This window comes from Amia ocellicauda, chromosome 12 (genome assembly GCF_036373705.1).
Source record: "Amia ocellicauda isolate fAmiCal2 chromosome 12, fAmiCal2.hap1, whole genome shotgun sequence".
NCBI classification, from domain to species: Eukaryota; Metazoa; Chordata; class Actinopteri; order Amiiformes; family Amiidae; genus Amia; species Amia ocellicauda.
The window spans coordinates 10,379,764-10,501,659 of record NC_089861.1 but is presented as its reverse complement, the minus strand read 5'-3'; the positions used below and the strand labels follow the sequence as shown (position 1 = coordinate 10,501,659).

At 42.4% G+C, this 121,896-nt stretch overlaps 5 protein-coding genes across 5 annotated transcripts in view; 2 read left to right on the top strand and 3 right to left on the bottom strand.

Annotated features, from left to right (window-relative positions):
- Window positions 1–764: 764 nt before the first annotated feature.
- nagk (N-acetylglucosamine kinase) lies at window positions 765–6,502 on the bottom strand. The gene is made up of 10 exons (XM_066718321.1): window positions 6,400–6,502; window positions 5,097–5,181; window positions 4,512–4,610; window positions 4,189–4,330; window positions 3,599–3,709; window positions 2,865–2,977; window positions 2,629–2,716; window positions 2,000–2,097; window positions 1,655–1,733; window positions 765–1,546 (listed from the first exon to the last, which is right to left on the bottom strand). Exons 1-10 carry the CDS (start codon window positions 6,465–6,467, stop codon window positions 1,359–1,361), a joined length of 1,071 nt encoding a protein of 356 aa, XP_066574418.1. The 5' UTR covers window positions 6,468–6,502; the 3' UTR covers window positions 765–1,358.
- Window positions 6,503–9,590: 3,088 nt separating this feature from the next.
- Window positions 9,591–15,843, bottom strand: LOC136764346 (E3 ubiquitin/ISG15 ligase TRIM25). Its single transcript, XM_066718320.1, has 6 exons — window positions 14,981–15,843; window positions 13,791–13,886; window positions 13,211–13,444; window positions 12,785–12,807; window positions 12,083–12,237; window positions 9,591–11,849 (listed from the first exon to the last, which is right to left on the bottom strand). Exons 1-6 carry the CDS (start codon window positions 15,545–15,547, stop codon window positions 11,305–11,307), a joined length of 1,620 nt encoding a protein of 539 aa, XP_066574417.1. The 5' UTR covers window positions 15,548–15,843; the 3' UTR covers window positions 9,591–11,304.
- Window positions 15,844–19,394: 3,551 nt separating this feature from the next.
- dok1b (docking protein 1b) lies at window positions 19,395–46,478 on the top strand. Its single transcript, XM_066718319.1, has 5 exons — window positions 19,395–19,713; window positions 40,610–40,900; window positions 41,295–41,373; window positions 42,826–42,998; window positions 43,850–46,478. The coding sequence occupies exons 1-5, from the start codon at window positions 19,657–19,659 to the stop codon at window positions 45,017–45,019; spliced, it is 1,770 nt and encodes a 589-aa protein (XP_066574416.1). The 5' UTR covers window positions 19,395–19,656; the 3' UTR covers window positions 45,020–46,478.
- Window positions 46,479–51,956: 5,478 nt separating this feature from the next.
- m1ap (meiosis 1 associated protein) lies at window positions 51,957–76,935 on the bottom strand. The gene is made up of 11 exons (XM_066719541.1): window positions 76,793–76,935; window positions 73,742–73,874; window positions 73,220–73,487; window positions 72,285–72,470; window positions 71,901–72,087; window positions 59,140–59,331; window positions 54,759–54,912; window positions 53,076–53,217; window positions 52,668–52,874; window positions 52,353–52,372; window positions 51,957–52,209 (listed from the first exon to the last, which is right to left on the bottom strand). Exons 3-11 carry the CDS (start codon window positions 73,460–73,462, stop codon window positions 51,957–51,959), a joined length of 1,584 nt encoding a protein of 527 aa, XP_066575638.1. The 5' UTR covers window positions 73,463–73,487; window positions 73,742–73,874; window positions 76,793–76,935.
- A 24,097-nt stretch (window positions 76,936–101,032) lies between these two features.
- The window catches only part of sema4f (sema domain, immunoglobulin domain (Ig), transmembrane domain (TM) and short cytoplasmic domain, (semaphorin) 4F), a 54,988-nt gene continuing 34,124 nt past the window's right edge, over window positions 101,033–121,896 (top strand). The window contains exon 1 of the mRNA XM_066718318.1: window positions 101,033–101,638. Within this exon, the coding sequence (XP_066574415.1) occupies window positions 101,497–101,638 (142 nt within the window). The 5' untranslated portion in view covers window positions 101,033–101,496. The remainder of the gene's footprint in view (window positions 101,639–121,896) is intronic.

The window sequence follows — 121,896 nt, the reverse complement described above, 5'->3', positions numbered from 1 at the left end:
TCATATAATCCATAGGCAGAAAAGACAAACAACTTTGGAGCTGTCATCAAAGTTTTTTGGTATTTGTATGTATTTTCGTTCAAATGTCGACAACAATCTTCTTGGCGGTGACGTAAATCAGATTTTGCAGTCCACAGCATTATCATGCATAACCAGGACATTATATGACCCTTGTGTACAGATTGTCTGTTGTTGGATTCTCTGTGGTACAGGCAGTCACTATTCTGCTAGACGAAGGAGCAGAAACCCGTCATTGACAGCAGTCTCTGTAGGTGGCGCGCTGTAACCTACACTCACAGCCCTTACTTTTGCTATCTATCTAAGTGCATTTGCAGGAGTTACAAACTGTGCATCTAGAAGGAGTCACTTGTGTCCGTGTGCAGTTTTTTTTTCCGTTGCATATGCTATGGCAGTGAATTATGCACGATTCTCTTTTGTTTTGAGATCACACAGACTGTTTGCAAAGTTGACTAATGAGCTGAGCTTCTGAACAGGCTGCTCAAAGCTGCTTGGGAGAAAATGACTCTGGAAATATAATCTGTTTCGCAGTGCTTCATAATGGACTTTTCACCACCGTGTGACACTGACTGTCTTCACCTTTAAATAATTTTAAAGACACTGTTCTTGCTAGTATATTAAATGAAACAAACTTTGTCTCTGGAATTATATTGTGCATTACAAGTTACAAATTATACTAGAGAAAATGCTTATGTCCCTGTTAGGAAGGCAGTACATTTGTTTTAAAGAACAAAAATAGAAACAAATTAACTTTGATATAAAACTATGGTTTATGTAATTATATGATATAAAATTGAAGAAACCCTTTTACATCACACAACACACAGTACACAGTACAAAATCACATTTTGAATTACATCATAAAGGCCAAGTGCAGGTAAAACAGTTTAATGTATTTAACTATAGATGTAAGACTTATTAAGACTTTGCCGTTCCCACACAAGGGTATACTTCTAGCTACCGTATGAAAGGATCTCATGGTATCTGTATCAACTAATTTGCATAATTTAGTAATTGGTTAAAAAACAATAACAAAAAAAATATTCTTGCATAGATTTACTTTATCAAAGCCTTTGCACCAACTGTAGACATCTCTTTATAATAACCCCATTTTCACACCAGCCCCACTTACTGCCAATTTCACAGCCTGTCCTAGAGTTGGTGCTAGAATAATACAACAGAATGTTGAGGGGGCTGACTAGCTCATCTGTTTTGTAATTATAACCTGCCGCTCAACTCACGTATATACCTGTAGTTGACGGAGAATGTACACCACTCAGCATGTTGTGTTCCCTATCTATTGGACAGGCCATTCCAGAAGAGGTGAGAATTGTGCCCAGTCAGTGCTGGCTGCTGAAGGAATGCGTGTAGAAGACTTTAGCATTGGCTGCGTAGTTGAGGGGCAACTTAATGCCCACGCTCAGGGCCCCCAGGCTGGCACCGCCCAGGGCCGAGGACTGGCGGAGGGTTAGCAGGCTGTAGCGAGTGAAGGACACACTGCCACACCCTTCCAGGACCTCCGTGAAGCCTGGGTGAGAGAACACAGAACAAGAATGGGATGTACTTCATGAATGATGATCAAAACAGAGTCACCACAACTACAAGAAGTCATTAAATGGTATTCAACTATTAATACCTGGTCTCAGGAACTCCCAGCTGTTCCACACAGAGCCCACACACAGAATCTGAAGACCCCTCTCCCCCTGGAACACGCTCTGACACCAGAGAAGAAAGGAAAGGGGAGAGACGATAGGCAGAGCTTCTTAATTTAGCACTCTTGATCTCCTCAAAGCACAGCTATCGGTGCTCTATGGCCGTATTTGATCCAAAGGGTTATCAGAAAGAAGATCGGTGAGCGGTTCCTGAGAGCAACCATACTGGGCTGCAGTCATAAATAATCATGGCAGAGGCTACACTTTAGCGTCGGTGGTTGTGGGCCTCTCTCTAACTGCACTGACTCTCCCACTGTCTACCCACTCACCTCATGGGCTTTGGGTAACACGGCCACAATGTGCTGGGCCAGCACCCTCCCCGCCTGTGAGAACACGTACCGGCACAGAGCATCGCCCTCACTGGCTCCTGAAACACAGACGCACACATCAGCACACAGCAAACACTCCACCTGAGTCAAACTCACCAAATCGTCTGTCAGTACTAGTATAGTCAAAGTCCAAATATTCACTCGTCAAAACATCTTTAGTTCCAAGGCGAGAATCGAAAAGAAAAAGGATGCCACAACTTTGGTCGTTTGGGGACATATTGGGTGGGATGGACACTGATGTTGTAATGCAGTGACACTCTGTTATTCGGAGAAGTGTGACCTGTCATTTGTTTTTTATTACCGATTACATGCACTACAATACCAGACAAATATTGTTATTTTTGTTGTTGTTTTCTTCCCATGTACATCTGCTAGGGACAAGCACAGAGGGGCGGCTGCAAAAACCCCACAGTGCAAACCATTTTTATTACACAATAGGTCCTGTGGTTTCTGGACACATCCTTGTCATGTGGTTAGGCAACTAATTCACACAGCAGAAAACTAGTTTCACTGGTTCATTGGCAGTGATGGATACCCAAGAGTATACAAGCGGAAAACAAACACTGTACCTTCAGCCAGCTTACGACAGAACCCTGCAATGTGAGACTTCTGGAAGTTTTTGTATAGATGGGGGAGGATCCCCATCAAATTAGACACCTGAAGAAGAACAGAGAGAGTGAGAGAGAGATTAGTTTGCAATATACTATTATGCCCTGTTATAGAGATTGGCCACTCCTGCTCTCCTGCTTTCAGAGCTGCGCTGAGCTGAGGACGAGAGAGGGAGACCTTGGGAAAGCTTTCTCACCTGGAAGTACTGCATCATGGCCTTCTGGACGTAAGCGATGTCATGAGGCGGCGTGACGAGGCCGTCATGGGCGTCGAACACAGTCTTTACTGCCCTGTGTGAAATCCAGTACGCTGAGAAGGGGTGAGGGAGGACGGATGGGAAAAACGAGAGTCATTGAGGCATGTAGAATCGTTTCTTCCAATCACTCACTTTTCAGCATTTCCCTTTAAGAGAGTGCTCCTACTCTCAGCTCATTACCTGTATAAAAGACACCTGGGAGCCAGAAATCTTGCTGATTGATAGGTGATCAAATACTTATTTCCCTCATTAATATGCAAATCAATTTATAACTTTTTTGAAATGCATTTTTCTGGATTTTGTTGCTGTTATTCTGTCTCTCACTGCTAAAATACACCTACCATTAAAATTATAGACTGATCATTTCTTTGTCAGTGGGCAAACGTACAAAATCAGCAGGGGATCAAATACTTTTTTCCCTCACTGTAGCTATTCGTACAGCTAGGATTTGAACCAACAGCCTCAGAGACACAGGACATACCTTGCATTTAGAAATATTCAGAGAGTCAGTCTTTGGGGGGTCACTTTCACACTTCTACACCTATACTTTACCTCTGTTTTTGATATCAGATTATCAGTATTTTGATTCCCCCTGAGTGGCAAAATGAAGCCTATTGGTGCGTATGCCTGCGTGTCTGCGTCTATGCGAGAGTGTGTGCACGAGCGTGTGTTACCTGAACCTTCGTCACCCATCAGGTGACCCCAGCCGCCACAGCCCACCTCGGTCCCATCAGGTTTCACCAGCTTACAGTTAGAACCAGTGCCCGAAATCAGCACCACACCCCCTGCAACAACACACACGGAGTAACAACACACACTCTTCACTGTGCTATACTCCTCAACAAAGCGCACCCCCCCACACACACTGAATTTCCAGTCCAGTTTCCCTTACAAAGACCAGCCATTGGAAAGACCTCTGTGCCTATTACATGTATATAAATAAGATAAATAAGATTCCTGGAGTCCTAAATATCCCTTTTAATACATTTACTATTGACCATGGAATATACCTTATGTTTGCTTAAAGAAATTAAATTTCACTTGCTATATGGAAACACTGGTGTGTAACTGCAGGTGAGATTCCCATTGTCTAGCACGTTTTGAAAGCTGAAGGAACTTGTAGCTACGATGCTATACTTTGAGCTTGTTGCCTTGGAAAATGTGTGGAACCTGAAGTGGATCGATCTGCAAACACTATGGGAGTTTGATTCCCGGCAAGAGAAATTCAGAATCCCCCCCCCCTCCCCACCCTGCCCTGGCCTACCGTGCTCGCTGGCAGTTGCCATGGCCCCCCTGGCGTCGGTGGTGATGTGGTAACTGCGGCTCAGCTCGGGAAAGCGGGCGTGCATCTCCGCAATCAGCTTCTGGTTGGCCTCTTTCTGCTCCCCTCCACTCAGAGACAGACCCTAACACACACAGTCAGGTTACCGAACTGTTGGATTTGCCTTGAGAAGACTGCCACATTTCTTAAAACTTTACTGGGGTAAACATTCATCATGGAAGTGTAAACTGAAGTGGGTGGTCAGTGTTTTGTGACTGTGGCGCAGTGTTTTGTCACAATGCACATGAAGGAATACTGTTGCCTACCAGAGAGTGCAGAGGGGTCGCAGTATCCAGCCCAGCCTGGCTCTTGGCCTTTTGCACCATGTCATTAATAGCCTCCAGGCACTTATCAGTCCCCACCAGCTGAAAACACACAAGAGACACCATCATGTGAAGCACAGGCAGGGAAGTGTGTTCATTCCCTGCTTTAAAACTACACACACGTCATATATATACAGTGCCATTGCAATCAATTTCCGACCCTTCCGATACACATTTTTTAAAATTGATATTCAAAAGTGTAATGCTAAAACTGAAGACTTTTATGGGAAAGATAAGTTACAGTAAACTTATAGTTACATTTTCCCCTTAACAGTGTGGAGTATGGTGTGTAGATAAGTGGGAAAAATCCTCATTTAAATACATGGAACTGAGGCACAGACACAATAAAATGTTAACAATGTTCAAGGGGGTGTATTCTATAGGTACTGTATGGAAGTTATTATTAATGCTCTCTGGAAAGCATTACTTCTCTTCGAATAGTAAAATGTTTCCATACTTGTACAAGCATGACAAAGACGCGCTGAACAGTCTCCTTAATAAGCGAATAAAGCAGATTTCACATCCTACCCAGTGGTTAGTGCAGGGCCCGTCCGTCTCAGCCAGGATTCGACCATCGTCAGACACCAGCATTGCTTTGGAGTGAGTGCCCCCACTGAGAGAAAAACACAACCACTGGAAGTCAAAGCAAGTCAGAGCAGGGCAATAAAATCAATTAAAACATAATTTACATCAAGCTTTCTTTACTTCACAAACAACAGCCCCAATGGGACCATTTTAGAAGCTCAGCCAGCTTGGGTGTGATTAGTATAGGAGGACAGAACTGTAATATAAGTGGAGATACTGTCCTGAAGTGAATGACTTTGGTGCACCGGTATAGTTGCTGTCTCTCTCCCATCAACCCAACCAGGATTCCTCAAATTTGTACATTATTAAACTAAAAGGGATGTATAGGTCCTATTCACTTTTTATTGCTGTTCGTATCAAACATGAAATGTACAATTAATAACACTATGTAACAAAGTGTTATTTCCTAATTGCTTATGCCTCAAAAGTATAGAAAATGGCTATTATTCTCCACAAACTTTGCTTTTGTGACCAGGACAGTGATATTTTGAAATGTAACCATTTCCAATGAGAAAACGGGCGAATTTGTCTTTTCGTTCACATAAAGTCAACATATGAATCCAAATTAACATGCATTTATACTAAATGAATACAAAAATGACTACAACAGATTTAGAAGTCAGTCGTTTTTCGAGATTTACGATTATACTGTATTTACACAAAAGCAAAGTTTGTGGGGAATAATAGCCATTTTCTATACTTTAGAGGCATAAGCAATTAGGAAATAACACTTACTAGCCAGGAACAAAAAAAAATGTTACACAGGGGGGAAGAAAGTATTTATTTTAACTAAATTAATCAGACCGTATCATTCCTATTCTTGTCTAATATAAACAAACAAATACACCAACATATTATTACTAGAAAGCTGTGGGTATAAAAAGGCACATTCAGTACAGTATCCTTTCCGACAACTAAAAGACTACATTTCCCGTGATGCAATGCGTCATGATGTCTTAACTTTTTCCACAATTCTAGCTCGTTTTTAATAAACGAGAGGAAGACACAACTTTATTCATGGTCTGAGATTGTATTTCAGAAAGAACACGCCTTCCACATTTAATGTTATAATACATAATCGTGATAGTGGACAGCTATGCATATAAGCGTACAATATCCAATCACGTAATCGACAAACACTGCAGTTTCTCGGTTGTAATCAGAAGAAACCACCAGAGAAAAGACTCTCAAAAGGCTCATATATTTGTGCTGCTACGACACTTCAACACTTCATTGTAAATCTTACCCCTCTACACCTCCGCACACAGCAGCCATGGTCTTCCTGTTTCTGTCATATGATAAATCTTCACCCATTGCCGTTTGGAGTTCGGGTGGCGCTCTTGTGGCGCAGATTTCCGCAGTTCTGCGCAGATCTGCACAGTTCCAGCGATCCCATTGGCGGAGCAGCGCAGATCTGCGAAGAACTGCTGCGCTACAAGAACGCGACCTCCATTCCACGGTCTTCCTGTTTCTGTCCTGTGACGTCACCCACAGCCGTGCGGAGTTTGACCTGGGGGGCCGCCAGAGATACGCACACAGTGGGGGTGCAGGGTGCGGCGCTGTTGGCATGTCAGTGTTGAGTAATTATGTTGTATATGCTGAAGGTTAACAACCCTGTGTGCTATCTATATTGGATTTCATATATCACACGCACAAAGAGAAAGCCAGCATGTGTACAGTGACTACATACTAAATTCATTATTGGATGTGTTTCTGATGTGTTTTTTCCTCACCTTGTGTTAGCATTGATACTTCCCCTTCCCTCCGAGGTAATGACCCCCGATTTACAGCTGCTCCTCCTCTCCCAGCTCGGGCAGTTCGCTGGTGTCTCCGGTGATGGAGCCCGCTTCCCCCACTTTATAATACCCAACGTCCTGCTTTTGCGAGTAATTTTAACTAAAAAAATTATAATCATTATCATAAAACATTGTTATGAGAGAGGACGAATTCTTAGTCCCCATCTGGCAACTGTCTCGGCCTGTGGGCAAACTCCAGCTAAGTGTCCACATGGCTGTACTTACCCCCCATGCCCATGTCCTTTCGGAGTGGTCCCCCCAGAATCCGGCTGTAACCCTCGCCCGGGCTTTTGGCTCAGCAACATGCAGGTCCTATTGATTAATCATCTTATTATATTACTTGTATTGCATGCAAATACTGAAAGAATGTCTAAACATGTAAAATTGATCCATATTAGCTACACATCACGTCCGGACCTGTTATGCATTTTGTTGAGCTTTGTATTGACGTTTGTTTGCCAGGTGAAACCCAAGGTCACGTTCTGGGAGCGCAGATCTGCACCACTCCACACATATTTTGAATTCAGAGGCTGAGTGGTCAAACTCTGTGCAAAACCGCAGAAATCTGCAGTGCCAGAATGCAACCCAATATCTAAATCACATTTTCACATCTTTATGTTAAAATGTACTAAATGACTTGCAGGTGGCTCTGGAGGGGGACGCTGCCGGGAGGAAACACATTACATTCGACAGTGTCGTCAACAACGAGAGGTTTCTGCGCCGGTCAGACAGGTGCTGCAGCTGTCCTGGCTCAGGATCAGGGACGCCTAGGTATATTGCACTGTGCTCTCTCTCTCTCTCTCTGTCTCTCTCAGTGCAGTGTTAATGTCCTGGAGTGTGTCAGTGTGTCTGTGCTGTATTAACGCTCTCTCTCTCAGGGCCGTCCTCTCCGGGACTATGAGCTGCTGCAGGCCTGGTTCCTGTCTGGGGTCTCTATACTCATGCCATGTCCGTGGCTGTGAGACCGAGGGACCGAGCATGAACAGCAAGCTGCTGCAGTACGGGGCCACCCCATCCGCTTGTCACCGCATCAGCCCCCCTCTCGTCGAGCGTGGCCAATCAGTGTTTTACATTTTTTATTTGTCGCACAGTGACTTGAATTTGATCCACTAAACTGACACTAACGTAGCATTTCAGACTTTTCACTCCTGGTTTCGCCGCTGACCAAAACAACAAATCACAGGAGAAGAGATTTGTGTTCAGTGCAATCACTTTATTTGACAACCGCTTTTTAACGGAGCACATGGAGCATGGCCTCTCTATCGGCATCTCCAGGGTGGGACTCGGGCACCCCTATGTGTGTTAATTGACTTTCCAGTCTGAAGCCCTGGGAGTGCAGGACAGTGCAGCTGGCAGAGGGGAGACTCAGATGCACCTCTCCATCGCTGCAGAGGGGCGAGTATGTATCAGCTGCCACAGCTGCAACTCTAGGGGGGACAGGCAGATGCCCCCCAGGACCAGAGGCGCATTGGGTACCTGCAAGACCAGCTGGTCGTGTGCGCTGGTGATCACAGGCGCAGTCTTCGGCCTGCTGAGGTCCTCATGGACGACCAGACCGGCCTGCTATGCTTGACGGCACAAGAATGAATTAATGAGCTGGACTGAGAGCATGGGCTGCATGAGTTCAGCTGGATTGTTTCTAGTGTGAGCTTCCTTATCCCTTTGGAAAACAGCAGGCAGATACACAACTGATTTCTACTTGTTATTACGTCTATGTGTTAGTTTGCTGCTGATTCTGCAGCAACACTGCTTCAGCCCCACCGTGGGTGCGGAGGCCACTGCTGTCCCCGTCTTACTGGCCTGTTTAGGAATGCTAAATAAAGGCACATTAACAGACACCTGTGGTTATGAGCAACTTTTGTTTTTGTTATGATTATGTTTCATGGTAGATGCCCTTATCCAGTATTATTACACAGTAATAATAAGAGTGCATTCTGCAATCAAAATGCTCGAATGAAGGGCCTTCAACAGACGCTGCCGCATATCCGTATAGCGCTGTGACCGCAGAGTGATTGTACAAGCAGCCAATCCTATTTTGACATGTTGTGGGTGGGCTCTTATTTTCAACTCTTTATGCATATTTGCTGTCAGGAGGGAGCTTCTCATGGACTTGAAAGTCAAAGGAAAACTTTCCCATCAGGCAATAGATCGCTTACTTCAAAAGGGCTGTAGGCTTGATCTTCAAATAATCAAATAAACCTGGGCTCTTCACAGCAATAGTAGGACAACAGGGTGGTCTCGTGCAGGGGGGACATCCTTGCTGTCTCTAAAGAGGACGTTGACGAAGTGGCGACCTAGAGACCCTGAGGACAGATCTGGGAGGGAACCGCTAACCTGGTTGGTTTGAATAAAAAACAAAACCATAAATACACTGAACTCCAGATGTCAATTGGTTAATAAATGAAAGGGTAAACGTAATTACAAGTTTTAATGGTTAAAATGAAAGTGATAGTATGTTAGACTAAAGACACTTTGAACAACATAACACCTCGGCCTTCAGTGGCTGTGGTGCCAGCCTGGCTCTGCAGTACCCCCAGGGGTCTGTATTGTGTTGTGTGACTACTTCTGCGTGGCTAGTTTCATCATTGATGAGTGACTGATCAGCAGGATGTCAATCTCATTTAATAAAGACACATTTTTCCTGGTTTATTATTTCATTTATTTGTAAACCAGCTCATGTTATACATGGGGGGTTGGGTGACTTTTCAAATTCAGAACACCTTTGTCTACTGCCAACATGTATGTCCGAGCCTCTTCACAAATAGTTGCCAAAATAAATACATATAATCTGACACTGCAAAAACATTGACATTGACACACAGTAACATATTTATTTCATATTACCCTTATGCACATGTTATAGCAAGCAATTTACAAATACTCCATTGCACTGGAATTAAAAATAATAATTTTGATACTGTACAATAATGGTTTCAGCTCTGGAATAAATTAGTGCATATTTCCCTGAATTGCTTGGCTATATAATGACTTTGCTCTAGAAGCAAGTTTTAACCCTTTAAATAAATATTAAAACACTGTACAATAACTTCCAGGGCGTACAGAATTGCATTAGATTGTTACTTAATTTAATATAATGCTGACTTCTATAGTTCATAGAAATATTAATGATTTTTTTTTAAATCAGTGTACAAATATATGTAGTGTGGTTATGGTTTCATATACGAATGGGCGATTGGGCAGTCTAAAAACAAGGATATTAAGAGAATATTTCCGATGGGCTTCTTGTGAGTGTGGACATAATTGGGTCTATGTGGAATTAACATCTCAATCTATCTAGTGGGACACACAAAAATATGGATACTGGTTTTATGTGCAAAGCAGGAAAATATAAATAAAAACTGTTCTTTGATATATAAATTCCTAAAGGCAATGAAGCTTGATATTTCGGCTACATCTCGTGCTGTCTACAATACAAAACCACACTATGGAAAACAAATTTCCATGTACTCAATTCCAGTACAAGCTTAATCAAGAAAAACAAAACGTAAGTGTGCAGCTCACTGTCACCCTCCCTCGCTGGGCGTTTGATGACAGTCACTGCCTGCTCACTCTGATAGCAGTCTCGTCCCGTAAGCCCCCGACCCCACCCTCAGTTGAGCCTGACTCCCAAAATGCTGTGCCCAAGGTCCCAGGAGGCCAGCTGAGAGAGCATCTGAAGCCCACAAAGTATTAGGGGCCATATCTTATTGCTACAGGAGCTCTACAAGACCTTGGAAATTGGGAGAAAGGTGAAGGGGTATATCAAGTAGGCAGCTATTGACAACCTAATTCAATTAATTATTGGCTGAACTGGATCAATCCAACAACATTTTCCAGTTCTTAAGGCACAGATGATTCAGTCAGACCTGTGAAACCTGCTGGATTGTGGCCCACCAGGGTCCAAGTGGCACAACACTGTTTTAGGACATAGTTTTAAGTAAGTATAATTGCACAATATTGTGCGATATATACATTGCAACATAGCGGATTTCTTCCAAAATACAGTTGCAATTTGTAGATTGTCAAGCAAAACAGGTCATAAATATTGTTTAGTTTCGATGGAAACTGAGAAATTATCAAATGGATTTGTCGGGGGGCTGCAGTGTCTTCTGGATTTGTCCCAGCTCAGCTCTAATTCCACGATTTACTGACTCTCCAGGACAGGCAATAATCTGCAGGCACCATAGTGTCGATAACATATTTTAAAAAGTAAACATCTTTAAAAATCATCTTTAAACATCTTTAAAAATTGAAATGATAAAACAATAACATTCTTTAATACTAGAGTAATCAGAAGTTATTACAGCCCTCCAGCAACTGAGTTTGACAACTTGTTCTATGTTAAGGCCACTGAGTCACATTTCTGTCACTTTGTGAAGAGTCAGTTTTGTACCAGGGCTCACCCAGAAGCACGGACACAGGACCTGCGTGAACTTCTCCTTGAAAGTGTGTAGTAGCAGGAGCCGGTCCGGGAGCACGCTGTAAAAAGACAGAGTCCCGTCGTGGAAATCCAGCAGCAGCCGGACCCGTCGCGGCCGGCCTGTGCTGTGCGGAGTCCTGCGCTGGTTATTGTGCCACGCCACCAGGCTGTCAAACACACTGTACAGGCACCAGGAGTCCGCGTTGTAGCCCACGAGGCAGTCGTTGTCCCAGCTTTTCCTGGGGATGCTCCGACTGGCCACCCCGATGGCCCAGTTTCCCGCCTCTACCACCTCCACCTCCCAGCAGAAGGTCCCAGCGGTGAAGCTCTGTGCACACAGCACCTGGGGGTGGTGCTTGAAGCGCAGGTCGTGCTCCGGGTACGGCTGGCTCTGCTTCGTTCCCGTCACTGTCTGGCGGTCATCGGACAGGATGAGATTCCGGGACGCCGTGTTGGGATCGAAGCTCAAGTCCAGGTGTACTGAGGGATGAATGACATTAGAGGTCAGCATTCACTAATGAAACTCATTTATTCAGTTACATTATTGAGTTAGGTTTATTAAAACTATTTCAGGGAGGTTCTTGCATAATAGAATGTAGTTATTGCAAGCCTTGCCAAAACTACAGTATAGAATAGGTATGAAGGAAAATGAAGTATTCCTCAGTAGTATCTTTTCAAAAGCTGTTGAGCACTGTAGACAGATAGGCTGCTACCTTGCCTCCTGAGTTTCAGGCTTTGTAGGACTTGAAGCAGTTTCTGGCTCTGCTCTCTGAAGGCGTCCCAGTGCTGCTGACAGTCTTTCAGTGGATCGGGCTTTCTCACTGGTGCCCCACTGGGACCCTGTTCCTCCTGGAGGACTGACTCCACTCTGGAAAGCAGCAGAAATGTTCAAGGCTAAAACTCAAGTCAGGGTCCAGAGCTTAATAAGAACGACAATGCAAAACAATTGTGCGTGTGTTTGTGTGTGTGTGTGTGTGTGTGTGTGTGTGTGTGTGTGTGTGAGAGAGAGTAAGATGGAAGAGAGGTTGCTTGGCTGGGGCGCAATTAGTGAAATTTATAATTAGTGTTTATAAATCAGCCCATTCCCCACACTAGTGTGACAAGCTGGACTTCTCAAATAGTTTGTGTTTTGTTTTCTATCTAAAAAAGTAATAAGACAAATTACAGCAGATAAGAACATGAGAACATAAGAAAGTTTACAAATGGGAGGAGGCCATTCGACCCATCGTGCTCGTTTGGTGTCCATTAATAACTAAGTGATCCAAGGATCCTATCCAGTCTATTTTTAAATGTTCCCACATTTTCAGCTTCAACCACATCGCTGGGGAATTTGTTCCAGATTGCAACGCCTCTCTGTGTGGTTTAGTGTAACAGACTTCAAATTCAGCACACTGCAATTACGGTTAGTCACAAACCTTTCTTCGATGGAGAGAAACCCCTATAAAAAGACAGAAAGCACTGCATCAAGAATCCAGGTTTACAAAGCACCTCAACTATTGCATCTAAACCTAAGGAAGCCAAGAGTCACGGCTCTAACAGAATGCCTCTTTAAGGATTATAACAGCAACTATGCAGAGCATTTTTCCATGCTACCAAGAACAGCAATGAGTCTGAACAGAAACATATTTCTGGAATACAATTGTAGTCAAAAGTACTAAAACTCCATATTTGAAACAGTGTTATTCAGTGATTCATCTGGAGTCTTTTACAGATTTCTCTGGGCTGTGTTTTATATGGCTTTTTCTGTGTCTATACTGAGCCCACAGCCCTTAAAACCCCAGATTATGGTCAAAGTCCTGTGCCGGGGGAGTGCTGTGGGAGTTGCCACGCTGGGAAATGACCTGGATGCAGTGTAAGGGGTCCCTCTCTTCCTGCAGGAGCTTCAGGCTGGTGCAGAGCTCTGCCAAGCTTTCCCGCTGCCCCTGGTTCAGAGTGGCCATCTTCTGCAGCTCCTCGAGAGCGCCCTGCTCCTCCCGGTCTAAACACTGCTCGAGCTGGGCCTGGTAATCCTCCACAGCCCGCCGCAGCCCCTCGCAGCACTGCCGCCCCCGCTGACGCAGCCCCTCCAGCTTAGTCTGGAGAAACACAAGGTGACACTAATTTAAAATAATAATTAAGCAATTATAGCTTAGTTCCATTTCCAATCCAGTCATTTAGAGCTCAGCTGGAACAAACACCTGCAGACACAGCAGGACTCCAGGACTGGGATTGAAAAGCACCGTGTTGCAGTATTTGTGGAAATCTATTTATTAAAACAAATCCTCAGTTCCATTATGAATGCATGTAACGAAGACACAACAAGTCAAAGTCCATAGTGCAAATGGATTAGGTACAAATATACAAATGTTTGAACTGATGCTCCAAAAATAAGGGTAATTAACAAACATAATTTAGGTCACAGTGTCCACCCAGCTCACCCACCTTGACCTGCTCCTCCTCCTGGCACTGCTGCCCCAGGCTGCCCTCACACACCTCCAGCCTGGCTGTCAGCCTTTGCAGCCGGCCCTCCAGCCAGTCCTGCCATGACAGCAAACCAGATCACACACAAAGCCAGAATAACTATGTCAGATTAGTTTTAAAAACCCAAACATATGCATAGTTTTAAAAACACATACAAGCCCATGACGGAAATTCACATACTAGTACATATACACCGATCAGCCATAACATTATGACCACCTGCCTAATATTGTGTAGGTCCCCCTTTTGCCGCCAAAACAGCCCTGACCCGTCGAGGCATGGACTCCACTAGACCTCTGAAGGTGTGCTGTGGTATCTGGCACCAAGACGTTAGCAGCAGATCCTTTAAGTCCTGTAAGTTGCGAGGTGGGGCCTCCATGGATTGGACTTGTTTGTCCGGCACATCCCACAGATGCTCGATTGGATTGAGATCTGGGGAATTTGGAGGCCAAGTCAACACCTTGAACTCGTGATTCATCAGACCAGGCCACCTTCTTCCATTGCTCTGTGGTCCAGTTCTGATGCTCACTTGCCCATTGTAGGCGCTTTCGGCAGTGGACAGGGGTCAGCATGGGCACCCTGACTGGTCTGCGGCTACGCAGCCCCATACGCAACAAACTGCGATGCACTGTGTGTTCTGACACCTTTCTATCAGAACCAGCATTCACTTTTTCAGCAATTTGAGCTACAGTAGCTCGTCTGTTGGATCGGACCACACGGACCGGCCTTCGCTCCCCACGTAAATCAATGAGCCTTGGCCGCCCATGACCCTGTCGCCGGTTCATCGCTTTTCCTTCCTTGGACCACTTTTGATAGGTACTGACCACTGCAGACCGGGAACACCCCACAAGAGCTGCAGTTTTGGAGATGCTCTGACCCAGTCGTCTAGCCATCACAATTTGGCCCTTGTCAAAGACGCTCAGATCCTTACGCTTGCCCATTTTTCCTGCTTCTAACACATCAACTTTGAGGACAAAGTGTTCACTTGCTGCCTAATATATCCCACCCACTGACAGGTGCCATGATAACGAGATTATCAGTGTTACTCACCTCACCTGTCAGTGGACATAATGTTATGGCTGATCAGTGTATATAGATGTCTTAAAAAATCTCAAGTTATAACTAATAACAGGTATTCAAAGTGTGCCCACCTTGATGCCCTGTTGAGCGTGTTTAAAGGAGGTGATGTGGTGCTTGTGGTGCCGCGCCTCCAACACGCAGCAAGTGCAGACACACTGCTTGCAGCTGGAGCAGAACATCTTGCAGACCTCGTCGTGCTCCTGGCACTGGTCCCCCCGCTCGGCCGAGGGCTCTGCCAGGCGGTGCAGCCGCAGGGAGGGCTTCTCCAGGTGCGGACGCAGGTGATCCGAGCAGAAATTAGACTCGCACTTCAGGCAGGTCCTCTCGGCTGCGCAGGGGCAGTAGTCGCAGCTCAGGGGCCGCTGCGTCCCGGCGGAGGAGCGCTGCGAGGCCTGGAACCGCTCCACTATGCCGGCCAGTTTGAAGTTTCTCTTGGGGCTCGGCCTCTCCTGGAAGTCCCAGGCACACTCCGGGCACTTGTAGCTGCCCGTCTCCTCCTGTTTGCGCAAGACGTCTTCCAGGCACGATGCGCAGAAGTTGTGTCCGCAGCACAGCATCTGCGGTTGAGCGAATATATCCAGACAAATGGGACAAGTCAGCTCGTCCTCCATCAGACTGCTGTCCTGCGACTGAGACATGTTGTTATTGTTGCTCAGTTAGTGGCAAGCAGGTCGCCTACATGTAGCGCAGACTTCCGCAGTACTGCGCAGATCTGCAGATCCCGCCGTTCCTATTGGTGGAGCCGCGCAGACCGGCGCCGAACTGCGGAAATTGCGCTCCACGAACGCGACCAAACTTCATAGCAGGAGCGACAAGCAGAAGCGAAAGTGAGAGTTAAGCTACGTGTCGTGACTTCTGCTGAATGTATCCCCAGCATCTTCCCATGCAAAACCTGTACATCATTTTAAATGTGCTAACATGTGCTGCTTTCTTAAGAATGATTATACTTGTACCTTTGATGGATCTCTCTCTCTCTCACACACACACTACTACAGAAAAAATACAAAAAAAGGACCAAGGAGGCTTCATATTAATATCATACAAAAGTTCACAGAATGCAAATTTCTAAACCAAACAAAAAAGTTTGTGTTTTTTTTTCAGTGACATTTGTAAGTTTTAAACATAAGATTTAACATCTGTAACTGCCCTGAAGATCAATCATTTGAGCACTTTCAGTAGCATAGCTGACTACTGTAGACTGTTTTGCTCACAAATGTTGCTCATTTAATAAAGGCATAAACATATATGAATGCATACATAAATAAAGCAAGTGGACCTTTGCTTTCATAATTAATACTGCCACTAGATGGAGATGTAAAATTAGAGATGATTTTGTTTTTCGATGAGTCAGAGTAGCATATTTTCAGCTGTTTATGGGGATAGTGTTAAAACTGAGTCTGCATGGCCACCTGAACTATTCACTTCTCAGGACATGATGCGACCTTTCTCCCTCTCTCATGAATTCTGATTCAAATGGCGCTTTATTGGCATGACAAGCATGTGTAGTATTACCAAAGCAATTGCATGCATACACACATTCAATCAAAACCATTATATTATGGCAGGAAGGAGCAGTTCATATATAGCAATGGTGACCTGGGTCGTTCATCGCGTGTCCCCCAGGCTGTGACAGGCAGTTACATAGTGGACTCTTTCTTTCCCTAATTAGGGCTTCATTTAAAATCACAAGTCCATTCCTGTATCTGTTTCGTTCGCTCCCTAATTAATGAATTCTCTGCCCCATATATGAGAAGGTGACGAGGTATCAATGAATGGTTGCCCAGCCTTGCTGCCTCAGAATAAGATGCTACTCAGCACCAGATTGATAATTGATTAATCATAAGTCGACTGTGTGGGACTTGTGCTTTTTCTTCCCACAAGATTATGCTTGATTTGCTTTCAAGGTGCACTGCACTCACCCCAGTTTCCTCGTGCTCAGGAAGGCATCTATTGAGTCATTTCAGAGTAGGCAGCCCTCTGCCTGTTTCACCCTCAAAAGCCAATAGGGATGCAGCCCTTTAGTGACTAACCACCAGACAACCACATACGAGAGAGCACTGGACTGCTTTCCTACAAATCAGAATGATTTGCCATAAGTAATAGCAAAATTAATTGAGATCAGTTCTCTTCAAATCCACAGTCAAACAGGCCTTTTTAAAAACAACCTATGTTTGACCTAGGAAAGGGTTATATTTCTTCACCTACGGGGATAATACATTTAATCAATTAAGGGCTCTGGATTGAAAGCCTCTCTAACACTCAAGGACTGTATTTGAAGAGCCCTGTCTTGAATGGAGAAGCACTAAGGTGGCACAGTACTGATCTTTGAGGGCCACCGTCCAGCAGGTCTCAGTGCCTGTGAAACAGAGATCTCAAAAATCAGATAAATTTGTTTGATTTAGCCTACAATGAACTGAATGATGAAGACCTCCTGTGAATTGAAACCTGCAGAAACTGAGGTGCTCCAGAACAACGACTGTGCACCCCTGCTTTAAATAGACACTCTCTGTGCCGATTGCTATCTCTGGGCTGTGGGCCTCCAGAGCCAGGATTGCCCACCACTGTCCTACGGCCTGGACGAATGAGCTGATCTTGAATGGAAACCAGAAGACTGCTTCCATTTCACAAAGATGCGCTTGCAGAGAAACCCTCTACATCGAGCAATGTGCAATATTACCTTTTGGTCCGACTGATGTGTGCAACAGCTCTTTAGCCCTTTAAGCGTCACAGAGAGCTGTGTGGTCTGAGATGCACCCGCATATGTTGAAGAAATGGAAAAAACATCACTACGCTATAAAAAACACCACAGTCTCTCAAAGACAGAGCGAGCTGACGTCAGACTCTAACATGCCTCTAATTGTTGGTGTCCATTTGTTTCTGAGGTGAATATATGATGAGCCTCAGTGTATTCTCTCACATACTTTAGCTCAGCCCACCTTGGCTCTCATTAAATATTTGGTGTATTTATTATATGTTGATAAGAACATAAGAAAGTTTACAAACGAGAGGAGGCCATTCGACCCATCGTGCTCGTTTGGTGTCCATTAATAACTAAGTGATCCAAGGATCCTATCCAGTCTATTTTTAAATGTTCCCACATTTTCAGCTTCAACCACATCGCTGGGGAGTTTGTTCCAGATTGTGACGCCTCTCTGTGAAGAAGTGTCTCCTGTTTTCCTGTTTTTTATATACGGAATGCAACCCACAGGAAATCATGTTTTTAAAAAGGAATGTAATATAATTATTATACATTTTAAAAACAAACATTAGGAAGTAGTGGTGCTCTTTAGAGATACATCACTGGCTAAAACATAGCAGACAGCGTGGGGTCTAAACGATATGAAACACTGCAATATTGATAACGTTGTCTCTGCCACTGTGTTTTGGAAGAATGGAAAAAATAAATTCAAACAGAAACTGCCCAACTTCCCCTGCTGTTTTGAAATGCTGATGCTAATCTCCGCCGCTTCACTGTGCTGTTGTATGATTAGGATAGAGTGGAATGAACAGGGTGGGGTCGTCAGTATTATAGGGTGGATGATGACGACCCATAATGTCCCACAAGGTTCTGCGCTCCTAATGCCGAGTCAGGATATGACAGCGTGTGCATGGAAAATGACTAAGATCATAATGAGAACTCAGGTGAACTCTCTGGCTTGCTGTGAATACTTGTGAATACAAACCATGATCACTAGATCATCGGCGTAGCTTGGGGGGACGGGGGAGAGAACGTTCAATTGGGGTACCTGAGAGTTGTCATTTCACACAGAGAGGCGTCACAATCTGAACAAACTCCCCAGCGATGTGGTTGAAGCGACAATTTGGGAACATTCAAAAACAGACTGGATAGGATCCTTGGATCACTTAGTTATTAATGGACACCAAACGAGCACGATGGGTCGAATACGGCCTCTCGTTTGCACACTTTCTTATGTTCTTGAATGCATTACAAACAGAGTTCTCTGCTCCACAACTGCCTCAATTTGAGTATGAATGAAGTGGCGGCTCTTTATGTCAATCTGTGAACACATCCGTTACTGCCTGAAGAAACGGTTGGACAGTTACAGTGAACTGCGTGTATGACCGCAGCAACATGGCACTAACACCCAGTGGATCAGGGGGTAAGACGCATGCTGAGATTCAAATCTGACCAGCAGCAGGTTTCTGGTGTCAGTGTAATCTCTGCACCATTTCCATTAATAAATCAGAATCAGCCTGGCAGGGCACAGATTTGTCTTTCAGTAAAGTCCCAAACAGGCAGGACTAGTCGACAGACACAGCAGTCACGAACATCTGTGAATGTTGGTTTTGTATGCCTTCACGCTTAAGCAACACATAACCCATCTTGCTGTGGTTACTGTCCTTTGTTTCACAGTAACCACTGAAAAAAGAAAAGGCAGTAGTGTAGAGTCAGACCCCACCGAGGCGCAGGCGCTGTTTGTGCGCGTTTCTGTGCGTGCAGCGGCGCGAGGGGGTGGCGCCGGGGGGCCCACGCGCGCACCGCACCGGCCCCGCACACAGCGCGCGCTCCGAGGCGTTGCGTGAAGGGGACGCCAACACGACACACGACACACGACACACGACACCCAGCACACACCCTGCCAGGCGCTTCGTGTGTGCCACTTGCCAAGAGGAAGTTACACCACTAGGAGAGCTGCAGAACAGAAGGGAGGAGGAAGAAGGGAAGGAGCGAAGTCAAAGCGTGTGTCAAGTTCAGCGCGTCTCACACCGGCGAGGCGAGGCGGAGATGGACACACACGTCAAAGAGGGACAACTGTACGTCCAGCATCAGAAATTTGGCAAGGTAAGATAAGAGAGAAAACGCATTTCCACCGCAATTCCGGGTCGTGCTTTAAAAGACGAGCCACCCCAGCAGTGTCGCGCAATGCTCCCGCAGCGCTGCTCTCAGCTCCCGTGCGGTGCGCTTCTTAATCCGGTTTAATGCAAAATGTGCACTGTTTAAAAACAAGACGCGTATGGGTGTGAAGAAATGCCTGCGCTGTGTAATATTTAGTGTTGCTCTTGATTCCTGAGTGTGAGGCTTCGTCTTGTACACTACATCAGTCTTTACGCATTGGTAGAAAGAAAGGAAGTTGTAAAGTGTGCGTTTAAAGCTGCTGCTGTGCAAGTTGAAATGCATGTTTTAGTTGTCCACTATCTCGGGTTTATCGCTTAGTAAGTTCAAACCTGCTGATGTATAAGAAAGAAATCACACGCATGCCGGCGTTGCAAATTCTGGTTCAACTGTATTGTTGTGGCTGGTGCTCAGCGGATCTGGGTCAGTCGGTTCTGAAGGGTTTGACGTTGCAGAACCAAGGTGCCCTAGATACCCATGGACCTTGTACTAATTCCAGAGGATTTGAGATGACATGGCTTTACCATGACATTACCAGAGCTGACCTCAGCAGACATAAACCGAAAGTAACTGTAAATGGAAACGCATCTTAATGTTCCGTGTTATAGCGACCACAGTTGTGCAACTGATGCTGAGACAGAAACCTCTATTTTTATTGTTTAATGCCAAACTATTAGAAACCGGATTGGCACTCAAATAAACTATCCAGTCACACGATTTCTAAGTCTATCAACAGGTGGGTGTACAAACAGCAATGCATTAAACAGGAGGCTCATGGACATGGACGGAGGGTGCAGAGTTGGACATGGGTAGAAACCTGCAGAAATGCTCCTGGCCACATGAAACTCCACAGCCAGTGCAAGAGAGGGTCAAAACCCTGCTCCCAAAAATATAATAATGATATGATGATGCAACTGGATTCAGGAAGATAACATAACTTTTTTTGTTGGAATAGGATGGTCAAAACCAAACCAAATCATGTTTTCCAAAGAATCTGGTTGTAACAGCCCGAGGTAAAAGCAGTGAGATGCAAACAACTCCTCACCCCAGCACAAACTCAGTTGCCAGCTGCAGTGACGATCTCATATCCTGCCTCACTCTCTTTCCTTGGTTCAGACAGTCATTCACATACTGAGTTTACATATTGACAGTTCTATACTTGCCCTGGAAGTATTTTGCACTGTCCAGCAGAGCTCAGAGACTTTTCTCCAGCAATTTCCGATCAAACACAGTGCAGTGCCTTGCAGTGAAAATACAGGACTGAACATAATGTACTTCCCTTATTTCATAAAGCAACGCATTCCTGAGCAGTGAAGCACAGCCAGGGAAAATCTGCGCTCACAGGCATTTCTAGTATAAAGAGGTGAAGAGAAACTGGAAATGCGCCTGGTTGAGGACAAGCCATGCTTTATTTAATCAGCAGCTAAGCCAGGCAGACGGCTTTGTGTAACGCAACAGAATTGTGCAATTGTAGTATCGATAGACTAGGTCGCAAAGTAGCCATCATCCTGTTGTTGCATTCATTCATTGAATGTCTTTTAGGTTCATATCCTTCCCAATCTATTTTTTCTCCTGTTAAAATACCATATTTACAACAGCTCTGCCACTTGGCTAAAAAGCATCAACCATCCAGTCCAGTGTTGACCACTGAAATATTGTTCAAGGCCGGCTGCTTTGATTCATTGTGAAACATTCAGATTTGCAAGTGTAAGCATGTAGGCTGGTTTAGACAGAGAAACCAGTTCTATTGAAGTTTTTCTGCAGAGCTCTTATACTCAAAGCTGTGGCACACCGAGAGTGATAAAGACATGTTACTGCAAAGATACGAGGCCAGGACTGCATTTTTGTGGTGAGGATTTAAGAACAAAATTGCAAAACAAAGTCTCCTAATGTGCCTTCTGCCCATGGCTAAATTTCACTTCATTTTCTAGTGACTGCTGCAGTTTTTTTTTCTCTAGGTGTGAAATTCCTGTGCAGGTGTTGTAGTTGGTGTGTGAGGTCCGATAGCATCACTGTGACGAGACAGGCAGCTCTGTGTTGCACCGGGGAGTGTTTCTAGGCGTGCAGACGAAACTAGAACGCCCAAAGAAGATTGACAGATAGCACGTCATGCGTCCCACCCACACGTTCCCCACAGGAGGTGGAGAGGCCCAATGAGGTCATAAGCATTGCAGACTTAACATAGTTTCTGATCTGAAACAGGGGTGCCTTTGGGAGGTCCCACAGTACAGCACACCTTCATACTGGGTCATAATCTGATGTCATCAGCACATCTCGGACTTGTGGGGAGACTGGGGCATAGGTGGCAATAGCCTCAGTATGTTTCTCTGACCAGGACCCACCCTCACATTTACGCTGCAATTTTTAAATGTCATCCATGCGGACCAGAAACACAGTGGAAGCTCTTAGGGGTGAAAGATGTCTGAAAGAAGACTTGTGTGCTTCAGAGCAGAGGGGCGGTTCGGCATAGCTCCAGTCCTGAAGGACCATATTCTTCTGATTTGGTTTTATTTTCATATACTCTCAGATAGTGATTTGCTTATCTGGAAAAAAAAGTTCTGCTATTTCTTTTACGTTGATATATTTATCTTTTGTTTAAGATAACTAGGCCTAACATTTGCAGTTTTCATTCTGTAACAGATCTCAGTTTGAGTACTTCTGCAGTGTTTAAGATGACAATGTTTTCTAGCGATTTAGCTTTTGTTTGAAGGCACCTTTGAAGCCTGCTGGGAGTGGCTGGTGTGCGCTGGATTCGGATACTGCAGCGGACCAGCTTTGTTTTAGTAGAGACCCAGAGCTGAACAAATCTCCAGCTGCCCTGAGGCCTGGCCCAGGAGTGTCACCCATTACTACACCTATGGAGTGTGTTCACAGAGGCCTGTTATCCAACAACCTAGATCCCAGAACTCTGCGATGATGATTTTAGTGGCATGCTTTGGAATCATCACTCTTTGGTGTTTTTATGCACAGTATATCCCCCCCCCCCCACACACAACCAGAACGATATTAATTTGTTTAATTTTGTTTGGCAAATTCCTCTGATTAATGGCACAGGTCCCACTCTCCCTCTGAGGGCCTTTGCTAACATCATGCTCGCCCCAGTGACAGTTGCAGTTGCTAGGTGTACAAATAAAAAAAATACAAAAAATGATTCTCCTTTTTTTCACTTCTTCATTTTATTATTTTCAGAATTGTACAGTCAGCTACAGAATCTTGTGCCTTTTTTGTTTTGGCATCTTCAAGCTATCTTAAGACTGGAAACTTATCGGCTCGACTGTTTCCACATCGCACTGTGAAAGTATCTGATTGGCTCTTTTACCCGGAATATGTTGTGGTGGCACTGGTGCTACTCAACCTGCTAGATTGAAACACTCCCAGGCACGACTTTCATTGAACTGAGTACTATTGTGAAACACATACATTGTAGTACATTGTAATCTTAGTTGTAAGGAGAATGGCGATTTACTCTTTTTGGTTGGGGGTGTGTGATTGAGTGTGAGACTGTGGCCTTAATCATTTTCTAACTATGATTGAGTGCAGAAAGAGTAATGCAAATATAGTTAGTTAGCTAAATAATGCTCTCTCACTTTCTTTATTAACATCCCCCCAAGCTTTGTTGTCTGGCTTGTATAATTGTGATAGTAGGCCTGCTCTCCACGCCTAGCATGGGCAATTCATCCTGTTGGTTCTCTAATTTTGTCCTGATTTATTTTAAATATCCTAGTTAATGTGTCTTCATAGTTTGGCTTGTCAATACATTAACAAAAACAATGTCAAGCCAAACTGTGAAGACACATTAACTTTTGATCTTTAAATGGAATAGCCTAAATGTCAAACAAATACAATGTCAAGCAAAATTTCAACAAGCTTCCCCTTGTTTCTACCCTTTTTGTTGTCTGAAACAACAGCTGGAGTCATTTTTTTGTTCTCTTTATCTGCAATCCAGTCCCTCGTTCAGATTAAGATCCGACACTACGCCCTTGCACACTGCTTCGGTCAGTATAAAAACACAAGTGTGACTTTGCAAGAACAAAGATGACAGAATCTCAGTCGATTGTTATGATCAGGTGTCATTGATGTTGTGCACATTGGCTTTCACGGATTTTGCAGACTTGAAGTTTGGGGACGGGGCTGCGGGCAGTTTTGGATGTTGTGTCTGTTGTGTACCGTGTTACACAGTGGAGAAGGAGACGCTACTGAAGCTTGCAGCGCGCAGGAATGGGGAAGTTTCCTCGGCTGTGACAGAAGCCAGGAGTTTGTTTAGTAAGCTGCCCTGTCAGATCGTATCAAATAAAACTGTCATTAAAGGTCAGTTTCCTCTATTGAGTTACATTTTATATCAGTCCCCAGGAATACGAGAGACCTGTCTGTTGGCCGTAATCTCCTGTGAAACAATGGCAGGTTTATTACTAATAACAGCTGGGGAATAGATCCAACTGCCATAGCTTAATGGTGTCAAGCTTTACACAACTCTTGGATATTTCAAGCTCAGGTCTTTGGTAAAACATGACAATAAGGGTCCATCTATAGCACTGTATATCACATTAGTAAATTACGAATAACACATATACATGTTTATATACCTTTATGAATTAATGATCTTTCAGGAAAGCAAATCTGGGAGTATTACATTGAATCCATTACTATCTGAGTCGAGGAGAGCTTGTGATGTTCAATTACATCTTCCTAAGAGCATATTTCTTGTTAGACATGCATGGATAGCAGTTAATAAATACATTAACGGTTTGTTATTCTGAATCTATTCATATTATATTGGTTGCTCAAAAACTGCTATGTAATGAAAGTTGTTTACTCTGAATAGAACAATTGTCATGTTAATTGTATAATTTTACACATTGTGGCTCCCGTTTATTGCTGTTATAACGCAAAGAAGGGGAAGATGCCAAGATTTTATGTTTTTATTCATTTAAAAATTAAACCAGCAATGGACTGTATCGGGTATAGTAGGATAGTGAATTGGATTCTTACTTTGCTTCAGCTGTTTCGTAGAGGACACAGAGACTGTTCCTTTTATCCTTTTGTCTTCACAGTGTGTCAATAGTTGCCATGTGTGAAAAGTCTTAGGCACAAAAAAAAAGTGTAGACAACAAGTCTAACATATTGAAATCACTTTGCCACATGCGGCCTGCAGGACACGGGAACAGGGGACTCAGTTGCAGTGCGTGGTAGAGGTTGTCAGACAGGCGTGGGTTGGATACCGGCAGGACATGACGGACAGGGAATCAAGGAAAGTCCATATGACCCTCACATTCCCAATTAAACTTGAATTGATTACTCCCCTTTTACAGTATACTCCACATCAATCAATAAGTCATTTTTATTTAGAGTAGTGCCATTCGCCAAAGGCTGCCATAGAGCATAGCAGACATTGAAACACAACACAAAAGCTCTTAGTGATAATCCAAAGACAACGTAAACCATTGGGCACAGAGGAAAGAGAGACAGAAACTCATAAGGATAGTAAGACAATCAATGTTAAATGCTCTTTTTTGAATACTTATTCTAGATGTGAGCGTGTATACATTTTGGCTTTCATTGCTACCTAACCTCTTACTGCCTATACACAGGTGTCCTATGTATAGCCATGTATTCAGGGGCATTTATTCCGAACTGGTTTGTCATGTAAACACAGAAAAGTGTTATTTGTTTAGAAAACCGTACTCCTCAGTTCTCTGAATGCATTAGCTTTCTGAAAACATGATCTTGTCTAAAGGTACACAATGTCTGAGGTGAGTTACCCACCTAATTGAAGAGCAGCTGGTAATTTCACCTGGTGGAAAAAGGATTTAGTAAAAACAGAGATTTCCCAATCGCAAACAACTCTGACTGAACTGTAGTGCTCTCTCTCTGTTTGAACCTTTCTGCGCCCCAGGGGGTTTACGTGTATAATAGCTAGTTGTGTTTGAACTTTAAAACCATTTTTGTGGCAAGAGGATTAATTTGTTTACACCTAGCTAACCTAGTGCATGCATATTTGGTTTTGCCTGTATTGACCATGTACAAGGAAGGTGTATGGTTCCTGTCTCAAATGAATACCAAAATCCATAACCACCTCTTAAAGGAGGCACAGTGTCTGAAATGGCATTTATATCAGGCTTTCCATCTTCTCAGCCTACTCTGCAATGCATTGCTGTTTATCTGCAATACATGAAAACAGCATATGCCCCCCACACAAAAACACTGAAACAAGGAGAAATATAAGCTAATAATTTGCATAAGAAAGCAATTGGGTGTTTTTCCCTGTGGCAGGTAATGTATTATCTATGTAAATACAAAAAGGGGAAGACTTTTTGTGCAGAGACACTGTTGGGTTGAGTACAATTAACACATTGGCAACATGGAAGAGTGAATAACTCAATGTGAAAGAAATCCCTTATAATAGGAACATAAAATTATGTAAAAGATTACTCACAGACTACATTGCATTCTTGCCCAGCCATCACATGTTAAAATCACTTCATGTGAATGACAGTGTACATATTTATACATATTTCAGATTGCACAACGATGAGGCATGTGCTGCAATGTCTGTGGGCTTTGTTTGTGTCATGTTCTATTTTAACATACAGTTATCATCAGTGTTTCAGAGAAATCATTTACAAACTGAAAAAGAGGAATACTTGGCCAGCTTCTGCTTGTTTAGATTGAAAAGGGGGGAGGTTGGCTTTAAATCTCTGCCTGTGATACCACAGAAAGAAATACGAAACATTCAAAATAATCTAAAGCATCTTTCATGACAGAGGCCGTTCACTTTACTGTGATGGCAAATTTTTATACATTTTTTTTTAACCATTGGTGGTGTATTTGGTGTCTTTCTAAGAAAATAGTCACCCACAGAGAGGTTCTGCCAAACGGGGAAGTAAATAACAGTAACACACTAATGTAAAAGCCATGACTGCACAATTGCTAAGGAACGCAAGGACAACCCTATCCCCCTACCATGACTTAGATATCCAGTCTGAAAGAAGCTTTGTGAGAGCAGTTCTTCAGTGGAATGCTGCCTTTGCCTGACCAGAATGAACAAGAAAAAAAAGGCTCTGGACACTGCGCACCCAGAAATTAAATAACAGGAAGCTGCTGACAACAGGATGTTGTTCTTTCGGATGGTCCTCTGTGTTGTCATAGCTCTGTGCAGCAGCAGAGCACACTTCCACTGTCTTGACTTCGGTGTCTCTTCCTGTTCTAATTAACAAAGAAACCTCGTCTCAAACTGCCATGCCTGCGGGTTTGTATTCGTGACACTGGGACTATTTCAGAATGTGTCCTTCTTCCTCCCCCTCTATCGTCAGCTATCGTGCAGCATCTGTCCATAAATATGAGGTGTGGTGTGCGCTGGGGAGCAAAGTGGTCTGCTTTGCAAGTGATTGTATTACTCCCAACGAAGCCACTGAGAAGGAGAGCGAGGCAGAAAGAGCGAAAAGAGCCCGACTTGAAACAGGGTTTTGAGGAAGTTGCTGTCATACCTCACTGGCCTGTGCAGTTACAGTCATTTACATATTTTCCACCCGGAGACTGTGCGCTGCGCTGCTTCCTTCCCCTTATTTGGTTCCGTTGACAGTTAGAGCCCATCGCGATAGAAACGTGCCCAGCCTCTGTCAACTGGAGTAAACGGGGGGTTAGTACACTAAACTGAAAGTCATTGGATACTGAGATTTCTGCCCCTACTTTAGGGTTAACCTCTTGTTTGCATTTTGTTTAGGCCTATTTGTTTTTTAAAGAGCCTAAATATTCTGGTAAAGGTTTTTCTCATTACTTTGTTTGCTTTCTCGTTAAGGCTTTGATTTCATTAGGAAAACCTGTACAAAACACACACGGGAGGATCTGCGGGCTTGGCCTTGTGCACCTTACTGAGCCCCATGGAGGTACTTCATATTGTAAAGGACACCTAAGGGAGATGGGCAGACCCACAACGTTGGAGTGTGCTCCTATGTAGTGCTGAACATCTAATTTCTGGTGTCAGCGGTGGAATGCTTATTTGACAAGCTAAATCTATTAACGGAGACCTTCTAAACTCCTTCCGTACGCTATGTGGTTAATGAATTAGCTGTTGTAGAATGCAATCTGTTCTTTCTCTCCATATTTCTGCTCAGAGCTCTTCCCTTCAATGGGATGGCTGCTCAGGCTGTAGTAGCAGTTATGAATGATTTTCTGCCCTAATTTCAGCTCACAGGCCGACACAATTGTGGTAGGAAAAGTGGCTTCTTGCAGCTACTCTGCTGGTTAGTGACGGACACTTTTGTTCTTCCATTCTGCACTCTTCGACTTTGTTTTTTTTTTTTAAGTTTGAGTTCGGAATGGTACAATTAGCACACGCTGACCAACATCTTCACAGAAATGTGCTGTGTGTCTGCCTCTGCCTTTCTCCCGCTTTGGTTAGCAGTTTGAAATCAGCAGTTTACCTAATTTCATGACTTTGTTTGCATTGCATGCAGTGTCTTTCTCTCAATTACATAAATGATTGAGGTATTTTATGAATCAGACAAAGCCTATACAGCATCGTCTGCAGTTTGTGGTTTAAAAGATTATTTTGGTTCAAAATAAAACCGTTTTACAGTGTTGGGCTTTAAACTGTTATTTGGTTTTATCACCTTTAGATAACACAGAAGAACTGTCAAAGGAGTATTTGTTCTAAGGTGAAAGTTATATTTTAATGGCATTACTCAGCCTCAGTTCCCTTTGCATATCACTGCATTCTCAAACCTGATTTGTACCTGTAATTGTGATGAATCGCAGCACACAACTGAATACCTGCGCCCATACAGCTGACACAGGACGTGTGTTAGTTCTGAAAGTCACCCTAAACATGGCAAGTCTTTGTGTTTTGTATTGCTCTGGTGAGAAACATAAGTGAAACTGGCGCAGCCATCACCATACATTGCTCTTCAAAAAAGTGACTTGTGCAAACCTCAGTTGTGCAGTCTTGCGGCTACTGGGAGCCCCGTGGGCCGTGGCTGACGGCAGTGGGGAGAGTGGTGTCGCCTCCGGGGAATCGGGGTACTCTCCCAGGTGTGGAGGAGGACCGCGAAGCGCTGTGAGTGGGGCAGTTTTGCACCTTGCTCAGTGCAGAGTCAAAGGCTGTGTTTACATACTGATAAAAAGTGATGACAGTAGAGGTTGTGTTGTGACGTTTTTAAGGTGGTACGGCTGGATTACAATTTTGAAGTGTTTCCATTAGTACTGTTATCAATATAATTTAACAACTCCTGGTGTGAACCTGTAAGTATTGCGTTGATTTTGGATAGGTTTCAAGTGTAGTTAAACAGAAACTAAGACTATTTAAAACTGTCACCAACAATAACCAGCTTAAATAATCCACGCTTCACCCTGCTTTTACTAGCACAGCCACAGTTATGCTACAAGTTACCTTCTGATTTAAGTGAATGAAAGCTACTGCACAGAAGACAAAGGAGTGTGTTTACTGTACAGTAACAGACTGAATTGATGTTTATTTCTGCCAATGCTGAAGAGCTCCTTTTTCCTGCACATTTGTATGCAATCGTGCTTTGATGCTACACTGTGTTCTTGCTACAGCTGAAGTTGTAATCTGACGTGTTGATGCTGAACTAGACAGGCACAATTGATTGTGAAAGGATTTGTGGGCAGCGGTCTGATTTCTGGGAAGTCCAGCAGTGTTGCAGCAAGGTGTCGATAAGCATAGCTTCTTCAGCCTGCTCTGTACCCTGACCCGTCTGAGGCCTCTACTGTCCTGCACGTCTGCACAAAGCTTAGGATGCATTCAACCTTGAGTAGACTTTAACAGAGCTGTTTTTGCTTGAATACTTTGTTTTTTAATCAAATTGGCCTCTTGCCTCGCTGTCAAACCCTACAACTCACATGAATAAGAGATATTAATCTCAGTTAGACTTCCTAGTTGTTTAAATGCATAATTTCTATCCCTCTCTGTCTTCACCGGCTTATCTGTATCTCTGAGCAGGACGTGATCCAGTATTGGGATGATTTGAATAAGACAAATGAGTCCTATAGTGTGACTCCAGTATGTAAATGTGTCCTGTGGCTCTGGTCTTAAATATGAAGGACAATTTTTTTTTTAACACACTTCAAATCATTCAAGTCACCCGTCTTACGTTTTTTATACTAGTTTGTTAAAAACAAATTTGTTTGAGCTGCCTTGTAAGAGCTTTGACTGTATAAAGTGGTCCTGCACGTGGCAGGAGACCCAGTTGACACCCAAGGTTCAGAACGTTGCTATCAGGTTGTGGTTTGGTTGTGGCAAGCAGACATAACCCTCTTGCAACGTTTATACAGCACCGGTGATTTGATTCTGACAGATATAACGTAGTAGAAACAGTACAGAAACAACATAGTCTTCAGTTGAATGTTTTTCAGTGGTATTTGTAATAGTGGAGGTTTTAAACATGTTTGACATAAAATTTCAACATTGTTAACACGTCTGTAATAAATACCTGTCCATAAGATTTGTTATATATTTAATCAGTTCTGTTTTCCACATTATTTAAGAACATTTAAGGTTTGTTTAATAGCTGAGCCTTGTAGAGTTACTTACTGGGAGTGTACAAATTTACATCGACAAAATGTGACAGTGTCCAGTTTACTGTAATGAAATGTAGTGTATATGGAGTTCATTCAGTTACACATTATTCAACTGTCAAACATGAGGAAATCATTAAAATATACATCATTACACAGTTACCGCTGATAATCAAATATATAACCTGTAGTGTTTTATAAAACGCCTGATTACATTAGATTACATGCAAACCAGTGAAACAGATAGAATATCACTGGATAATGATGGCACAAAGTCTTGAGCAGAGATGTTATCGTTTAAGATGACTAAGTGTCTATAATAATATTTAAACTTTCCGATTCTCACTTGATAAAATGTGACAAATTAACACATTATTAATTACCTTATAGCTTTATGTTCTCAGATTTGCACACCGCCTATTTGGCTGAACCCATATGAAAGCTACAGTAAAGTACGGTAAAACCATAACTATTGGTGAGGGTCGCGGGGAAGCCTGAGCCGATCCCAGCAGGCACAGGGCGCAAGGCAGGAATACACCCAGTCCATCACTGGGCTGCACACACACATACACAGGGCAATTTAGAGAGACCAATCAGCCTGTCTTTGGACGGTGGGAGGAAGCCGGAGTGCTCGGAGAAAATCCACGCAGACATGGGGAGAACATGCAGACTCCACACAGACAGGCCCCCCCGAGCCGGGACTCGAACCCGGGACCCCGAGAAAAATAGTAAATGTTCGCTGAAGATGTTGACTGGATATCAGCAAACAAAAACTGTCTCCAAATGATAAGCAAGCTCAGATCACATCTAAAGAAAATGAGTGAAAAACGCCTCTCTCAGACAATGTTGGATACAACTGAAACTATACATTATATTTATAAAACTATTTCAAATCCTACATCGTGTTTTGGCTGTGAGAGAACCTGACGTGTAAAATGCAAATATAAGCTAGACCAGCACTTAACACTGTCATATTATTTTCTCTAATGTATAGAACATGCACATTTTTCTATTTTGCCTCTATTCTCCCTTATTCTCATTTATGTTTACAATGTTTGATTTGTGGTTGTAATTTATGATGAAAACTAACGTTACTTTTTTTGCAAAATAAAAATCCTGCCTTCAGTGCATATTTTACACAATTTTTCTCTGACAGGGAGAGATTTGAGGGATCCATGCTAGAAAATGCATGCTAAAAAAAAATATATATATATATATATATACATACATATATATCGGCAGATATATCAGTAATCGGGAAATGTAGCTTCCCAATTATCAACATCGGTTGGGCTGCAGTCTCTTGCTCTGGATCAGTTCTCGCTCTTATGAAGACAACGCCAGTCTTCACGCAGGCCTGAGGAGACAAGGAGGTCTTCACAGTCACCAGGCACAGCATGGCTCTCCACAATGCCTCTCTTCCTCTATTTAATCTGTGAATTGAACAGCCAAGTGAACACTGCCCCACTGTCCGTATCACTGCGGTTATTATTGAACGCTTACTTATACTATTTGCGCACCTCCTAATCTGAGGAACTGACTAGAATAGACTTTAACATAAACATTAATAATTTGCTAATGTGTTTGCAGGCATGGAGGCCACACTCACTTTCTTCCTGGTGAGAACTTCTGTGTTTTTTATTATCAGTAGTAATACTAATGGGATATTTACAATAGAGGGTACATTGTCATTTGTAACGTTATCTGTGCTGTAGTGGTTGTCCATTTCTTCCGTTCCTACATATCAGCATATGCCTTTGCATTAAAATAAATACAGTAATACTAGTTTTTCAGTTGAACTTAAAATAATTTCTATATTGAAATATAAATATATACTTCACTTCCTGCTTAATATGTGAACACCATGCTACAATACAGCCACACCACTGAAATGTTGAGCTACACAGCGGCTAGGTGAGTGCTTTGTTTAGCTAGCTGGGGTGTGGTTTGACATTTGTGTAGAAACACACCTACAGGTCTCTTATTAAGCCCATATGTGAGCTCTGAACTGTGTGAGAGTGAGTTTGTGACCTCTGTGCTGCAGGAGTAAAGCTGTCCATTAAGCATCAGAAGTGCAAGTGAGAGTTATAAACCAAATCCACAGTTAAACCATAAGGCCTCCCTTTGTAGTCCTCACTCCAGGAAATACAAATTGAAAATTGTAAAACAGTACATTCATCCATGTTTATTTTGCCATATGGTGCTATAGTGCTCTCACAAGAGTTGATGTCCCACAGTACAGAATCTGCAATTATGAGCTGTGCCAGCAGGTATTGTCTCCACCCAATGAGAAACTGGCTTTCAGTGTCACATGTGGCAAATATGCAGTGGTTTGCTTGAAAGGTGTTGTTTTTAAACATTTTGTCTTACCAAATGTACATTTGTAAATCAACCGTCTAATATTGACATTGATTAGATCAATTGACTCAGCCCAACATAGAAGGGGCCAGTGTGGCATGGACACACATCAGTTTAAAGTGGTCCTTGCCCACATGTGGAAACTGAGTCATGTGAGGAGAGGAGATGTAAAGGCTAACATCAAGTTTCAGTTTAACTGGTGCAGTGTTTAGTAAATCAAGCTCTTATTGATGATTTATCAAGACGAAGACCTTGTGTATGAGTTCAGTTTTCTGTCTGGGTCGTCCTGAGTGCAACAGGACAAAGTGTAACGCTCAGCCTCGCTTAGTCATTGTGTTCACTGTTGATGTTTAACTGTTATTTTGAAACCAAAGGCACTTCCATTTTCTACACTTGAGTCTCTCCAGACCTAATACATACATACATACATACATACATACATAAATAAATAAATAAATAGAAATAATAATAAAAAAAAAATTCACAGCTGTTAAAAGCCACATGAAAGTTATTTTAAGAAAGAACAAAGTTTACTAATGAGAGGAGGCCATTCGACCCATTGTGCAAATTTTGTGACATGATAGTCCTACATGTAGTCACATTTGTTGAATATATACATATTGTATGTATGACAGTGTGTGTATATATATACAGTGCGGGAAATAAGTATTTGACCCCTTCGACTTGGTACTTGGTGGCAAAACCCTTGTTGGCAATCGCAGAGGTCAGACGTTTCTTGTAGTTGGCCACCAGGTTTGCACACATCTCAGGAGGGATTTTGTCCCACTCCTCTTTGCAGATCCTCTCCAAGTCATTAAGGTTTCGAGGCTGACGTTTGGCAACTCGAACCTTCAGCTCCCTCCACAGATTTTCTATGGGATTAAGGTCTGGAGACTGGCTAGGCCACTCCAGGACCTTAATGTGCTTCTTCTTGAGCCACTCCTTTGTTGCCTTGGCTGTGTGTTTTGGGTCATTGTCATGCTGGAATACCCATCCACGACCCATTTTCAATGCCCTGGCTGAGGGAAGGAGGTTCTCACCCAAGATTTGATGGTACATGGCCCCGTCCATCGTCCCTTTGATGCGGTGCAGTTGTCCTGTCCCCTTAGCAGAAAAACACCCCCAAAGCATAATGTTTCCACCTCCATGTTTGACGGTGGGGATGGTGTTCTTGGGGTCATAGGCAGCATTCCTCCTCCTCCCAAAGAGCTCGATTTTGGTCTCATCTGACCACAACACTTTCAGCCAGTTCTCCTCTGAATCATTCAGATGTTCATTGGCAAACTTCAGACGGGCCTGTACATGTGCTTTCTTGAGCAGGGGGACCTTGCGGGCGCTGCAGGATTTCACTCCTTCACCTGTATAAAAGACACCTGGGAGCCAGAAATCGTGCTGATTGATAGGGGATCAAATACTTATTTCCCTCATTAACATGCAAATCAATGTATAACTTTTTTGAAATGCGTTTTTCTGGATTGATTTGTTGTTATTCTGTCTCTCACTGTTAAAATACACCTACCATTAAAATTATAGACTGATCATTTCTTTGTCAGTGGGCAAACGTACAAAATCAGCAGGGGATCAAATACTTTTTTCCCTCACTGTATAATGTATGTACTTCAAACTAAATTATTACATAGGACATACCAAGGGCAATGGTGATCCATTTTTAAGATGCATCTGTAAACACAAAAGAACACTGTCCTTTATGTGATGTTTACAAATCACGAGTGATGGGGTCTTTAAAACTGTCCTTGTGCACTCCTCTTATCACATACTGTGATGCTTCCCTTTCTGTACACTCTGCTTTGTAGCATGAAATTAATATTTTTCATGGAGGGAATTTAAATGGGGATTCTTCATTATCCTTTAAAATGTGCTGTTGCTGGGCCAAATATTTATTTTCACAAAGTCCTGGGGCAAATATCGTCTAACTACAGACCCAGCTCTATGTGGCTGTTCTGCTGAAAAGTCAATGAGGAGTTCATATTTCATGGAGATATTCAACTGTTGTGCTTTTAACAAATCATTTCCCCACTGTGTGATACACTATCCAAGTTATCTTTCAGTGTTATTTCCCCAACAGTTTGGCAAGTAAATCCCCCGAGTGAGTTGCTGACCATCATAAAAACATAAGCACGTCAGAAAAGTTAAAAAATGAGGAAGCTATTAGACGCATCATGCTCCTGTAGTAGCTCGTAACAAGAATGACTACCAGTCTGCACTTGAACGATTTCAAACTATCAAAGTGTTTTGCTTTGAACTAACTTTCTTCTGCATGAGAAAAGTTATGGAAACCTTTATTTTCTCAGATTTAGTTTTGGGATGAGGTGCGGAGAGAGAACACAAGGACCGAGTGCACTAGACCAGACAAGTCTGATTGCGTCTCCATAGTGCCTGACTGTCAAATGTAAACAAGTGTAAACGTCGAGCGGTTACTTTCAGATGACTGCTCCCGACGTGTGTGTACTTAGTACTGGGCAACAAAAATCAGGTTTTTTAATCTTTGTGTTGTCATGAAACCAATTTCATCACACAACATGACTGAATCGGGACTGAATACATTGGTATGGCTCCTTACTGTGCCTTCTCCACACTGGAAATGAGCTGCACCAGATTTATTGCAAATTCAGTGACTTCTAATATTAAATGGTGTCTGCTCAGTGGTTTCCGGTCTCTAGTGGTTTTAGTGCTGTCTGGACTCGGCATGATACTGAACAAAGTTAACTCTTAGCATCTGGCGCAACTCTGTCAGGGGATCACAGAGCTAAGTGTGTTAACTTTACTGTTGTGTAAACATTGCTAGTCAGTTTCAGTGTACTAAACTGCATGTGGATTACATATGACCAGTCCCTAAAAAAGCAGCAGACACTTCAGTTATTACTCTACTCCAATCTGACCATAATACACAGGTGTGATCTTTCCAAAGCTCAGTCTGTTTGGAGTGTTTTTTGTTTTGGCCCATGTATCTATGTATGTATACACAAAGCATGAGTAGTTCATACGATAGAGCTGTGGCCTCTGTAAAGTGATAATCTGTTCTGTGTGTCCTATTGACACTGAAATTAAAAGGGGAGAAATTCTGACCGCAGGTGCAAATGGAACAGTGCAGACAGCTTTTACAGACACTAAAGGATCCCCACCTTTTCGTACAGCGAGTGAAAAGGGCCCTGATAATCGCTGGTTCCTCTGTCAGCGCTATCGCTGGGATCAGGAGGTGGTAATCTCGGTGCAGTCAGCTTGCTACGGAGATGACACCTCCTGCAGCCAAGAGTGCTGAGTTTGCAGACTTGTATCTTCACAAGCAAACTGAAACAAACAAGCTCACCGAAGGCAGGGCCCGTGTAGCTGTCACTTCCTATGCATTCTTGCATTTCTCTGATCTTAGACATCACAAAACTCAGGATTGTGGTGACTTGTTAGGTGCGCATCTTAAGTATGATGAAACCACATGAATAGAAAGATTGAGTGGACAAGTGGAGGGCAGTCCAGTTTGGCCTTTTTTCTTGAGTGCACTGCCAAACTGTCACAACTCTGAGTGTTGTTGTATGTGTATGAGAAGGCAAAAATGGTTATAAAACCCAGAGACCCAGCTAATCCCTCTTGCACTTGTGGTCGCTAGCAGCTAATTGATCCCAAAATCACCTGCTATGCTTAATACATAAGTTCATCAGGACTGAATGGGCCTTCTGCTGGGGGCCCTTGACCTTTACCTTCTGCCAGACCTGCACTGTGTCAGAGGTCACAGATGGAGGGCGTCATAGGTCACCTCCTTTGTAGCTGGTACGCAAACGAAACCTCCTGTGGCTTCGCATTGCATTTGATGTCAACCACAGAGCAACTTAAGAGACCTAAGAGACTGTTTACAGACGGCACAAGCTGATGGACAGTTTACAGCACAGATAAATCCCCTTCCAGTGCAAAGGCCAGATTCACAGGTGGCAAACCACAGCAGAGGGAGCTCAGGTCCTGCTCCACTGTAAACACACGCTGTGTCCCGAGCTCAGGATGTGTCAGTCAGTACCTGAGCAACTCGAACGCACAGAAGGCCAAACCACTGCGACACGTGAAGATAAACTTTGACGAACAAAGACACTTGTTTCTGATAAGAATCTGTACATCATGTTGACGGATATGTTCATGAACCACGATAAAGGTGATTTATGAAGCAAACCAGCTGCATTCTGAGAAATGTAGTGCTGTATTATCACTGTGTTGTTTCAGCCATTTCAGTAATGTGCCTGTAATTGTACTTTTCATTTTGCACATTCCATTGAGCTTTTAAACTTATACAGATGGCCAATGCAGTAATTTTCAATACTTCAACTGCTTGGAACAAGTGACATCAGTTCAGTGAACTGTAGGACAGATGTGTTCCTGGGGAGCTGCAGTGTCTTCTGGGATTTGGTACAAACTTACATCTTCTGCTTCACTGCTTGGGACACGGCCTACCAGCAGTGGCCATGGCTGCGACAGCCCATGCAGTGGGGTTTGGACTGGTAGTAAAAGGTTAGTGGTGGGTGTCGAGGTTCTGTGGCATTCAAAGCTGGTCAAGTCTTGAAAGTATTTTGAAACCACAGGGTCTGGGTGTGTGCTGTTCCTCTCTCCAGTGCAGACTGTGTGGGCCCAGCCCAGCTGTGCCATCTTAGTGCAAGGCCTCCCTCGGAGCCGAGAGACAGTCATACAGAGCGCAGTGTGGGCGTCTCCAGTGTCTGAGAACCCCGGCCTGAAACCAGAGCTAGAGGAGGCAGGTGAAGCGCAGGGTGGATTCTGCAACACGATGTGCGATTCTCCGCCGTGCAAGATGAGACACAAACTCTCTGGTGCGGGGAGACCTTCCCCATTTCAGCCTTTTGAGACAGCGAAGTGAAGAGAACCCAAAGAATGCCTCTGGTGTGTTTGAAGAGGATTTTTTTTTTTTTTTTTTTTACACTTGTTGTCTTTGATGCACATTTTTATTACATTTCTAAATGGGGCAATTGTGGATAAAAAAATCATGTATAAACATTTTGAATTTAAAAACCTTGCCTACCCAGCCTATTCAGTACTGAGACTTAGAAACCAGGCAGTACTATTCCCTCCAGAAATGGTAAACCAGTATCCCAGTACATTCATTAAAATTATATGGATTTGTGTTACCTAGTCCAAGACCACATTTCCTACAGGTAGTCCTTCCAGGGGCTTTCAACCAGCTGAGAACCAGAGAAACGTTCTTGACCGGATCAGAAGCCACTGACAGTGGGCTCTCAGTGCCATGTTCCATGACGCTCTGTTGCTACTGCAGACATTACAAATCGAACAAGAACAGAGGAGCTAACCTCACTGTCACTGCCAAGCAAAATACAGTTTATAAAATGTAGCCTTCCCACATTCCTACCTATCTTACTTGGTGTTAAATACTATTTCCTGCCCAGCTGTTGTGTGGTGTGTGGACCAAAAAGCTGCACTGTCGATTTTTATCTCCACCCAAATTAAATAACACACTTTACTGTCGGTTTTCACAAAGTTCCTCCGTCTTTTGTTTCTAACAGTGTAATCGACTGTTTATTAATCGGGCACTTGTAAGATATCCAAGATTCAATGTGTGTGTTAAGGTTAGGGTTGTTCAGTCAGTGAAATTCCTGACACATAAACACACATACTACTATGGTTTAACACTGATTCTCATAATATTTCCATTCCTACTGTAACACTATATTATATAGATTACATTTGACATTACATCCCAGTTAATCTATTAAAAACCAACAGAAAAATGTATGGATTGGAATGAATATTTCATTTGAATATGTCATTTAAAGTGACACTCACTCACTCTCCAAAATGGTTGTAATGGGTATGGCTCCGCACTCTATTAGAGTTGTGAACTTGGCCGTTTGTGTTTTTTGGCTCAGATCTGCAGTGGTCTTTGGGCCAATGCCACAGAGATACAGTATAGCAGAGTGGTCACACATCAAAGCTTCACTAACAGCAACAGACACACGAGGAAGCACAGTGTATCACCACAGATCGGTACAAATGCAGTGCTACCTGTCCCTTGACCCCCATGTGCCCCCCGTGACTGTGTAATGAATACAAAAGAGACAGCTGACCCAGCTGTTTTAATGTATTCTCTCTGGGCTGTTAACCATGTAGCTGTTGACCTTTATGTTTGCAAAAAAGATAAGCAAGATGAATCCAATCCTTCAGTTTCTGTGTGGCTCAGACAGCTGAAGTGAGCACTTTGCTCCCACAGTGCTGTCTGTGTCTGCGAATCTGCACGTTTATTGGCTGTCGTGCTACAGTGATGATCACTGCATGTCGAGCGTCCAAACCGCTCCTGTGTTGACATGAACAGCCTGAGAAAACAGAAAACGAGTAAAGTTGCACACTTGGTTTTGCACTCCAAAAATTAATGCACATTTTATTTATTTTGTAAATAAGAGAATTGTGTAAATGCAATGTGTTTCTGATTGCAACTTACTGTCTTTCATGTTTGAGGTGTGGGGAGAGTGTATTCCAAGCGACTAATTAGAAAATGGACAAACCTTAATAATGTTATATTCTAGTACATATATGATGATATATGCAACACCAAGCATCGACATTGAGCAGTCACAGACACAGGAGCATAGGCTCTCTTAGATTTATTTGTTGTTTCGGGTCAGATGTCTGCCATGGTGCAGCAGAGCCAACAGGCCAGTTCAAAAGTGTGGTTGGATTGTCATGTTTACGCCAAGCTGCTAGTCTGCCACCTGCAGGACACCGGCTGAGGCCAGATTAGGTTCTGCTTTATTTTGAGTTGCTGGTGTGGGGCTATGTGCAATCTCTGGTCTTTGTTTTCCTCTTTTGTTGGCTTAATAAGACATACTGATTCTTTTGATTCCTGTTTTGAAATATTAGGTACGGTTGCAAAAAACATCCACTCCTTCTAAACCAAGAACAACAAACAAGCAAAAACATGTCTGTAAGCAATGCCCAAAGCTCTGAGCTGCAATGCAATGTAAAGGCCGGTTGAGTTACAAGGGTCCCCTGAGTCCCACGTGGCTGACTCTGGGCTGCATAGTGGGTCCCAATCCTCTTTGTTGACCCAAGAACATAAGACCTAACTTGCTTGTTTGAAGTAGCTGACTGACTCCAGAGTTTAATCAAGCTGCTTCCTGAAGGGCCCAAGAGTCAATCTCAAGTTCTTGATTAGGTAGATTGAGCTCAACCCACACAGCTCCTGGTGTAAAGAAGACACTCCTATTTTCATTTAACATTGACAATGTAAACCATTTAATACCTAGCTAAGCTGAAAAAAGGTTATCTGCAGTAGACTGGAAAAAACACAGGATTGGATCTGATGGTAGCCCTACACTTGAACAGGAAGGACTAAGAGGGGTTTATCACCAGTCTAGATATCAGCCTTGGAAACAGAAACTGAATGAGGATCTGGGCAGACACTGTTGATTTTAGTTGGCTGTTCTACCAGATAATGGGTTCATAGCATCCAGCATGTGAACTTTGTATCGAAGTGAAACATTTCAGTCATAAATCACACACTGTTGTAACTTCTCGAATGTCAGTAGAGCCAGTTGACTTTTTCCTGTCATCCACCTGCATGGGCGACACGAAGCTGAATCATGTCTAGCACCCTGTTCTGTACAAGGTTTGATCACAGGGTTAGGGGGTGAGAGTGTCCTGAAACTGACCATTCTGCATCTTATTCAGTGAGTGAAGCAATTTGAGGAAACGAGAGCTCCTTCATAAGTGCTGAATTGCCGTTTCCTTTTTGCTGTTCTGTGAATAATCAGTAGATAGGCAATGGGACAATCACAACCCCTCACACGTCACCGATGCAGCTAAAACATCACCGGCCTCATTTATCTGTGTTTTTTGTAGTTACGGTCATCAGCACCAATATCTCGACGCGCTCAGTCAATTAATTACTTAGTGAGACGGACCCTCTGTTGTCTTTCCACTTTTTCCTCTGCAGAAATGGAAGAAGAGCTGGTTTGTCCTGTATCCGGCCAGCCAGAACGGCATCGCCCGGCTCGAGTTCTTCGACTGCAGCAACGCCAACGAGAAACCCAACACCAAGAAACTGGACAAGAAGATAATCCGGCTGTCGGAGTGCATCAGCATCCTGCCCTCGCTCACCGAGACCTGCCCCAAGGACAACATGACGGCCTTCTGCGTGGAGACTAACGACAAAGTGCACGTGTTTGCGGCCGAGAGGCAGGCCAGCGCCGAGTGGGTGGAGAAGATGTGCGAGATCGCTTTCCAGGTGAGGCGCGTGGGGAAGCCGGGGCCTGCCTACACTGCGGCGGACAAGAACAGGAGACACTGTGGTTGTGTTTCCCATGCTCGGCGAGAGAGGAAGGCGCGGCTCTGGTACTGAAGGGTGGCCGGAGTGTTGCTTTTTTTCTATCCCTCCCCAGTTACCCATCACAGTTGACCCGATCCCGGCGTCACTGCTCTGACTCAGCCTTTCTTTGAGGTCTGTGAGGAGATGTCAGTTCAAAGGTGACTCTCAAACACGGCAGAATGAAATATGTACTTTGAATGCATAATGAGGAGATCTTAGCACTGTAATGAACTAGATGTGCATTTGCGCTGCAATGCAATCATTTCTGTGTAAATCTGATTTGCTGACATAGGCCTCTGTCTTTCTGTTGCAGAGTAATAGTGGAAGTGACTCAAACAACAAGTCTGACCTCGAGATGGCGGAGAATCTGATCTACTACTCCAGGGAGGAGGGTAAGAGGCTCAGCAGAGAGGGGCTGCAGTTAGTGAGGCTGCAGTGGGGCATGAAGGGGGTGATAGAGATCACATCAGCTCTCGACATCAGTCCAGAATTGTGGGCACTGGGACAAACTCTTAAAGAGAAAGACCTTGCACATTTGTGTGATTTAAAAGATAGAGCTTAAATGATAGATACCACACTTGGGGTGTTTTTCGCAGGAAGGACTTTTAAAAGGCACAGGTGGTTTAAGTCCTGCCCAAAAGCAGAAGTATGAAAAAAAATGCGTAGTTTTGTTTTATTTTGCACTATCAGGTGATCAGGAAATTGAGGTTGTAGGAATATGAGCCACAGGTTCTGCAGACAACCCTTTAATGAATGCCTTCTTGCAGTTCGAGCTGAACATTTACTGGGGTTAAAAAATGATGCCGAATTCTGAGCAACATTGAAACCTGCATTTGAGAAGCCACACACAGCTGCGCTCTGAGTCTAGGCTCCTTGTGCTGTTAATGAGGCAGAGTGGGCGAACTCTGCAATTCCCTGTGGTCACATGTTGGGCACATAGCACCTACTAATAATAGGAACAAGGAAACTGTCAACTTTATTGGCTCAGAAAAGAGCCCAGCTTCCTCACAGATAATTTAGTGCAGCGTTGTTCTGAGAAATGCAGGACAAGTGTTCTAGCTTGATTTATAAACTAGATATTAAATTAATTGATCTGTCTCTGTCTTTCCATCTATCTTGTCTGCATATCTACGGATCTAAATTGTTTCTTTGAAACACGTTCATTGGGAGTTTTCCCTTTGTACTGTAACACAATACAAGGCATTCTGTTTCCAGTATATGAATTATTTATGTGTAGTGTGTGTGGTCAGATCCCTGCTCAGATTCAAAACTGCCATCCCGGGCACCCCCTCCACATCGCTCCAACAGACAGACCGACTATGCCTAAACACCAGACCCCTGACACAGGGGGTTCAAACACTCTACCAAGACAAGAGAGAATGACTTCACCCTAACAGGCTACTTTTATACACTATAAAGCCCTGTTACACATTGACATAACTGAATTTAGACAACATAAGTAGCTAATGATTTTAAACGGAAAACATACTCTTCCCCTGCCAGCAAACAGGTGTCAGACTTCAAAAATAGACCATCCACTTTTAAAGCATCATAACGAGTGCATTGTAACCATAGTTTCTGCTTTGCTAAGTAAATCCTGTATTTTTATTTATATGAACATATTACGTTTTGAATAAAAAAATACTTCCTTTTTGGATGCAGATGCAGCAGTGCTGGAATCTAGTGTGCGTTCCTGTGCAAGTCTGTTGAGTAAATTAGTTATCTTTCTGTCTGGCTGCTCTGTCTTCTGTTTCCCCTCCCTGTGTGTGAACGGCAGTGAGAGGTGCTGTGAGTGGCCCTCTGTCCCGCCCTGACCTGAGCGCGTGTGTCGTGTCTCCTCACAGTGAACGAGTTCTGGGTCAGTGTTCAGCGGACCGAGGCGTCCGAACGCTGTGAGCTGCAGGGCTCCTACTGGCTGAAGGCGGACAACGACAGCCTGGTTCTGAAGGAGCCCAAAAGCAAGAAGAGACTGCTGGTCTGGCCCTACAAGCTGCTGCGGCGATACGGCCGAGACAAGGTAAGCCCACACACCGGGGTCTGGGGCCCCTCAGCAGCGTAACTTCCGCTTGGAAATGCACTGTGTGGTGTGACTGACAAAATATATATTTATGGTTATGCACAACTTCATCAAATGAGAAGTCTTGAAGCAAGCAACGGTACTTCAAGTGTCACAAAACCCTAAGTGGAACCGACAGTGTCTGGTGGCTTGGTCCTGTGCATCAGCTGATGTGTATTTTCAGTGGAGCGATGAAGGAATTCACAATTCGGGCTTCTCAGACAAACACTATGTCCCTGATCTCTCCCTGTCCTGCAGACACTCAAGAGTACCATTCATGCTATCTGTTTCATGTCCCACTACACAAGCCAAGCCCATGCTTTTTACATGTCTGCAAGGGTTTCTATTTTTACACGTGCTCAAATACATGTAAAACCAATGTTCTTCTAAATGTGTATATCTGTGTGTTCACACATACGCACAAGTGTTTTTTCCAGGTTGTGTGGGTTTCCTGCCGTCAGTGAGCAGGCCGCTGTATTTTCCACTCTCGCACAGCTGCTAATAGAAAGGATGTGGTGGAGAGACGACGCAGGGCCATGTGACAGTCGGGCCAGTGCTACCCTGGTGCTGCTCACTCACTCACAGCTGCAGTGTACAGACTCCTTGACCTCTGCCCTCGATATGCAGTCCTTCTCTCCCCTCTTTTGCAGGATCAGCATCTGCAGCCCCACGCTTATAAACAGTGCTGTGCTCTTGCAGGCCCTCAGCCCATGTAACACGTTGTGTCCTCTGTGCACACTGTAGCAGCAGTAGTAGTGCTTTGTGTGTAGCTGTGCTCTAAGCCCTGTCCTGTCCCTCCGTCTTGTCCCCAGGTGATGTTCTCGTTCGAGGCTGGGCGCCGCTGTGAGTCAGGGCCGGGCAACTTCACCTTCGAGACCAAGCAGGGCAACGACATCTTCCAGATCGTGGAGGCAGCCATCAAGGAGCAGAAGGCCCAGGCAGAGGAGAAGCACCAGAGCTGCCCATCCCTGGACTCTGACAGCCCGATTGTCCAGCAGATCCAAAACGCCATCGCCGAAGCGAACCGGGTGGGCACCCCCCAGGTGCTAGAGCCTGAGAGTGATTCGGGGGGCAGTAAACCCGGCTCTGCAGACGGTATCTTTGGCAGAAGAGAGAACCGCTCCCCAGAGGAGGGCAAGAACCTGAAGGCGCGCAGCCTCCCTGATCCTCCCGGCCTGGCCTCCAAATCCCCTGCGTCCGGCACCCCACCTCGCTCTCCACTGCCTCGCGCCACCAAGAACTCCTCCCTGCTGGAGGACCAGTGCAGCCTGTACTCGGAGCCCATGGATTCTGTGCGGCTGCCCCCCACTACGGCTGAGGCACTCTACTCTGATCCCGTGGACAGCATCAAGGCCCCCACCCCCTGCCCCCGCCTCCGCCCCGGGGATGAGAGGCCATTGCGTCAGGGGAAGCAGGAGCCGCTGTACTCCGACATCTATGACCGAGTCAGCTTCGACATTTCCCAGCGAGCCATCGGGCTGACCCTGGACAAGCGGCCCAGGAATGGGGGTGGACAGGCGGCCAATGAGCTGGGGGCCTCGGAGGATCACATCTACGACGAACCCGAGGGCCGGGCACAAAACAGCACGGTGCTGTACGACGAGGCCAGGATGGAGGCCAATGCCTGGAGGAAACAGGGTCTGGAGGAGCCCATGGGCCACGAGGTGCCCTACAACCCCAACACTGATGACTACTCTGTGCCTGCCTTTGGCAAACAGCCTCCCCCCCGCACCAAGGCACCCAAGCCTCTGCCTGCCCCAAAGCCCGCCCCCAAGCCCGCCAGGTTGCCCCAGCGGAAAGAGCCGCCAACACTGCCAGTGGGCAAAGGCAACCTCAACAACAACAACAGCAGCAGCGACAGCAACAGGGACAGAGACCTGTACAGCAAGGTGATGAAACACAAGGCTCCCTCCAGCTCCTGCTCTATGGACTCTACGCAGCACTCGTCTGATATTATCTACGATAATCTGGGGGACATTTAGACACCCCTCGCACTAGCAGGCCTCGGTCCAGCCGGCGCTATGTTGACGTGGGGCTGGGACACTCTTGCCCCCAGAGTAACTCCTGGAAATTAATTAATGTATTAATTTGAAGGGACGTTAACCCAGATCGGACATTACCAGGGCATGACATGGCAACAAGTCACGCCTCCATTCACAATGCATTCAGACTGGCCTGGTCCCTCACAGAGACCCGCCGCGTCTGCAGCGCTGTGCACGGTTTGGCGATGATGTCATCTGCCAAACCTGATGGAGAAATGGAATATTGTGGTCAGCTTTGGGTCATTGTTGTTTTTCTCCCTCCAAACGCAACATGAACCACTTTGTTTTGGTCCTCTTTTACCTTCAACCTGTATTTGTGGGTAATTAAAAACTGTGGTTAATAAATAATGGCATTGTGCTGCTGTGATTTTCAACAGCGCTTGCTCTGACAGTTGAAGACTTTGGGCAATGATTGCACACGACACGAGACAGTCGAAGGCAGAAAGGATAGGAAGATCCTTGACCTATGTAGCTGCTGTTCATGTGCTCAAGTGAACTGAAATGCACTTCTCTGGACCAGTTAATGGATTTGCAGCTTTCAGTCTGTGGATGATTTCAAGGTACCTACAGAACCAGCAGGACTGTAGGCCACAGCCTCCCCTGGTGTCGGGAATTGCCCTTATTATCTGCTTGCTGATAAACTGACTGATATCCTAAAATGAAAATAATAATATATATGGTTGCCATTCTGTATAAACAATACAAATATGTTAAGTAAACCATTCAATTTATATTGGTGTGCAGTGTCTGAATGTGAACTTGTGTTTAGTTTCAAACCCATATACAGTGCGTGTCAAACTAAAATTCACATTTCCTTTCTTAATCTGCGTGTTTTGATTTTCGGTTTCCCACTCCATTCTTTGGCAGATTCAGAGCTTCAGCTGAGCTCACCTCATCGTTATTTTTCAATGAAACCAACTGTTTGTCGGGACAATACTTTGTATTTTCAGTGGAGACATAACAGACTAATCTAATTTAATCTTTTCAAGGGCAATACAATGCTCACTGGAGTTGTTTGGATGTCCAGTCTGTACTTCTGCGAGGTTGGCTAGCCGCAGGCATTGGAACAAGAAGCTGAAAGAGCTTGGCTTTCATGGGGAGATCGTGGACACAGAGAAGCTAAACTGATCAATTCGTACAGTGAGACTGATGTGAAAGGACATCTCATCAGTCCTGCCTGCTGAATCAGTATTGTACAGTCTGTGCTTCAGGTGCATCCACAGAGCGCCATCACAAGGGAACTGCTGCACTTTGACACACAAGAGAGCTTCTTTCTGCAAACACAAGAACACTGAAAGAGCCATGCCAGGATATTGTTTGTTTTCCATCAGCATTTTGTGAAAAAGTTCCTCCTATACTGCACAGACAGTTCTTCCAATTAAAAGTATGGTTTTATTAATTCACGTGTGATGGTGGTTGTGTTCATGTGCATGAGTGGGTGTTTTATGTAAAACCTCTGCTGGTCTCACAACCTGTTTACTCGTCAACACCTTTATATCTAAACCACACGTGTCCTGTGACTCTTCCACCCCACCTACACCCCCGCCCTTTCCTCAAAAGAGTTTAGCCGTCAGTAATTGAGACTTCAGACGTCAGCTGAGTCCCCGTGCAGCTGCTCAGCTGTACTTGCAGACACCCTCTGAGCTCCTGGCGCATTACCCTTCACCCTCACTGCCTGGACACTTTTAACAGATCCCCAGAGTGCCTGTTAGTCTTGCTATCACTCTGCGCCGACAACAAATACGCTAACTGCCAAAGATGCAAATTTGTAATGCTGTTTTAGGAACCCTTGGTATATGCCAATACTATGCAATCCTATGAAAATGTTCAGAGCAGCACTGGTACAGGATTTGGAGAAATACAGGGGAAAGCCAACTGTCCGACTCTCTCGCTGTCTCTGTAGATCAAACTGTTGACAAAACAGTGTATTGTTGAGTTACAGTGACATTTAAAAGCTGACACTTAGCTATTTTAAGTACCAGAGGAACTAAAAAATAACTTCCCAGACCAACAGCAGTTCCTTCCTTATGGTGGTTGTTATTTAGACATCAAAAACTAATAGTGCAGTTATGTTGATCTGCATAGGACTTGACAGGGAGTTTTTAATTCAAATACTTAATTATACTTTGACATCTGCTTATGCCCCAGTGATGGTTCTTTAATGTGCATTATGCAAAGTGAGATGTCCACATGTTTCTAAATTAAGCCTGCAAATGCCCCTCATTCCTGAAATAGCAGGGGCTGAAAACATGTCACGGTCTCTGCAGTTTCAGTCTGAAGTCAGTGCATCCAAAAAAAGTTCATACAGGTTTAAAATGGGAGTGTATGCTTCTTGCTTTAACTTCCCCTTTTCCTGGATCTTTAATCTGATTCATTGCTGGCCATGCTAAACCTGCTGTGTAAACACTGTTGATAATATTTATTTAGTGACTATTTAATAGCGCCGTGCAGTCCAAATAAAAGTGCTTGATTCTTGGCCAAATCTTGTAATGCTGCAAAACAGTGAAGCCCAGTCTGGATGTTCTGGCGCTACAGCACGGTCTAGGTACTGTTATTCTTCCTCTTCATTACTGTAGTGGAATCGACTGTTTAGTTAATTCAATTCAGAAAAAACGACCTGTTCAAAGTCTAACTACATTTAAGCATCCTTCTACAACCATCTGTACAGCTGCGCAGACGCAGCTCTCGGCAGAACTTGCTTTGATCAACCACCCATGCTGTCAACGGGTGTTCGTTCAGTGCTCAACAAACAACTGAACATGAGCTGATGTGTTTCCGACAATTATGAAGTCAACGTGAGCCCTTCTCTTTTAAGATCATTTGTAAGGTAGAATGAAGCCGTCCATCTCATACTAAAAACATGATCAATTACAGAGAACCTATGATGACTGTAGTCATTATTTGTAAGGTAAATATAAGAGATTGTATTTGAACCGTTCACTTGAGAAAAACGATTAAAAACCATAAAACTCCACACAGCCTTAAAAAAACAGACAGGAAATCAGAGGCTTTGTTTTACACCAAAATATGAAAACAAACATCATTTATGTTTTTAATCTTTTACAAAACAAATGTAATTTACGCAAATATAAGGTACTGGAAGTAATTGACATATTCTGTTAATGAATGAAAATGACAAATGTCATGTTGAACAATAGTGGTGATAAGAGACTTGTATATACGGGTAAATGCTTGTGGATATTAATAAAATCAATTTTACTGTGGCAGTATCTTGGATAGTGAAATCCATCTGTTACTCAAGAACTGTTCAATCAGCTACAGTTCTTCTAAAATCCATCCTCTGACCCAGAATGCTAAGCTTAATGCTTCATAAAATGTTATTCATAAGTTATTTGAAGATTAGCTTGTCAAATATATACTTACACACACACACACACAAAGCCACACATAAAGCCGACATGGCACAATAACAATTGAATTATAAAACTGCAACTTCCCTTTCAGAGCACATGTTACAAGTTGTACTTTGCCTTCAAAAACAAAGCAATAGCTTAAGCAATGTCTACTGCAGGAAGCAATGCTGTGGAGGGAAGAGATGAGAAGAGCCGCTACATATTAAAATTAGCCTCAGAAAGGGTCAGATTCAGTGCCAGCTGTATGGGGGCAGAAGGTGGCGTTCTCCTAAAGAGAGTTAAGGGTTTCTGGTTGAGAGTCGTGTGACCCTGCCCTCTAATTCAGACTCCACTATAAATGTATGAGGCTCTGAAAGGAGGGGTTTCATCTCCTACTGATTATGAGAGACCCTTAACTGATGCTTATTTATAATAGACTGTATGGTCTTTCAATTTCAGATCTCAAGAATGGACAATGCCTCTACTTAGGACTTAAAACACTGCTGTGACGTCAGCCACTCATTCAAGGGTCCTGAAAGAGGCCGCAGCCACGAGTGCTTTCTGTTCATTTTCAACAGATTGCAGCTTGGCCGGGTGGATGTCACACCAACTGAACAGTGGCTTGATTTTGTTGGTAATATTTCACACTTTCCTTGTTAAAGGCTGTTTGATTACATTAAAAACAACTCATAAAACTGTGAAACCTTCTTAAAATAACCTGTGTCCCAGTGGCCATGGGCTGGAGGCACAAATGGGTTTAATAGTGTCTGTGCTAAACAGAGAGAAACAGACAGCTATATGCCGGAAGCAGGTTTTAAAAACACTCATGGAACGGTGCCTAAAACAGTGAACCTTTAAAAGACCATCCCATTCATTAAAAACTAGAGCAAAATCTCAAACATACAGGTACAACAAAACATTTTAATACTTACAGTAGGTGTTAATAGTTAATCCTTTCTATTCTTCAAATACTGACCTATAAGACTAGCCACAGAAATTGCATTCTTAATATTGTTTGTTCAGCTTTTGTAGGAATTCTGCGTCGACTTTGTGTTAGTTTATTTACATTTGAAAGGCTGCCGAGACACTCCTTTATTTTAACCTTCCTTAACAAGAGGCAAGGTGAGCCATTGCCACCAGGAACCCGAATTGACTGAAATGCCATAGAAAGACTGAACCCAAGACGTCATTCCTAGAGCCCCGTAGGAAGCGCAGAACGAGCAGCGATGTTCCCAGAGGCCAAAGGAGAGAGCACTAGCTGGGTCTATGGACGGTCTCGAACCTGAACGTCAGAATGTGTCCTCATCATGCTAGGGCAGGTAGGCATTGCGTCGGCCAAAAATCAGTGCCCAGGGCTACGGGGGTACAACTGCAGAACCCTATTGTGCTCTTAACCGCCTCTCACGTAGGGTTGGAGGGAAGCCTGAATTGAGAGTTCCTACGCACGCAGCCAATCAAAGGTGAGGCGGCGGTGATGGGAAAAAAACAAAGTCACCGTGTTGCAGCAGACTGGTACTCGTCACGTCTCCTGGTGTGCCCTACAGCGTGGCCAGCAGCTCGTCGTCGTCGGAGCAGAGAGAGAGGTTGTAGGAGGTGTTCATCGTCAGCGCTGGGCGGAAGCTCTTGGCGGTGGCTGGGGGAAGGGGCGCCACGGTTGCTTTCATTTTGCTCTGGAGCTGTCGGATCTGCTGCACACCCGGAGGAGGACGGAGGCACACGAGAGACAAAGAGAAATCTCACGACACGTGTGAAATACGGTGTCTGCTCACAGGAATTCTGTGGTTGTTTTGACACTCCGATCAATGCACGGCATCCTGGTAAGAACTACAGTACTTAATTTCTCATTGGTGCAAGCCATTGAGTATCCCTGGAGTAAAATGAATAACTATAGGATAAGGACAAGGGATCCATGTTCAAAAGCAATGCGTACCATTTAATGTGAGAAGTGCAAACACATCTGTGAGGAAATTAAAGCGAATCAGATAGCAATGCTGCTGCGTTTAAACTCTTATTGCAACACAAAGATAACCATCGCTCTCTCCATGCACTGCTTTTAGGCGGCTATTCAATCTGGGTCAGATAAACAGAAGTGGGGGTTTTATCGGCCACTTCTGAACAAGCAGCAAGTGTTACAAGCTATGACGGGAGGGCCACAGAAGCTCAATCACTTATGGCAATCTTCCACACTCTCTTCATTATCTATTCAGCCTCTCTTCTCGCTGTGATCATGACACAACCTGGGAAACCCAAGGACAGACACTCAGGTGCCCAAGACTGGAAAGCCATTTAGTTTGCCATTCTTCTACGCTATTAAAACACCGCTGACCACATTGTTATCTTAAATGACCTAATTTAACTTTTTAGCTTTTTTTGTGGAATAAACTTGTTCATCTGTTGCCTCCATAGGCTGCAGGCGTGCTGCCCCGATTTAAATGGCACCTTTTGACACATTCCTTTTACTTAATTGAGTTGATTCACTCCTCGAAACCATGACCTTTACCCAAAGACCAGCCCAAGAAACAGCCAAGCGCTCACGGGTTTCACCAAAGAGATCAAGAAGATCACGCCTCATGATTCACCTGTCTGCTGTAACTCGGTTTTCAGTGCTTCTCAGATCCATAGCTACAGAGAGCTAACAAGTTTCAACTGGCTCAGCAGGAAAAAAAAAAAGAATGGAAATAATCATCAGGGAGGGAAGGTGCTAATGTATCCCTCTCGATGGGCTGTTGTCCAAAACAGTCTACGTGGTACAGCCTGGAGTCTAACCTGGCACGTGTGAGATGCAGGATGTGTTGGCCGGTGGCTCCAGCTGTAGAAGTGAGACATTCCATGCTATTCGAATGATAGGAATGAACTGGAAAGTGTGCTGTTTACAAACAAAGTGTATCAGTTCTCCACCACCACTTGTTCACTGGTGTTACCATCCTTACACGAGAAAGAGGGTGAAAGTTGATGTTGCGAGTCACACATTTTTTCAATACTGATTCTATTAAAACGATAATCGAAAGCTTTGAATAGAACTGTCTTTTCTATATTAAAAAAAAAAAAAAGATAAACGGTAGAATTAGATTTGTTTTAGTTTCTTTGTTTAACTCCTTTTAAAGAGGTAAATGGCCTGTTCTGAGAAGCTTTGGAAAATAAATGGAGTGTCCTGTCACCTGACAACCAGTCAAGGCTGCAGCCAGCACTCATGACTCGAGTCTTTCAAGAGGAAATTCATATCACACTGTTCCTAATACCCACGCTGTATCTGCACCCAGTGATTTAGTTGCCATCTATATACCTTCCCATAACTCAGCAGCACTCGGACTAATAAGAACAGCACCATCTTGTGCCCAAACGATGAACTTTCTACAGCAATCGATAGTGACCTTGTGTTTTCTATCCACAATGTCCAGCAGAGTGGAAGCTGGAAACCTTAAACTCCTTCCCCAACCTCATCACAGCCACTTAAGTTAAATACTGTTTTATTAGGTTAAGTATTTTACAAATCAATAATGAAAACATTCAAATCCAAGTTACCCTCAGTGGTATCTGTGCATAGACCTAATTCCTACACAGCCCCCCCCACCCCTGCTGTTCCCTCTGACTGCGGAGCTGACCTGCCGGGGGGTGGGTGGTCTGGGGGGGCGCTGCTCCCTGCGCGGGGCCTGCTGGCGGTAGGGGGTGCGGGCCAGCAGCCCCCGGAGGTGGCGGTACAGGTTACTCTTCAGGGTCAGCGGGTTGTAGGCCGGGTCTTCCTCTAGAGCATCCAGGGAGCTCTGCGCAAAACAGCCGCTCGGCAGCATGAGTTAATGGGAAGTATCAAAGACAAGCACAATAGAAATGAAGGACTGCACCAAAGAAGAGAGAGGGAACCCTAAATGAATGCCTGCAAACAGAATGCCTTTTGATATGCAAATTGACACAAATATATATACTGGTCACTGGGGAGCACGTTCTAGCAGGGAAGTTATCAAAGACGACATTCACAGAGGGTCAGATGAGGTCCACCGAGCTCCACATTTGTAAGAAAATAAAACAGAATCAAACCAAATTAGAGCAGAAGTAGCTATATATGTATATGCTGTTTTCTAACTACCAAAGGAACACTTTAGTTAAAAACACTTTGAGATTCACAGCTGATACATGAAACAAAAAATGTTGTTGGGCTGCATTCCCAGGATAAACGGACAGAGTGCCAAAACCTTAGGAATTTTCATGGACAACTAAGTTCATGAGTGGGCACAACAGACCTGCATTCGGTGCAGCGCTGCCTGTGGGGGCTCCGCGCTGGCCAGGGGCAGGTGACAGGGCAGCAGCAGCTCCCGGACAGCCACGGGCTTCAGCAGCAGGGTGAGGGAGGCGGACGCCTGGATGACGTAATACGAGTACACGGTGCTGCTCCAGTGCGGACTCCGGGTCTGAGGCTCACAGCGCGCCAGCAGGAACCACTCTCGGCTCTGTGACGCAAACACACACCTGCCTCTTTACGCATGGACAGCGACAGACAGACACAGAGGGACTGAGGGGACGTAGGGTATAAAAACAGCACATTTCTGGCTTTATTGTCTTTCGTTTATTTTATTGTATAGCTCTTGAAAGCATTGTTATGAAAAATGCTGTATGATTAATAATGAGGGAGTGATGAAGCCTGGACTGACCCTGAGAGTGTGGCAGAGTGCGTGGAAATCCTGGTGGTTGGACTCCAGCTCGTCCCAGTCCAGCTGCCAGCAGTTGGTGGGTCTGATGATGAGGGGCAGCCCATAGAAGACGGACTCACAAACACCGTCGGCCTTCAGGGCCCTGGGATGCGATCACACGCAGCACACACATGCACAGCAAACAAAGACACACGCGTACACACACACATTACAGTACATATCTTCTGTGACTACTATTTTGATATTCGTGTCCTGTGGTGTAAAGAGTTCAGATTCACAGGGACAGGGACAATCTGAAGAGGTTTACTGACAGAGAAACGTATCCGACGTCATGAATACTGTGTTGTCATTGTGTCTGAATAGGTGGGCTGTTTCTTCTTATTTTACTCTCCTTTAGCAATTAATTATTGTACTTAAAAATAATGCAATTCTTAATAAAGTGTCAGTGAAACCACAGATTTGATTTAGCTAACTAAGTATGAAAGAAAATATAATTTGGTTGCATACAGGTAAACTGCTAGAGGAGGTTGTGGAACTGCAGAGCTGATGATTTAGAAGGCTGTTGCCTCTCAGTACAAGGGCAGGTGTATTGGGTTGTTGTGTTACAGAACCCATAGCATCCTGTGCATTCATAACTAATATAATGACCCATTCTCAGCTTCTCACTGCCATTCAAAATCACTGACAACTCTGCAGAGAAAGGGCAAACTAACAACATGAGTTCTTACCATCACAAATAGCTTAATTAGATCATTCTGGTATTCTGTATTTGTCAGACCTAAGCAGACAGAAATCTCTTGTTTCAAAGGTATGTAAAACACACGCAAATTCAATGACGGTTGAATTTCTTGTGATTTTTTTGTTTGTTATGCTTCTAACAATTGTAGACCTTGGGACATGGCTTACACACAGGGGCTTTATACTCCTGACTTCACAAAAGCATTACTCATCTTAATACACCATTTTTACTTTGAATGCAGTCCTTTCAAAGCCAGCAAGTGCGCAGAAGTAAATGAATGAGCGTAACTGAGGAAAGCAGCGACGATAGATTGCATAATGGGGGTAATTCCAAGGCAAGGTTGGAAATGCATCATTGATGATTCGAAGCCAAAACACTTTCTGGTTAAAGCGGTCCTCAACAATGCATTATCATCTGAAGGATGTTCTAGCTATAGAACTCCAGAATAATTATTGTAGGCCATTACAAGAACATTCCTTGAATCAGATACATAATTCAGCAGGTTTAGGTCATTTGCAATTGGTTCGGATAAGTTTAATTAATGACTTAAGAGCTTAGCAGGATTGAAAATCCAAACAAAAAAGTACAAACAAAAATGTAAAAAATGCACGACCACCTGGATAGAGATGCTTTCAATGATTTTAATAAAAATCATAGCAATACATTATGGTCAATCAGAATGCCTCCTGTATTTAATTATTCTGCAACAAAGGCCATTTACAGAAGGTCTGAATGAGTGAGGCACAAAGGCATTATTGTAGTTTTAATGCAGTGTCAATATGCTAAATAGGCTTGATTATACAGGGTGAATTTTACATTATGACCCTGAGGTAACACAGCTGAATTAATGTTGGTTACTAATATTTTTTTTACTAGTTACTGGAATAGGTTATTACTACAGCCACCCAGGCAGTGTGACTGTGTGTGTAGAGGGATATCCTTACTTGATCACGCGGAGGCGGTGCAGGGGCGTGGTCTGGCAGTGGGGCTCCTTGCTGGGCTGGTGGAAGTCTCGGACACTCTCGGTCTGGACTGTGAAGTCTCCAGGGAGCAGCGTGGGGCTGAGGAGTCTCTCCTGCACGTCGCACTTCAGGCACACTGCAGGGAAACACAAACACATGCCGTGTGAGGCCTACAGGATGCGCCTCACTGAGTGCACGTCAGGGGTTCAGCGGATAGTATAGCCACTGTTTCAGTCGGCAGACACAGATTTTCTGATTGGTTTGCAATGATTTGCAATGTAAAAATTCTACAGGACCATTATAAATTGCTTACAAATGTGAGATTCAGTTTCAGACCACCCCTACTTCTGTCGGATTGTGGACCACGTGGGAACAACGAACAACACTGATGAACAGAAGGCCTTCAATTCACAATGTTGGACACATCTGTTGGCTGAACTGCAGAATTACCCATGCAGGGACCACAAGACACAGGCTTTGGAAACCGTGTCATTTTCGCAAAAATGAATTGTGTAAATGTCAATGTAAAATTGTGCTGATTCAATATGCAAACTATATCTTTCTTCAAACAGAGCTATATTGTAGTTTTTCCACACATATTGTGTGTGGGTGGGAACAATATGTGTCATACATTGCAACAGTTCATTTGCTGTACGAATACTTAAGAATTGAAAGTACTATGAATTATGGGAACAGTGTTGTCAACTGGTGCTGTGTAGCGTAATTATGATACTCTTGCACATTTCAACACACAGGAACATTGAAGTGGTTCAGTCAGTTGGGAAATACCATGTCTGGCTTGACCTTCCAGTATGTTTCTGAAATGTGAAAATGTTCTGCAACCTCCGATCAAAATTAGTGTGCCCTGTCATTTAATTTGTAAGACAAAACATAAAACACTTACAGCATGATGTTACAGTGGGTTAGACAAAACTATACAGTTGGATACAAAGTAATCTCTAAAACCTAATTTTGATCACTCCTTTCATGGTTCATATAACAATGGCATTAGGGCTGTGCGATATGATGATATATATCGTATGACGATAATTTTTGAGACATCGGTGAATGTGGACTGTTTTTAGATGGGAGCTGCTGTCCCATCCTTCCTTGACCTTTATAAAAGTCACCCCGCATTTAAGATTTATTAAAACTATTGTAACACCAGCTAATTTTAAATGTATGTATATATGTGTGTATATATATATATATATATATCCCATAACAACATAACACACGTAATAGTAATCACACAACACTTTCCCTGTAATGTGTTGCATTCTGTATTTCCCACGACAGCCTGCATGTAATATTTGTTAGTTTTGCTTATTGAAGGATTAACGAAATACTTGTAGTTTGAATGTCTTTGGTCTTATTTTGTGGCTTGATTGGATAAACACAAGAAATATCGAGATATATATCGTGTATCGGCCAAACTTCTAAAAATATAGAGATATTATTTTTAAGTCATATCGCCCAGCCCTAAATGGCATGTAACCACTTTCTGCTCCTTTTCACAATGGACTGATAGGTTACATTGATAAGGCTTTAAAAGTCATTTTGCAACCAGGGTCATATCTTGAAAATCTTGGAAAGTGTTGAAGAGCACAAATTACAGAAAAGATGTAAAAAGCCAAAGATTTAATAACCTACTAGTGTAACTGCACACGTCTGCTTGATAAAACTTACTGTATAACAAACTGAAATGGATAAAAAGCCAAGGGAGCAATAGTACGTGACCCATATGACCTGTATAGATCTCAGGCAGGCTGGGTTGACAAAACTGAGCTATGTACTGTTTCCTATTCAGTAGTTCGGTTCGTTTGGAGAAGAGTGTGAACAACATATTTTGACTAACAAACGAACCGAACCGAAATAAATTGAGACAAATTGAAACAGATCTGCGCACATCCTGCACAACGTGAATGCATGTATTATTCGGTTGCATCAGAAGTAGACTGTCAAATGTGTTTGGTGGACTACTGTATGTAGTAACTGTAATACATTCATACAATATATATATTTGTTATTGTACACGTTATGCTGCCATTTCTTATATGCACATACACTCACCTAAAGGATTATTAGGAACACCTGTTCAATTTCTCATTAATGCAATTATCTAACCAACCAATCACATGGCAGTTGCTTCAATGCATTTAGGGGTGTGGTCCTGGTCAAGACAATCTCCTGAACTCCAAACTGAATGTCTGAATGGGAAAGAAAGGTGATTTAAGCAATTTTGAGCGTGGCATGGTTGTTGGTGCCAGACGGGCCGGTCTGAGTATTTCACAATCTGCTCAGTTACTGGGATTTTCACGCACAACCATTTCTAGGGTTTACAAAGAATGGTGTGAAAAGGGAAAAACATCCAGTATGCGGCAGTCCTGTGGGTGAAAATGCCTTGTTGATGCTAGAGGTCAGAGGAGAATGGGCCGACTGATTCAAGCTGATAGAAGAGCAACTTTGACTGAAATAACCACTCGTTACAACCGAGGTATGCAGCAAAGCATTTGTGAAGCCACAACACGTACAACCTTGAGGCGGATGGGCTACAACAGCAGAAGACCCCACCGGGTACCACTCATCTCCACTACAAATAGGAAAAAGAGGCTACAATTTGCACAAGCTCACCAAAATTGGACAGTTGAAGACTAGAAAAATGTTGCCTGGTCTGATGAGTCTCGATTTCTGTTGAGACATTCAGATGGTAGAGTCAGAATTTGGCGTAAACAGAATGAGAACATGGATCCATCATGCCTTGTTACCACTGTGCAGGCTGGTGGTGGTGGTGTAATGGTGTGGGGGATGTTTTCTTGGCACACTTTAGGCCCCTTAGTGCCAATTGGGCATCGTTTAAATGCCACGGCCTACCTGAGCATTGTTTCTGACCATGTCCATCCCTTTATGACCACCATGTACCCATCCTCTGATGGCTACTTCCAGCAGGATAATGCACCATGTCACAAAGGTCGAATCATTTCAAATTGGTTTCTTGAACATGACAATGAGTTCACTGTACTAAACTGGCCCCCACAGTCACCAGATCTCAACCCAATAGAGCATCTTTGGGATGTGGTGGAACAGGAGCTTCGTGCCCTGGATGTGCATCCCACAAATCTCCATCAACTGCAAGATGCTATCCTATCAATATGGGCCAACATTTCTAAAGAATGCTTTCAGCACCTTGTTAAATCAATGCCACGTAGAATTAAGGCAGTTCTGAAGGCGAAAGGGGGTCAAACACAGTATTAGTATGGTGTTCCTAATAATCCTTTAGGTGAGTGTATATAAAATGTAAATAGCCAGTGTTTTATCAATACAAAACGAAAAAAGCTCACTTGATTATTGCAATCTGAACACAAGTAATCTGAGTCCTGAAAAAACACGGAAGTGAACCACGAAAACAAACTTGAGTTTGTTTCCAAAAGAACTCAGCACGTTTGTACACAAAGCAAGTGTGAAAAGCAAGCACACTGATACATTGTTTCAAAGTAAACAAAACGCAACAAGTTCGTTTGAAACTAACCCAGTGTGAACAGGGGTAAGTCTGGTGCAAGCAAATGGAATTCACATTTCCCCAGATTACCCCTGGTTAGCCCCCCACCTACTAGAATTATACAAAAATCTATGCATTTAGGAACACTGGATAACATGTAAAATTGTGTGAATATAGTCATGTTGTTGCTCTGTTGACAAGGCCTAGGAATGTGACTCTAGGTCTGCCGTGTAGTGTTCATCAGAGGGAAGGGTTTGCAGGTATGTTTGCATCACAGTGTGCTGGGCAGTCATACAAAATAAGCAGTTTTATCCACGGTGCAAACACATGGCCGCCTTCAGGCTGTATTTTATTTACTTCATCATGACACTCTTAAAGAAGAGTTGATCACACAGTATTCTGGCATTGCCCACCATGGACCTTTAGCTTCCCAAGCTGGCTGCTTGACTTTCAGCCTTACTGAGCTATTGAACTAGCAAACAATGGTGTACTTCCAACAGGATCTGCACTCAGCAAAGTATCAAACCAATGCATAGCTTATTCTGTGAACTATTCCCTTTTAATTCAGACAATGCTTGGCTTTGGATCCAGATTTAAATCTGTGAAAACATGTACCTTATTAGCTTTTGTCAGTGTACTTTTAAATGCTCATTGTGGCCATTATTTTCATTTTGTTCTATAATCCAATGGTATATAGAAAAGCATTGACTAGGCACCGTAGGATGAACTGTTGAAAGGTTTTAAACAGTAACTCATTAAAAAACTCACTTTGAGCCAACAGTGCCAAAAAATATATGAGCAGAGCATGTTGTACACAGTGGGCAGTTTCTGAAGAGTGGCAGAGAAGTGTGGCGATTGCTGTACCTGGACTGGCCTTGAGTGTTGGCGAGTCTCTGCCGCCCCCTGGTGGCACGGGTGGCAGCAGTAGGTGCAAGTGCTCCTTATCCGCCCCGTGGTCATGCAGCCAGGCTTTGAAGAAGCTCTCTAGACTCACAGCGTCATTCTCCACTGAGTGCAGGTCAATATCGATGCCCAGAATCAGACTCTCGGCTGCACCTGTGGAGGACAGGGAGAACAGAGGATGGGAGGGGAGGGGAGGCACAAAGAGAGGAGAGTGAATATAGAGGATAAGGAGAAATAGCAGATACAGACACTGCAAAACCATGGTTCAATTGCAGCATATTGTACTTCAGAAACAAACAGCAAAACTGATCTTCATCTTGTTATAAAAACAGGACAAAAAATCTGATCCAATCACCTGCTGTTATTGTTTTCTTCCACCAGAGAGCAATGTAGCACTGCAGCATCTGAGTTAAATCTACTTCCTCTGATTATTACTTTGATAAGTCACTAATGCTAGGGACATGTCTCAGTCCAGCTGGCTCATGTCAACTACACAGCAAACAGAAGACATGCAAGCCTTTGACAGAAATGGAGGAAAGTGTAATGACAGTCACAGATAAGAAGTTAACAAAGTCTTCCCATGCAGATTGTTAACATCTTTCAGCTCAGCTAAACACAATTAGCTTAGCAGAAATCGATACAGACTTCCTGGAATTAATTATTAATTGTGACCTGGATGAGAATCAATGAGCAGCCGGGCCTTGCTTATACCTCCACACACAGTGTTTCCAGAACACACCCGATAGTTGTAAAGCCTTTAACAACTGGGAAGAGATGGCTTGGACATAATTGTACCATACAGAGAGAAGCCTAATGTGCTCTGGTAGCCACAACCTGTCTGCACTGAAGAAAACCCATTTGCCAGAATTGCTCATTTAAAGCAGCATAACTTCAACAGTCACACAATGAGTGATGTCAGAATTTTAATTCAATACATTTCGATTGGTCCATTAAAGGGAGATATGAAAGTACTCGTAAGTATTTACAGCGGACCATCAAAGAGTCGGAACAATGTTAGGTTTTTACCCACAATGCACTTGATAATAAGTGTTCATCTTACAGACTGCTGCTCTCTTCAGTGCACAGTGGACTTTTTATAACACAGAATGCCCAGTGTTCTGTAAAACTAGATTCGTAACAAACAAAATAAACTACCAAGAGCCACCTGACCTGATTGCATATTTACAACCTCATCTCTGCCTGCAACTGTGTTGATAAGTAGGCCACTGTTTAAAACACTGATTTTCTTCTGTTTCCAAGTACAAAATAATTGCAAGTAATTTATTTACTAAATCAAACAAACAAAAATGACGTGGTTTACATGCTTCATCTAAAAGCACAGTGTTTATTTATCAGCTCTGATCTGTTTAATCTTTCATCAAAGCCTTGCAGCAGGTTTTTTCTAGGTTATTTCATGTTAATTAATTATATCTTAGTATAATATGGGTAAGTCATAGAATTATTAGAATACTGATATTGTATTATGTCTATAGAAGGTATAGTTTTAATACATATATACATAAATACATAGGAAATAGGCATTATTGGCTACACAACAAAAAGCTTAGAATACAAAGCAAGAGAGGTTGAAACAATAAAAAAACTCTAATTAGATTAATAATGTCTGGAATACTGCATATGGCTCTGGTCTCTGTCACATAAAATGGATGTAGAGTGCATTAAGGAAGACATCCAGGAGCAACCACACTAATTCCAGATCTTAAAGGCCTGACTTATGTGGACAGATTGAAGTAAGTTTAATCTTTTCAGTCGTAGTTAACGGCAGCTAAGGGGAGACTTGATCGATGCTTAAAACTTTTAAATAGAATAAATCAAACCAGTTGGAATTGCAAAACAAGGTCAGCGAGCAGATTGCAAAGAACTAAAACTTGCTAAAAGTAACTTGAGCACTGATACAATTAAACACTTTCTCACACGGTGAATTATGAATGCATGGGATACACTTTGTTGTGTTGCCACCATGCTATGATCTTTCCAAAATTGTGAAATCTCTTGTGGTTTTTACATATAAATATATCTTGTACATTACATCCTCTGTGCCTGCTTTAAGGAAACCTTGTCATGAATTAATTAATTGCCCTAATCCTGACACCTATTTCCATATGCTACTATTATACTTCACAACTGTTATTATTCCGCAATCTTTTATGTTAAAATCATGTTGGCATTGGACTTGTTCAATGAAATGTGTTCATTGTATCACACATGTCCATGCCCTAATACATGAGAGGCACGTCTCACAAACACTTATAAACAAACAGTGATAGTATATTAACTCTGTTTTTCAAGTTGTGTTCTGGCTCATGTCTCCCTGAGGAGGCCAATAAGGAAAAGGGTGTGAAGGAAAAGTGCCGTCCGCCTCTTCCAGTAACTGTTGTGTGCGATGCTATCAGTGATAGAATTACAATGCCGCTGCTCTCTGTAAGTAGGAAATAAAGAAAGGTGACAAATGAGGGGACGCCATTCAGCCCATCTCAGGCATCCTATGACAAGTAGCTTAACTGGTCCTCAGGCACTCAGTAGGGTCAGGGCCTCAAAAGGCCACAAAGGAGAGAGTCTTCACAACATTTAAAGACATATAACCTCACCTGAATGGCTATTTGATTGAATAAAAGGGCTGTAAGTTAAACCAGGCTGTAACACACGTGGCGTACTAGAAATTTCAGTTCAAAACTGTTATCACTGTCAAGTGATTCTCCATGATTTCAAGTGAGGTTATGTAGAAATATGCAAAAAATATCAATGTTAAAAAAATATTTAAAAAAGAAAACATACACAAGACATCCAGTACACACAACATATTTTTATCTGGCATTAATAACCTGATTGTAATGTCTTAGTGAGGATTGGGATGTGGCTGTAATGCAACTTCTTTAACATGGTTTAAAAATTACAAACAAATAAAGTGGGACATTTCTAAGCTAATGGCTACTATTACTATGAAAGTGATACTATGAATTTGGCCTAAGTAAATAAATATTGGCCATGTCAATGTTTTTACATTTATGGTGAGTTACTTAGGAAGCAGTCAACGCCCAATGTACTATGCATCTTTCAGACAATGGTAAGGCTCTGAGAATCAGCTGGAAGTCAATACCAAGATAACCCCTGAGTATAAAGATGACAAAATAACAATTCAATTGTATAGTGAAGACATTTGAAATTGGACTTTCATCTTGTGGGTCATGAAGACCAAGCTTGAAAATCCACCATTTTACAGGCCTACGTTCAAGATCTTCATTTGCCCCAAGTTTGTTGCCAACATCCTTTAACACTGAATCTACAAAAGGTTATGAGGTAGAGGAAGCTCTTGGGGAACATGATGTTCCAGCTTTCCATTTCCTCTGTGAATACAGTATATGCTGAAACATGAACAGGGCTTCCAGAGGTTATTTAAAATGTAAGATAAACACACAAATAACCAAAATAAAGAAGACTGTCGGGTTGTGTGTTTGGCACTCTTCCCATCCCCCCCTTTATCACACTTGCCAGCAGCATCAGATGACAGAAAGCAATTAGGAATTACGAAGAAGAGTCTGGTGTATAGTTTACCCCCACCCCCACATGCAATTATCAAAATTTTATGGAAATTAATGCTCTTCACTTGAAACCAATTTACTGGAACGCTTGCATAGGATTTACCATGGTCTTACTCACTGCAGAAACTTGTCACAAATGACATTCTTTCAATAAGGCAAATCTGATTTTGACTATTGAATCATTCCCCCTTTAAGGGGCAAGAGAGATGACAATCAGGCTGGTCATATCTTAAGAAACGTTATCATTATGACTCTGTAAATCAGTCTATTGGAGACTGGGGAAGAAAATTAGAGAACAGTATTTGTGCAAGCATTATATGGGCTGCATATCAATTTCCAAACCAAGTCAGTTCTGTAGGTTAGACAAGTACCCCAATAACGACTAAATCCAACTGGGAATTGTTGGGCATAACCTAAACGACACATTCAACATCACATAATTCTCTAGGCACCTCTTTGCATTAGTAATGGAATTATTAATGTGAGCATGTATTAATATAAAGAAATGCATAGGCTTGTGGAGTCCATGCCAAGCTGAAGATCTAAATGTGAAAAACAATAGCTAGCCATGTAAGAGGCAAAGTGGCTCTTTGGGATTCTGTAAGTATTAGGCTTCACTGTAAAACATGTCTGTATTACTGCTGTAACCCATTTCAATAATCAGGATAATGGTGGCTTGCTTGTAGTAGATCATAGAAGGTGCCAATTTCTCTGAGCTCGTTGCTGTTCCTGATTTGATTCTTTTGTTTGGTTCTGGTTTTCCATGGCCTTTGATGACATTATCAGAGAATTAATGTAGGGATGCCCCAGAGAGATGTTCAACTTCACACTAACAGCTAAAAAAATATACTATTAACTTTGTCAGGCCCTGTGTGGAGGCTTCATTAACTCCTGCAATTAAGCAATATATGCCAGTGACTGAGCAGAGATAAACTGGCAGGGGCAAATGCTACGATAGACTGTACAATGTACATAAAGCTGCATCCCTGCGCAGAATTTTAACTAAGACCCGTCAGGGAGCTTAACACTCCAGTTTGCCATTACGGTATGGTTATTTTTAATGACAGAAAAAATAAAACACTCGATAAACAGGGAAAAAATTAAATCAATAAACAGGAAAGGAAACAATCTCACTTTGAAACACTTCAGTAATTATCATAAAGACCAGCTACTAAAGCCTGCATAACAAAACGTTGATGAAATATACACTTTAGTGATCCAAACTCACTGTCCAGAACACACACTCGACATCATCTTTACAGTGCTGGGAGATCAGCCAAAACACACAATAATCTAAAGTAATTAGTTATTTCCTGCTCACATAATAGCCTCTGTTCAAAAACCTATTATTAAAAACATCATTTATTCAGATACATACAATTAAATAACCCACAGCGCTCATTCTGCTAATGGAAGCTCAGGTGCACACAGAATCACAGTAGTGATGCATGGACCTTCTCCTGGTACTCAAAATATCAAAATTCAGTCAAGCTGTTAATGGAAACCAAATTATTTCTCCAAAGCCGCAACACAAATGGTTGAACTTCTAGTTGAAAAATTGAGAGAGTCTGAAGGTCCAGCAGTACAAACAGCCATGCTTTTGAAATTCAGCCAGATTGTACTGTATCTTGATTCTGAGCTGGTGTCACAGGTGACAGACACTTATATTACATATTACATTTTCTATCTATTAAAACATGGAGTGGAGAGAAGAACTCAACAGACTGAACAGGACTGCAGCTGAAGACCCAAATGAGAAGACAAACTACTAATTGAAAATGTAAATATACAGTGAGGGAAAAAAGTATTTGATCCCCTGCTGATTTTGTACGTTTGCCCACTGACAAAGAAATGATCAGTCTATAATTTTAATGGTAGCTGTATTTTAATAGTGAGAGACAGAATAACAACAAAAAAATCCAGAAAAACACATTTCAAAAAAGTTATACATTGATTTGCATGTTAATGAGGGAAATAAGTATTTGACCCCTTCGACTTAGTACTTGGTGGCAAAACCCTTGTTGGCGATCACAGAGGTCAGACGTTTCTTGTAGTTGGCCACCAGGTTTGCACACATCTCAGGAGGGATTTTGTCCCACTCCTCTTTGCAGATCCTCCCCAAGTCATTAAGGTTTCGAGGCTGACGTTTGGCAACTCGAACCTTCAGCTCCCTCCACAGATTTTCTATGGGATTAAGGTCTGGAGACTGGCTAGGCCACTCCAGGAACATAATGTGCTTCCTCTTGAGCCACTCCTTTGTTGCCTTGGCTGTGTGTTTTGTGTCATTGTCATGCTGGAATATCCATCCACGACCCATTTTCAATGCCCTGGCTGAGGGAAGGAGGTCCTCACCCAAGATTTGACGGTACATGGCCCCGTCCATCGTCCCTTTGATGCGGTGCAGTTGTCCTGTCCCCTTAGCAGAAAAACACCCCCAAAGCATAATGTTTCCACCTCCATGTTTGACGGTGGGGATGGTGTTCTTGGGGTCATTCCTCCTCCTCCAAACACGGCGAGTTGAGTTGATGCCAAAGAGATTTTGGTCTCATCTGACCACAACACTTTCACCCAGTTCTCCTCTGAATCATTCAGATGTTCATTGGCAAACTTCAGACGGGCCTGTACATGTGCTTTCTTGAGCAGGGGGACCTTGCGGGCGCTGCAGGATTTCAGTCCTTCACGGCGTAGTGTGTTATCAATTGTTTTCTTGGTGACTATGGTCCCAGCTGCCTTGAGATCATTAACAAGATCCTCCCGTGTAGTTCTGGTCTGATTCCTCACCGTTCTCATAATCATTGAAACTCCACGAGGTGAGATCTTGCATGGAGCCCCAGACCGAGGGAGACTGACAGTTATTTTGTGTTTCTTCCATTTGCGAATAATCGCACCAAGTGTTGTCACCTTCTCACCAAGCTGCTTGGCGATGGTCTTGTAGCCCATTCCAGCCTTGTGTAGGTCTACAATCTTGTCCCTGGCATCCTTGGACAGCTCTTTGGTCTTGGCCATGGTGGAGAGTTTGGAATCTGATTGATTGATTGCTTCTGTGGACAGGTGTCTTTTATACAGGTAACGATCTGAGATTATTAGCGCTGCCTTTAAGAGAGTGCTCCTAATCTCAGCTCGTTACCTGTATAAAAGACACCTGGGAGCCAGAAATCTTGCTGATTGATTGGGTATCAAATACTTATTTCCCTCATTAATCAATTTATAACTTTTTTGAAATGTGTTTTTCTGGATTTTTTTGTTGTTATTCTGTCTCTCACTGTTAAAATACACCTACCATTAAAATTATAGACTGATCATTTCTTTGTCAGTGGGCAAACGTACAAAATCAGCAGGGGATCAAATACTTTTTTCCCTCACTGTATGTGCCAGACAGAAGAAAAACTATTTGGAAAAATTTGGAGCATATTTTTATTGAACAACATATATTCATAATTTATGTTCACAAATAAACTGTGTCATTGTATGTGTTTGCTTAATTATTACCTTGTTGGATGTTAAAAAAATAAATAAAAATAATTCAACATATATAAATGTTTTGTCTTACCAATAAAAAGGTACTGTTCACACCTTGCCTCTCTAAAGCTTATCCTCTAAAGGGTGCCTTTGCTTGCCAAAAGATTTCTGAGATTCATATCCTGCTTTCTTCTTTGGAAGTCTATCCCCATGGAAAGATAATGTTATGAGAAACACACAGAAAGGAACAAAGTAATGAATGGCTGTCGTAAAGGTCTGGAGCGAAAGGGGCAGGTTATAACAGCATCTGCTGTTAAATAGAAAGGGCAGAGTTTAATTGATGTGGCTTGACTGAGTAACCAATTTAATCTCTTCTAGAAAAGCATTAAATTAATAATAATATTTAGAAATTCACTTTTGGGGTAGAGAGGACATTTTCAGTATAAAAGGTGAATTTTGATGGAGCAACTTCTTTGTCTGTCCACTGCTTGCTATGCTATTTGGAGTATTTTGATTCAATCTTCTTTTATTATTATTATTATTATTATTATTATTATTATTATTATTTTTATTTCTTGGCAGATGCCCTTATCCAAGGCGACTTACAACATAAGTGCAAACAAAGTGCAAAAATACAGTGAAGTACAAGGCAATCATTACAAATTCAATTTAGCTAAAACATAGCAATTCAAACTAATATATTTTACAAATTCCAATTTACAATTTACACAAGTACAGTAAGTGACTTCCTACATCCTGGACGGTGAAAGCTAAGTGCTGTCAAGATGTAGGGTCACAGACAAGGGCTACGGGAAAGGGAGCAAGGAGGAAAACAATCAAGAACTTGAGAAGCATAATAAAACTGTGAAGTGCTATCTAGCAGGGATAAAAGGAGCTATCTAGCAGTGCTGTTGTACCCCTGAGCAAGGTACTTCACTTAGATTGCTCCAGTAAAATGCCCAGCTGTTTAAATGGGTACAAATGTAAGTCGCCCTGGATAAGAGCGTCTGCTAAATGACAAATAATGTAATAATAATGTAAGCGCCGGAATGAGGTCAAGGACTCGGTGGGCAGGTCGTTCCACCATTTAGGGGCCAGAGATGAGTAGGATCGGCTCTGGAGGAAGGAGAGTGGAGAGGAGGCAGAGTTAGTCTTCTGGCACTGGAGGAGCGCAGTGGTCTGGAGGGGATGTACGGAGAGACGAGTGTCTGAAGGTAGCTTGGTGCAGTGTGGTCGAGACAGCGGTAGGTGAGGGTCAATGTCTTGAACTGAATGCGTGCCGCTATCGGGAGCCAGTGGAGGGAGCGGAGCAGTGGAGTAGCGAGTGCGAATCGGGGCTGAGAGAATACCAGACGAGCCGCAGAGTTCTGGATGAGCTGGAGCGGCGGGTAGTGGATGCAGACAGGCCATAGCCAGTCCCGTAGCCCTCTACTGAGACTGGCAATACTGTTATTTGTTTGTTTTGCTTTTACTTGCTTGATCTGGAGAAAAAATTGCTCCTAGTTGTAGTCAACAACCTTGATTTATTATTAGTAGTATTACACTATAAAACATTTGTGACCTTGGTGATATGTCAAGACAAAGCAAAGTTATCTTTACTTAATAAAAAACTGCTCAATAACCATCAATGTAAGAATGTACTCTTTGGCTAAAATGCTGGATTTCCATTATGTTGCATGTGTTTTGAATTAAGTACAGTGATTCAATGGTAATGTTGTCCCAGGACTAAGATCATCTGATAAATCTCCCTCAGATTCTGCTGGGTATGGCAAACTTAAGAACTATATCTTTCAACACTGCAAAATGGTTTTAATAATAAAATATATATTCTCTTTATAATGTGTGCAGTCATCCCAGTGTACTGTTCATGACATTCCTGGTGCAATGATATTACAGTTCACATTTTAAGCAAACAAGTAAGGTATATAAAGGCTGTGTAATCTTCATGTCCAGCTCAAATTACAATTTTGACCCCAACTGCCAGTTGCAAATCTCTTAACAGTGCTTCTGTTTTCAAACTGTAACCAAGAACAAAAAAGCTCTAGTGTGAACAGGCCCTTAAGACTGCACAGATCTCTTGTTTTTTGTTTTATGTCAGTGGATCTCTGTAAACTGTGTAAATATTCAAAATCGGGTCACATCCCTCAGGTAATTTGTTAGTCAGAACCACTATACGTTATGGGAGGAAACAGACTTTCAATTAACTTTCAAACTGCTTTGATCAATATGTCCTACTTTTAAAATACTAAATAGAAAAGTCTTAAACTGAATTACATCACTGTTTTTGCATAACACTATGGGATGTATGGTTGAGGTTTAAAAACACATACAGAGGTTACAGAGTTGAGAAACAATCTTATATTACAAAATATATTTTTTCTTCTTTCAAGGCAGGCAGATGAAACAGTTTAATTGCCATTGAGAATATTTTACATGTTTTGATAAATTGTATGAAAGTGAAACCAAAGTGCCTAAATTTGTGAACATTATTCCATTATATAATAAATATGTATATGTTATAGATTAAACTGAGGGCGTAATGAGAAACATAATTTTTGAGAAATGAGAATGAGAAACCTTTAGTTTGTAAAGTGCTTTGTCTACACTACCGGTCAAAATTTTTCCAGTTTTAATTTAAATTTAAGCAGTGAATAACCTGAAATGGTACAAAGGTAAGCGGTAAAAACTAAAAAAAGATGTTAAAAAATAAAGTTTAGGTTACCACAAACTGAATAATAATTTCAGAGTTATATACTGTGTTACTACACCCTCTCAAGCATTATTTGCCAGTGTCATTCAGACGGTCACAGATCACTCAGTTTCAATCGGATTTCTTTGAAAATAGGCTTGTTTTGTTCAGAACAACCTAATGATTAATCCAGTATATATTAGATATTCTGTCAAACACAGAGAAGTTCAGATCCAATTATATAAAATCATTGTGTAATAGTACACTGTACATTTTCCATCTTGACATTTTGAGCTCTCTATGGGTGTGTGTTGCTTCTACCAAGACGTGGATGATCTTGTTTTGATCAGTAGACTGTCTGGTTCCAGAATATGCCATTAACTGTCAATATTTTATGAGATTTTGTATTCCTACTCAGACCAAGTATCCCCCCACCCCCCCATTTCAGAATGCATAAATGCGGGGAGTGGTATAAACACATTTTTCACATCAGAGAATGCTTCACATCATTAGAAGCTGAGAGTCTCAGCTTTCATGGGATACCAAACACTTGGCAAACAACATAACAATGAAGAGTGTACATGGGATTAAAGAGAAGCACATGGATTTGGTGCCCTTTTAAGGGTACCAGAGAGGTTTGTCAGCTTAAGGGGTTAATTCCATGATTTATTTTTATCTCCAATTGTTTATTTGTTCTATGCTTTAATTTCTGAGTACACTGAGACATTAAGCTGCGTAAATGTCAGTAAAAACTGGAAAAAATTCGGTGTTCTAAAACGTTTGACCAGTAGTGTATATTGTCTGAAAAATATACAAATAATTATACAAATACAAGCATACGATAAGTATACACAAATCCCACGGGACTAAGACACTTGGACCTGGTTGCTCATCACTTAGCAACCACAGGGACATTATTCGTACATGTAACGCATGCCACATACCACAGCTCTGCATTTTAAAGGTAATTGCACATTTTTTTAAATGCATGATGACTCACTTTCAGGTCAGATTGAGAACTGAAACAGTGATGTGGTTATGTCCTGACTCCTCTGTTCTTGTAAAGATTTCCCTTGATTGGGATCAGTCAATTGCCAGAAGCCATTAGAGATCTGTTAGCAAAACTGAGAGCTTGAAAGTTTTGTATTGTTAGTGTGGAAATATCAGAAATCTTTTTACTGATGAATGTCTCATTAGGAACCCATGAAAACTGGCACAGGACGCATTAATGGATTCTCAAAGTAGCTTTTAAAGGGCTTGATCTCTATGCGACACAATTGTTTGAGAGCAGATGCTATCATGATCAACAAGATACCTCAGTTACAATTTTTGATAGGGGTTCCACCCAGAAATTTAAAAAATGCACTCTACAAACGTTACAGAGCAGCATGTAAATGAGTTTCACTGAGTCCTGGTGCTCCGCTCAAACAGCAGGCAGGGTGCTCCCCAAACAATGTGACTGTGGAGCCACACATTTCTTCTGGTTTACAAGATAAGATTTAATTTCTTAAAATTAACAACATTATTCATTCAGCGATAACGTGAAACCATCACAACCTCCCCCCATGCTGACACTGCCATGTAATCACGATCACCTCTGCTGAGAGCACCTAGCCGATAGACATTAGTGGACAGGCCCCCGATACATATATATCATTTCAGCAATAAGTACATTAATACGCATTTGTCCACTACACAATAAACGTTTCATAAATGCTTTCTTTCCCAATCTGAATGCACTTCTCAATGTGTATTTGTCTAAGGAACAGTTTGCATTATTTTTCTTGTTTGAAGTGTGTGAAAGTTTCCTTTGTAACATTTTAAAATAAAATGTGCCTGAAGGTTTAAAACGTTTTGTCAAATTAATCTACAATGAATTTCCACATCACCGTAGATTTATACAGCTGTGTTTCCTAAATGCTACATAATCAGCAGGTTTGCAATTTGATAAAGGGATTAGTGTGTTCTTCCCAGACAAATCCCAGGTCACCTAAATCTACTAGTCTTGTTAATAAATTGCTAGGCAGGGGTCAAATTTGATCCAATAAGTCATCAAGTGATCCTTAACAACTACTGTTAACAAAAGCTTTGACTTCTTGGTTTATCATACTAAAAGCAGAAACACACAGATGGCCAGAATATGTGTTATTCCTAGGTGTGACCTTAAACATCACACAGGGTTTAAGGCAGTGATAAAGGAAGCCAAATGTCACTGATATGCACATGAGATGGGGCTTCTTTTTATCATACTGGAAATCCTTAACTAGTATAATATTAGTCTTTATTTTTTATTCAGATGATTTGTGTCTTCAAAAAATAAGTGCCGCAAATAGACTTCAATTAATTGTCTCCCAGGGGTTCTTGAAAGAAACCATTTTCTCTTCAATTCTCCCTTCTGAAACAATAGTTATATACTTCCTGCCAGAGACGTACAGATTTACTCCACAAGACTTCACAATTGTAAGTTGTGTTTGTACTTTCCAGCAGTATGTTTAAATCTCCCTTTTGAAAGATTCAGCAATCCTGCCCTTTTTATCTTTAGTAAGTGTCACCCAAAATACATATTTTATCTAAGAGTAAAACATATTTAGAGTGCTTTCATATTAAGTCAGCAGAAAGCTCTCTGATATACGCCATGCAACTCTGTAAGTATTATCTGTTTCAGCTCCATAAATCCTGTTAATATACTGTTCAGTATCTTCTTCTGAATCTTTAATGCATCAAACCCCAGGAGGTTTGCAGGCCTTTCTTTAAGGGTCATTTTTTCAACCTGTCATTTTCTTTCACTTAAAACAATAACCCTATGAGCAATAATGTATGGTATTTAACCAGCTGTAGAATAAGGGGTTGATACTTTCAATAACTTGCACATTTTGTTGAAGCATGGGCTATTTTAAAAACATTAAAATTCTTTCAACTTTTTCCTCTGTCACTTTGAGCAAAATTCATAGGGTAAAAAAAACAAACAAACATTTATTTTCAGGTGGTTTTAAGACTCTGAAAATTCCTCTTACCAGCAAGGTCTTTCTCATCTCCAGACAGTGTCTCGGGGCTCCACTGCATGTTGGCCCCCAGCAGCACCCTCCCCTGGGAGATGTGGACAACCTGCAACTTCCTGAGACTGACTAAGTCTGTGTCCCTGAGGCCGGCCTCCAGCTGCTTCACCACACATCTGCCTAGCTGGCTTGTCAGTAGAGTGATCTAGAGCAAAAACACTTTTTGGTATGGATTCAGTTAAAACTACGGCCCACCTTGCACATTACAGAACAGTTGCTTAATTTCTTCAAATGTTTTTTTGCAGGTTGGGATTAAAGGTATGTCTAGCATTGGTACAAAGCAGAATCTTGAATTGCCATTACAAGATTGAATCACTGGAGAGTCGAAGACAATGGTCTGACCTCCACAGAGCCACTGTTTAGGGAGCCTCCTGCGCCGACGTGCCGCATGTAGTGCTTGAACTGCAGCACGCTGTCTTCCACCGCATGCTTGAGGGAGTCTGGCTTCTGCCGCACACAGCCCTCCTTGGGCATAGAGCGCAACTCCATGACACAAGCATGCAGTCGAGTGAAGTTCTCCTTCACTTTCTGGAACGAGGGGAGGGAACAGTAAACACAGCCTTGGGGCATGGCAGACAAGAGAATGCACTCAGAGTTGATTTAAAAATAACATTTGTCTCAATATATATTCTTCATACATTGAGAAGTGCATGGGACTCTAAGTACGTGCAACAGACTGATCTCGTTAAAAGGTCTCAGAAGCATCAGTACATTCAGAGAGCTCGTCTTCATCTGTGCTGAAGTGAGCAGCATATTGCTCTAATCATAGAAGCGCTGAGTTGAGCAGATTGTTTTCGTAAACCACAGAGTTTCAAATAAGATTATCATATTTTTTCACTCGTCAAATAAAGCCTTCAAAAACATCAGCGATTGCTTTCCGGAACACAACAAGAGGAGCACATCTGTTCACAAGAGTAGAGCTACACAGAAACCCGGCCACGCTGTGCCACACTTTATTAACATAGTTTGCCACTTTTGTCCGGATCATCATGTTTAATCTACCTGGTGCCTTATTTACCGGAACTCCTTTTACAGCACTGAGATTAAATTAATCCAGGCATCAAATTATGGTATGGCAGCATTCTGTAATATGACATCCACTGGAGACAGGTGTGAGGGGATCAAACCTATTTATTAAAACCATAACTGGATAAGAAGTCAAGCCTCAGGACAGCTCTACCTTTCTCCTATCCAATAAAGTCAATTTCAGGTCTTTCCTGATTTAAGAGGTCCTTAATTGCCTTACGTATAATCAGCTTTAGAGCTTTCAACCTCACCGTGAAAGGCAGCAGGCACTCATGCTGGTTGTGAACGACATACAGGCTGAGTAGGGGCAGGCGACAGGGTCCGGCCAGGCTGCAGGCCAGAGAGAAGAGGTTCTCCAGAGCTTCACACAGGTTAGGGCAGGTGTCTGACCAGCAGGGAGGCACCACGTCCACAATCAGGATCCGGGGGGGCTGCCGAGTGAACGCAGATGCGTACGCCTTGTTGTTGTAACTGGCCTTGTTGCCTGAGCTCATGATAGCTGGGGGTTGACTGTTAGATCTAGACAAATAAAGGAAAGAATGAAGTGCAAAGTTATAACATGCATTTCTGATATAAAAGCAATTATGTTTTATTTAAAACTTCTGCAAAAATAGTTTTTGTACCTCCCCCCAAACAATAATCATGATTTCTGATTATTCTTCCTTTTACTTTACATAATGAACAGGTCCTGGATAAATACAGCAAATGATTTTCCTTTAATATCTGATTTGTAGTTAATGTGCTAAACTTGCTTTCAGGAGATTTACCCATACCTGTATGTGGCGCAGGAATGTCGCTTCCTGCAGGGTTAATTCCATGTCTAAAGCGTGTTGACAGTCTAACTGGAGTTAATCTGATGTTGCTGCCTTTGGAATGATGCTCTGCATGTGGCGATCAATCAGCAAACTGAAAAATATGTGATAGAAAATAGGTCCCTATTACAGAACCTTGTCCCAACGGTTAATTCCACATCTAATATTTAGTGGTCGCATTCCGTTGATTATATGTCTATATTTATATGTATTTTTTTTAGAATTAGTCATTTGACTTTGTGCAGCTTTATCTCCCATCCTCCAAAAGGCTTCATAATTTACATCAAACTGAAAAAAAAAATCAGGGGGGATGGGGGTTGCACAAGAGTTAAGGCTGTGTGGAAGCAGCTGATAAACCGTGCTGTGGATGCGGAATCTTTACAATTCTTCAAGAACCCAATTAGTTTTGGGGGCTGAGGATCTCTTCTCATGTGATTCCTGTTTCCTTATCATTAATATGAAAAGGACTCAAAAGATGCTCATAAGAAGGGGGGGAGATACTTGCTTAACCAAAGGGTAGCCTGAATTTCAAGCAAGATCCTTTACTACGCAATCTGTTGCAAAGTACTTGGGCAATGATGTGCCTGTAGCAGCATGCATGAATCTCTCAACAGAAAACCCAGCCCTAACTGATAACCACATGCGCTTAAAATAGTGCTGTTTTTATGGGAGGGAGGATTTTGTAGCCTAATACATTTGGATATATAGCCTAATACATATATACCATTAATACATTGTTTTAAAATATTAATCCTGTCCCACATCAAATAAAATAAATACATAGCACAAACAAATACAGCAGATGCAAAGACATGTAAAACTTAGAAAATCAGTACTTTCTGCACATCATCACAACCTAAATATGACACTAAGGAAATGGCTCACTTTCTCGTTGCAAACATCATGGCCCCTTCCGATTTTGAAAGAACGAGACTTGTCCCAGTAAATCCCCAGCATGCCTTCTTCTGAACACATTATGGTACACTCTCTTATATAATTTATCACTGGCCCTGTTTGCAGGCCTTCTGGGAGGGTTATCACTCACACTCTGTGACACAATAATGCCCAGACAGCAGGGCATGGATATAACAGAGAATGGTCACTCATTCATACCAGTCCTAGGATGGCTCTGTAGCCTTTATCCGGGCATGTGGAGTTCTCGCTCTGCCTGGCAGTTGGACACACTAGTTTGAGGCCACCTAAAAATCAGGGTGAAGAAGGGGCAATGTCCTAGACTTTGCGTGTCTCAATCCCTCTGAAAAAATCAGGCATAGCGTCCCATGATGATGATTTTCAATAGTCCTGCTAAGTCAATATGAAAAAGGACATGCAATGATGTGCCAGCCTCCCCCACCCCCCCAAGTTTGTCCCCCATTATGACCCATGACACAAAGAGTCTGCTTTCTTTACCCCAGCAATTCATTCCACTGTTTCATGATTAATCTTTCTCTTCATTATATCACTCACAATTACAGATATAATTATACTCTACATACATACACGTAAAGCATGCAGTTTTTAAATAGGTTATTTCCGTCTTTAAAATATGTTTCAATTATGAAACGTGTTGAAGGAACTTACAAATTTAAGGGCCCCGCTTATTTAAAAAAAAAAGTCTTTCTTGCTCATTTCAAGTGTTTGTCCCTTTCAGTTTTAGAAATTTGACTACTTTTTGACTACTAAAACCTCCTCCCTAATTACCGCGCTGTACATATTTAATTCCAGTCCTTCAAAGAATAAGGGAGTTTTTATATATAATTGTGCTGGCTCAGTAAGTGTAGGTCTGTCTCCCACCCGCTGACATTTCCTTCTCTTGTCCCTTGAGATTTGCTGGCAGGCTTTGGCCCAACTTTCATTATGTACAAAATCCATCATTGTGTGTCAGTGACGTGTGCACTAGGTTTTCAATATAAAGGTCACCGTGGCTTGATTTAATATTATGCAACATTCTGCAGATGACAAAGCACAATGCTAATAATGAGGAATAAAAAAGTGAATGACATATATTTCTAAGTGACTTTAGGGCAGAGACATTTATCCAAACAAACCGTGTTCTTGTGTTTAGAGGAAACCTGTAATTTGCCATTTAAGCTTGTTTTTAAAAAGCTGTCCCTTCACAGCACACTAAACAAAAGCAAATACATGCAATTATGCAAGGAGGAATTCCAGGACTGTTCAATTACGTGTCCTAGGCCTTATTAATCTTTCAAACAGCACTGAAAATACCCAGCCCCCATACAGGGAAACAAAAGAGCATTAATCCTTTCAGGGCTTCCCACAGCCCTGCATATAATTTCAGGGCTGACATAATAAAACTTGCCATGGGGTGACATGGCAAACATTTTCAGGGCACTCTTAATATATACATGCCACCTAATTGACAGATTGCAGGAAATCTCACAATGCATGTGTGTCTTATTTTGTGTTTTTTCATTCAGTAACATTTTACTTTATTGATTTGAGGTATTTGTTGGGGAAACCTTGAAGAAAACTCATATAAGTAATAGGGGGCATTAATTAAGCTGAAAGCATCCCAAATCCCACAGCACAGACCAGAGTACTGAAATGCTGCAGATATGATAATCAGCTCCTTGCCATAGTTGTATTTGCATGTCTTCATAGCCTTAATTTGGACATAAAAGGGGCTATTCAGTGATTCGTTTAGTTTAATATATATTATCCATTGGTCTATAGTGATTTATCAGCGATATGGTTATTTAAGCAAACTTTGGACCCAAATGCATAGCTAAAATACTCATTTAAAAATCAGTTGAGCAACCCGTATTTTAACGCAGTAGTTATACTGTTAGGCTAGTCATTTATAATATATTTAACGGCCTGTGGGGTGGCCTTTCCGAGTTTCACTATTTAAAACAGTGAAATAGCGGATACAGTTCAGTGGGGGAGGCCCGGAAAAGTGCGCATCCAGGCCGCACAACCTCCCAAGGGAACCCGCTCCTCCACACGGCAGTGAACGGCCATCGCTATTGTTTTAACTGCACCGGGACTCACCTTGAACCGAGCCCTTAAAAACGCTGTTGGGTTTAAATCCGGTCCATTGCTCTTGTGTGGCTGAAGTTTCACGTTTAAAACGACATTATAGATCAGAAACACAAACCAACAGGGCCTCGGCGGGCGCGCGGGGTGTAAGTTCCCGCGCGTTTCTGGTGCGCGCGCAGCAGGATAGATTGTCAATAAAGTTTTATTTAATTTGACTCGATTTTGATGCGTGTTAGTACAAATTGATTGATTTAATAATTATTGACAAAAAAGTTAAATTAGTAATTAGCCAAAACAGATGTGCAATAAACAAATGTAGATCTGATAATGAATAATTCATGTATTAATGTAATATTCATGTAATATTATTAACATATATTTAGGTAAAATTAGATTACATTTATTTAAGGTTGCACACAAGACTGGAGGCATATTTCCCTTCCTGACAGGCACAATCTGAAGGTGAAGTCTGCCCACCTTTATGCCTAAGAAGTATGAGTTTGTTTATATACAATCCATGGCAGAGGTCAGATTTGTATTTATTGGAGGTAACAGACTTTGCTAATCTGGTAGTTCTGCAAACCATCCCGTCTCCTGTTCAGCATCAGTGCAGAGGTGTAACTGGTTAACGGCTTGGCAGTGTTACTGTTGTGCCACTCTGGTTTGTTGTTGTGCATTTCTGTTGGCTTTCTGTGTTTATTTTTGTATGACCTGCTCTGTACCATCCTGATGTGCACACACATCATTCTGACTAAGAGTGATGCATGGTTGTCCACACACGCTGAGCAAACATGGGGATGGCCAACTACCATCTCCATGATTCACAAGTGTTTCCAGTTTTTCTTTGGTTTGAACTCTTCTTACTGAACGGTTACTCAGGGGATTCACTACACCTGTGAGGCCTTCACTGCCCGGATCTCTAGTACATTCTAGAATGTATTATTAAACCTTATCTTCATTCATAAGCTTATAAAAAAGAAAGGCAATTGATTCACCGGGGAGATTTTATCTTGCACCAAGGTCAGCTATTGTTGACTGTATAATGTGTGCTAAAGGTTAGACTGAAAAGGAAGTGTGACAGAGAATGTAATTGGACTTTGTTCACAATTGACTACATTATTATTATTGCTGTTCGATGGTTGTTACCTGCTGGTGGGAGTGGGAATATGTGAGGGTGAGCACTGCAACCTAAGTGGGGGAGGTTACAGAATGGAGGGGAGTGGCTTGTTAAATTACCTGGGCTAAGTTAGTGCACCTGTTGAGGGAGGGGTCTAAGGTATATAACCAGAGTGAGGAGAACAATGCGGGGTGTTTTGTTTTGGGCCTGTGTTTGTCTAAGTGCAGAGACAGCGAAGGAGGGGATCAGGGCAAGTGAGGGAACTTAACCCCCTGAGAAAGATTCACCCTCCGCCTGCCATCCTGGAAATTGTTTGGCGTGCTGTGCTGGACTTCCTTTTGTTTGTTTTTACGTGTTTGTTTCAAGAAATGCAATTCCATGGAGAACCCATACTGAGTCGGAATAAGTGTACTTGCGCTTTTTAAATGTATCCAGTGTCTCTGACCATTCTTGACGGGGGGGGAATCGTGAACTTTAGTTTTCTGACAGAGAGAGAGCTCCGGTCACAGGAAGGAAGAGCCTTTTTCCCTAAAATACTTAAACTGTACAATGCTCTGCCTCACTCTGTTACTAGTTAAAATGTATTTAATGGACTGGCCTTTCAATCCAAATGATATTTTTAACCTGAATGACTTCTGTCAACTGATTATTTTGTATTATTTCTGTTGACTTTATTAGTCTTTTTCTAACTCTATCGAGCACTTTTGAGTTATATTTCTGATCATAAGCCATGGAGAATTAAGGCAAAAACCCTACATGTCTTTTGGATCTCATTGAGAGAGATGACCGACTCTGGTCTGATCTGACAGCTTGGGAGTGTACCGTCTAACTCAGGGTCCTAATAGTGTCCTGGCAGGGTACATCATTACATGTACCCCTTTTCTTACGAATAATAGTATTAGCTGATTCCAATGAGGCAGGTCATGCAGCATACATGAGACAGGATGTGCTGTGCATAACTAGGGCATGAATCATGTGTGAGGCATACATGTCTGTTTCTGTAAGATAAGCCTGAAGTCTGTGCTCTCATTTTGGGCTTTACCAGCGGTTCAGTAGCATCCATGCGTCTGCTGTTGAAGGATAACTAATTAATCTCCAGTGCAACTAATTAGATCCATACAGACTGAAATGACGTAAAGCCCTGAGCAATGGCAGTCTTATTGCTTCTCCTGTCATATCCTGCGAGGAAGAAATGACAGCCCTTAAAGCTCCCGTTTTGCTCAGGTCTTGTTTCTTTTTAAGAGCAGTAGTAGCCCTGATTGCACACAGTCAGGTTATTAGCAACATGCCCAGCCAGGAGTCCACTTTTACAAAGGCTTGGCCATAATGAGTCAGAGGATAATCTCACTGGTCTCTCAGGGGTTTTGATTGCAAAACTAGCCTGCCTGAGCTTGTGCTGAAATGGCATGTTCTGTTTATCCCCAAACCTTTTTTATTTTTCGCACCTGGAGAAAACATTTGGAGGATGGGGAAATGTTCAGATTTTTCCAGTGTGATCCTTATCTCCGATTTCAATGATATCTTCCATAGTTTAGTGTCAGAAGCAGATGTAGACAGTGTACCACTTCCCACAGCTCTTTATCACTTAAATTTAGAGCACGTGTCCCCATAGTTATCATAGTAAAAAAGACAGTAGTGTCACAGTACTACGTCTCTTTGGAAACGCTGTATCCAGTCTATTTCACTTCTCTTTCAGTAAATGTCAGCCCTCTTTGTTTCAGCGCAGAAGGCCATGTCCACAATAAATTGAAAAGAATACCCCTTCCTGTTTTTCACTAAACAGGAAAGGGTTTTGAAACTGAGGATTGAACTAGGATCTATAAGCAGTAAATATTTAACACATTTTCTCCCTTGAAGCTGCCGAGGAGACAAAGCTCATTAGGAGAGGAGAGGCCGTCGCTGCTGTGCCAGCGATTGTCTGCGGCCCCCAGTGCATTTCTCTGCCCGTTATAAGATGAATTTATTGGTATGATGTCGTTGATTTACACCCAGTGACTCAAGACAGTGGCGGCAGCCTGTGCGCTCTGATTACAGCATCCTGTATTCTGGGTCCCAGGTGAGCCGAGTCTGAGCCAGACTGGAGCCCCGTTTCTCCAGAAGGTCAGTGACTTCCCCCAGACTCTGGTTGTCCCTGTTTGTTTTTTGCTAGCTAGACTTGCTCTGGACGTGACAACATTCAAAGTAAGTAGTACATCTCAGTGGACCTAATTCCAGTAAATGAATTTTGTAGACAACTAAAATGAAAGTAAGTAATTGGTTAGTAGTAGACATCAAAATAACAGGTGCCAGTGACTTCCTATGCAGAACAAATGAGAGAATCTATATACTACTTCCATCTCTTTCCTTTTGTGCTCACCAGCCTCCAGCCATGACATTCCTCTTAGATTTAACTCTCCGGGAGATTACATTCAGGGAGAAAATACCATCATTTAAGGATGTATGTTGGAAAATGAATAACGTTACAAAATCCAAAAGACTAATTTTAAACTGCCTACAGAAAATAGTGCCCTGAAAGATCGATAAGACACTTTACAATGTAAGTGAGTTTGTCAAACTGGAAACAAGGCCATGTGTAAACTTATCTTAAACCGGCATTCTTCGCTGAGAGGAGTTTCCTGCTGCTTTGTGAAATTCAGGCCAGGAAAGTGTTAATTCATAAGACTTAGTGAACACAGTGGTGCAGAGGGCCGAGGCTGAGATGCGAGGTGGACATTTATGAAAAGAGAAGTTCAGATTAACTGTAATGGAAATGGACTATTGCCGAGATTTAACAATCCTAACAAAGGCATAAGTCAGGTTCGTCTTTGTATCCAGACACTACCACTTCAGACTTGATTGCACTTAAAATACTTAAAACTAAATGGCTCATTTTAAGGTATAATTTACATCATTTGTTGAAGGAGGTTGTTTAGTTATAACTGTGCCATATTACATCTTATTTACCACCATGACTGTAGAAATGGACTTCTGCCTTTATCCAGTTTTGTGAGCTTAAGCTTTTTCTTGAAAATGTACTTTCACGCAGTGCTGTGAATAGAGAAGCAAGGCGGTCAGCGTCAGGCGTGCGGCGTTTTCAACGAAATGCAAATGTGTTACTTGTCGGGTCCCGATTTGCTGTCATGGCAACGATTCTTTTTAGTTGAAGCCCCCAACCCCCCCCTCCATGCTCCCCCCCCCATTCTCACATGAAAGATGGATTTGGATTTGTGAGAGTGGAAGTTTTGGAGTAATCCTGACAGAAACTAGGTCATAGAATCGCTTTGACAAACAGTCCTAGGTTGGTGGGAACAGTGTTGAAAGCATGGACCAGCAGGTCGGATCTCCTTTGGAGAGAGTCCATACTGTGTGCTGCCCTCTCAGCACGTGTCCCGATAGCAGGGTGTCCTGATTGAAATCTCTGTCCGAAACAGGGCCTGAAGGGGCATCCCACCACACACAGCACTGGACTCCCTGTTATATAAGGGGTCAACAAGGAGAAGATTATTTTCACAGATCCACCACATTGCACAGTTTGGACCTCTTAAAATATTTCCTCCATAATAATACTTTCTTCATGACTAGATTCAATTGATTCTTAATTTTGAAAACTGAATTGAGCTGGCACGTCCTTATGCTATGTAAAAACAGTTAAGATGTAAATTTATTTGGGAATGATTACTAAGAGATGATAATAGTGCTGTTACCATAACAATCCAGATAAAATGTGATATGACAATTACCATAGTAGATTTACTGAAGTGCTGAATTTGTAATTATTATTTATTTTTATTTGTTTTCATCGTTGCTAAATGCTAATGCTATGTGGCAAGTGTTACACATGAAGTGTGAAACACTATAATTAACTAATTGTTACAATAATTGCTGCATTATAAAAAACAATTTTCATTTTTTGTTGAAATGCTCTGACTGTGCTTTGTGAAAGCATTCAAGTTTGTTTGTGGTTTTGTAAAATCCAGACTTGGAGTAAAGCCACTCGGCCACTTTTAGGTAGTGTTATTTTTAAATTGAATAAAAATAAAGATCAAAAGGTGGCATCACAGAAGTAATTAAATTTTTTTTGGCCAAAACAGTGGAAAAATTAAATATGCTGGTGCCTCCAGATCAACCGGTAGCACTAGATCCATCACTCCAAAGACAACTCCACCCATCATACAATAGCGGTTATAATCAATGATTGTCCTGTATACAAACCCCTATTTGGAACTCCCTTGCACTGACAGAAACTCCAAAACAGTTCAAACCACAACATGCGCCATTGCTCTCTGGAATTGAAATATAAAGGTTAGGGAGGAGGATTTCACACCCATCATCTTGTTCATCCAAGAGTCAAGTAACAAACAATTCTATTCACCGTCTACAATTGAGGTCTTGCTCGGGGTCGACCAAACTCCTGTACTTCTAATTATAGTGTCTGCTGAAGAATTGTATGTTCTGTTTGTGTTGTCACAGCTCGCCTTTCATGTTATAGTCACTTTTCCACTCCTGATGGTTTAAACACCCTCATCTTTCCTTTTTTCTCCTGCAGCCTCTGCCTTTGAAATAATAATTATTGAAGTTTGGTCTTCTCGCTTCAACTTCGGTTCTCCTTATTTTCCTCCTTTAGAAAAAAAATCTTGTCACTTTTATTTTTAGTCTCCATCTCATTCTATCTGTACCGCTACTGATGCTGAGCACAAAAAACATGTCTCTTAGCATTACAATTATATCTTTACCTGCTTAGCTGTTGGCTTCACTGGATGTTTAGTCAGGATATAACAGGCATAGTGGTGCAGTGGCTAGCATTGCTGCCTCACAGATTATGGGACCCTGGTTTGATTCAGGCATTGGTTGTGTGCCTGTGTGGAGTTTACAGGTTCTCAAATGTCCCCAGTACAGTAACATGCTGTGTGAAAATATTTCATGTGGACTGCAGTGCTACATTTTAAATCATGCAAGGATCTCTGAGGTCATAAGGAAGTAGAGTAGTTCCAGTGTAAACTTCCTTGTGAAACGCGCTGTTTTTATTAAGCTGACTAACACAGAAGCAAACACTGACACCACCAAGGGAAAATTAAACAAGGGCAACAGGAGTCAAGGAAATGAATTTATGGACAATGTAGTGGTAATGACTCAGTGTTATTCAGAAGCATATAAAGAACCTTCAATGCCTTTCCCTGACCTAGCCTCCATTATTTGTAGTCCTTCAGACAGTTGTCTCAAGACCTGGTCACCAAGTAATCAACAAGTTTCTGCAGACAGGAGAAACATGTGAGTTATTAATGAATTAAACAAGCAAATTGTTCAACAAAGGGAACTCTGGTCTTTGAGGTTTAACTATTATTCAGGTGTTTGTTCCAAGTGATTTCAAAATTACTTTACCAAAATACCTGCTTAATTGAACAGAATAAAACGTTTTTATAAATGGTGAGCTATAAAGATTAAGGGTGAGATATGAAACCTGCTGGATAAAGGATTTCCAGGAGCTAGGTTGGTCATCCGTGGCCTAATATCTAGTCAGACTCGCATTACTAGTCCCTAATAGTCAGGCTTGTTTTGTTGTGTAACCAGACTGTTACATCTAGAAGATGCATATGCATCCCAGGAGTCGATGGATTGATGACAGCACTGCATGAACTTGTTTACCATGCTGCCCTTATCTGCAGATCTTCGCTCCTGGGTTGTTGTTTCTTGTCCCCACTTATGCAGGATAGAGAGGAGAAGGAGACAAATTGGCTTCATTTGTCCTATTACTGAATAGGGAGGGACTGTAACTGATCAGGTACCAGGAAGCTAGGGTTCTGGATGTTCAGACTCAGATTCCAGTCACGCAGCCTGAACAGGACTGTCAGGCAATGAGATCAGATCAAACATTAATCCTCGTCAATTCTCAGTCCCCTGTTGCCCAGATGGAGGGGCAATCCAGTTTGGTAAAAAGAAAAGAAAGAGCTGTGATTTCCCAGAACAGGATACATGACAAGGCTTTCACAATAATTGAAAAGACACTATTGATACAGATTTGATTTGGGACTGATTGGGACTGAGCTCATGGACAGACTGCTTTGTCATCCCCTATATGAGTAACATCCTGACTCTGAGCCACTGGGGACTCGGACGCCCTACTCCATTCATGCTGAATTTAATCTCAAGGTGGAATCGCATCACCCCAGGGATGGCATATTGACAAGGGAATATACTGATAAGCACGGATCGAAAGTAGAAGCACATTCAAATTGTTTTATCTGCAATGCTGACATAATTGAATACCTTGAGTGCTTTCAAATTTTTTATGTACGTATTTACATTGGGAAGAGCACGTATGTACAAAACAAATGTGGGAAAATCAACATCACACACTTTCATTTAACCTCAAGTAATCCGCAGTCTTCAGCTGTGAATATAAAGACTGAATTGCAAATGTTAGGCTAAAATATAAGAGGCAGTTCTTGAGTACTATTCTTTCACACACAATATAGAGCATTGTGTACAAAGCCCTTGTGTAAACACGCCCTGTATGTCTCCTTTGAAAAATTACATCTTTACCTAAATGCTGGGATATGGGGTCCCAAAAGCCTTCTCTACACTGTCTGTGATCCTCCTGATCTCAGAGGATTGTTTTCTTTGTGGAAATATTTCACTCCTAAACCTTGTACCTCAGCTCAGAAACGAAGCTTTTGTCTCCCCACGCTGTTGGAAAGAACAATAAACACTACACATCTTTGCTTCGAAATCATTTATATCTACCGTGGAATTTCTTTCATGTACTTTGAACCCTATCTTTTAGTTTGATACCTTCTTGATACTGTATTCATAGGGACCAGCGGGAACAAATGGTGTACATTAAAGTGAACAATGAATAAACCATTTTGCTCCTGCATGATATTACCCTATGTATGTTTTTTCCTAACATTACAAATCCCCTGAAGTAGGATAATCAGAGAGGGACAGGTGTTTCACTCTCAGAGGAAAGGTACACAAAGAGGGAAAGATCAATCACAGTACAGAGAGAAATGAGGAAACAGGCCTCCTCTTGGAATAACACAGTTTTGTTAGTACCTGGACGGTGCGGACACAACACACTTCCCTCAGCACAGTGCCTGGGGGGAATGTGCGTACCTACAACACACCACCTCTCAGAAGCAAAACAACTGTCCTCAATACTCCACACACACTCGCAGGACATGATTTTCAAAAAAATAATTGCATAAGTTGATCAGACCAACAGTTTAATTTCAAAGTCTTACATTTTGCAGTTTCTCAAATGAAGATAATTTATGGTGACTTTTTGCAGCTATTTTATGTGAATATAAACATTTACCACTTGTGGTTGTAACTCAACAAAGGTATTTGATTGTATACAAGAAGGTGAATATTCCATTGTAAATGTAGCCTTTAATGTTTTATTTCCATGCTTACATTTCTATAGCGGTAATGAAAAAAGAAAACACTTTATGTTATGAAACAGAAAGGTGACATGCATGCTTCAGTCTTTCTTTTGAACCCCTTGCAGGTTTTAAATATTTCACTATCTATTCAGTAAAAAGATAAACTTACGTAAAAGGAAATTTGACCTGTGACCAGGGCCCTATTTCTGCACTGTATTGTGGGAGGTTTCTTCTGCGTGGCCTGTGACCTTCCTTGATAACACTCTCTGTTGCCAGAGGGAGAGGAAACACGTTTGATTGGCAGGAAATAACAGCAGATCTGCCCTAAACATGGCAGAAACAGAGGCCGGGGGCTGAAGTTTGAATAATGCTGACAAAGGGCCAGGGCGAGATTAAAAGAAGTGGGGCCCCTATGCTTAGCCATATTTTGAGTGGCCCCTACATACTGAACAAACGGAAATTTCACATCACAAATGATTTAGCAACATATGAATTCTCGTATTTATTTATCTGATGTTAATTTGTGACATTAGATACAAATATTGTTTGAATTGTTATGTTAAATCCTGCTGTGATATTATTTGAGTCACACATATGCTGTATGTGTAGAAGTGCTTTGTATGCAATTTTTGTGAGGAGAACTTGCTGAATATACTGTCAAAACACACCCTTGCAACATCACATAAACAGTTACATACGTCTGTGTTGCAAGACTGAGACACTTGCAGATCAGTCTAGGAGAGCTGTATGCTTCATCCCACAGCCACTGGCCCCAGCACCACTGACAGAGGCCTACTTTCAGTGACATTTGGACATGTCGTATATCAATATATATTTGCTGTGACAACAGTTGCAAACTCAGCAACTTGTTGATCAAAGAAATATTACTCTGTTTATATTCATTGCTGAAAACAAATCTTACCACTAATTTCAGAGATAACACCGTGCTTTCGCTCAACTGTCACCCAGCCGGTCTGTTGCTGTTATCATGGCAGCCACAGCACATAATCTATCCACTGGCAAAAATAATATCTAAAATATATTCATGTTTTTTTTATTGAATATTATGTAATGCAGAGTTTGGTCCCATATCAGCTGAGCCCCCTATGCTAGCGTATTTGTGTTTATATTAATTTAAAATTGTAGGTGAATACAAAGACAGGCCACAGGAATGTTTCAGGTTTCATAAATTGCTTCATATCTGATTATCAATGCATGAAATAAACTACACAGCCATGCTGCTCAAGGTTCTTCCCAAATTCATCTGGACAGCAAAGACAGAATCATGCCTAGGACCATTATCAAAGCTCATTACTCTGCTATTGCTCCACATTTTATAACTCCAAATGAACACCAGCTTATTTTCACAAATTATTTTTAAATGCCAAAAAAAAGAAATCTGAACTCCAGAGGTATTCCAAATGAGAGGTGGTCATTTGGCTCATCTTGCTCATTTGGTTGTTGATCTGAAAATCACATCTCAACCATTTCTAGAAGCAAACCAAGGATTCAACTTCAGGAACGAGGCTGGTTAGCTGGTTGCAGATACCCACAATCCTTTGCCTCCTATTTTCTGTCCCATTAATTTTGTCTCATGTCTTTAGGTCCGCGTTTCCTTCTTCATCCTGAGGTACCACTCTGGGTCAACTCTGTCAGGATTAAGAAGGAAACAAGGACCCGAGGACATTCTGTTAGTGCTTTATATACCGAAGTCATCCCTTGCTAGATAAGCACCTTTAAACTTTCGCAACGATTTTCAGAAAATTAGCACATTTTGCTCGAGGGTACGACGCTTTGCAAATTCCCCGGTTAATATGTAGGAGGATAAAGAGTTCTGTGGTGGCTGTTCAAATAATTATTTTCTTTAAATTGACTAGAGAGATAAAGCACAAACAGGAGAAGCAGGAGGCAGTTTAGAGATCATCAGAAACTAAAAGGAACATGTTACCCACACTGAATCACAGATACAGAGGACGCTGCACTTCTCCAGATATCAATGTGATGAGAACAGATAGATGGAGTCCTGCTCCTTGTAGACGGAGCTCCTGTCTAAATGTTTTTCCTTCTTTGTACGTCATCTCCCATCAACCCACTTGATAAAAAAAGCTTTTCCTAATGTGTGACCTTCGTATAAACTATTTTTTTCCGTGCAAATAACTTAAGAGTTCAAATAAATCCTGTCTTTGCTCAGTCTCATGCACAGACCGTCCAGCCATCTCCCCGTTACTAGGAGTGTTATTATGGAGAGTACTTCCTGGCCAGTCTCCCGAGTGGTTCATCATTCATATTCTGCTCAAGTGCATTGTGGTTAAGAAAGGAGTGTCATTTCCCAGAAGTTGTGCCAAGTTCTGCTGTTCTGATTTTTCCCCCCTGTTAATGTTATCGGACTGTTTTCACCTGCCATCAGCCTGCCAGTGCCAATAGGACTGAATTAAGACACCATCGCGTTACACTGCCAAGCTAGTTAAATCGCTTAATTCATGCATGAATAATTAGGAGCTACTATCAGCTCCTACCCTGCTCTGAGTGTTGTTATAACAAACCAGTGCTCTATATCTACACCCTTCGTTGTTGCGTCTTCAGGGCAGCAGCATGTATCTACTACACCAACCACTGACCAACGAATGTGAAAGCAACATGTGTCTCCGACTGTGTGTTGCTGTAATGGAGTGCAAAATTGAACTGGGCATTGTAAACGGAGGTGGTGTGAATCAAATTGAGCATGAAAGCGCGCACAAGAGCCGAGCACACACACACACACACACACACACACACACACACACACAAATAGAACAGACAACGGGCATTCTTGATCCACTAAGCTGTTTTCAGTGGGAAAGTCGTTTTCGTTACGTCACTTTATAAATTAAGGCTGAGTCTTTTTTTTAGACTCTGCATGAGTGTCTGTTTCAGAACATCTCCTATGATTATTCCAGACCCCTGGGGCTAGCCTTTCAGAGGCACTAATCAGGAGAACAATGCCTCGCACTGTGTTAGCCTGTGTGTTTCAGTCCAGACTAGCCCTATTATGTGTGTTCGATTGTGTTTTTAAACTGACCCAACACCACAATGACTCAGGAAACGTTTCTCAAAATCATCCTGAGGAACACATTTGAAATCAGAGTTAAGAGTGTAATTTAGGCAGTGGCACGGTAAAGTCCAGCTAAAACTTCATGACTGTTTAAGATTGAGCACAAGTATTAAACTTTACACAATATAAAAGTGAAGAAACTCTTTTGAAAAACCTACTCAAATTATTTCTACATTCCACGCATATTTTGTTTGACTTGGGTATTATTTTAATATATATTTTTGTCAATTATTTTCGCAGTTGTTTTACTATTTATTACTGGTTTTAAATTGTGTACCGTTTAATTATGTGGTGCAGTGCTCTGAGCTGGTTTGTATGCGAATGGCACTATATGTAAATAAAATGATGACATCTACACCGTTCCTTGGGAGCATTTGGCCCACACTAACCCTCAGCGGATTAGGGGAAAGTGTTTACGGGGAAATGTTTTGCTCTGGTGAAAAAAGCTGTTCAAATCCCTGTGTAACTGTACTCCAGGGCACGGCACTGTGGGCAAGTCTCCAGGCTGAGTGTGGGGGAGGGGCTTTGGGATGAGAGCGGCTCTGTGACTAGCAGTAAGCAGGATGCTGTTGCCATGCTCAGGGCAACACTGGGGGTGTTGTGCTCACTGACCTTTTCCAGGATTTGGGATGATCAGACCCTGTTGCTGGGCTGGGGGAGTCCGAGAAAAGCCAGACTGTTGTTGAGATTCTTCTTGTGTGCAGAGGCTTGTAGGGGCAATTTGTGGTGTGGATCTGTGAGGGCTAGACCGGGCTCTTGGATCAGATTTGGAAGCAGATGAGCAGAGTCTGAGCAACAGGCCCCATTTTATGTCTTCCTTTTCCTTTTCTTTTCGAATGTTTGTTTATATTCTATTCCTGCTCTCAGCTTCATCTTTCTCTAGGCAGTGTATTTGCTTCAGTTCATTCAAAACAAATCAGTTACCCCAGAGCAAAATTTGCCACAAAGTAAGGTCAGTAACAGTTTTTAAAATGAGCCAAAATGTATTTGGAGTTAGAAAATGTGGGACAAGTGTTTTACATGAGTAGTCCTATATATATAGTGCAATATTTTGTTGGTTTCTTTACACATATCTGTATTTTGTTTGATCCCAATGTAGCAGAAGAAGAATATGAGGCATTTAAAAATTATATCATTATTAAATTAATTGAGATTATGCCTTAGTAACCCGGCACGACATATATGTCACACACAGAGGCCAGTAAATTGGGATAATATATATTCGGTCCAGCCTGTTAAATGTTTATGACATATATGTCACACTGGGTTCTTAATGGCTAGACAGAATGAGAAATTTGGTCTTCAGATTTGAAATCATAATGGTGCTCAGAGATGGACACAGTGGAGAAGGGTTCTGCGGACTTTCCCATGTGTACAGGCTAAGACACGTGCAGTGGACGGCTTTCAGAAACAGCCCTCTTAAGAAAGGAAGCTCTGAGGTCTAAGCAGGATGTCTCACTGTTATGAAGATGTATAAATAAACAACCAACGAGTGACGGAACATAAATGAAAGTGAACTGTGCTGGCCTTAATGGCCGTAAGTGATGGAGCTACTGTATTGTGTAAATGATAGCTCTTCATTGCATTAGAATAATGGATTGTTGGCTAGGAATCCCACAGGCAAATTCGGGGAAAAACACAGTATCTTTTATTCATTGACTGATTGATTGATTTTTGCCAGAAACACATTTCCCTCCCATCCTACGAAAGTTCCCAAAGTCCCTCCAGGAACACTTCACATGAAGGAGTACTGTTAATTACTGGAGCTTGATTTTTGTGTGTGTTTTTCTTAAGCCCCACCTAAGACCAAAACGAGTTCTGGAAATACTCCCATAGATCTCCCTGATATGGTACATATTGTTCTTTCTGGGTTACTCCTGCGCATACTCTGATGTAGCACTTTTTATTTTATTTTAAACATAGACCCACGCTGTGTTTCAACCCATTGTGAGAAACGCTGCCCATTTCTCCTGATTTCAAACGAACAACAGTTCTCTCCTCTTAGCTGGTAGATTGATCTGGTCACGGCTTTAATTCCTCTTCAAGTATTGTAAGGGATTATGGGTACTAATCCTTAAACAACACCACTAATAACAACAACAACTACTACAGTAGTGGAAACATCAATAACAAGAACCCCATAAAGCGGTGTCCAGTCTGGTTGTTGAATTTGGCTCAGATTCTTTTAAGGAACAGCTGAGAGGAAGTCTATAATTGATTAGCTGTAAGAAACCCAAGAAGCAAGATGAGACATGTAGCTGTTTATTAGTATTAATCTTTCTTTTGATGTTATTTTCAACAAGCATTTAGCTTTGACTTGAATATTTCATAGGTATCTTTCGTATCATGTATTAGCCGGATGTTTCAGGAAATGTGTAGCTGTGCCATTCCAATTTAGGAAGGGAAACCAGACATCATAAAGTAAATTACCTAAATGCACAGTAATGTACAGGATACAGTAATATACTCATTTAGGAAAGACACCCAGTATTGAAAAGTGAGCTTCATGCTTTGCAATCAAGATTCCAGCATTTGCATCTCTGGTAGTGTGTTTGTATTTTGGACCAGCTTTAGTGCTGGGGATGTATCATGTGATTATGCCAGATAAACAAGATCTTGACTGCAGAAATCCCAAGGGACCTCAGTACCATTCCCACTGCAGTTAATGTGGCATTTTGAAGCTATTTTAAACATGAGTATGTAATTGAACCTGCCTTGCCTTCCATTCTTCTGCAAGGGAGCCTGGCAAACACATTAAATTAAAAATAATAAAAGCAAAATTACTAAATAAATCATCCACACAGGGCAAAACAAATCCTCCCAGTCCTGTCTTGTGGAAAACTCTGTCATTTGCAGCCGTTGCTTTTTTCTGGACTCCTTCACTCCATCTGTCCTCTGCACACACCTCCCCCCGTTGGGAAATCCACAACTGTTAATAGCAACGGCCCACCTGGGTTTGATCAACTAATGAGTTCGAGCACAGGTGCGCCATGATGGAGTGAGGGGCCTGAAGTCAGGAATCCCCACTGCTCCCCCGCCGTGCTGACCGACCGCTGCCACCCACATTTAAAACAGCAAAGGCAAATGCGGCGTCCATACTGTCAGCAGCACTGAGACAACAACAGCAACAACAATATCAGCTGTGCATACTTCTCCAGACAGAAACCGTTTCTGTCCTTTTATGATCGCTGAAAAAAAATAAGAACGCATTCTCTCCCTCGCTTGCTTTTTATGGGTGGTGTTTATTTTTAGTCATTGTATTATCATAGTCTACTCCCTAGACTGATTGTTCTTCTAAGCACTGTCCAGCTTAAGTAAGAGATAACCCAGACATTAAATATTGGGAACTCACGGAAGCCACGCTTTAACCAAAAAGAAATTTGAAATCCTACTAATTTGATCAACAGCCTTACGATCTTATTCTTAAAACAAATATAGGAGTACAACATCATTCTGAGGAAGAGATATTGGGCAGGTTTACATGGGTCCATTCAAGATTGATATGACCTGTATTTTAATGCACCTCAGGGAACGTACACTGCTTTCTCTACCTACATCCCCTCCCGCCCTCTCTCCATCACTGTCTATATTTCCTACTGAGAACTGCTGAACCGCATTTGGCTTTAAAAATCATTATTGGCACTAACATTTCCATTTCCTTATTTGTATAAAGGTAGTGTGCTCTTTGCTTACTAGATGTTTTCAGGAACCACAGCTTTAATGATTAACAATAAGCTAGTAGTCTATGTGAGGAGCCTGTGTGAAACTACGCTCTCTCACAATGTACACTGAATGGGACCACTTCAAGCATTAATTGTCTCTTGTATAATGGCCACGTATCTAATTGTATTAGACTAAAGTTAGGCATGTGCATTTGTTTGAAACAGAAAGGCATCCATTTTTAGTCTTTCTTCTTCCAAAGTATCATCATTTCTGAGCAGTATGTAATGCACTAAAGATGAAGGTTTTACAGAATTTGTATTTAAATCTGACATTGGTTATGTCAGTGCTTTAAGAAAACTAAAATAAAAATGCTTTATATTACCCTGATCTTTAAACCTGACCCAGACTATATTTCAGTGGAATTATTCTGTGCAATTGACAGATAAAACATTTCAGATAAAATAGTATTTATTCATTTGTAATCTAGCAATCACTTTGAGCTTAGTGATATTTGGATATTTTCCCTTTGACACTGGCAGTAAACAATGTTTGTACTTAGTGATTTTCATAGGTTTACCTCGCAATTGTACATCATAGGTGTATGAAAATGTGTTAATACATAATGGTTACTAGAAGCAGAAATATGTAGGGGGGCAACCAGACTTCATGAGTCCACAGAAATTATACTAAAACCCAACAGACAAGTATATGACCCCCAAAAAGTATATCTAGAAAGTTGACAGCAGTTTCCTATTTGCAGCCTATATCAATCATGATGCATCCAGTGTTTGTCATAAAGCAGGGTATATTTGCCTCTGAAATTATTGCTCTTATAATTATATATGCATTATAGGTGCATATTTCATTCTACAATTCCTAATACGCTGTTTCTCATTGGGATTCAGATCGGCACGTTCGACTGTGAAGAGGGAACACTGTTTGCCCACATTGCCTTCTTGTTGTGGTATGAGTCTGGGATGAGTGTGGTGCTGGAGAGCAGTGCTGCTACAGGAACAGTGGGAGTCTGTGTGCCCAGTGTCTGTTTCGCCCCTCTCAATATTACAGAGAAAACAAAGGGATGAGTTTCCATATTAGTACACTCTAGAGTTCCTCCCCAACTAGCTCTTTAATTAAAGTCAATAGGGAGGATTTCGTTTCATATAGCTCTGTTTGGGTATTGGGGAAACAACATATTTATAGAGGCCAGTGTGCATCTCAGATTAACATATTCTTTCATTCTGGTACCATGTCCATCAGGAGACTGATTTACATGACAAAATTACCTAGGGTACACCCTCTTCAGGATTTCAGGTAATCTTGTAAACCACCTTCCCAAACCAGAACAACCAATGTCCGCCATCAGGCACACAGACATTTACACTGTATTGTAATCAAAGTCTGTCCCAGACTAAAGTGATCAACACAACAAGAGATATTTTATTTTATTTTATTCATATCAGAGTACCAGAACGGGTCATATACAGTAATTTTAAGATGTTCAATACCTAAATGAAAAGGCTTTAATTGATTTACAGGTAACATGCTTATAGTAGAGTGCATGTCTGAAGATAATTCAATTTTCAAGAGATACTGTTCAGTTGAGAACTTCAGTAAACTATACTATGTACACTACATGTCGTCAAATGGCTAGGCTAGGCTTGGCAGAGTATTCAAGCCATCGGTGTCATGGGAGCAGTCTTTTGGTATAGCGGGTTTGCGTGCCTGAGACAGCGGCGCAAATCTGAGCAGGGGGGTCTGAGCGCACACAGTGCCTGGATGCTGTGACGTTGATCAAAGGTATTGAGGTTACAGAACTCAGAGCCTGTCACAGTGATGTCATTGTGCTTATAGGCTTGGTAGAGTGCCAGGGAGTGGTATTTTGGTGTAGCGGCTTAATCGCTCTGTGCAGACCAGGACCTCAGAGGTGTGCATGAGTCCGGTCAGACTACAAATCTATTTACTTTTGTACTTTTGTGAATTAGTTATAAGCAGTGAATTTTGTAATTAATACCACAACTTAAAATACGTTAATCTATTATGCGCTTCCTAGGTCTTGTGTGTGTAGGCTTGTGTAATCATCATATTGGCGTGTTTCCTATATATGCATACAGTACGGTGCCTTCTGTCTGAGAAGAAGAAGATGAAGAAGAAGAAGAAGATACAGCAGTAGACGTTATTTCTAGCTATATTTAGAGATGCTGGTGAAGTCTAATAATGCAGAGCTGTCACAGGCAGTTTTGGGGTTTATTTTTAGAAATATTATCCAAACAGAAGCCATCTGCTGTAATCCTTATCCTCGTGTGCTAAACACATTTGCAAATTAGTTTTTTTTCTTACATCAAATCGTTATAAATTTAAAGTCCCATATGGTTTGCTGTTTTGTTCTTCAGAAATGCTTAATCTCGAAGAGGATTACATCCCTTCAAAAGGAGATGAGCCGGGGGAAAAATAGTCTTGTATTGACAAGTTGAGCTTTTCTCTGTAGACTGACGAGCAGCTGCTTGGACTCTTCTAGGAATTGTCAGACTAGCTGTCTTTGGTAGAATTCATTTACTTTTCATTTTCATTACCTTTTCTGTGATCACGTCTGCCTGCAAGTTGAACGAATTCAAAACCAATCTTGAGAATCACTGTTGAAACATTTCAGGGTTTTCCTTTTTGTTTTATTAATCTCAGATGAGTACCATCTTCCTATAGGAAATATTTTTTTGTTTTGTTTTGCCTGTAGTTCATGGGTATACATCTACTGCTTAGGTCTATTTAAAAAGTATTTAAAAAGGTGTGAATCCCCATTCTCTAGTCTAGAGTTCCGAGCAGGTACTCAAATCCTGAAAACCACTCCAGGAATAACAAGGAAACAGTGACTTTCAGACAGAAAACATGAGTTTCCTCTTTAAACAATTGATCATTGTGGTCCTTGCCATGTTATTGAAGTCCATACCTTGTGAATTGTCAAGAACAGCTGGATGAGATCCTCAAATCGATAAGCTTAGCAACTGAACAGGCTAGATTGGCTGAGTGACCTCCTGTCATTTGTAACCTTTTATACTTTCTCATTGACTTAAGTAGCTGCCCAGTCAGACAGCTTCCGAATTCCCACCCTCTCATATAGAAACTTGATACTGAAAAGTGTTATGTGAGATTATGATACTTCCCCTCCTTTCTGTAAAACCTTGTGGCTGAGTGTCCAGCAGAACTGGATTGTATGATCTTGTATAGCACAGATAGTGGTGTGTGTCACATTATTGGATGTGGTAATTGCACATTAGCTAATGTAACTCATTGTGTATATGCTGGTTACAGTGACATCATCCCTCTGAACTTGGTAGAGTTCCCCTATCAAGGAACTGTTTGTTTTGGCACAACAGATTTGTTACTCTGCTGGTGCTGTGTTGATAATGACTTTGGAGGTGTGCCTGACAGCTATACCAAGGGGGGATGGGGATTGGAGTTTTCAACCACTTTCAATTAAAATAATATAGACGAGTAATGAGCTGTGTTGTTCGGTGTGTAGTTTGCAGCAGGGCATTGTGTATACGGGGTGGGGGGAGTGGGGCTGCGGATAGCTTGAATTTGGCCGCTTTCCTCTCCTTTATTAATAATCTGCATTGTGTAGGAACAATCTGAGGAAAATCATTAGAGGTTCAGGAAGAAATCCGTACCAACAAATCACACTGTGGTGAGGAGCTATACAAACTACGATGCTTAAAAAAGAAAAACAGGCAAGGTGCTATATTAATATCTAGCGATGGAAGATTGAATTTGTTTCTGTCTTTACTTATCAAAATCTCACAGCATGATGAGTCTGTATTTAGGTCAGATTTGGAAACGCATACATTAATGATGGCCGAGGGGGTGTTAACGAACTGAGAACTGAGAGGGAGTGTTTAAGAAGTGGGGGGGTTGAAAAAATCACTGTGTATCATCGCAGGCACTTGATGAGCACTCTGTGAATATGGACAGCAGGGCTGGGAGAATGTGTAAATGAAAAAGAAGCACATGACTTCTACTGAAAGAATGTGTCTGAATACAGGACAACTACTTTAATAGATTCAGAATGATACCAAACTGAGTTTTTCTTTAGGTATTTATGCATGTATTTATGGAAATGTAATTTAAATCACATTTGAATACAGTTTCCATTTCAGACACAGGGAAAGACACAGCCTGAGGTAAATTCCCTGTTAACTTACCTTCCCACCGAATGTTTTCTAATCAACTAAATATCTCTGCTAATATGATTAAACTAATACTACTATGATTGATTTCATGATTAGTGAGCTCTGAATTTGAGGATTACACATTCATGTGTTGTGTGTATATACTCTTTAACATTGTTTTATAATCAGCATTTGTGTTATTTGTTGCAAATAAAGCTATCTTTATGGCAGCACTTCTTCTAAGCGCTGTCATCTTATTTTTCTCATGGGGAGAATAGGAAAATCAATTTATACTGTTTATTAGGTTTAGTATTTTACATTTCTTAAAATAAAACAATTTCAATTTTAATACTTGTGATTAAAATCATTTAAAATATCAATTCTTAAAATCACTTAAAATTTTTAAAATCTTGTGATTTTTTTAACAAAACTAAAACAATTAACTTTAAAATAAACGTGCTCAAATCAAATAAACAAAACGTGATAAAAGCAAAAACTGCACACCAACAAAAGAGTCAAATACATTGAAAATAACAGAAAATGCATTAGACAAAATAAAGAAACAATTAAAAAGGAAAAATAAAAAACAAACAAAAAAATCTAATGCATTTTAAATTAAACCCAAAAACGGTCAATGTATTTGACAACCAAATATAACAAAACTCTACCAAAACCCTAAACAATTGTGATTTAAAAACAACTAAATCTTTAAAAACAATTAAGATTCGTTATTTAAAATCTTTTTTTTTTAAAATAAACATTCATAAAATCTTTAAAAGATCTTGGACTCGGGCTCCAGCAGGGGGAACTAACCGTCCCCGGAGGTGGAAAATCAATTTAATCAAAGAAACCAAAAATCAGTGTTGACTTGATTTTACTTTGCGATATGTTCTTATTTCCCAGGGTCATGGGTGGCCAAGGCATTGATGCACGTGGGGAGCGAAGGCTGGCCCGTGTGGTCCGATCCAACAGACGAGCTGCTGTAGCTCAAATTGCTGAAAAAGTGAATGCTGGTTGTGATAGAAAGGTGTCAGAACACACAGTGCATCGCAGTTTGTTGCGTATGGGGCTGCGCAGCCACAGACCAGTCAGGGTGCCCATGCTGACCCCTGTCCACTGCCGAAAGCGCCTACAATGGGCACGTGAGCATCAGAACTGGACCACGGAGCAATGGAAGAAGGTGGCCTGGTCTGATGAATCACGACTTCAAGGTGTTGACTTGGCCTCCAAATTCCCCAGATCTCAATCCAATCGAACACGTGTGGGATGTGCTTGACAAACAAGTCCGATCCATGGAGGCCCCACCTCGCAACTTACAGGACTTAAAGGATCTGCTGCTAACGTCTTGGTGCCAGATACCACAGCACACCTTCAGAGGTCTAGTGGAGTCCATGCCTCGATGGGTCAGGGCTGTTTTGGTGGTATTTAATTTCTTCACAGTTTTAGGAATCGACAACTGTTCAACACTACCTTGACTCCTGTGCTTAAGGCAGGAGGGTTTCTAGGCAGCTAACACAAGGTATGCAAGTCCACAGCTCAAACAGCACAGCAAACAGCATCATGAGGAGGACTGTTGCAGCTCTTATAGACAGCACTTAAAAAGCTAAAAAGTTCCTGGTAGGCTACAGGAGTCTCTATTCAAGAACATCGAGAAAAAACCCTGACGGTCGCCTATGACATAGACCAGATGGGAACTAGAGCAGTTTGTCCTGTATTAGTTATTTCAGTACAACAGTAAATTTGTTTATCAAGGGCTGGGTGAAGGCAGTTGAAATGATTTGTGGTGAGTGGGGGGAACAAAAAAAGTCCAAGATCAGATAACAGATCATACTTTCAGATCATGCATTTAGATCACTGTGTGCTGCAGGGATAATACTGCATACTATCACCTGCTTTAAGGAACAAAGGCACATGTATTCAACTAACCCCCTATGAGGAAATATCACATTTAAAGGGAAACAAGCTATAATGCTCACTGCTGGGACCAGTTTACTGTAGTTATTGAGTTATTCAGTTATTCAGTCCAGTGCGCTCAAGCTACTGAGCTACTTGTATCTCAGATCACCTAACTGTAAGGATAAATAAGGATAATTAGTCAAATATTAGAAGAAAAAAATCGTGAAGGAAGCAGAAAACATATTGCTATCCCAACTGATATAAATTGCCTGTGTCAGCCTCTCCCGTTTCTAACCACTATTTATGTTCATTAGTCAGTATTATTAATGGATTCTAGGTCACGCACAGCACAACAACTGAAAAAAGCCTTTCATTTTCTTTCATTGTTATTCACTACAGCTCTGTTTGTTTGTTTTTTTTGGCCAGTGCAGGAGCTGAGCTACATTTGGGCCAGCAGACAGGGAAACACAGTAACTGCATACGGTCAAACTCTCTCTGGGGAGAGCTGATGTGTGAGGGCCACGTGTGAGGATTGATCCTGACAGGTCCAGTAGTAAACACCCAGGGTTGAATGTGGACAGCGGGCCTGGTGCTCCCTCCACTCTTCCTCTCAGCACATTGAGCAGGAACAATGGGCCACGGCGCGGTCAGAGGGACGTTTCCTCACTGTGATGTATCACAACAGGACATGCTGTCTTCTAGGGAACCAGGGGGGCAGGTGCTGCTGATAATGCTCTGGGGTTAGTGACATGTGTGTGTATGCGTGTGTATGTGTGTGCGCGTGTGTGTGTGTGTGTGTGTAACACTGCATTAGAAACATCATGTGAGCCTCATGTGGGAGGAAGAGGAGTCTCAGTTTCACCCAGTGTGCATCTGAAACACTCGGGGGCTTCCAGCACGGGGCGGAACAATTTCAAGAAAAGGAAATGACCTTTATAGTGCATATACATTAGTAATGAGAGAAAACACACCCTTTTCAATGTATTTGTCTATATTGCTCTAAACACATTATTTTTCATTTCAGTAATAATGGACGTCTTACTTTTCCATTTCATACAGTGATGCTCAGGATTTAATCTATTGATCTCATCCGAAACTGAGGGTACAGAGATTGTGTGCAGTGGGGGTTGAGGAGGAGTGGTTGGGTGGGTGAGTGGACCCCGGGGCTTTCCCTCTTGGCCTGGGGTTGGTGGCACCAGTGAACACTAATCTGGGGTTTGTCTGGGGGATAGGAGAAACCCATAGGCATGCGCATGTCTATCAGCCCCTGTATCTGAGCTGGTGGGTAAAAGCTCAGTGACAACGCAGTGTCCTATTGTGGCTTTGATCCATCAGACTGGCCTTTACATAAATACCTCCAACCAGTGGGTGGTCTTTGCTCAGGTGCTGTGAATGCTTTCAGAGCGCATGCATTCTTCCTGCGGGAGTGCTGAGGGCGCAGGCTTGCTTCAGACGTGTTTTGTCTTGGATCACGCCTGTAGAGTGTGCAAATGATCCGCTGGCTGATGCCACACTGATGCTGCTGCTTTTTCTTCAAAAGGCGGATGAGTTGCCTCTGATTCTGCCAGAGAAGCACTGAGCCGAAAGACCACACTCTTTGTATCCTCAGTGACACTAATAGAGAGCTGCGAGTTCAGCAGCCATTGAAGCCGCGTGGTTGTCATTCATTGTCATTTACAATGCCCTCTTTATAACATCCCCCTCATTAGCACACACTCTCTCATATTGTCCCCGAGTCACGCACACACCCCAGTGTTCAAATCTTTGAGTTTACTTATGTGGCTCAACTTTTCAGCACATTTTCGTAGCAGTCCCATAGAAGCCTGGCCCAGTACGTACTTGGGTTACTAGCAAAAAAGAGATACTTAAAAAACAAACATTGAAACAACTGAAGAAACATGAATACATAAAATAAATGAATGAATGAGTGAATAAATGAATGAACAAATAAACATAAATAAACATAAAAATAAACAAAGAAAGAAAGAAATACACTTTAATGAATTAACTAATTAAATACCGGTTCGTATGCATACATGCCATGCGCCTATGTAGCCACTAGGCGTCACCTGGCTATAGCGAGAGTCAGATTCACCTGATCATTTGCGCTGCTTGGTAGGACATCTTGCACCCTTAACCAGCAGCTAGGTCTGTTCATGTATGTGCTTTATCAATGTGAAAAATATATAAAATAAAAATACATATATACATATATTACCGTTTTTGTACAGGTGTTTGTACCTCACCATATTCTGCAGTGCTGCTTAATTTTGGTCTAATATGTGTGTTATGTATTGTAGTATAATATGTATGTTACATACATATGTTGCCTTATTATAATTATAATAAGTATTGTTATTATATTATAATTGCAAATAATTAAGATGAAGAAATAAAAAACAATTATGTATAAATAAATGAAGATTTACTACTACTACTACTGCTGCTTCTAATAATAATAATAATAATAATATGCACGATAAATATTATACACAGAGTTTTGGTAATATAATATGTATGTTACATAAATATGTTGTTACATAATAATGATAATCATGATGATGATGATAATAATAATAATAAACAATTAACTGATTGTTTGATTCATTATTATTAATAATTAAGAGGCAACAACAACAAATGTGTATAAGTAGCCTAAACGAAGATGAACTACTGCTACTATTACTACTACTTAGCTAGGATGTAGGACTTATATTTTGTGTTTACTGTGTATCTTCCTATACACTTGTAATTGCATTATGCTTTGAACTGCCCTGTATTATTGCACTTTGTATTGCTCTTATATTTTGTAAGTCGCCTGGGTAAGAAATGAATGAATAAATGAATAATAAATAGTAATGTGCGGGTCTGTGTCGCTCCGTCACCTGCAGCGGCGCACCTCCAGGCCGGGGCGGGCCGGGGCGGGCCGGGGCGGGGCGTGTCTGCGGCGGGACCTGCCTGCTGGGGGGCGCGGTGAGGCGGCGGAGGAACCGAGACACCGAGGCGTTTTACAGGACAGTGTGCCCGCAGATCTGTGCTCGGTCACCGGTATATCCCCGTCTGCGGTCTCCCCTGAAGCGGAGCAACTGAGGGTAGGAGCGGCTGGAGGAGACGGGGCAGCGGAAGAGCACCGTCCGGAGCCAGTGGGACAGAGGGGACGACGCGGGGCCGCGGAGGACCGGGAGCCGCGTCTCCGCCATGGACCGCTTATGCGCCAATTTCGGCCGGAGACGGGGGATCATTTGTAACAAAGCGGCGGCAAAGTGAGGCGCTTTCTCCTGAAAAACGCGTTACACGGGAGACGCGCCGACCTGTGCAAAGTTGCGCGGACAGACAGTGCTGGGGCTGCCGGCGTCATTGCCGTCACGCTGGTGGGTCTGTCTGTGGCTCCGGTAGTTGCCGTCCAGCCCTGCAGCCATGAGCGGCGCATGAGGAGGACCATGCCGGCAACAGCGTGCGAGGAGATGGGATGTCTGGCCGTGAGGAGCGCTGCGCGGTGCATCGGGGTCTTTGTGGTGGTGCTCTTCTCTCTCCCCGGCTCCAGGACGGCGGCTGTGGGCGGCAGTGGAGGTAGGTCTCTCCCGGGAGGGGACGGGCTGTGCAAATGGTCGCGGTTTCCAAATGCAAATATCCCTCAGAAGCACCTGGTCAAATAATGCATCTGTTGCAGTAACTGCCATGTCTTAGTGCGTGTCAAAAGTAAACCACTGTATAATAGATGCTCGTTGATTGTTCCATGTACGTTATTGAAATAACCAAACCCCATCCACCAGGTAGCCCAAGGGATTTAAAACGCAAACTGAAAACAAGACAAAACGGCAACTTAAAAAGTCAAACCTGCAACACTGGAAAAGCAAGCAATAGCTTAGAAGCACGACTTCAATGCGTCCGTGTTCACGTGGAAGAGACGCCTGTCGTGCCGCACCTGCTCATCTGCGCACAGGCAGCGCAGCTTACACATTTAGTCGGACAGTACAATTAAACACAAAGTGAAATAAAAACACATGTGCATGTAATAACAGATGGATACAAGAATTTAGCATCAATCCCGGCTTGTAGTTTACAAAATAATGCAATGAAGTCCAAAACAATTTGTTTTTTTGGAGCAATAAGGACTGGAAATGCAAGCAAATATGCGCATTGATTATATAGGACATCTCGCAGAACAGCAGACTGACTGTGAAATTCATTTCAGTTTATACATTTCCTTTTTCCCCCTCTCTCTCCTTGGTTTCGGTCAATCCCTTGCAGTATTATTGAAGGGGGAGTCTTGCAGAGCAGTGTGCCTACCAGTAACAGCTAGAGATAGTGTGGGAGCTTTTTCTGTCCATGTGTTGTATAGGCTCCAATGATCCACTGAACACATTGCTTGGGTTTAGTGGATTTATACCTCAGTCAAAACAGTATGGTGTATTACTCAACCCATCCTGGATAGGCACTGCACTTTGCCCCTTAGCCACTTACAATGTTATCATTCAGATTTAGTTTTAACCATTAACGTAAATAAAGAGTTACTGACTCACCTTTCAGAAATACTAAACCAACATGAATCATTGCCTTCCCCTCAACAGCTGGCATGCTAGGTGGGTACAGTACAGATGGTACTGTGTCTACTTCGTTTCTGTGTTCAGACAGTGTTCGGATGCCACATGTGGTAACAGTACCCAACAAAAGCCCTTTTGTAAACACCATGGCAGAGAAAAAGAGTAAATAAAACACAGAAGAAATTAAGTTGAGGTTTTCATCAAAGTGTTTAGTCTGTGAACAGGCATTGTTTTCTTTCTTGAATGTTTTTGTGATTGGCGCTTTGGAGTACAAAATGGCTTTGTGGATTTAGCAGTTTGCAAATGAAATGGGAACACATTAAGATTAGACAAGAAAGGTTTTACCGCACATGCAGACTACAGTGTGGTTTTAGTTCTCGGACGCTGTATAACGTATGGGAAACTTCTTATCTGCTGTGGGGGGTCTGCGTTACCACCCCTCACCTCTGCTGAGGTATTTAGCGATTCTCAGATCTGGGCTGTGTGTTTGATGCACCTCAGATGTGGTTAATTAAGCTGGTGGGAAAGCTTTTAAGCTGTATTCGTCTAGGCTGCCTAGGGCTTTTGTTGCCCTGCTGTGTGGAAAAAAATGGGAAAGGAATGTGGGAATTGTCAGGTACCACAGACTAACTTTCACCTCTGGGCCGGCCCCAACGGGTGAGAGAGACCTGGCAAGACCTGTTTGCCATTCACCCCCAAGGCTCCAGTATGTAGCATGCTGTCCCTGAGGTCGTGGGGTCAAGACCACCTCTCAAACTGTTGAATATGAAAGAGCACGAAGCGGAGAGCAGAAGGAGCAAGGCTGCTCGTTTCAATTTGAGTCAACTCCAGTGCCTGGTACAGGAGCTCACTACACTTGTAGGATTTATGCTCCAGTCAGCAAGTCTCTGAGCCTAGGGCTTGGGATTCAGTCTGACAGCCTTCCTTTAATATTGCAGGAATCACATGACTTCCAAACTTAATTTGTGTTTTTTTCATTTTCTATTCATTTTAATGTAATTTCATTGAAAATGTAATTTATATTGACCGCTTCATGCAAGCAATTTCAAGTTAACATATTTAGGCCTATCATGAGTAAGATAGTAAATCCTTAGCCTAGATTTAAACCGTGCTAGTTTCCACGGGACACGAGGAGCTGAATGACTCGCACACCTGGCACCAACAGACATTACACAGCGTTGAGGTTCAGTACCAGCTTCCGGGAATCACTGATATAAGCACCATGCACAGCACCCGTAAAACACGGGAGCCGAGCCTCGAAAATCAATTCTGGCCGCTGCGAGATGCCAATCAAATAATTTACGGGAAAGAATATACAGTGTTCTAATGCTGATGCTTTGTCTGAGTCAGGATCGTGGCTGTGCGCTCGCATTTTGTTTACAGACCGGATCAATGCAGGGGGTTAAGCAACCTGTTCCCATTCGAAGTCATGTGGAGACGTTGGGAGTCCCTCCCCGGCAAACACAGTGTTTGTGAGTTGAGTTTTGGAAATGGCGTGAACCTGTCACAAAGCACTTGGATAAGCGTTGCCATGTAATTATTATAGCAGATCATTGCAAATACAGTATCTGCTTTTGACCTATACACCTAGTTCCATTAGGAAACGTGATGTCCCGCTCTTCCGCTATTAAGTGCATTTACATAAACTGCGGTCTCCAAAAGCAAATTGTGCGCATCTTCATCTGGATGGCAAGGGCCAAGTCTTTAGTCCATTTTATCCCGCAGAGAACAAATAAATATTTTTACCAGATGGTGGAAAAGTGTCATCCTTATATATTTTGCATATTTAAAATATGAGTTTAGTCAGTAATCAATATATTAACATTATATTTCTTCCCTATGGCCACATGAAATGCTAGATATGCTTTGTCAGTGTCCCCCAAGATTTAAAAAGTCGCTTAATAGTTAATGTACATTTTATTCCTTCATATTCTAAAACACAGCATGATCATTGGCCTAAAGAAAGTCTTTTGTTATTATTTTGATGCTATATTGAATTAGAATTAACCAGCCAAAGCCACAGCCACTACAGGTGATTAATTTCATGCCTGGTTTCGCAAAAACACAAATGTGGTAGAAGGGAGGCTGCAGCAGATCAATTTAAAACAAGAAGAGACAGACCTTTTTGGCTTGCTGTCGTATAGAAGAATGTCACCCATCAGGGGCCTGCTATCCTGGGAGAAGAACCTGCCAAGATCCATTACCAGAGCTGGGCATCAACTTCTCTGGGGCACAGTGCCAAACCTGGCAAGTCTCTCCCTCCATTGTGTCGAGAGAGTGCCGTTAAGAGTTAAACAGCCCATGCATATTTTTTCTTCTTTTTTTTTTTAAGCTATGACTGCAAATAGACAATTCCAACATCTTAACTTACCAAAACCACGTAGTAATAAATCTATGGGCAGTTTTGGGGTTGAGAGGGTCAGACCCTGATTGGTTTACAGACTGTGCTGGCCCCATTGTTGGGCATTTCCCAGGCCAGGCAGGAGGCACCTCAGTAAGGGAGAAGATCCACGCTTCTGTTTGAGCTGTGGAGCTGCACCTGCCTGCTCTACACATGCTGTTAAAGTCCAGTGTTATCTCTTTATATGGCCCACGGATATTCAGTGCTGCATTGGCTTCCTCTCCAGGGAATTCTTATTCACTTTACTGGTTCGGTTCAATACTTTAAAGACAAAAGCAATGCACTTATTTAGTTTCCAATACATTTTTGGGGTTTGTTTTTTTCCCACTGCAAAGCTTCTCAGGAGTAGTAAACACGGACTCTTGAATCTTCAAAGCCAAAATATAAAAAACAAACAAGAATCTAGTCTCTATAGTACAACCGAGACTCAACTCCTTACTCTAGAAAATCCTTTATACAGCTATTAGGATACTGTAATCATGCATAAGCGGAAAAGCAGTGCTGAATCAGAGCATTTTGATTTCAGTCTTCAATGCCGGTGACAGGAGACCTGAAGGCCATAGTTTGGGGTTAGTCTGTCGGAGCCGTGTGTGCGTGTATGTGAGGAAATGGCAAAGTACATTCAGCTTTTAATGGCAGGAAGCCACAGCAGAGAACAAAGGGAATTGCGTCTCAGATTCAGCACATGGAGGGCTGATAATCTAGGAGAAAGAAGAAAGAGAAAAACTTTGAGCGATTGAGTAATTGCATTAAGTGAATCTGGAGGGTGCGGGCGGGGGGTGTCTCTGTGATCCGCACTTTGCTTTTATTGTGGACCATAATTGGAGGGTAAAGTGGTAATTGAATAAATCTGTAAGCTTGTAAAATAGCTGGGGATTTAAGCAGTGATATAACAGGATTTTGCTGGCTGCTGCTCGAAACGATGCGCCCACACAAGCCGCTGATTTTAAAACACTGCGAGTGTGTAAGAGGGGCTGGAGTAGCCAGAGACAGGGTGCTGCTCTTCGGGGGTGCAGGTTGTCTTTTTTTTTTCGTTTTGCTCTACAACAGCAATATGTCAGTAAACTAGTCCACACTGGCACGTGCCTGGGCTCAGTCAATGAACAGGGCTCCACCAGACAGGACTGGATTGGACGTCAGCTGCTGTGTTGTGCAGCCTGTGGAATAAACGGCAACCTGTAAGTCAATTAGACCTGATTGCTTTGCCTTGAAAAACGGTGCAATCCCGAGTTCTGTAGAGGTCAGCATGCTGCCTCACACAAACAAAGGCATTAGTGTGGAATTACTAAATATACCAGCAATATGTTGTATTTTATATATTTGTTTTTCCAATCCGTTTCTCAGTAACTCAATCCAGATACAAACCAGACCAGCCCAGTGTTGCACAATACAAAACAACACAACAGTGTGAGTCTGACGAGTTGCACACACGTTTCCCCGGCAGTTGGACAGAGAACGTCACGGCTCGTGTTCAGCGCTCTTGGCAGAATCTGATTGTTCGCTTGATGGTTCAGGTAGTATTAGGCAAAACAGATAGTTAAACTAATGAGGCTTTTAATTGACACACAGGGCTCCAAATCTCAAGATTTCTTTTGATCCTTTTTGTTGTTTTTACCATGTATAGGAAGGTAGAAGCTGATTAAAATGATGTCGTTCAGCTAAACAGTTTTGAGTGATTTGTTTTCTTACTCTGGAAAGGGAAGGAGAATCTGATTAAAATCATTGTTTTTAACGCGTTCTCTGTGGCCAAGATCTGCAGTGTGATTGTGAATCTGCGGCTGTGACATTGCTGGCTCTTTTAAGTGCTTTTGTTGTGCCAGAAAGTCCCACTCGCTCCTGGCATGACTGCAGCTACATCCTATCTCACGTAGCCTCATCTGATGTTTGAGGCAATATCAGTGAGCAAAATATGAATTATGGTTTTGTTATGGTATTAAACAGCACCTTTTTGATTCAAATAAAGATCCTTTTTTATAGTTTTTGGATTAGAGACTATCGGAGGGCAATTAGTTGTAATTAGCTGCCGTTTCCTGTGTTAGTTAGTGTCATGTCCTTGTTTGCATGCTATGGGCTGACAATGGTTCATTTCATGGGCAATGGTAAAATTACTGCTTTCAGATACTTTCAGTACAGTACAGTAGGAAGCTGGAATATTAAACGGTTCTGTTGTTCTTTCCATAAGGCATGTTACCTTCAACTGAGCCGCCTCTTTGTCAGGGCTGTTTATCAGGCCGTAAAGCAGAGATTAAACAATCTTTTCTCGGGAACTCGGTGCGATCAGTCGAACTCTGAAGTGGCTGTGAGGTGTTTCCTTTCCTTTATTGTTCAGTCTACACACTAAAGATGATGCATTCATAGTAATGTGTCTCACGGCCACTTTAGACTGGTTTTGGCCATTCGCTGCTTTCAGTACAAATGTGAAGAAAACCTTTTCAGCTGCTTACACAATAGAGAGCTTATAGCGCACACAGCCACCAGGGCGTTTCCAAGGACCAGCAGTAATCCCTCCAGTTTACGCTGACATACAGGCTCATGTAATAGTTTACATATCCAATGTTAATAAAGCATTAAAACATTTCCACATTTTGCACTGTAGAGGGCCACAGCTACGAAAGTGCTTCTTCTCTTTTTCTTTGGAGCCCTAGGTAGTCTCCAATTCCTCCTGGTGTCTGTGAACCATATTTTGAGACACTTCATGTGTTGCTCCTATTCTAAGACTACCTACAGATTCTGGAGATCAGCTGGGGCCCTGAGGTTCCTTACTTGGCCCTCCCTCCCACGTCTTTCCTCACACAATGCCGCTGTTTTCACTACAGGAAACCGGTTGGACAATAACAACTCCTGAGTGTCTTCTCACGTGGCTTGCACAATCCTACACTGTAAAAAGGCAGTGCCAAACAGACAGACTTGAGTCTGATAAATGATTCCATCACATCCTCCTGCCACCTCATAAACACCAAGAACGATATCATGGCGACACAGTTTGGATAATAATTCTCGCTCACAAATTTTCTGGTTAGTCAGCTTTTTTTTCTCTCGTGTGGGAACAACAATGTACAACACCTCGCAAATGTGAGAGATTTGTGTGCCCCTCAAAGCCTCAGAAATGGTTCGTGATGAAGGTGCCAACTAGTGTGGCCACAGCAACATAACAGTATTGATTGTCTTAAGGTTTAATGTGAGACTTGTGGGTAAAGTAAATGAGTAAGCTCCCCGTTTAATGTCAGCAGGGGCTTGTATGCAGAGCCCCTCTCTATTCTTCCTACTTAGAAATGTTACCCTTATTTGCAGAATAAATGTACAGTATATAAGGATTGTCCCATGGGTGTTTTTAGATTTTGTTTTTAAGTCACTTGTATTCTAACCGTAACATTTCCAGATTCATGTGTGCTTAATGAATTTCTGTTCTTGCAATGCATTCACATATTTGTCCGAGCTGGTTAGTGTGTTTTTGCCTTCATTCACAAAGTCTGCCATACTTCCTCCTCTGTTATTTCCTAGTGAGTGGGGCCTCTGACAGCCCAATATTTATACCATTTTGGTGCAGAACAAATATAAAGCAAACGCCTACTCTTGTTACGGCTGTGTAGTTAGTTAATTGAGATTGGGCATCAAAGTATCTCTATTAAACAAACAATATCAGCCTTGTGCTGGTTGAGAGCTCCACTGGGTACCTGTAGTGAAAAATTAAGAAAAGTACATCACAAAAGTCCCTCGCTACCATCGCTCCACTCTCTCTCGCATATGCACAAATCTGGGTAATTCACACGTAATGGTTCATACAAATACCCCTCCACATTAACGTAACTCTTTCTGTAATTTCAATGTCTCATTTTGGTTAAAATGTGGAAAAACGTTTGTCAGGTTGCTCTGCTGTCAGTGTGTTTGACAACTTTTACAGGGCATCTGGAAATACCAGGACTTTTGCAAAACAACACTGATGGCATTTTTATGATTGCAAGCCTTCAGAAGACTGCATGTTAAAGGCTTTGGAAGACTCCCACCTAATGTCTGTGCCTTCTAGCTGGTGCGTGGGACTGGTTTCTCTGCGTTTCCCACTGCAGATGCTCCCTATATCCACTGTCATTCTCCCTGTGTCTGGGTCATGTGACTGAATTCTTTCTCTCTGAGGCACTGTTTGAACTCCCAATATTGAGACAAATATCCAAATAATAAATCAAAATATGGGAAGCCAAAAGCCCATCCAAAAATTATTTCATTTAAAATGTTTCATAAATCCTAATTCTTCTTAATCATAATCCCAATGGCTTTTTGATTCCTATATGATGTTTTTGTTTTTTTATGCAAAAATATAACTTCCTTTTGCTATCGAACAAGTTATTCCTGTTGAGCAGCTACAGAGTATTCCTGTTAGGTCATATGCTCTTATATAATCACTAGTTGCTGACAGAGGTCTGGTCTGTGTGCCTGTTGCTGTGAAAGACGCTTTGCAGTACTGGGAATAGAGGGCTTCACTGTACAGGTTGACAATAACAACGTAGTACAGTGATCAAGGAGACAGCTGTTCCTTGTTTACAATGACCAGCTGAGGGAGGAAATGTGTGTGTGTGTGTGTGTGTGTGTGTGTGTGTGAGTTTGTGTTAGTATACTGAAGGAAATACAATAGTGAGAACTGAGCCACGGGTGGATGGGGGAGGGAAGACGAGGAACAACAATGGAGTGAAGATAGCTGGTTGTGTTTACTGAGGCTCAGGTTGTGTATTAAATGTGTTAAAAGATGCACAATGCCACAAAGGGGGTGAGGAGAGAGAGAGAGGAAGCCTACATGTCTGTTAGTCTGAAGCGCTAGGAACGCCAGCCCGGGGGTGCTTAGCTTTGTGTTTAAGGTCATTCTTCACTTCAGGTTCAATGAAAATCTAAGGCTTCTGTACATGCCTATAACCTTTTGAAAAGTATGCACAGAGGACAGTCATTTCCTGCCAACATTCTTGTGTCAGTTTTATGATGAAGTGTTTGAAAGTGTCTTAAATAAATGAAGAGAATCCTGTTTATTCTTCAGGTAAATCACTCATGTAGCTCCTGATTAAATAACCAGGTCCGACAGCAACAAAAAAAGACAGGTAGTGGTTGTCCAGTACGTTGGGAAGAAAATAGACTGAACCAGCATCCGTCATATTTTTACATAGCAAAGGAAAGAGCAGCCTTCAATACAGCTGCACTGCTTTGGCAGGAAACACCTTTAACAGCCTGGAGTCAGATGAACGCTATACAATAACTATCATTCATTTTTCCTACAGGGTTCCATTAGTTTAATTGTGGACTGAGAAAATGTAAACTGCTCATATGATTTCCAGCTATGGTGCTCCGGCTGGTTGACAAGCCAAGACTTGGCCTCTGTTCACTAACCTCCTTATAGATGTTTGAAGCACTTGTTCAGTACCCCCTACTCCCCCTCAACTCCACGACAACATCCAGAGAAACACAGGATGTTGGCAATAAAAGTGTGATAAATAAATAAAGCTATTATGTGGAAGCTTTCCTGCTGTATCCAGTATGCCAAATTGAACCTGTTCCTCACCGCTCTGCAATGCCGGCCTGTTGTGGCCCCAAGCCGAGCCCAAGGCTGCTGGCCGCCGGTGCGTGTTTGGGAAACGCAGCCATTGTGATGTCAGGAAGGAAGAGCCCCGCCCCCCGCTACTTCCGACGAGGTCACGGTGGCAGAGCGCTTGCCCCTGCTGGAAGGGCATCGTGGGAACAGCCGTGTGACCCAGTGACCTCTGTGCTGTTTATGGAGAGTGGGGAAAATGACAGGGCAGTGAAATGATTTTATTGATTGAATTACCGGCCTTTTTCACAACCGTGCCAGCTGTCCTACAATATTCATAATAATACAGTCCCCCCTTTTAATGAACAACTTCTGAGTGGAACCCTGAAGCTGAAAGTCATTGTGCATGTCATTCAAAATGAAGCACAGCGTGGGTCGGGTTGGTCATTGAGTAGTTCCAAAGCCATGGTACTGACCTGTAGTAGACCTGCACTCTCCAAACCATTTTATCCACGTGTTCCTCAGTTATCAAGTGTCTGCCTCGAGATGCCTTTAGGAGGATGTTGAGCATCAAACACACAATTCTGACTCTTTGCATACAAATAATATAATGGCTGATAAAGCAGAAAGACTCTCAGTTTAGGAGAACAAACATCCCCCCTCAGGCCACTTTTGCACATTGCTGACATCATATGATGTTCCCTCATGACCAAGCTTTGATTTCTGTGCTTTGCTTTAACTCCACCCCTAAATTCTTTCTGAACTAAATGTAACAATGAGTCTTCCACAAGGCACATTATCAGTAGCTGTGAAGGAATCAATACTTTTTGTTCCTCCTTAAGACGGTTTCTAAGAACACCACTGTTGCGTAGGTCTTTCCTTTTTCTTGGTCTGTACTTTCCTGCATTAGCACAGCGTCGGTGTCTGTGCATGGTTGGTCAGCATGTGTGTTTATGCATCTCTTTTGTCTAGGTCACGTAAAGTTTCCATTCAGCTGAATGTTCCCCTGATTCTACAGGTCACGTAGCATCTATTTCAATTTAGACCCTGCCGAGGACTCGCGTTGTTCTACAGAATTGCTGTTTTCTGCTCTCTGGATTGGTTTGTCCTGTCTACCTTCAGCCCTGTACACTGGTGTCTTGCTTCCCTTTCAAATACTTACAATAGCAGAACACCGTAAATGTCAATGTCAGGCCTACAGTGAAGCAGGAGCATAAAACAGTACTTTACTTCAAGGCTGTAATTGCAGGGGGAGAGATTCAGGCAGAACCAGGTGTTCACCTGTTGATCTTTGTTCCCTTTGAGGTCCCCAAGCCGGTGCAATAACAATGGATTTTTCTCTTCTAACGCACCTGTTTTTCTCTGGTAGTGTTAGCAAGCTTTAATTTAAGATTTGGACACCACTGCGCCAGGGTATTATTGTAGACAGTCTGGGAAAGTGGCACTGCTTTTTTAAATGTGTTTCTTGTTCTCAACATTTTTGAATTCTGGAAGGCAGTACTATATTTAAGTGACTGTGTTTTTGTCTATCTATATCTCTGGGCAAGCACAAAGCCTTTTGATTTGGTAAGAAGCATTCCACTTTTGATAGTGCCCGATTACAAAGAAAAGACAGGCACGCTTTTGTGTGATAATTATTACTATGTATGTCTGTCTTTCAGTCTATCCATCCATCTCAAATGATTGTAAAAAAGGTAAAGTGTAATACCTCAAAGCAATATGTTATCTAAATACTTCTAGACTTTTAAGTTTAGAATGGAAGTATTGAAATTTAATTGAAGTGTTATATTGTTATATATTCGGAATCTATTATATTCTTATCCGGCAGAACAGACGAGCGGGATTCTCCCTGTACCTGGTGGCTTCAATGGTATGCTACTCGGTGGAGATTTTCATCCCTTGACATTGGTGTGCATAATCACTTAATTCTGTTGATATATAAGCCTCACAACATTAGCTTTGCCAAAGTATTAAATTCACCCGTCACATCTGCCAGTTAAATTCCCAGCATTTCATAACATATCTGTACGGCTGGAAACCAAATGCCTCAGGAAAAAACATATTCTCATGGATAAAGCTGAACAAAGTCACTTTACAAATACCTGTTGGCATCTGAATATTTTTTTTAGATTTGATTTTTGATTTTTACACCCACACATGCACCCACCCACACAGAGCCATGTTAAAAGATCCACTAAAAGCTGTGGTGGGAGTGGAAGGGGGTGGAATTCTCCAGAGCCTTTTGTTTAAAAAAATAAAGGTATTAAAATATATTAAAAAATAATTGTGCTTCCAAAGAAGGATGGTCTGAGCTTTCCCTCTTTGTGATTTAGTCTAACCCTGATGGACTTTGTGTCGCAGCGAGTTTGCAAACGTATTCTGTAACGTTTTCCTTTAAGTAGCAAAATGACTTCAGTGTGTGCAACACCCTTAAAGTCAATTGAAACTAATAGGAGATTTCACTGAAGTCATTTTGTGCAACTGGCCACTGGCCTTTCAGAACGCAGAGGCACTTAAAGATCTCTCTGTGCATTTGTTCACTGTAGGACTTTTAACATTTCCTTTCTCACCTCAATCAGAGCAGCTGCAGTTTTGGTATTGTCCTTTTAGGGTTCTGTCAGATTCTTCTACACTAAACTGCTGCTTACCTGGCAACTCCCCAGAGCCTGATTGTTTATGCTGGTGAACAAGGTCTTTTTCAAGTTTCTCTTGCTAGTCTGCGCCCGCGTGTGTGTGTGTGTGTGTTGTTTAATGGAGGAGAGAAAAAAGTAATACACAGTATTGCGACTCCCATTAACGGGGCAGAGTGAAATCGTGGGAATCCGCAGTTCCCCTGACAGGAGGGCAGCAGTCTCCTGGTCAGGCTAGGAAACCCCCTTTCCATTCCTGGCAATGTTATCTAATCTGCATCCTCAATTACATTAGGAGCCACATCCACATCCACATCCACATCCAACAAGCCCTCCTGCCTTTTGGGTTTGTGTCGCCTGTTTCCTCTCTGTGTCTCACTGTGCCCAAAGCCCTGGCTGCTGCACTATGAACCGCTAATAAAGAGCTCCTTGTGCAGAGCAGGGGGGCTTTCTCTCTGCAGCACAGCCCTTGGCTCTGACCTAGCCCACTTGTGACTTTGATCAATGGTACAAAGTGCATGTCCCCATATGCAGGCCCATCAGCTTTATTGCAGCAAATACACCCAATCATATTGTTACTGCGCCATGAATTGGTCTGATACACTGAGCTACAGAGGGACCTTTTCATAGGGAGCTAATTATGCTCTGCATTATTGGCATCATAGTAAGAGGGGTTATTTCTGTCTGCTGAAGAAGGGGATAGAAAATACAATTTTACATCAAAGAACTGGGGTTTAATAGCTGGACCGCCTGCAAACGGAAGGCAGAGCAACAGCACGGATAAGATCGAATCCAGTGTCCTGCAGATATTGGCACAGTCAGTGAATTTACCCTTTTCTCAGTCAAGCCATGTTGGGGGGGTATTTCGGAGGTTGTGTGCGTGACTTTGATCCCACTGTGAGAAATTAATCACGGGCCGGTGGCTACTGCTATGTATTTATATACATATATATATATATGAGCAATCCTCTCCCCAAGACATATAGGGACAGTCCAGTTTTCTCACAGTGTCGCTGCCGCCATCTGGCCTGGCCTATGCTCGGAGCCTGGGGTGATGCACAAGGTTGATCTGCCCAGATACTGTTGTGTTTGCCTCTGGTGTGTCTTGTCCTTGACGCTGTTGCATACAATTAATCTGTACGTCAAGGCTGTGGCGGCAGGACACTGCAACATAGATTTCAGGTGGTATCTTTTGTAATCCTCTTTGCTCTAAACAGTCTGCTGCTCTCTTCACTCCCTGGCAATGCTGTCTGGTCCCTTTTTATCTCCTGACTGGGCCTGAGTTCACCCGGAGAAGGCCTGATGTGCCCCTTATAAGCTAAAGAGAAGAGGGCGGTTTGGGAGTTAACAGCAATAGGACACAGACTTGCAGACGTGGCAGTGTAGTTTTGCTGGAGCTTGGAGTTCAGTTTATTTTTTGTTTTGCATTCTTCCATGTTTAAACTGGAAAATGTCAGTGTGTGTTTCTGCAGCAGATTGGTTAGTGTTTATAAGTGCACTTATCTGTCTAGCTTCCAAGTTTGTGTCTGGAAGTTCCAGGTTTAGTGTCTGGCGGAAATAGGACAGATAAATGATTACATACAAGAAAAGTGCGGCCTCCGCTCTGCCAGTGACCTGCTTTATCATGCTGTGCTTATTGTTCTCTCATTGTATTTTATTATTTTAATAGCGGCTGTTATCTGTAACCCCCCCCTCCCCCAACACACACACACACACACCTGGAAAAAGAGCTGAAGTTAGTGCTACGGTGTGAGCAGCTGCAAGGTTAATGTTGCACACAATCACCTTGAAATCGACAGAATAAAAATTGTTTGCCCTCAGTTTGTTTAAGTGCTCTGATAAAAGGGCCTAGGTTTATTACAGATATAAAAAGTATATACAATTCTCCCAGTTAGGGGATTAAGAAAACTCTTTGAATTCAGCACACTGGAATCCACAAAGCTCAGATTTGTAGGGCCGTGTGCAAACAACTTTACAATTGTGCGCCGTTCACCACGCCTCTTGTGTTTTGGAATTCCAGTTAAGTTTTGGGAGACATTCTCCAATCAAGAGAGCATCTGATGCAATCCCCTTTAGGGTGTTCACTATGTATAACCAATTAATCTACCGGACGAGAGACAGCAAGATAACCGAGTGTCTGCTGTGGCGAGGAGGGGTTGTTTTGTTCCCGACACAAGCAGCACTCTGTTGCACTCTGTTACACTCTGTTGTTCTTCCAGTAAGAGAGGTCTGTTCTCATGTTGGAGGAGCTTGTGGGTCACAGTAGACTATGGCACACCAGACGCCTCCTTCCCCCAGGCAACGTGCGTCTTTTAGGTTGGATGTGATTTGAGGACATAGAGTGCTTGGACATGCACACTTACAATTATAGAGTTCTTGTATTTGCAAGTAGCACTCCGAAGCATTATTGATTCGCAACTGCAAAAGGAACAAGCCCTCAAAGGCATTTCAGATTCTCTTGATGCGCTATTTCTGGCCCCTGAATTGTCTGAATGACCCATGGGCAGTGAGATGGAAGACAAGGTGACTGTCCCCTGACTCCTTGCGAGGAGAAAACCCAAACACTCAAATGAACAGCAACCGTCTAGAAGCTAGAAGAAGCATAAATACTATAACTAAACCTGCGATTAAGGTTTTTACATACTGCCAGTTTATCCTTGCTCATTATTTGGTGAGATTAAACCAAATATAGGCCCTTTACAGCCATTATCTCGAGTCACCACAATGGTCGCTCCTGGTATGTGCTCTTTGCTGATCGCTGGCTGGCCTCTCGTCTGTTCAGCATACTACTGACATTCATAAGCCATGTGTGTGGAATCTGTATCTCAATCTGCAGGCCATAGCATAGCTCTATAAACAAGCTGTTTTTAATATTCCAGAAATGTATTATGAAAATGTCTGCAGAATTTGATGTAAGATGACAGGCTGGCTTGCATGTGTCTGTATCGGAGTGCGAGGCGGGGGGTTTATATTGAAATATATGAGAGAAGGTGTAGGACACGAGGTAAAGACTGAACCTGAGCAATCTCAGCCTCCCTGAACCCCTTAGCCAGTGTTGATCCAGTATTGCCGATCTGATCACTAATACAGAGAGTAGAGAACTTGACTGGCCTCTTATTATCAGATTGTGCCTCTTTAACTGTCAGTCCATTCTCTGCGTGCCTGTGTGTGGACAGTGTTCACTTCTGAAGATCCCCCCTTTATCCGTGTGCTGCTTTAACAGATCGTGCCTAGTTGACGCAGGGTAGACCGAAGCAGAGATGGGGGCGGGAAGGATCAGTAGAGCTCTGTGTTCCCAGACAGACAGACATGCAGATGGACAGACAGAAAGAAGACATTTGCCGTAATTGGAAACTTGAACTAGCAGAAGTTGTCTCCAGTTAAACAATAGCGAACAGAAACTGACTAGTTCATGTGGAAATCCTGACACCCAAGCTCTGTTTACAAAAGATTATTTCCAATCAACAGTGAGAATAAAAGTTTTACAGTTGCCTTCCGGTAAGTGTAATCTTAGTGGATTTATGTTTTATATTGTATTACTTGGAAGGAATACATATCCTTTGGGAGCCTTCAGCCTAAACACTACAATCTAGGAGTAAACTGTACTTTAGGGTATGCTAAAGCAATGCAGTGCGGTTGTATTTGAGATCTCAGTAAGGTGTGATGCAGTGCCAATATTTGTTCCTGTGTGTGGCCCTTACTCCTGTCCCCTTCTGTGCGTTTTGAACTTCTCTGACTGTCTAAACACAATGTGGCGGTGGGGGGGTCCTATTCTTTCTGTAGCATGGAAACCTCTTCATTTCACAATGGGTCAGAATTGTGATGGCTCCCTACAGAATGGAAAATGGCCAAACCTTCTAAACCCAGTGAGATTAGGGCTACCAGCATTTGTGAAATGGCAAACCCCCTACTTTATAGACGTGCGAGAAAGACAACCTAATGACATGGTATCATACTTGATATTGAGTCTAACTGACGCAAGTGCTAGCTTCAGCTTTCCACTGGTACACAGTGTCTGGAAACACAAAACGCACATAAAACAGGTTAAGCTATTTCTGCTTTTTGTCTTCTGTCACAGATGATGTTTCAGTTTTTCTGCTGTGTATTTTTTATACAAATTTGTTAGCAGACGCCCTTATCCAGAGTGACTTATAATTTATCACATTATGTTTACCCATTGAAACATTTGTATTTAATGAAGCAATGCAGTCAGAAAGCATATTGTCTTATCTTTAAATAACATAAATATATGTCGCAGTAAACGGATACAACAATTCCTGCAACTTGCCTTTTTTCACCCCAGAAAAGCCATCCTGATTATTTGTCACTGCCCTGCTTGCACATGCATTTGACTGAGTGAATGTGTGTGTACATGTGTGTGTGTTGGGAGAGGGGTCTCATATGCCACAATTTCCCACAGTCTTGCTCAGTGAAGGTTTGCAGCCAGTGATGCTCACTGCTTGTGATCACATGGCCCAGCAGGCAACGGGAGACCGCCAGAGGGGCAGCCATGAAATACTCCATTAAGGAGGCTGTAATCAGTACTAACAGAATAAAAGCCCTGGCAATCAATAATTGATTAGTCAATTAGCTATTGTCTCCCTCGGTTCGGGTGGCAGCCATGTGAGTTGGGAGTGCTTTCCCTGGTTAAGGAACTGACAGAATTTTCTACAACGTGTGGATTGCAAAGCTTTGTGTTTTGCCCAGAGAAAGAATGGGACTTGATTTTCAGGTGAATTTCTGTAAGCAGTAAACGTGTTTGATTTAAGATAGGTATGGAACAATACAAAAATTAAGTGGATAGGTGCTTTGCTTATAAATGGTTTTGTAAAATTGACTAGATCGTATTTTGAAGGTATCTGGAATAAAATGCTTTTGAAAGTCATGCTGACTGTGGTATAGGGATACAGTGAGCTTGTCATTTTTATGTTGTACAAAAGCCTGAAAACAAGGAAGGGGTGTTTCAGTCCACCTGACTTGGTTTGTTAGCCAATAGCTTATTCATCCTATAAACACCTCAAACAGTCTTGTCAAATGGCGTCTTACACATGGCTTGGCAGTTTGTACTCCAGTACCTCCCGTTCTCTCCTCATTCGTACTAAATCTCCTCATTCTTCTTTCCATGTGTGGCGTTTGATTCAGATGTGCTGAGGGTGAAGTAATGGATTGGTTGGACTTTGTCAGGCCCTTTGAGGATTCTGAAGAGACCCCAGTCTTATCTCCCTGGATCCTTTTTTGTTAGTCATGGCCTGTTACCACCGAGTACAAGCACCGTTCTGCAAAATATGTCAATAATTTCAATCACTTTCCTTTCTTCAGAAACCTTGACTCGGTATTGTGAAATTCCTTACATGCCCTGGGGTGTTAATACTTAAACATTTTGGGATGTGTTCAGGCCCATGCTGCTGTCTCTCTGTGAATGACTGCAGTGTGGGGACCAATATTTCGAAGTTCCTGCAATTTTTCTAATGTCGAGTTCCTCTCCCACACGCTGTGGAGGAGCTGGGGTGGGGGGCAGCTGTAGGAGAAAGGCTGACAATGTTGCCCAGGCAGGACTACACCGCCCTTCTCCCGCTCCAACAGCCTTCCCACACACCACATTGCGACATCATCTGCCTGCTAATGACCAAGATCTCGACTACGGGAGAACCGAAGATTGTGATATTAACTCCGGATTTAGGGTTGTATAACAACTTACCATTTTACAGGCCTGGTCTACGGAGCTGAAACAGATGGACTCCAGTGGTTTAATGTAAACCTCTAGGGTCAAACCAAAGACAGCATCTGCGTTTCTCTTCTCCAGACAGGTTCATTTCGGACTAAAGGGCGCAGAGAAGGTTGTGTGTGAGATAGCTGCTGACAGCCACTAGCTGGAAGGGTTGAAACAAGGGCCCTGCGTGTGACAGCATTAATTACCTCTTTTGATCCGAGTGTTAAGTGGACGTGGTGGCCAAAGATGATTCAAGTTATGCTTAGTCACTGGCAGTAAAGCGGCGATAGTGCCAGTGATTTGACAGAGGGTGGCCATTTTGCCCCAGGGCAGTCTGAAAATAAGATCTAACCCTGACACCTTCAGGCCGGGCTGCCATCCTATCAGTGTGCTGTATAAGAGCCTAACGTGAGCATCGCTCACTCCATTCACTCTAGAGCAGAAACGCATATTGCACACAACTAAATGGTACAGGTGTTATGTCAGTAGACTTTACCTCAGCATTATGGACCTTTTTATGATTTAGTTTTGTATACACTGAGTGGACAATACAGTCTGAACATGTGATGCTCTCACTGACTGAACATTGTATTTCCTGGAAATGGGAGGTGTACCTAATAAATGTTCACTCAGTGTATCTAAATATGAGTATGTGTGTCTCCATTGGTACACAGTGCCAGCACTGTCCTAATGCACTGGCTGCTGCAGACAGGTGTCTCACCCAGAGGGGACTGTGGTTTTTGTCCTGAACGGAGCAGGAGGAGGAGCAGGGACATAGATAAGTGGAGTGAAGCAGTCGCCCCTCTGAAGTAACTGGTCTGGACAGACGCTAAACTGACTCGATTGCCCCGTGCAGTCGGCTGCCTGTGATCTGCAGTGTTGTGACAGTAGCATGTACACCACATTGTTTACAACATCGAAACGCATGAGTTATTCACTGACTGTGAATCAGTTCCAGCAGATCACATGTGTCCAGTGCTCAGCCCCTATTTCCCCCATTCCTCCTTGGAATTGTCACTTGCTTTGAAAGATGATTATGAGGTTGCATTATGGGGTTGACCATCAGTTCCTAATTCTGAGTGAATTTAAATAAATGCTGAGCCACAACTACAGAAATCCTGTAACTCATTATGTACTACTTACTGCTCGTTTTATAATCCCTCACACTCTTCTTTGTTATTAACCCTGCACTTTTGTGTCTTTGAATGAAAACTAAGGCAGCTTGTAGGTTTACTTCTCACCCCTCTTTGCTCATCAATATCAAGTCAATATCTGAGGACACTTGTAGTCGACTTTTGTTGTTCTTTGACCTCTGTAGCCGGCTGGTGCAGGAGGATTCCAGTGTCCCTTGTGTGCTGCTGAGTCTCCAAATTTGATCTGATTGTTTGTGGAATTGGCCAGGCTTGTTTTTAGCTAATGATGATAGGATACCAAAAGCATGGCAAGACGTTGGCCTTTGATGCATGGATTTGCGATAAATTGCTTTGAATCAGATGATTGTAAGCGAGACATTTTTACATACAGCTTGTGGTAACTTGTAGCTATTGTGTTTACTTCTTAAGGTTGTGATATAGATTAAGAGGGAGAAGTGGGTCACTGTCACACCCTCCCCTCCCCCCTTCTTTAATCTCCTCAAGCCCTTTCTTATGATTGCCTTTCTACTTGACATCATCTGTTCTCCCCAAACCCTTCATCCCCCAATATGTGGAGGCTAACTGAAAACAACAATGCCCTGTTACAATGAAACTGGCACAAGATCCACATTTTTGCCAAATGAAGGGGGATCAAAGCTTTGCTGTTTATTGCAAGAATTACCAGAATTTTGCTTTATTAGTCCCAGTGATGCCAACTATACAAACACTATTACCAGAATGAAAGCATTGGACACATATGGCAGATGTTCCCAAACTATGAGTTAAGAAATAGGGTTATATAATATATATACAGTGCATCCGGAAAGTATTCACAGCGCTTCACTTTTTCCACATTTTGTTACAGCCTTATTCCAAAATGGATTAAATGTATTATTTTCCTTAAAATTCTACAGACAATACCCCATAATGACAACGTGAAAGAAGTTTGTTTGAAATCTTTGCAAATTTATTAAAAATAAAAAACAAAAAAAAGCACATGTACATAAGTATTCACAGCCTTTGCCATGACACTCAAAATTGAGCTTCAGGTGCATCCTGTTTCCCATGATCATCCTTGAGATGTTTTTACAACTTGATTGGAGTCCACCTGTGGTAAGTTTAGTTGATTGGACATGATTTGGAAAGGCACACACCTATAGACCTCCGAGACAGGATTGTATTGAGGCACAGATCTGGGGAAGGGTACAGAAAAATGTCTGCAGCATTGAAGGTCCTAATGAGCACAGTGGCCTCCATCATCCGTAAATGGAAGAAGTTTGGAACCACCGGCACTCTTCCTAGAGCTGGCCGCCCGGCCAAACTGAGCGATCGGGGAGAAGGGCCTTAGTCGGGGAGGTGACCAAGAACCCGATGGTCACTCTGACAGAGCTCCAGCGTGTCTCTGCGGAGAGAGGAGAACCTTCCAGAAGAACAACCATCTCTGCAGCACTCCACCAATCAGGCCTGTATAGTAAAGTGGCCAGACGGAAGCCACTCCTCAGTAAAAGGCACATGACAGCCCGCCTGGAGTTTGCCAAAAGGCACCTGAAGGACTCTCGGACCATGAGAAACAAAATTCTCTGGTCTGATGAAACATAGATTGAACTCATGTCTGGAGGAAACCAGGCACCGCTCATCACCTGGCCAGTACCATCCCTACAGTGAAGCATGGTGGTGGCAGCATCATGCCGTGGGGATGTTTTTCAGCGGCAGGAACTGGGAGACTAGTCTGGATCGAGGGAAAGATGAATGCAGCAATGTACAGAGACATCCTTGATGAAAACCTGCTCCAGAGCACTCTGGACCTCAGGCTGGGGCGAAGGTTTATCTTCCAACAGGACAACAACCCTAAGCACACAGCCAAGATAACAAAGGAGTGGCTACAGGACAACTCTGAGAATGTC

What these genes read in the sequence shown, in the direction of transcription:
- m1ap (XM_066719541.1), bottom strand. Translation starts at nt 73,462, where the DNA reads ATGAGCTCAGGCAACAAGGCCAGTTACAACAACAAGGCGTACGCATCT. An exon ending in CACTCTGCCACACTCTCAGG is followed by an intron (nt 52,875 to 53,075) that starts GTCAGTCCAGGC and finishes TTTGCGTCACAG; the next exon opens with AGCCGAGAGTGGTTCCTGCT. An exon ending in CAGCGCTGCACCGAATGCAG is followed by an intron (nt 52,373 to 52,667) that starts GTCTGTTGTGCC and finishes CTTCCCTGCTAG; the next exon opens with AACGTGCTCCCCAGTGACCA.
- dok1b (XM_066718319.1), top strand. Translation starts at nt 19,657, where the DNA reads ATGGACACACACGTCAAAGAGGGACAACTGTACGTCCAGCATCAGAAA. An exon ending in AGCATCAGAAATTTGGCAAG is followed by an intron (nt 19,714 to 40,609) that starts GTAAGATAAGAG and finishes TTTCCTCTGCAG; the next exon opens with AAATGGAAGAAGAGCTGGTT. An exon ending in GGCGATACGGCCGAGACAAG is followed by an intron (nt 42,999 to 43,849) that starts GTAAGCCCACAC and finishes TCTTGTCCCCAG; the next exon opens with GTGATGTTCTCGTTCGAGGC.
- nagk (XM_066718321.1), bottom strand. Translation starts at nt 6,467, where the DNA reads ATGGGTGAAGATTTATCATATGACAGAAACAGGAAGACCATGGCTGCT. An exon ending in CCATGATGCAGTACTTCCAG is followed by an intron (nt 2,717 to 2,864) that starts GTGAGAAAGCTT and finishes GTTCTTCTTCAG; the next exon opens with GTGTCTAATTTGATGGGGAT. An exon ending in TGTTACCCAAAGCCCATGAG is followed by an intron (nt 1,734 to 1,999) that starts GTGAGTGGGTAG and finishes CTCTGGTGTCAG; the next exon opens with AGCGTGTTCCAGGGGGAGAG.
- LOC136764346 (XM_066718320.1), bottom strand. Translation starts at nt 15,547, where the DNA reads ATGTCTCAGTCGCAGGACAGCAGTCTGATGGAGGACGAGCTGACTTGT. An exon ending in AGGAGGAGGAGCAGGTCAAG is followed by an intron (nt 13,445 to 13,790) that starts GTGGGTGAGCTG and finishes GTGTTTCTCCAG; the next exon opens with ACTAAGCTGGAGGGGCTGCG. An exon ending in ACCCCTTACACTGCATCCAG is followed by an intron (nt 12,808 to 13,210) that starts GTCATTTCCCAG and finishes GTCTTTTTATAG; the next exon opens with GGGTTTCTCTCCATCGAAGA.